The 144,179-nt window shown below is 41.9% G+C and overlaps 1 protein-coding gene and 1 long non-coding RNA gene across 2 annotated transcripts; one reads left to right on the top strand and one right to left on the bottom strand.

The window, feature by feature from the left end:
- Window positions 1–34,133: 34,133 nt before the first annotated feature.
- LOC131455222 (uncharacterized) lies at window positions 34,134–52,243 on the bottom strand. The gene is made up of 5 exons (XR_009239781.1): window positions 52,139–52,243; window positions 51,228–51,378; window positions 47,069–47,147; window positions 37,158–37,258; window positions 34,134–35,252 (listed from the first exon to the last, which is right to left on the bottom strand). It is a non-coding gene; the product is annotated as an uncharacterized LOC131455222 (long non-coding RNA).
- An 808-nt stretch (window positions 52,244–53,051) lies between these two features.
- Window positions 53,052–80,345, top strand: dipk2ab (divergent protein kinase domain 2Ab). The gene is made up of 4 exons (XM_058640706.1): window positions 53,052–53,545; window positions 60,454–61,338; window positions 73,665–73,968; window positions 78,791–80,345. The coding sequence occupies exons 2-4, from the start codon at window positions 60,685–60,687 to the stop codon at window positions 79,135–79,137; spliced, it is 1,305 nt and encodes a 434-aa protein (XP_058496689.1). The 5' UTR covers window positions 53,052–53,545; window positions 60,454–60,684; the 3' UTR covers window positions 79,138–80,345.
- The last annotated feature ends 63,834 nt before the right edge of the window (window positions 80,346–144,179 follow it).

The following is a 144,179-nucleotide window of genomic DNA, read 5'->3' as shown; positions in this document are numbered from 1 at the left end:
TTTCCCCATCCTGCATGAGCAATTATTAGTTTACCAACACAGTTCAATCATGCAGCAACACCCCCCCTTCCCCCAACACATACACACACCACACAACTGTAAATTACTTTAGAAGCACTTCTCTAAAATAAACACCACAAATAACTGCAAACCTTAACCCGCTCATGCGTAAAATGAAATATCTGAGCGAATGCAATATCAGTCGCCGCATCTTATTTGTTTTGCAGCAGAGATGGACTCCATAAAGTGAAATGATGTGCTTCTCACCGAGCACCGGGGCCAGGTCATGAGGCCATTAACTGGTGGAATTAGATTAGCTTAAACCTAATGTAGTCCTCATGAAATTCCCAGAGAAGAGGACGGGACTGTTTTTTTTTTCGTACGGCCAAATGGTTTCTGCTTACAGGAGTTACCAGCTCATTCTGTGGTCAATAACAAACTGCCAGTACACTTTTAAATATAAAGGCACATTTTGTATTGCAAAAAGTAACAAAACCTCATGCAATCGATGGAAATATATCAACAACAACAAAACTACTGGCCAAGATACATGTGACCGCAGGGCAGAGATCTAGTGAGATAGAACATCAAAAGTTAGTACGGCTGCCTGCATGATTTTCATGGTTGTAAATCTTTAAAATTAAAGTCCTGGTTCAATTTTCATTGCACGTGTAATAATCCCCCGTCAGAAGGCATTGGAACGACATGGAAGTGAAAAGCAACAGCCAAAGAGAGAGAAGCAGCATACAGCTGCGTTTACTTTTATACAAAGCAACATTTAATGCTTTGCCTACTACTTTTATGTTCTTAAATACTCCAATTAACGTGCATTTCATGTGAAACAGTGAGATGAAGTTCATTCAGATTCAGATTACTTGACTTTCCATTTAAAACTTGCATAAAAATCCTCTTTGGTGCTGGCATTAAAAAAGACATCACAAAAAAACAATAAACAAAGAGCCCTAATTGCGCGAATAAAAGAAAAATTAAAAGTGCATCGCATCAATGGAAATAAATAGAATAAAAAGGGAAATAAAAGCTAAAACAGTTCTTTATTGAGAACAACAACAACCACAGCTGATGGTATGAAGGCTGGTCTTATTTTCCATTGGGACGACGCGTCTGCCTCTCTGAATGAATTCAGTAGTTAATAGAATTGATTATATTTCATGAAAAAGTTTAAAATCCTCCTCAGACAATTTCGAAACCAATTTATGAACTTGTCGTTCTTTCTGCTCTTGCGGTACATAAAAGTCTTTGTTCACATGACCTAACATGAAGCACTCTTGTTATTGTTCCCCGTACTCGGGTGCATTAACCATTGTGAGCACAAACAGATGTGAGAGTGGTTTGGAGAAGAATAAAGTGAAAGGATACTTGTTGTCCAGACAGTAATCACTGTTACTCATTGACACTCTCAGACCCTCTGGGGTGTCTCTGTATGCTGCCGGATGGAAATGCTGAAAACCGGCACCACTGGATGTTCAGCGGGGCCATATCCAATGACCTCTGCTTTGACTCACGGGACCTCAGACACTCTGCTTATAATAGACAAAAACCCTGCTCTGAAAATCTGCACTGTCCCTTGAGATCCCGTCCCACTACAGTGAGACTAAACACACCCCTAGCCGTCTCTTTGTGGACTCGCACTCTGGGCAAGGTTACAGTCTTCCATTTCCATCAGAAAGAGCCCCGGAGCATGGCCTTAACTCTCCGCTGTGATCCTCCTCCAGCCTCGCCAGCCACAGCATCTCCTCTGTCTGCCCCCACTGGCCTCGCAACGCCAGGGAGCCGGGCACAGACGTCGGCCCATTCAGTGCAGATAAGAGCCAAACTGTATAAGAGCATGAAAGAGAGCGAGGGCACGGCGAGGTGTGTGCTGGTGTGGACGTGTTTGCACAACAAAAAGCCACAGTCAGAGGGGCTACGGCGTGCAACCGGCTATCATCTAGCAGGAAGCAGAGGTGCATTTCCTCCGCTTGAACTTCTGCTTGACTTTGATGTCATGCGGCGTTTTAATACACAGCGAGAGCTCAGATTAAAGGGCAGAAGCATATTCAAAGACAATGGGAGAGGATGGCAGGATATACCTGCAAAGACCTGCTCTGTGTTAAAATGCTAGACACTGCAAAAATCCCTGTAATATACAGTAGGTGCATCATACTGTAAAATTGGACTAGACACGGAACGTGTTGGACTATTAAAATAAATCAGCCCTTATGCAATTGAGGGTTAGCCGTGTTTGAAATGAGTCCTTTTGCCCTCAATCTTTTCAGTTCTCCGTGTCGAGGGAAAGTTTACGTGCACGTAATACAATCATATAGCCACCTGCAGAGCAAATTATATTTCAATTAAATATTTGTATCCGTGTGTGTGTGTGTGTGTGTGTGGGCAGTAATATATTAGCTCATTGTGTTTACAATTATGTGCTTACGGTCAAGGGTTTCTAATGAAAACAGTACTGTACAATAGTTAAACTAATTCTTGATGACTTTTAATGAGAAATACCTATGTAAAGTGTAATGTAGTGCAGTTCAGTGAAAGTGCATTTATAATCAAGCTGTTAGTTAGTAGGATGATTAGCAGCCAGCTTAGTAAACACAAGATAATTTTACTGAATTCCACAGCTTTTAGTGAAAAAGGCACATCGTATTTTATATGCCAAACTGCAAAATTGTGGCACTATAGTTCGGTTCATATTAAAATACTTTACAATTATAGAAAGTCTGCAGGAACACATTTGTATCTGCATCTACCCCCCCCTCTCTGTAGAGAATGAAAAAAGTGTGGTCACGATAATAAAATAAAGGGTTTGAAAATTCATTACATTACGTGTACGTCGTGTGAAGTTCCAGTATGACTCTTTAAACAGTCAGTCGACTGCCGCAATGAAAGTAACGCGGAAGTGGAAGTGTTTTTGAACGTGACCTTTGGAACAGTTTCATGAAAATCAGCTTCGTCTTTCACGTCTCACACGCCGAGGCAAATGTCAGCTGGGTAAACAATTTAGATCAATGACAGGCAGCGGTGAAATGAACGCGTGTGTCTGCAGTTATCGCCCCTGTCAGGTGTGGACCCCCACTTTGGTGCGGCGGCCTCCAGCAAACCGGGGGCTGAGAACAGAGGCCGACCGGCTCGCTCGGGCTACATCTGTACTTTATTAACATAAAGTGTTGTAGCTCACTTTCAGAGCTATTTTTACAGAGCCTTTTTTTGTTGACAGCCGATAGCGAGTCGTGGCTGATAAGGAAGTGGAAGTGAGTATAGCTGTGTGACTGCATCATCCTTCCCAAAAAGGTCTGCATATTTAAGCCTCTAAATAGAATAGAATAGAATAGAATAGAATAGAATAGAATAGAAATACTTTATTCATCCCCAAGGGGAAATTGTTTAACACACTGGAACACACTGGAATGGAGCCAGTAGGATTTTTCCTACTTCTTTTTAAAGAACACTGAGGCAGTGTGGACGACGGGCATATATGGAGCAGGATTTTTGTGTAAATTTGAACGAAAAGGCTGCCCTAATAGGCCACCTCAACCTGTACCTCATGAAATGTGCATCTACTGTACATACTTCCTTGAAACTCGACACCCAAAACCTCCACTTATTGCCAAAAAAACAACCTCCATTCACTCTGGAGCGGGATAACATTTCTCAGTGTTTAAAGTGATGGTGAATGTGAGACGGTCAGCACCTGCAGGTCAGCAGTAAACCCTAATAGCCTTCCATTACTGCTGCAAAGCTCAGTACATTTTGAGACGGCCTACCCCTGTCGCTGTGTATACTACGTGTGTGTGTGTATGTGCGCTTGTGTACTTTCTTTGTACATGCTGACTCGAAAGCTCTCTCTGCAATAACAGAACAGAGCGGAGATTTTCATCAGAGAAATAAAGTGCTGCAACTACTTAAGGTTGTGCAGAGTTTCATTTTGGCCGCCTTCCCTCGACAATCTATCTCTCTGCCGGCGTTTATCTTTACAGTGTTCCAATTCCTCCCTCTGCGGTCATTGTTCTTTGTCACAGCTTCTCACATTTCAGTTTACTCTTTGTTTTTGTATAAAGAGAGGCTATTTTGTGCGCCCCACAGGCCCCATTCCTTTGGAGGGTTGATATTATCTTGAGGAAAATTGCACTTGTTGTTAGTCGGTTTGATTCTGATGCCGATTGCGGCACGTCACCAACACACCATCCATCAGCGGACCGTTTCTTCAAATTTGTTTTTGTTTTTCCTCAATCTGTCCCCGTCTCCTTCCTCCATTCGCTCCACCCAGATTCTCTCTTATCCTGTTTTGTTCCTTCCTTCCCCAGCCTCCATCTTATCCCCATCCTTCTTTGTCTCTTACTTTCTTATTTTCTCAGCTGTTCCCGTTTTTCAAAATTGCATTTGTCCTTTCAATTTCCATCACTTTTCACCAAACTCCTCTATGTCACCCTTTCGTATTTCGTCTACCCACCACACGGGTCTCGTCAGCTGAATAAAAAGAGATGCATATATTGGAATTGCACAGAGACAGGGATAAAGAGGTTGTTCTACACTATATTGTGCAAGGGTTTTTATTGGGTCCATGCCAGAGGAAGTTATTATATTTGGCGTGGCACAAAGTGTTACAGGGAAAAAAAAACTCTGGGATGGGACAGGCTGTGACAGGCACAAGCAGCCTTTGCTTTCAGCTGGTGGGATACATTCCATGGTGACAGGCTCTGTCACTAAGCTAAGCTGAAGGAGGGAAGAGGGAAGGGGCGGATAACGTGTGAAAGGAAAAGAGCAGAGGGTACAAAAAAGAGAACGGGACAATGTGAACAAACATAAATGAATGAATTAATGAATAAGTAAAAGCGACTGTGAAGGAAGATGATCTGCTGTGACATGAGAGAGATGAATGAGTCGGTTTGCTGCTGGTGAATGTGTACAAAGGGAGCAGCATGAGAGTGTGTGAGTGAGCATTAACTGAAGGACAGGACAAGACATTGAAAGAGAGAGAGAAGAAGACAGCGACAGTCTCTCTCAGTACCACAGCGATGAGAGGAGCAAAGAGATAACAAGGCTCGGGGGTGTTTGTGAGTAGGATGTCAGCCTGCTCCGTGTCTTGGGGAAAATATTTTGCTCTCAGTCAGCCTTGTTCTCGACGTGTAAAGTATTTTTAAATTGATGCGACCCTGGCGGACTGTTACGGTTATGTTCCACACACTAACATTCAATAAAAACAAATTGTGCACAATTCCATCTAACTGCTCCGTGACCGCGAGGTTCACAGGTATAAATCGGCAAATCAGCGAGAGTGGGGAAAGAGGAGAAAAGAAGTGTGAGGGAACAGTGGAGGTCAGTCTATAATGGAGCAAACATTACAAAGTAAATCTGGCGAGAGAGAGAGAGAGAGCGAGAAAGACAAATAGCGAGCATGTGTGCGCGCCACCTAAGCGAAGGAAAGGCCTATAACCTTTGCATAAACATGTACTCACTGCAGGAAATGAGTGACTAAACAGCTGCGTCAAAGATACTATTGTCATCATGTCTCCACAGGACTACGGGGACCAACCACAGCCCGGTTACCTTCCCAAATGACGTGGAGTTTTCTAATCTGTTAGGAGATCACACCCCATGGAATGAAACCCAGTGAAAATAAAAACCCACCAAATACAAAGTCTTTACTTCCTTCTCCTTTAGTGGTGACATTCTCAACAATCGCTACTGCTCAACGTTGAGCTCCGCTGTGACTAAAATATCTCTGGACACATTCCAGGCTGACATAGTGCTACACTCAGGTCATGTACTGACGACTCACACCGGCTTTAGGGAAATGTTGCTATTAATATGATGTTAGGTTATTGTGTTCATTCATTGTGTTGTTTTTACCCCCCCCCCCCCAACTAAAGGAGAAAACAGCTGTTTCTTCTACTATTTGTCTTATCTGAGACATTTATGAGATTAAAATAACAAAAAAAAATTACACACAGTAAAGTAAAAAGCACCCATAAACAAGCTAATATTTCCAATTACCACCACCACTTTTTTTAGAGCAAAAAAAATAAAAAATAAAAATCTTCCCCTCGAGCAGTGGTGCAGCATGTGTATGTGTGCTGTTCTGTTATCAGTGTGCCTGACAGCAGAGGGCTGATAATGCTGTGCTTTGCTGTGCTGCAGGTATGCCGAACACGAGGCCTCAAGAGAAGACACATGGCAGTAGTCGACTGCTTCAAATACCCCCCCACCCCCCCTCCCCCGTTATGGCTTCTTTGCCCCTTAGAGAAACTCTGTCTGGTACTTAATTATGTTTATATTCAGGCAAAACAATGTTTTTCTTTCATTACATTTACCTGGGAGAAGACAAATATCCACTAAAATGTGATTAACAGCACTAGTTAATAAACACTGGGATGTTCAAGCTTCAATTTGCATAACAGACAGGGTAAGTGGTTACACAACTCCTCCCTTCTGTGGTGTGCAGACTATGCTATTTCCTTCTGTTGCCATTTGACAAACAGGGACTGTGTTGTCTCTGTACTCAAGAGTTCGGTCATGAGGGAAGTTATAAGTCATTTTTCCGGTTTCCTGGTTGCTGATTCCCTCCAGTTGTTCTTCTCCTTGGGCACAAATTTGAACCATCTGAATTTGAAGCCATGCAAACACTAAACATACACACCTACATTGTAGTGTACATGTAAATATGGGATGAGGCATGAGTGGTGTCTATAAACAGATAAGCGGACGGGTGAAATTCATTCGACTGTACTTGACAACCCCATCCGTCCGTACTTTGTGAGCATCACTCATCCCACCCATCCTTTGCGGGTCACAGGGGAAGCAGGAACCGATCCGACACAGGGGGGCGAGAGGCGGGGGGTGTAGCTTTGGAAAGGTCGCCCGTCAATCACCGGGCCAAAATACAGAAGACAAACACACAATTCATGCTCACATTCCCACCTTTGTTGAATTTAGAGTCTCCAACAAACTTTTAATCTGCATGTGTGTAAACTGTGGGAGGAAGCTGGAGCGCTGCAAAACTTCTCCCTGTGTGGTACCAGTGCCAGCCAATGCAGCACCAAGCAGGCTCAGATTGTACAATTAGGAATTGTGAAAATAAACGACAAGACGTTAGAAGCTAAAAGGATTGAGTGAGAATGTGCTCAGCGTCACAAGTAGCTCTTAAGAGTGGTGTAAAAAGCCCACAATACATTAACGGGAAGATATCACGGTAGTGACTGAAAGATTACAGTGATAAAAACCATAAAAGAGATCCAAACTACTGCTCTGTTTACAATTCTTACTGATGCAAATGGCGTGTACACAATGAGCAGTAATTAAAGTGTACAATTTGCGAGAAAGAAAGACAAATGGTGAGCCTGCAAACACACCACCCACACACACACACACACAGACAGCACCCACCCACACACAGCAACACACACTTCACTGATACCACCTTCAAGCCTCGGGCAAACAATAAATACCACACCAGAAATGTGTATATCATTTAAATTAAATTCTCCCGAAAATATTTTGCAATTATAATGAGGACACGATTATATTCCATTATAGGTCGATTCTGTTCCATGTTCACCCCGGGAAAATAACTGCATATGAGTCGTCACGCTTGAGACAATCTGAGCCCCACATTCCTCACGGTGACAGCGCTGCAGTGATGAGGAAACACGGCGTAATATCACTGCGGTATTATCACAGGACGGCATCTAACTGGAGAATTTGGGTCAATCTCCCGAAACCTAGAGAGAATCTCATGTATATGCTTCCTCTCTCTCTCTGCAGCTTTAACCTCATTTTCACACCACTTTAACGTGGTGTAAAAATACATTTGGCAGAGTAGCGTGTGTGTGTGTATGTGTGTGTACTCGCGCATCAATCTTTGGATGTTACCGCTGTCTGTGCACAGCCAAGAGAAAGTTCATTTGCAGATAATATAACCGGGAAAGAAAACTTCAACCACTCTGCCATGCTGGAAGCTCATGAGCCCACTCAACAGATGTCTAAATAGCAAGTTATCATTTCTGTTGTTTGAGCGGAGTTTGCAGGATAATAAGGGGTCTGAAATAACTCCGTATATATGTAATGCCAACTTGGATATTGCTGCTCGTCACGACTCGACGCCAGCGATTCGCAACTCGGGGAGAGTCATCGCACTGGCAGCTTCACAGTTGAAATGTACTTATGTTATATTGACTGTGAAGAAATCATTTCAAACTAAAACCAAAATGTGTGAAGTGTACATCAGGCTTTAATTAATCATATAGATGAGAGGCTCAGCATCACTTACATGTTGTAACAGAAAGGCAACACAGTAGCTAGCCACTAACCTAAAGTAATTTTTTCATTTTGATGTGATTTTTACTCAATGTCTGCAGGACATAAGCCCTGCTATATATATGTATACAAACTGGACCATTAACAAGTGTTTTCTCCTTGATATTGAAGTTTAAAACCTTAAACCAATAATGCAAAAGCAACAAATGTATTTTCTCAGTCGTTGCCAATATCGACTGATTTGGAAAATACTTAATCACGATAGCAAATTCAGCCTGCAGTAGGAGGAGACGTGACAAAACAGGAGTGGCGAGGAGATAAAGGAAGTGTATTGATGTGCGTCTGCTGCCCTGGAATCCATAAAATATGTCTGATGAATCAGATGTCGGAGTCTCCCCGCGGTTATGGAGTTGCTGTACTGTGGTGTCTGGAAACTCACAGACCTACAGTACTGCGCAAAAGCTGGAGGCCACAATTAAAATCTGTTTTAATAATGCGATAATGACCATGCAGAACATGTATGCAGCTTCTACAGGTTACATGGTCAAGTATTTAGCGTGACCTTATTCTTACTTAACAGGACTGGAAGCCTAATAATTCACAATTTTAAAGTTAAACAAAAGCTAAACTCATTGAGAGCTTGCTAATGCACAAGACCAATCACTGTGCCATTGATCACAGGATAGACATCACACAGACGGACATAAAACAACAACGCTGGTGGTTCCCTCAAGGCTTTTGCACAGTGCTGTTTATGTGTTACAGTTGCATAAGTGATCCACAGAGATAGTGTGAGGGTGTGGTAATCCCCTCTCAAACCCCAAATCTAATGTCTTGCACCTGCTCCCTTATCTGCTGTGTCACCCTTGCCTCTTTCGTGCGCACACGCACGCACACACACACACTCTTAATAACACTGCTGCCGCCATCGTTAAAGGGGGGGAGATTGTTCTCTATATGTAGGTGCTGATGAAATTTTGAGGGAGAGTGGTGAATTATTTAGGAGAGAGGGTTATGAAAGCAGCTTCTTGGCACATTGCTAGCGGGTATGAATCGATATGAGCCCCCCCCGACCGCCCCCTCCTCTTTTTTATCCCCCCCCCCCCCTGAAACCACAGACCGTCTGAACAGAAGTCCAGACACATGGCCATGGGACGCGGCAGACTGGGCAGCCAGATGCAGTCCGTGCACTAGAGCCTTGATGAATTACAGTACACGAGATAGCCAGCAGAAGGAGGATGGGACTGTGTGTCTGTGTGTGTACGAGACAGACAGAAGGGCTTAATTCAGACTGACCATTTCCCACAAGAACAGATGGCCAACTCAAGGCCTGCCAAGTCTATTCTCCTTTTTCCTCTGGTTCTGCCCAGAGGCGGGGGTCTGCAGTCCAAGTCATAGAGGGGTTAGAATAAAAGACAGGCGGCCTGTCACATCTGTATGCATGGAAACCAGCATACATTTCTGTTGGCAAACTCTCTGCCTTAGCGTTGCATTAGTTACATAACCCCGTTTTCACCGAGTTGCCTTTTGACGAAAATTTGATTTCATGGGCTGTGTTTGTGCAGCGCCGACACTCAGAGGCTTTTAGGACTCACTAAATGACCATCTTCCAGCACTCACTCTCCCTCTTCACTTCATAGTGAGTTACTCTGCATCAATTTCTCTCTACACACACACACACACACACACACACACGCCCTTCACCGCCACCTACCTTTTCTCTCCTCATTCTGCTGAACTATTACATCCTGCTTCTATGTTCTCATCTGTGTATTGGGAGTCCATGTGTGGTCAGCGCTGAATGTTCTCTCTGCAATGCAATGATTTCCTGTCTCTCAAAAACAATTAGCTGAGATGCAAACTAGAGCCACCTTTAGAAAAAAACATACAGGACACAAACAAGCATGAAGCGTCATGAATCACAAAATCTCACAACAATCTCTGTTACTCTCTTACCCCAGTTTGCATGTGTCTTTACAATGGTAGGGAATAGAGGAAGTTGCCACACGGAAAACAATACATCTTAAGAGACGAGCACATCCTTTCAAGCTGCAGCGGGGCCTTGAGGTTTTTTTCGCAAGCTGGGTCTTCCTTTTTTTTTTTATTTTTATTGCCAGAGTAAAAGTAAAACAAGTATGACAACGTTTTTTTGTTGTTAACGTTCATTTTAAAAGAAACACCACTACGTTTTCATTTATAAATGGTGTTTTCAGATAAAAATGAATCTGTTTTAGGTCCACATCATACTATAATGCCTAATAACTTACATCACTTGACCATTCAGGTGCGCAGGACAGGCAAATGCCTGTGTTTGCTTAGTTTCAGTGAGTACTACTAATAAGAAACAACAATGGTGAAAAGTAAGTGCATGGTTTTCTTTCATCAGACTCACTGGGTAATGTTTGAGTTGTGGTCAATAGCCTGCTTTCTGTTTACTTTGTTGGAACAATCCCGACTATACAGTCTCATGCAACAGCAAGCGCAGGCTGCAGACTTGTAGCCTCATTAAATTTTCAACACCATTTTCTAATGCAATGACATTTTGTCACCAACATTTTTTTCTTTACAACCTGTATGACATCCCAAATCCCCCCCCCTGCCCCAACCTTCTTGTGCTTAAATCCAAGGACTCCACAATTAATACAGTTCCCTGCTACAAACCAGCTGTTGAGGGTGGATGAGCCGTAGAGCGAGTTGTCTTTCAACTGTGGGTCTGATTCCCCGCTCTGCTACTCTACATAGGTGCCGATGTGTCCTTGGGCAACACATGCAACCCCATGTTGCTGATGACAGCTGTGGCAGCAGTGTGTGCATGGGTATAAAAGATGAGTGATAGGAAATGTGCTGCACATCGCTGCATGAAAGTGTGAGTGAATGGCAAAACTGTGGTGTAAAAGCAGCTGTGAACGGACATCAAGACTAGAAAAGTGCTATATAAATACAAACCATTTAGTGCTTATGTTTTTCCTTACATGACACAATATAGTAGAGCTGCAACTGACGATTATTTTCATAATCGATGAATCGTTTGGTCCATAAAATATCAGAAAACCTTAAAAAATGTTGATCGGTGTTCATCAAACCTGGAAATGTAAATTTTCTCAAATGTCTTGTTTTGTCCACAAGCCAAAATTATGAACTTTTAATGATTTCTTTGTTATCCAGAGCAAAGAAATGAAGAACATACTCACATTTAAGAAGCTTAAACAATCAGAAATCTTGTTTTAATCATGAAAAAGCTTCAAACCGATTAATCGATTATCAAAATAGTTGTTGATTAATTTAGTAATAAATTATTATTATTGTTTTTATTATTATTATTATTATTAATAACAATAATAATAATAATAATAATAATAATTCATTGTTTCAGTGCATAATACAGCAGAAACTAACTATTATTTTCATAATTGATTCATCTGGATTACTCAAGTAATCATTTGGTCCATAAAATGTTGTTCTCAATTGTCTCGTTTTGTCCACAAACCAAATGTATTCAATTTTAATGATTTTTTTGTTACATGGAGCAAAGAAATCAGAAAAATCTATTTTGTAATCAATTAATAATGGATAATTGTTATAGAGCATATAATTATGTACAGTTTTATTCATTTACTGACCCAAAAATACACACATGAATGAGGAGACTCCTCCTCCTCATTCACACTCACCAGCAACTCTTTAGAAATACCATTTTAAAAGTTCATTAAAAACAGACAAAATGTCTGCAGCCTGGGTGCTAACGGTTCAAAGGGAATTCTCTGCAGCTGGCAGGATCAGGCCTCTTATACTAGAACCTCCTGTGTAGCAATCAGCTCGCAGGTATCAGGTAGTCATCAAGACTAGAAAAGTGCTATATAAACACAGGCCATTTAACATTTACTAACACTTGAATTCATCATTGATTGTTGGGTGTGTCCTTGTTGTAGAATTTGTTTTAAAAGGTGATGGAACTGCATTTCACTAAGTGTATTTGTGCAGGGAAAAGCATATTTGCACTTCCTGAAGCAAGTCAAACATGACCTTATGTAAGTAAATGTACATGATCACAGTTTAATATTGGTTGTTCCCAGTGGAAACTATCTAGCAGCTCAGGGAATTGCATTTTACTGTGTGGATACCATATTAACTGCTTTGTATGTGAGTAAATAGAGTCACATTTCTAAAGATGGACGAACAGGCAACAGGTTTAAACTTGCATTAAGCCCGAGCTAATTACAGCGTGAAAGCCTGACAACATTATTGCACTGTGTGAAAGTTGGCAAAAATGATGACAAGCCAGTTTGGCATTTTGCTGATGGAGATCAAGTTCCCTTTGTAACACAATAAACAAAACCACCTAAGTGCTGCAGGTATTTCTGGATGAAAACACAGACCACAGACCAAAACACTGAGGCTCTGCAGAAGCACCTGCAGATTTTACTCACTTCTAATTTCCTCACTTAGAGGAGTTTAATCAGAAATCAATAAACAGCATTTTTACAGTTTTTGTAAATTCAATTCATTTGTGTTTTTTTCTTTTAAATTCTCTAAAAATATACTCAATAGGTACATTACATTAATAAAGCATTTCTTTTTTCACCATCCACTCATCTCCATTCAGATATACTGTAAATGTCATTTCAAAAAGACAGCAGGCATATAACCCCTGTAGGAATGGGATTACAGTCACAAAGCCCAGTTGGCTTTTTAGTTGTTAAGAGTCATCACGTGAACGGATGTCGATCGGCTTGGGACGGGATGTCACTGTCCTGATATGCACATCTCTGCTCTCAAAGGAGCAGCTCCCGTTCTTCAGATGTGGGCAGACTGCTGAGGGTTGACCCGAGGACTTGGCCCTCATGTTTTGGGTCATGCGCTGCTTACGTTCGCAAGCGGAGTCTTTAGGGAGGACGTGTTTCCATCTCAGTGTGTCACTGCGCTTACAAAGGCACAGAGCACAGATGCAGTGAGTCGGATGCTCCGGTCATGTCTACAACGACAGTACTGTTGCATTTTTAGCTCTCTTTTTTTGTCATCATTGTGCTATAACCACATGTTGTTGCTGTTGTGACAAAACCCCAGTTTGGGAAATGATGGGATTTCCAAGATGACATGATTGTGATCCTGTTTTTGCCCGCTTCACTCGTGTTGAGTGGGAAGGGGGACAAACAGTGAATACTGATCATTGTGTTTTCTTTCCTGTAAACTCAGAACCAGAAGGAACATAAAAAAAAAAAAGAAATGAGTATGTTTACAACAGAAAAGAGACAAGAAAAACTTCTATCTCATAAAATCACCTTGATTGAACTGGCTTTTCAGGCCGTCTCTCCCTCCAATTTCCTATCTTCATCTTTTCCCTTCAATGTTCGTTCCCTTAATTCTTCAAGAGGCAGAGGGCTGAAATTATAGAGAGCTAAAAATAATGGCTCTATAAATAAGAGGTGCCCACTGAGAGTGATTGAGAGGCAAGGTCGCTAGGCAGCTGGGGATACTGGGTACGACGGATTCATCAGTGCTCGCTGCTTTTAAAGAGTAACCCCAACAATTAGACCACACGAACACACGGTGTTGCTACCGATAGTAAAACACACACACGCAGCCTTGAGTGCTTTGAACCTGCATTCTCTTTCTACCTTTTCAGCTTTTCGCAGTGTTACAAATGAAGTCCCATCAATACCATCCATCAGCTCTCATTACTGCTTTCCCGCTCCCTCTGAAGAGTCAGCACAGGCCACAATCTTAAACCGCTGTTCATCACCCAGTGGAGTGGGAAAATGAGTGCGCATTTGTGCAGATTTGCATTTATGTACGCGTGTGTTAGTGAGAGAGAGCACAGCAGAGGCACCTGTGTCTGTTTTATAATTCATACTCGTGTGTGGATCCTCTTTCAGCCCACAAACAACACCTGCCACAGAAACACATACTGAGCTTCTCACCTATATATATATATTTTTTTTTTTCATCCTCTCACACTGCGCTTAACTGAGACTATGTTTAAACAATACAGTTAAAATACGGCTCATCCCACCACTTGCCATAACATTTGCATATTTGTAAGAAATTAGCTGGATCTACAGTACATTGATTCATCCATCTACTCGCACAAAGAAACTATCTCTCTCTCACACACACACACTTTTATTGCCCTGATGCTCTTTTTAATGGCCCTTCTCCTCCCTCTCCATTCTGACGTCACATCCATTAGTCCATGTCTCTGGGCCCTTTTAATGGAGACCGGAGCACAGGTCTCCAATGTATGAAACCCTCGTCCAGAGTCAATCTCCCGCTGATTAAACTCGCCATATTGGCTGATGTGACAGACACGGTTACCACCGCAATCTGTCCGGTCTCTCTAAACGCCACCTCGTCCATCAATCCCCCGTGAGACGGAGAGACCCATTGCACTTGTGTGCCACAGAGGAGAATGGGGTCAGTAACAGTATACACACACACACACACACACACACACACACACGCAGTACAGTTATCACTTGTACACACCCACACATACAGCTCAGCTATCAATTATCAACACACACGCGGCGTGACGGCGACGACCGTCTGTATCCGGTGCAGAGACGGAGAGTAACTCGGCCCGGCCGGAGTGAAGCGATAACGTTTCATGTCTGATCAGCAGCAGAACCATAACTCACTGGCCTTCCACAGCTTCCATCTCTCTCCTCATGATCCTCAGTTCTGGTTGTGGTTGTGTGTTATATTTGGTATCTTTATCCAAATATATTCAGTGTCTGCATTGTGACGGCGCTGGTGTTCGGTGTCTGTATTTAGACATTGAATACAGTCAAAGCAGCATTCAACAACGCAGGCGGCAATGACTGACTCTTTTCCCTTCATGAATATAAAATGAGTGTGAAGTACATGGGGAACGTCAGTCTTAAGACAACAATGCTGCACTCCCTGGCACAGACATAAGCCTTTGTACACACTGCCAGAAAATCCGTGTTTTGATTGGTTTTGAAAAGTCTGGACAGCAGAACAAACAAAAAAAGCCCAACACGAAATCAGATGTGGAGGTGGTTTGAAATGAGTCTCAAATCAGATCTCTACAGATGTGTCCTCTCAGTCCGAACGCCCTGGCTGCTCAAATCAGATTTTTATATAATGTATTTGACATTATTGCTGAACAGCAGAGTAGACACAGCAATATATACCAGTCTCATCCGTCGCACAAAAAGAAATCTCACTGCACCACGACTTGACTCTCAAAACACGACAGTTATGAGGGCTGGATGATGCACCTTCATTTGTGTAAAGCACACAACAAATGTTGGTATGCTCATGTCATCGCCAAAGCCCGCAAACACCAGTGTGGGCAGTCTGCCTGAAAAGATTGGAGCAAAACAAAAAATCATATATACCTGCAGTCCAAACACAACTAGCTGGGGTCAGGTCGATTTGGACCTGGTAAGCTGTTAGCCCTGCCTGAAATGTCGAAAAGAAGCTTGGTTTTTCCCCGACTCTCAGGAGGCATAATCAATGTTCGGAGTGACCGGCTGAACTTACAGGGCTCTGCTGTGACTTAGTGCTGCACATCTAAACCCTGTCGCCAACTGGAGCTGAACTCGGTGTAACGAGAAATGAGACTTAACTTCCACTGCAGAGCGGAAGGGGAAAAAAAAAAAACACCCAAGAAGGAACAATGGAGGAACAAAACAAGAGGCGAAAGAACAAAAAAAGACCAAAAAAATGATATGACAAAGTGTTCTGGGAACAGTGTAAGGGCTGACGGCTGTAATCCATCACTGGATCATCAGACTGCGTGAAGAATGAATGGAGACAAAAAAAAAAGGTTCGAATCACATTGATGCATTTGATGCCCTCCTTAAAAGGACAAAAGAAAAGACAGATCTTTTTTTACACGTTCCATCAGCCATTGTAGAAGACACAATGCTTTTGAAACCCTAACACATTATATTATATTCATTTTTCAAATCAAGGGAGAAAAACACTTTGCTATCTGACTAAGTTCTAAAGTCCTCCCTTGCTGAACAGGATTTAAGCTTCTCGACGCTCATTTTCTCTGCCTTACTGTCACCCTCTGTCTTCAGACGGGGCAAACCTATGCATCAGTCATTCATCCTTGCAATCCTTGATATGTTTTTATTATGGACAATTCGTTATTTCCCTGCAAATATGAGGGTAAGGGGGCGACTTTGCTTTCTCTTTTCAGGCTATTATGCATATATAATAGGATGTATATATACATATATAGGGGCTGTTCATGTCTTATTCTACATCTGCTAATTATTATGAAATACTCTCCGAGCAGATGGATGTCAAAGACACTAAGAGTGTGAAGGAGAATGAGCGACATCAGAGACATGGTTTTCCACCCGTCCATCTGTTCATTCATAACAAACAGGCCAGTCATTAGCCGGACTCCAGCTGTTCTTATAGTCTCCAAGTTGGCTAATTTATATGAAGGGACACAAACTACCAACACAGAATAAGGCCTTTAATACATTTAGCCCCACTCCATACAGTAAGCATGATATAGTGAGCTGCCATGCTAATGAGGCAGCATTCATAGCATTGAGCTAATTATAGCTGAATTGTGAGCACAATGCTAACACACCATATTTAGCATTTAATCTCAGTTTGGCCTTCGTGCTGACACTCGGTAGCGCCGAGCGACAAAGTACATTGGTTGCAATGTCATTAGTTTTGTAGGTCTGGTCATAAGCCAAATAATTGGGCAAATTGATTTTTCCTCATTAAATGTAATATCCTCAGAGTCATTATAATTGTCTCCGGACACATTTGTAAGCGCTATATCCAACAGCTGTCGCGGTATTTCACTATAAACTACAAATGTCAAACTGTTGGGGACACTAAAGGTTGGTATGATTTATCCTATGATGACCATGAATGTCTTGGCACTGTTGCTGAATTTTAGTCTGTAACAAAGTACGGGACAACAGATCACCTTGGCTATCCAAGCAGCCGTGCTACTCCTGTGGTTAAAAATCTACACAGACAAACAACTATAGCCCTATCTTTACATATTTCATGAGATTAGATGAGTATGTAAATCAATCATTTTATTCAAATGACTAATGTCAACCGAGCAGGGGGCAGTAAATCCAGTGAATGTTATCAGTATTGTAAGTCTAAAGCTGCAGCTGCTGGTATGATATGACCGGTATAATGCAAATACTCTGCACTGATTATATTCATAGGACTTAACAAGAAGACATAACTGACAAAATTCAACGTTTAAAGCCAAAACCAGACTGCTCACTGTGACCGGGCCTTAAATCTTCCCGACACCCGCAGCCCTCATCAAAACCAAGGAGACAGTTTGACACATTTGTTTTAAGTCAACTTCAACTCCAGTCATTTTCATTGCTTTCAATTCTCATCAACTTCTTAGTTTCCTGTTAGAAAAACCAAAAAGATGTCCTTGGCCCAAAAAAGCAGCATTTCCATTAAATAAACATCAACTGCTGACGAGTGGAACACACCGTTATTACTGAAAACTATATCACAGTCAATGACAAACAACAGTTCTGTGACTGATCAATAATTGACTTGCGAGCACTGTCTGTTCCTTTACGTTATTGGTAACTTAAGAACAGTATAGAGTGATTGGGTTGGTATCGTCTTTCCGCGTCCACCAGACTTGCCCACAAGAATCACAACAATTCAAGGCTTACACTTCATCTTCATAACATATTGAATGAATAAACCGATATGTTAACACTGAAAAACGTTGTCAAATATACGCTGCATAGAACAAAGTTTGAACTGTCATAATTTAAGTTTTCAGTTCCACTCGAATAATAATGCACCTTTTTATGTTCCTGCATACAAATCTTTTTCAGATTAGTATAATCTGTTTTTTTGCCTCCTGCGGAGCAATATTATCATTTGCTGACAGTTGTGTGGGTTTGTGCATTGGAAAGCAAATGTCTCTGGAGGTTGGGCTTGGTCAAAAACGTGATAATGCAATGGAAAAGAAACAAAACACGAAGCAGAGAAAAGCAAGTTGTGCTCAAACATATCAATAATTACTACCAATTGCAGTACAATGCAAAATAGAGCAACAGTGTTCCCACTGCTGCATGCATTTAAGTGTAAATAATCATCTAATTTTGCACCAGCGAGATGAAAACTCTCAAGTGTGGACAATAATGTACCTTGAAATTGAGACTGAAATGGAGGGACAGAGGAGAGACAGACCGTCACATTTCATCTTGCGTTCATTTAAGTCCGATGTCTGTGTCAACAGTGACTTGACTGAAAACATGCATCCGTGTGACATTACGCCATCTGATATGAGCCACCACCCTCCATCTAAATCGGAGGAATATGACATTACATTGTGATAGAGACATCCCTCGAATCGTATTTCTGTGTTTCTATTCATTAGTTTTTCTTTTTGAGCTGAACATTGACTGGGTTACACTGGGCAGACACTGCACTGCATAAGTCCTCGAAACCACTAAGTGGATCATATCAGTCCCATTCTCAAATCCTTACACTGACTTCTTGTCCGTCAAAGACCTGACTTCAAAATACTGCAGTTAGTTTGTAACTATGAACTCACCCAAACCCCTGAAAATTCTATTTAATGCATGTATTTTTTTAACCGTTTTATTCTGCTTCTATAATAGTTTTTGTAAACCATTTTAAAATTGCCTCTGTTTAAAGGTGTAAAACACTTTAATGCCGTACTTTACTTATAATTGGGGAACTTCAATAGCTCAGTTTTGAGTAAAAATCTTAGGTCATCACAAGATTTGTTGTTTTAACAATGCTATAATCCCCATGCACAATTATTTATCCGTCTCTTTATTAAAATGCAACCAAGAAATATGTATGAAGTATTAAAATAACACAAATGAATGAAATAAAATCAATTTTGCTGTAAACACCTGTGTTTGTCCCACTATTTCATGTTGGAAATGGCTGCTGTAAAAAGGGTATTATACATATGGCTTGTTTAAGACATGGGTGAGTATTACAAACATGTTTCATGATTTTTAACACACTGGACATGCTAATATATAAAACCAACTTTTTGTCATATCATTTCATTTAAAATGCCAAAGATAACAGAAATTGACAGATAGGAAATCATCATTTTGCATCAGGAAGGCCAACAACAATGGTAATGGTGGCCTAAGGCTTTTGCACAGGAACCCTGAGAACAAAAACATCCCTTATAAGTTTTTTTTTTAGACATCACTGGCAAAAATCATCACAGAAAAAGAGACTTACTTAACAGTGTGTCAGGGTAAGTACACAGTGGCTTGATTTACTGCACCTAAGCACATGCACCTTGCACCAAATTGCCCTTAATACCAGCTATCTTGAACAAATTTCCCAAAGCGTAAACACAAGACATTTCACTTTCTATATTTCTCCTTTATGCCTGCAGTAGTACGTCAATTGAGGGGTGAGAAAAAAAGAATCAACTCTAACAACTGGAGTAATTTCACAGAGAGCACAATTTCCAAAACCACGTCAGAGACGGAATAGAAGTTAAATTTGCTCCAGGTGAAGAGATGCACTGTATTTTTCACCAAAATGAAGTCTTCCAGAGTTGTTACGTGTCCCTTCAGTTCATACAATTCAACGTGGCAACTCTGAAGGATTTGACACACTGTTTTCCACTGTCCCTTTACAGACGGAGAAACGACAGCACAATCACTGGGATAGAAATAGGCAGGGGCATTATTCAGGACGCATATCCACTAATACACGTGTACATACACAGACACACAAGCACAAAAGGATGGCTGGGAGGAATAATGAGGCTATAACTCAAGTGAAAATTGAGGACATCACTGTTGTTTACCAAACCATCCATTCATCCATCTTCTACCGCTTATCCGAGGTTGGGTTGCAGGGGCAGCAGCTTGAGCAGAGAAGCCCTCTGCTTCTTTCTTTCCCCGGCCTTAATTTAACTTTTTAAAAGCTAATCAAAATTATGCTTCGTTGAAATTCCTGTGGCAATGTGTATTTTTCATTATTATCTCAGCTGCACAATCAGAGACTGTTTTAATGCCCAAGAAACCAATTTTCTTTACCACTTATTAAGAAATGACTGTACACTTCTGTACTGGTTTTTAATGAAGGGATATAAAAAAGTAAATACACAAAAATGTACTTAAGTGGGACTACTACAGTTAATGTTATGTCAAGAGAATGCTTGAATATTTATACACTGTTGGTGGTTTTTGATCCAATAATTATATTAAATGTTATATTAAAAGTATTGATATTTAGTTTAGATTGCTGCACGGTTAGTGGCAAATATATTTAATATTAGAGGGAAAGTGTGAAGAGCCACATGTCTTCGTGTTTCAATATCTGACTCGGGCAAAAAATACTGTAAACAGTCATTTTAAGAGTAGTGTTTTGAAGAGTGCTGTCCAACAATATGGAGCCGGCCTCAGGGATTTATGTGCCTTCATCAGATTACCCCATGATTTGGACGTTGCTGGTTGTAATCTTTAGTCAGAGCGTGAATCCCATTCTTCGCTCAGTTTTGAAGGAAAGATAGGATCAAGAAACACACAGAGACAAAATACTCCCAAAGCTGCTCAGCTGAAAAAGAACAAGGGACCTGAGTTTGTGGACACAAATCCATTACCCAGGGAATGTTTCACAAGATATCAGTCCTCGTCTGCTTCATAAACATTAGCATTACAATGAAATGGTGCTTATTTGGCTGTAAAAGCTCAAACAAACAACTCAGGCAGATTGAATCACCAAAGCCAATCTGCAATTCATTAACAGTAGAGCCGTGCCAGGTCTGGTTTCACATCACAAATTGCTTCATTGTTTCTGTTTTGTTGTTTTGTGAGGGAAAGTTTCAGAAAACGGTCGAGTATAGACACTTTCAGATGTGTTTTGCTGGATTTTGTTGAAATGGTTAAATAAATGTAACCACTAATTTCATTAATTACTTTTCTTTATAATGGTACTTTAAATAGGACAGAAGACGTTCCCTTCTATCTCATTTTTACAGTGTTATTACACTGTTACACACACACACACACGCACTGCCTTGAAAGACTGTGGGAGTCAATTATACCACTGTGATCTGGGCCATAGATTGCACTTTAATAATATACGTGTCTAATTACTGTCTCGCATTCTTCACACCTACCGCACACCAATAATCATTATCACCCACTGGTCTTGAATCTTGAATCTTGAAAAATAGATTATATGCAGACTTCGGAAAGGAGGGAAAAAGGCCTTGGTATGAGGTCTTGAAACTGTGTTTCCTTGTACTGTAGGTGTTGTATTGTTTGGTTTGGTTTTTGTATACACGTGTACGTGTGTACAGTGTGGCAAGCTGTGTGTTTTACAGGCCTGCTTCGCCCTGTTCACCAGCTGTACAAGTCACTAATGGAGGGCAGAGCTGCAGCAGACAGACACACGGGGGCTAAGTGCTAGCAGGAGGAGGAGGAGGAGGAGGAGGAGGAGGAGGAGGAGGGAGAGGCAGCACTCAAACATGCAGAGGGAAAAGCTTTAGAGCTTTACAAAAGAGATGTTGCATATTAAGTGAGCGGAATGCTTAATGTCAGAGTCTAATTAAGCTGCGTCTGTTTGTGTGGTTATGAGAGACAGCGAAGCCGCAGATAATGGACACGGGCACTGACCGGGCGGCAAAACAGGGATGTAGGTTTGACCTGCATCAATCGCTACATTACCATGCACAGTTAAGTTGACCTATGGCTGTAGCTTGACTACACCACACATTTGGACTACTTGCCTTGTTTCAGTGTACAAGCACTAGGGAGGGAATCAATGTATTGAATGAAATGTGTCCATCTCTGTTATGCTAGGTGATAAATCAGGAGTATTAGGCAATTTGCGGTTTAGCTTGTGGCTAGATGTAGCGCCAAATTGGAGTCTTCCAACCATCCATACAATTTTGAGATATCAAATTCTTTGAGCTGGCAAAGCATAAACTCCGTCTCCTCATCAATCCAATGAATTTTGACATGCTTTTCTTTCTGTTCTTTTTCAGCTTTTCTGTTCTTTTTCAGTGAAATTCAGCTTAAAAGTATAACATGTTCCCATATGTAGGTCTGGTTTTAGTCTGACTAATTAAAGGACAATTTTTCTATTGTCATGTAAATGTACCAACTGTGGCTGTGTGACACAAACCTGATGTCCAGGATCGGTTCAGTTGTACCCAGAACCAAGATGGTGAAGGAGACTGCGTGTCAAAGCCATAGTGCCTCTGAAACCTGAGGGCAGAGAAGACATTTCTGAGTGAACTGCTGGATTACTACCATCCATCAAACCTCAAGACAACCACCTACCAGCTTATTATGTGAAAGAAGCAGTAGATAGGGGAGTTAATATCTCCCCATGGGTCCCTGGGTAACAGATTACACCCTGACTATCATCGTCATTGAGCAGTTGCTGACCAGCAAACTGCCCGAGAACCAATTTCTAGATTGTGGTACTGTACTGTCGTGAAATGACGCTTAAAGCCAAAAAACAATTCACAGGGTAAATCCTTTCCTTTGGGAAAGAGATGGGGGCGGGACGTGGGTGTAGTAGTGGTGGGAGTGGGAGTTTTGAAAAATAGCAAGACAAGGGCTTTTTTTTACAAAGAAAACCCTTACATAAGAGGTAAAGTGGGTCAGGCAAGCAGTGGAACATGCTCTGCTGCAGTAAACTACATCACTCCACATCAAGCATTCCTTTCTCCTGCATCATCAAACCATTCAGAGCTCAGACATCGACATTTTCTGTCCTCCACCACCCAAAGTTACAGTTCCAAAATAGAAGAGGCAGAGTGACTTTTTAAAATCCAAAACTATGATGATGTAGATTAGAGCCTTCTGTAATAAGGGTATTGAATTATTACAATGCCTGAGGAAGACACTGGTCTTTGTGTCCACACACACACACACACACACACACAGCCTTCTCTCACTTCTTCCACAGGGGACTCACTATCTGTAGCCTCACTAATGCCATTAGCTGCAGGCAGTAAGGAATAGTGAATAATTAATGAGCTTTCACGGGCCAAATCAGGATAAAAGTTTCAATTTGTTGAGTTTAGTGCAGGAATAATGTGGACAGACAGATGTTAAAAGTGTAATAAAATAAATCAAAAATAAATCATGTGAAAAGTAAGAATAATCTTTAGAAAACGGGAAGATGTTTCAGGCTCTTGAAAAAGAGACCAAGAGCCAAGATGGATGAAGGAGAATACTTGGTAATGAAAGGTTTAAGTGCACAACATTTGCATGTTTTCAATTTTTTCACTACAAAAATCTAAACAAAGAAACCTGATGCCCCTGGAGACCTATTGTCCTCTCGCTGTTTGGGATTATTTCTGGAGTAAGTTATATTGATCCAAGTTTGAGGTAAATTTTGAGTACATTTTATCAGGATATGGTTTAGGGTTTCATTTAAAACAAATCCACCCTGGTTGATTTGAAAAATCTGAGGATTTTCATTCATATCACACACACTCTCACACTCTCACAGTATGAATATGACTTCATTATATCATTAACCTTGTTCTTTCTCTCCCTAGTTTGTGTCTTTCCTGTTGCTCTCTCACTCTGTGTGCGCATCTTGCAGGCTGCAGGATCGAGATCCAGTTTCAAGGTTATTTTTACTATTATTATTATCATTATCCTTATGTCATACCGTCACCATTATTATTATGCTATAATTAAAGTTGACATCAGTATAATTCTTTATCACAATCTCTGCTGCTGCTTGTGTTAATTACATTGTAGTTCTATGTTCGAACGTACAATACAATACAATACAATAGTTGTATTTATGCTCCTGGTCTCTCTCTTCTATCTCTACCTCATCTCATCTCTCCCCCATTTTTCCTTGGAAGATGGCTGCAAGTCTGGTTCTGTCAGATATTTTTTCCTGTTAAGAGGTTTTGTTTTTTTTCTCTCTCCACTGATGCCTAGTGCTTGCTCAGTGTGGGGTATTGTTGTATGTACAGTGCCTTGAGAGAATGCATATTGAGATTTGGCGCAATACAAAAAACATTTAATGGAACTGAATATCAAAATATATGGCAGCTAACCTTATAACAAAGACAAAACATAAATTCTTCGTTAGATCAGGCAGGCAAAGAACACCAATTAATCTTACTACACACACACACACACACACACAGTATTTTCTATTGAGGCAAACACAGCAGTGTGGGGAATCACGCCGAAGCATAGAGCCAATCAGGCTCCACCAGCTGTCGCTGCCCTTCATCCACTCTTTGATGTTTCACATAGGATTAGACCAAATGCCAAGTGTCCTGGGCAACATTTACGAAAAAGAGTATCTGCACAATTATCGGGGACATGGCTGCCCTTCTGGATACACTTAACACTCTGAGCGATAAATTTAGAGGATGTTTCAGTCGCTGCATGTAGATGAGCCCAAGATCTACCTCAGATCCTTACAACCTTTTTTTGTTAAACATACTTGAGTCAAGAATGTAATCCAGAGGTTGGGCTGGAGGAGTTAAGGGCAGAGTCTTGTGCTTTTTTAAATGTTGAAGTGTCCCTGCCTTAACATCAAGCTGAGAGGAGATTTTAGCTATTACACAATAAAATAAAATAAAATGGATATAGATTAGAATAATAATGGAACCAATATGTTATTTGGGAGATGATAGTGCGACAGAGCCATTAGTAAAACAGATGTTCTTCACAGTCTGCAGTCAATATTAGATGCCCAACACCCTATGGATTTTTTAAAGTAATATCCTGCTCGTAAAAAGCAGCCATTTCCCTTTATCAAAGGTCTCTGAGCTATTTGAATGAAGGTAATTAAACACTTTCATCTCATCCTCATTTCCAATAAAGCCCATCGCCGTTATCGATGGCAAAGGCTTCAAGCTTCTGTGATTAAAATCTACTGCGTTACTAAAGAGCAATTAACAGGGTAGAATTACTGGGGTTATTTCATTTTTTATAGACACTTTTAGCACCGTACAAGAGGATCCTGACCTCCCTTTATTCCTGTTTGTACATCAAAGTCAGTTCCAGAACACGTAGTAACTATTTTTTCTTTTCACCCCGAGTTGTTGTTATAGATCAAAGACAAAAGCGTAACAAGCTAGAGTCAAGAAATTTCTCACTGGCAGCCCTGCACACTGAACATAAGAGCACTAAAGAATGAATCTGCTCAGCCCACTCTTCTCCATGGCTCTTTTGACCTTATAGTGGGAGATGGATTGTAATAATAATTGCCGGCCATCTGGGCACTGGACTGTGAAAGAACATCTCCTTGGAGTGCGGCTACTGGAGTCTCTGCTCAGGCATACACTGTGGTTATGCCAGCTCTCAGACAAGGACATCTCTACAATGGGCAGCCAGCAGTTCATTACTACCCTCTCCGTCCCCCCCGTCCCCCCCCAGGAAGCACAGCTGACAGAGTCAACAACAGCTGCGGATATCGCACAGCTGGAAATGATAGTACAACTTAAACATCTGGTGGCTTTTTTATTATTATTAAGGAGAGGATGGGTTTTTTTTTGTGTGGTTGCATTGCATTCTGGTCAAAGGTGGCTGCCACACGAAGAGACACGACTCTTTTATTTGATGGATGTGTGATTTGAGTTCAGGTGCAAACTACAAAGTTTAGGAAAAGCTTTGCCATGTGGAGTTTGCATGTTCTCCCCGTGTGCATGTTGGTTTTCTAAGGGTTTCCTCCCAAAGTCCATAAACAAGCAAAAGGTGACAGTAGCTGTGAGTTCCCTGCCTTTGTCGACCACCTATCACCACCATGATAGCCATCAATAACGGTATTGTGAGAAAAAAAAAGAAGCTTTCTTCTGACACCACTCAAGAGTGTTAAAAAAAACACCAGCCGTCCTACTCATACCGCACCTGTGCTATTACAGCACGCAACCTGTGACTTCACAACAAGCCAGAGAAGCAGACACCACTAAAGCACACATAGCCAGAAGTTAGTGAGGACCTTGTGGAAAAATGGAAGAGAACATGCAGCCAAAATTCTCAGTTCCACCACAGGCACCTTGAGTATATTCAACCCTTGCTTTGATGAGAGGGCCGACAAAAGGGGGCAGGATGTATCAGTTCCACTAGAGTAGCTTGCTACTGCTAGCGGTCACAGGCTTACAGTACAGACCCTAGCTTTAACAGTTAAGACATTTTAGATTGCATTTTTCCATTAACCAAACGCTAATACCGTAAAGAACAGCACAATCCTCTTTGACTGAAGTTTCTGGAAGTAATGAGATTAAATTGTCAACCTCAACAGGGATACAGTGCTTAATCCACAACAAATTAAAGAACTGTGAGCTTTAGTCAAACAAAAACATCATTATTCCTCTGAGCTTGGCTGCTCAACAGAAAACAAGCAGCAGTAACAATAATCAAAAGGCCTGTTTGAATTTCTGTTTCGCAGTTGCTTCGTAGAGCAAATGCTGCACTGCAGCATCTTCATCTGCAGACAGTGTGATCATGGTAAACTGGCTAGACTGCATGTGCAGAGCTCATCAGATTATACCTGTGCAATTTACTGTATATTCTAGGTTTTTCAGACAGATAAGAATATCTTATCCCGGAAGGGCACCAACCACATCATACAACATTCTCAAGACAGAAAACAGGAAAACCACTTAGTTGTAAAAGTTGCAGATGATTGTGCAAATACCAATTGAGAGTGGAGGTCGACTAGAATGAGCAAAACAGAACAGAATAACATATCTGGGGTGCGAGTGTGCTCCAAAGGCCGCGCAGCAGGGAGGGAAGATGCCCCATTATGCTGCAGAAAAAGGAAGCAAATGCCCCAGAAATGAAGAGCGCTTGACGACATGGAGAGGAAGCGTCAACAATGCATACGTCATGTAGCTGAAGATGAAAATCTCCCCCAGAGAACTGCAGACTTCAAAGAGCTGCAAATTATAAAAAGGGACTGTGAGGACAGTGAAAGAGAAGGTCATCCGAGATGAGGAGGGATTCATGGTGCATGGAAGGTGTGTGTGGAAGTCGGTGAAAGTGAAGGACTCGATCTGAAATGGGTAAACAGGCTTAGATTTGTACAAACATGACAAAACCAGTGTTGATATTATCCACTGATCCTCTGTGGAAGCAGCTGCAAACATGCCTAGCTCGAGAACGTCATGTGGCTGTGTTTAGTGCCAGACATGTTGTAATATCTTGACTTTTTTTTGCTTTAAGGGTTCATTTAAATGCCGTCTGTGTAAACATGTGCAAGGAACAAAAGTCAACCCCAATTTTTAAAAGATGACTAGAAGCGCGTTTCTGGCTCATGATAACCTCTTGCAGGAGAATATTACAACTCACCAGCTGCATTTCCTGTAATAATCCATATTACGGAGCTTGGATGTCATTTATCATGGAGAAAATACAATTATTTTAACTTCAGTGATGCATTTCTGGATAAAAAAATGAAATATTAATGAAGGACCTCATGCTGTATCTAGAATAGAGAAGATGTTATGATACAATGCATTATTCACAAGCTTCTGTTTTTATCAGTTAAGATGTGCTTTGGTCTAATTGAATAATAATATTTTGCTTGGAAGGGCTGCATATCACAAGGACGAGAGATGCTCCAAAGGAAATGATTTGCCAGCAAGCTTTGCAACAAGTGTCTGCTGCTTATGCCATCTATTCCTTTGTGCTGCAGCTGCATATGCAGTTTAAATCATGTAAGTCAATGTCGATAATGGTATTCCGCTAAGTAAACAACTACTCCACACATGTAGAGCCAATACATTGGATAGGCGAATGCTTCAAATGTCTTTTTGTGATACACAATGGCACCAGTGATAAGGGATAATTAATGCATAGCTGAGTATGTGTATACGTGTATACAACTGATTTATTTGCTCCTTTGAAAAACTTGCCGGTACAGAGTGACATTGTCCTGGCCCCCTTTCTGAGTTCAGCATTTTAAAAAGAAAGCTGGAGACGAGCCTCCCACAGAGACGCACACTGGACAGCCACGCCGCTAATGGCGATTAACGATTGCTTGTGCACGCACACGAGGCAGTGAGAAACCCAGGCATCGAAAGGCAACGTAAACAAAGTGATTAAAACGAAAGAGGCCGTTTAAAAGGGACAACAGTGAAAGTGATCTTTCATAAACCTAACTGATTGGCCCTAGTCCTGTTGTGAATTGTGGACCTCTCCTGGCTTTTTTTAAAAAAACCTTTATTTAACTAGCAAGTCCCTTGAAAGGCCGGTGAACTTCAGAAGGAAGATAGAAGTGTTGCACATCCATCACACGTCACCATGCAGATAAATACGGCAGCAATGTGCCGTTTAGTCCAAAATATGCAAAATCACTTGGGCATAATGTGTGTACATATTAGCTAGAGTGAGTGGAAAAAACAGCTTTTCAACAGAGAGGACTTAAGAGAGAGTTATGTGTCAGGAATAAATTGATTTTCAATTTAATTTAAAATACAACTTGGAAAATATGATGTCATTTGGGAAGACTGACATCTGGTTCACACTGGATGTGTGTGTAGCTTGCGCACGTGTGTTCACACCAGCTGTGTGTCTGCTGCGCTTGGGTCTTGCTCGCCTCCCCACCCAACCCCACCGATATGACGACTTCATTTTCTGATTTATCAGAAAACATCACATGATTTTGTTTACTCAGACAGAGAGAGAACAAAAGAGATAGAGAGTCTGCATAGATGCAAAAACAGTTTTACAATATATATGTATGTTTTTTTATGTATTCAGATTCAGCCTAGACACTGAAACTACTGTGTGAAAAGTCAATATCATTATCAACAGATCTTCTCTCTGTCTATTTTTTCCTGGGAACTGAGTGTGACGCGCGTGAAAAACAGATGAGATGCCAAAACTCAAAAGTAGAAACACCTGAGATGCACATCTACACGATAAGTGTGAACTAAAGGCCTAAAGAGTCCAACTGAATCCTGTGTGCAGCTACATCTGTATTTGAGTATGTGAGACACAGAACAGAACAACCCAACCCAGTATCCACCCGTTGACTTGGTTCCAGTAAAACTGCAGCTGAATAAATACATTACCATAACACAAAAATATGCTGTCCAACCCAACTCAAGAATCCTTATGTTTCAAGCTCATTTTTGAACTTCCATTCCTACTCCAGAGACATGAGGCTCTGGGAATAAAAAAGGGCTGAGGAAAGACATCACGACAATAGATAGTGCCAGATGCGGATGAGGAGCTGAAATTAAAAACATGAAAACAAATAACGAGCAAAGTAGAAGTGGGAGAGAAAGGCGGGGAGAGGAGGCTGTGATTAGAGCCCCTGCAGAACAGAGGCGGCTGACCGGACCAGAGAGATGAAATCTGGAACACATAGCATGAATGGTGGTTTGTTGCCTCGCAGGACGTGCTTGCTTTGTTGCAGAGATTCAATTTCACATCTGTGCTCCCTCTGAGAGAGGCGACTGGAAAATGTGAAAATGCTTTGATGGTTCGCAGTGGTGCGAAGACAGAGCTGGCAGCGACAAACACAACAGCAGAGAGCAAAGATAGCACCTGTGATTCCGGCTGCTAAGTGAAGCCTGTCCATTACCCTCTTTTTTTTTTTAACCACTCGCCTGTACACAAACACGCCGACCTGTACATGCATTATGTGAACTCCAGTAATCCCCGCTCACAATGGCCTTGCCAGCGCTGCTCGACAAATGAATTTAGCAAGCCATGAACGGCACGTCTCATTCCGGTTCCATTTGCTTTATGGCAAACAACAGCGTCCCTGGTTTACATAACGCAGACAAGAGTAACACATCATCCACATGAAGAGTCTTCCACACAGGGCACTTGGCAACAGATGAGATGCATCCCATAATGAAGCAGTTGTGAAGGGCATGAGATTAATGACAGCAGGCCTTCTCCTGTGAGGCTGAGAGTCGTTAGGCACACCCTTCCTAAACTCCTGCAATTAACGGAGACAGAAAGAGCCTTGATTACCGAGGACACCAGGGAGAAGTACCGTCACTCACTGGGGGCCCTCAGTATGAAATACGAGCTCACCACAGATGAAACACCAAAGTCATTTTGAAAAGAGCTGGGGTCCACAAATTAGTTTAGAAGAATATGAAATGTTACCAAGCATTAAAAGTGAAATTAAAGTATTTTACTTACTTTAATTCACCTCTCTAGTAAAAAAAACAAAACACCAGAGGCATAACAGTGCCGACAATCGCCGCCCTTGGTTTTGCTGCTGCTGCTGCCTGCCTCCCACACTGGGCAGCATTCAGACCGGTGCACTTTATAGACAGGGCATCTGGGTCCAATAGACAAAAGGTCAAGCTATTTCATTAAAACCGTCATCTCCTCCTCCACAGGCCACAGGGAGTGCTGCCAAGCAAGAGTAAACTCGACAACATCAGCTGAACGAGTGGAACCTCTCTGACACAACCAGGGCAGAAGTGACTGCAACAATAGACTACACATTATGTGCACTGTATTCATATTGTCAGAGCTACATTTTTGATGGCTCGACAATGAAATAGACCTTCAATAGCTGACCCAAGTGCCCCCCCCGTACTGATATTGTAAATCAGTTAAGAAAAAAACATTTTTACTTGAATAAAAGCATTTAAAGTGATACAGTTACTGTATTCATATCGCTCTGATCCAAGTGTTTTTTGACTTCCCAAGAAAGCTGGGCAGGAATCTAGAGCAACAATGCTATTATACCTCACTACTATCTGTGTTTTCATCTCCAACCTAAAAGGTACAAACGTGTTCCGACAGAGAAGGGCGGTATCCTCTTGGAGAATGAGTTATGGGGGTTGCCTAAGCCTCCTGAGACCTTGAGTCGATACATATCGGTGTAGTTGCCTGTCTATATTTTCAAAGAATACATTCATACCCCTACTTCTCCTGATGACTGTGAGTCTTAGTTTTTTCTTGTCTGCACTTTTCCAGTACCATCACCTGCCAGAATAAAGAAGGTATTCATCTTCACATAGGAGTACTCTCTGAGAGTAAAGGGATAGGCTTTCTTTAAATGTACAAAAGGTGTGAGCTGACCCACATTCCCTTTTGTTTTTCTTGTGAAGATGGTCATGACTGGACAAAGGGAAAATAATTACACATCAGCCCCAGATTTGTGGGGTCATGTGATGAAAGGAGACTTTACCAGTCAAACACCTGCTTGCGTCACTGATTATGTGGAGCAGCGAGTGAGCCAGTCCATGAGGCCGAGACAGAGCGCCTGAGGGGAGAGGGGCGGCAGTTCACTGACAGATTTGTATTCTGTCTGATCTCCCAAGCCACCCAGGGTGCCGACATAACCACACACGATGGCATCCATTCACTGACCACTTTATTAGGTACATCTGTTTAACTGCTTCTTCACACAAATATCTATCTAACGAGGTACTTCTTTCATTTTCTAATGCTTTATCCTCCATATGATGGCCCCCAGGGAGGCTGGAGCCAATCCCAGCTGACGTAGGGCAACAATGCAGGATACAATCTGGACAGGTTGCCACTCCCTCGCAGGGCCATACAGATACGAACAACCACTCACTCTCACACTTATGGTCAATTAAGTGTCGGATTAACCTAATCCACATGTTTCCGGACTGCGGGAGGAAGCCAGAGAACTTGGAGAGAGAACGCACATGTGGAGAACATGCAGACTCCAAACATAAAGGCCCTCAGTAAAACCGGGATCCAAACAAGTGACCTTGATACCTTAATGGACTATTCATTAAGGTATTGTCGGGCTCCATTAAAGCACGTCGACATTAGTCATGATGACCTGCTGAATTTAAAACAATGAGGTAGAGCGATGAGTTAAGGTTGTTGGTTGCAGACGAGGTGGACTTAGTAATTCACAGACTGCTGATCTACAGGGAGTTTCACACACAACCATCACCAGTGTTTATAGAGAATGGTCTGAAAAAGAGAACATATCCAGTGAGCGGTAGTTCTGAGGGAAAATGCCTTGTTGATGCCAGTGATCAGAGGAGAATAACAGACTGGTTTAAAACGATAGAAAGGCAACAGTAAATAACCATTCATTATAACAAGGGGATCCAAAGAATCAGCTCTGAACATATACAAAATGGCAAATCACGAAGCAGATGGGCCTGAGCAGAAGACGACACCAGTTGCCACGCCTGCCACATTATTAATATGCCGTGTATCTGCAGGAAGAAGACTGATGTGTCCAACAGTGGGCTATCATGCAATAGAGTGAATTTGGTGAGGTGTAATTGAAGATCAAGATATAAAAAGGAGCAAATCACACAGTATTTTAACACTTGGCATAGGGGTAATGCGTGGCTGATTATGCAACTGCAGTACGACTGTTGTAGCAGATTATATCCACTGTCCGGTGGAGCAGCCTGAAGGCAGAGGAACACTGCAGCAGTGGAAAAAAAAGACAAACAAACAAAACAAAAACGCCGGCAGCAGTTGCTCATGATAAATGAGGGGAACTGCCAACTGGTGCTTAATGAGTTCTAGACAACCCAATCTCACCTCTCCACTGTCCAAAACCCCCTCAGGCAAAGCTTCGACATTAACAATACAGTAAGACTTAACACTGTGTGACAAAGTCCCACAGAGGGTGAAGATGAGTTTATAAGACTGGCTGATTAGGCAAAAAAAAGGGTACAGACGTTATCATTTCACGAGAAAAAACCCTTAAATACAAAAATTGGCTTTGTGCAGGAGACCCTCAACCTGAAAGAGGCCAGTGTGATTATATGAAGGGGGACCCCTTCAGGTCTGTTTGCCTTGGGCCCCCGATGCCGCATCAAACACCACTGAGTTTAGATACTGCATATATTTTAGGGGTTTGCTGCTCTGCATTCACATCACCATTAAAAACCCTGCTGGCTTGCAGTAATGAAAACATTCCTTAATCTGTTTCTCTTTGTAATTAACAGGGACGAGTAATTATAAGATAACTGAGCAACCGTGTTATAAACTAAATCTCTTAAAAACTGCTGGCTGAAGGACAGCCCGAACAGCAGGCTGTTGTTGTGGTATGCATCAGCAAAACCAAATAACTGCTCACTTTGTGCTTTGCCCATAACCAGAGATTAGTCACTGTAAATAAGAGCCGCGCTCTGCCTCGAAAACCTCTCATGACACGTTTTCATTTTTCATTCTAAAGTCTAATTACAACAACATCAGAGAGAAATGCTAGACAACAGCGCAGTCGAAATGTCATCAAAAGCTATTGGCGTGATTGACGACCTCTCTGCAGCCATCAATGTCGCAGGAGCGTTTAAGACTTAGCCAAGTTCCTCTGTTGATAAAAATGGTTTGTTAAAGAAGCAATTACCAAGCTGAGGAAGTGAATAGATTGCGGTGGATGCTGAGGTGATAATTGACTTTGGGGTGCAGAGGCAGAGCAGGGAGGGAATCAAAGGACATCCAGCTGTAAGCGAAGACGGCCCAACAAGAAAAATGACAGCACCTCCTCAACAAAAATGGGTTGAACGTGTGACTTTTCAAATTTTAAAAAAAGAAGTCGGTGCCAAAACAACAGAGGAAAATATGAGTGTTACAGAAACAGCTGAAACATTTCAAGTACCAACGTTGTTTATGACTGCGAAACAAGTGCAGTCATCAGAAATACAGCCCACTTGGTTTGTGGTGTGGAGCAGCGAGCATAAATTCACATGCGTTGTTTGTGCTAAGTAAAGACTTCAAGTGCAATTTATTGGAGTCCCTCCTAAGAATACACTGCCACCTTTTCAAATTAAATCCTTTCCTGAAAAACAGTGTAATCCTTTTTTTTTCTCTTCTTTTTTTTAATTACTTGCCCCAAAGATGCCCCCTTGTGGCAAGAGAGGAACCAGGTAGATACTGTTTAAAAGGACAGCAGCATTGTGCTACCAGTAATATAAATATTTGCCTTTTGGAGTGGGGGGGGGGGCTTCCTCATGGAAGTCATTGAGTGCAAAAGAGGTCTCACAGGAAGGAGAGAGAGAGAGAGATAGGAAGGGAGGAAAAAGAAAGGGCCTGAGGTGAAGCAAGCAGAAACAGGCATGCATGCGAGTGGCGGATGGAGTAGCTGGATTATTCCACCACAGACCAATACAAGCACTCCCATTATGCCAAGGTCAGACCGCACAATCTTTCTGTCTGTTATGGTGGTCACTATGTCACATGAGGTGATCACAGAGCCATTAATTCCTGCCGTACGAAAACAGACAGACTACAGGGTAGTGCCCGACCCGACCAATCATAAGAGGGGCTGGACCATGAGGCAAGGCTAGACGATAAAAAACAGTGTAAACAAAAGAAATGGCGTCCAAAGTGTTGTGAGAAGAGAACAGTGCCTTAAAGAGAACTTAAGGGTTATTGTATCCATTTTGTTTGCTTATGCTCGATACTTTTGCACATGCACAACACGCTGTGCTCTCATTGGTCAACGCCACTGACGTGATGGCACATCGCAGAAAGACTAGACTTTCTGTCGGGAGGTTGTGAGGTGTCCCAGATCTGTCCTTGATTGTCATTCACTATGACACATTGTATGGTATAAAATGATTGATTTTCCGGGCCGATGGGTCTGTTTGGTTGGGCTATAATCGTGTTTAAAACGTGTGTAGTCTGACCGACCTCGACGTTAGACTTGTTTTAAAAGAGTGAGTTTGCAAAAGCAAGGAAACTGTCAGGTTTTGCAGTTTGGACGCCCCAAAGCAGAGACACAAACAAACAAAAAACGAGTTGCTAGAGTTAATTGGCCAAAAGACTAAAGGCAGGCAGACGTCGCAGGGAGGGCTGGCTGGTTTGCAGAAGACAAGACACCAAGAAAACAAAAGTCAAAGGGTGTGACAGGGTGGCCTAGAAAAACCCCTCAAAAAGGCAACAATTACAATATATCAAGTAGACGTGCAAAAACTTGCATCAGAGATGTGGCACTGTTGAACTAGAACACGGAATTATCTGGCAGAGTGATGGAATGATGACCAGGCTTTTATATGGAGGTTGATGAGTAATGGGAACCAGGTGTGCGTTGTCATCTGCCACAGCCAGGTACACCCCCTGTCACACACCCTGCAAAAAGAAACAGGGAGAAAAAGAAAAAACACTCTTCACAGAGACGGTAGCATTTGCTGTCCATGCTCACAAAAATGTCTGTTCGGCAGCCAACACAAAAATTAGTTATTGAAGATTCAGGGCCAATAAGATGTTGGTGACCAACATACTCGTAATGCTTCTCCACTTTTCATGCTGCCATGTTACGAGGAGTGAGCAAACATCACAAAATGCCATCCAAAAAAAAGAGAAAGGATCGATGAACGTGTTGCTAATGACCTCAGCGAGCTGCAAATTGTAAAGTCTATTATTCCCACCAAGCAGCATTGGCTCCACTTTATATTTAAATGCATTTAATGACCTGCTTTATTTAAAACAACTTGTGGCTTCCTTTTACTCTAATTACCACTTTGAGACGTGTTACCTAACCTCGTTTTACTGTTCCTGCTGTCACAAATGAAATCGGAAATACTGACTGACTGCTTAAAGTCAGTATGCACCACATAGCTGTTATCGTTACAATCCCCAATTTCATTATTCTTATCAACTATCATTGTTATGCACATACAAATATATATTTTTATGAATATATAATCATAAATTAACATGATAACATCAAGGGTTTATTCCTGATATATAAAAAAATCTTATTAAAATAAAGACTCCAGGTGTTTTTTTTTTGGTTTTAAAGCAAATTCAGTCTAGCCACACGTCATTTGGTCAGCGCGACCTTCTGGAGAATATTCTTCTAAGACTTCTCCTGCTGCCAACTCCCGGTAAAAAAAAATCAACACAGGATCTGGATGAATGGTGAGTGGGTCGTGGCTGCTGGAGCAGGAAGTTTGGTGCCTGTGTGAGGGCACATCAGCGTAAGGTTGAGCTGCTCTGGGAGCTTGTTAAAATTCCAGTGCCAGGACCCTGCGTGGCTCACTAATAAGGGTCGGCTTTGTGTGCAAGGCCAGGGTGACCAGCAGGATAAAGCGCCAGTCAAGTGACAGGAGATGGCATGAAGGCTGGTCACGCCACTCCAGGAACAAACACCACACTATCTGACGGTTTGTCTGTGACGACGCGTAGGCTTCGGTGTACACAGAAAGCAGCCACAGGCGTGAAACACAACAATCTCTGCACCCGCCTCCTTTTCTCTCCCATCTGCCTGCCTGTCTGGGCCCATTTGTGCAATGTGGAGATGTCTGAGCATGCAGGTACTGCACATGTGCTATGCCAGTCTGTGTGAATGCAATATGTAAATATGGACACATATCTGATCTGTTGTCATCTCCCATCTACATTCATTTGCTTATCTGCCTAACTAGCAATAAATGTGGACTTGTGTAAGTTACACAAGTCTCTCTGCTTCCCCAAACTTGCCATCTGTTAGCAAGTCTATTGCACTGGGTTTGTTCAGTAGCATTGTTCATGCACAGCAGACAATGACTGCAATGTGTCTGCACTGACATGCATATTTGAGTGCAACGCTGAAGTAAGCGGAATAAGTGGAGGGAAAAGAATGAAGGGAAATGCGTGGACAAGGCATTGCTCTATCGTGGCAATCTCTATCACTTCACTGAGCGTTCAAGGATACTAGGCTTTTCAGTCGGAAATTTGACAGCAGTCATGTTAGCCGAGTTTGTTGGCCAGGAGTGTGTCTCTACTCTGGCAGTGAGTCTCCTCTCTGAGAAGCTAAATGAGATGCTGACAGTGCCAGGAGGGACTCTCTTATGCAGTCCACTGCAGAGCATCTGAGGCAATCATGCTGTTTTGCCATTCACACATGCCATTCCTTAAAAACTGGCAGCATCTATTCAGCCTTACCTCCTCCACACGTCCACCTCCATAATGCCAACTGGAAAAGAATGAGCTCCCACACAATTAAAACTGCATTCTGAGGGCAGAGACAAACCCTGAAGGCGAAATACTCACTGTGTCAGGACGATGGCAACCGCCTTCATTCAGAATGCTCTTGCCGAACAGCAGGGTGTGACGATCCAGGTCCAAACGCAGCTCTGACAACAGGCCAAGCACTGAAATGAGGAAGAAAAAAAAAAAGAAAAAAAGACAACACAAGACTTACTTCCACTGAAGCCTGCAGAATGCCCGACACCTCCTCTGCTACTCACACTGAGAAATTGGTGTGGAACACCACCTCGGCTGCTTCAAACAGCAGAAACCAGGGGAATTAATGTAACAGTGTAGCAATGAACACTGACAGAAAATGTCAGCACACTGACAGAAGAGGAAAATGGGATTTTGACACTTGCAACAAAACAACCAGAGAAGCCGAGCCGAGCAAAGACTTGTTCAGCACAGGCTGAAGACAATTTACAAATCATAAAATCTATGCCATAACGTAATGATTTAATGACATTACTCTCAACTAAACTGGTATATTATTAAATATCGAGCTACACTGTATAACATTAAATCAATTATTTATGCTGACACTGTGTGAGTAGAAAGAAATTACCTTTTAACTTTTATTAATGTTTGCCACATGTACAAATATACACAAACAAGCACCAAACTTGTTTACAGAGACATCAATAATCTAGCCTTTCTTGCCCAATTTAAATCACCTGTATAATCAAAGCACTGCAAATCATCAGAGCAAAGCAAAGCACTGAATTGCTTGATATTATTTGTATTTATTTGGATGTTGATAAATTCTGGCTTCTAACGTTCTTATCGTCAGACTGCAGGTGTTTGTGTTTCGTATCATGTTCCAAGTTGGTGCACATGTATCAAGTGTGTGTTTATTAGCTTGGGACATTCCCACAGTTCTCACTATAGCAAGAAATAACAGCTAGGATTTGGGAGGCACTTCAGTGGACAATAGTGGGGAAAAGACAGCAATTAAAGGCTGAACAAGATTTTAGGTTAAGATACTGCAGCCGAAAGCCCTTAACTCTTAAAGGATAAGGGTTGAGATAAAGGAAGGAAGGATTTTAACTACAGCTGGTGTAGTATATGTAGAACAAAAAAAAATAAAAAATGTTAAGAGACATAGCTAGTACAGTGAGTTTGTATGGCTTTGAGTGCTGAGAGGACAGAATGTCCAGTAAGTCAAGAGGACTTCCTGTGTAGCCTTGACCTCACCAGGTCACCAGTAATAATGACTGCAGGAATCCCCCACCAAGTATTTGTAACCTTTATACAGTAGTTTCAGCCCTCGCATGACGTCAAGTTGTGGGTCATTTACTTCAACCACTGGGCAGAGAGCGGATGAAGTTATACAACATACAAACATAGCACAATTTCTGTGCTATGTTTTTTAATGAAACGTACGAGTGTGAAAAAAAGATTAATCTCTCGACAACATTAATGCGGAGAAGAATAGGAGTCGGACTCCATGCTGAGCATATGAATGAGCGCGCTGACAAGTGCACAACATGGTCAGCACTGCAGGACGGCTATGTGTTGACACTGAGTGACGGGGAGAGGGAGTGATATTGATGGAACGGTGAAGTGCCTGTCAGCTGTGCGTCTGCACATATTATCCATCGCCTTCTGCAAGATACCGGTTGTAGAATAAGTTATGTCAGATTAGATTTGGGTATCATAAAATAGATTATGCAATAAAACACATATAAGACACACATAATAAGACAAACCAATAAGGATATGTAAACATTTAGAGGGGTAAAACCCACATTTATACAGTATTGTGAATTTCTGTTTGAGTTCTTGAGTTTGAGTTCTGATGGCCCAGGGGAAGAAGCTGTTCAGCCTATACAGATTGATGGAAAGACTGACAGATGGGATACTGTACTGCAGATAGAAAACTGGCAAATATTCTTGTAACAAGAAAAATTACAAAAACAATGCCAGATACAGGTAGAGACAACTGCACACATACACACACAAATCAATTCAAATCAGATTTAAAAACAATAACAGTTCCAAGTGGATTACAATTCCACCTTAAAACCAAGGTGACGACAGAATCCTGTAGGTTCCTTGCAGGAAAATGTATGATTATGTACAATGAATCGACCTGTGAGAGCGGGATTTGGCCTTGGTACTGAGAACTGAGCCACTGAGGGCATCACAGCCAGGATATGACCAGACTGACAATAAGAGCAAGAGAGCAACCTGAGGACTTGTTTTGACAGATTTGACTCTTTGGTCTCTGACAGGTTTAAAGCTCTTCCTGGCTGGGAAATTCCTTTATCTGGGGAGGTGAGGTTGGGCCCTGAAGTCAGGATCGCTCCATCTTCCTGCTCCCATAATGCCTGGCTGATGACAGCATGTTGCACACCACTCATACTGCAAGACAGGGAGAGAGAGAAAAAAAAAAAGCACCATCCACACACACATACGCAAGGGGTGCGGGTTGGCTGGGTTGTCATGGCAACCCCGTCCTACAGCTGTCAAGTGTTCATCAGTTTCCACAGCAACACCATAAGGTGGAGAGAGTAGACAATTATTTCAGACATAATACAGTTGAGAGGGTTGAATAGAAGCCTTATTAGGTCAAATTACCCTGCTGCGGAGGTTTAACAGAGGCAAAGCTCATGACCATTTCAGTCAGACGGCATGGGATTTGCTCACTGATGTGACCAAATTAGGCAGATAGAGCGCGGAGAGTGAAGAAAGAGATAACAGTCAACAAGAGATTACTGTGATCTCCGCAGATTTATACGCAAAACACATTACACATTTTAAGCATTCATGGGTCAAAAGATTAAAAGGAAACGGCTGCAGAATCATTTTCATGGAAGTTAAGGTGAACCAGTGTTTTATAACCAAATCTCCACTATTTCTAATTACATTTTAAAAGCAACTGGAAAAAGAGGGAAAAGTAAACATGTCCTTTGCATAATTGTTTTACAGGCTTACAAGATATGAGACAACTTCAGTCAGTCAGTCATCATCTACCGCTTTATCCTCGGCCAGAGGGTCGCGGGGGGTGCTGTGCCAATCTCAGCTACATCGGGCGATAGGCGGGGTACACCCTGGACAGTTCGCCAGTCCATCGCAGGGCCACACACAGATAGAGACAAACAACCATTCACTCTCACACTCACTCCTATGGTCAATTTAGAGTGTTCAATTTACCTATCCCCACATTGCATGTTTTTTGGACTGTGGGAGGAAGCCGGAGAACCCAGAGAGAACCCACGCACACACGGGGAGAACATGCAAACTCCATGCAGAAAGGCCCTTGTTCCAACCGGGGCTCGAACCCGGGTCTTCTCGCTGCAAGGCGAGAGTGCTAACCACTACCCCACCGTGTGGCCTATGAGACAACTTGAACATTTAAAATAAAATCTATGAACTAACACATTCTATCACATTAAAAGGTTAATTATTAGGGGAAAACACCTGAGGAGTTTCAATATTGATAGTTCCAGTGTTTGGGCTCAACAAACAGGTCTGTTTTATGAAGTACGATAACTGCTGAAGCCTCTCTGAATACTGTTTATCATAATGTCGTGTGGAAAAAATTAAGATGTCTATGTTCTTTGAATCTTGCTGATAAGTGGTGTCTTTTTTAGTACATAGTAACTTCCGCCATCATGTGCTTTCAGCTTTTGATAAATGCTCCATTATCCATGCACTGTTACAACATTTGAATCCGTGGTTGTGTTGTAAGTGTATTTTCATTAAATATTCATCTGATGTCTTGGTAGCCAATGCTGACATCAGGTCCAAGACTAATTTCCAATCCAGCATCATTTCCACCGCAAACAAAGCAAGAGAAATATCATGGCAACTACCGAAAAAGGAAATAAATAACAAACAAACACAAACTGAGGCTACAGCACATCAGGTGTTCCGCTTTGTTACCTAAACCTTGTGTCTTGTTCCGAGAGGAACAAGGTTCATAGATAGAAATCTTAAGCAATTTACACAAACCGATCTATTAAAAAAAAAATCAATACACGCAATACTGAAACAAACTAGTATATATACACCCGAGTCACTGGACCCTCCTAAAAGCATCTTTTAAAACGACAATGGTAGAGGATTATAAAGACTTTTACTAGAGTGCGGTTTTTTCTGTCTACAGATAACAAATAAAGATAGATTATATCCAGTGTACAACTACAACCAGATACTATATGTTATATTACTACATTTTTCAGCAATTCCCATTCTGCTTAATCTGCAGCGGCTGCAGTCTATATACTGCTATCACGAGGTGACACTGAAATTTCTACAAGCTATCAACCAACATAATCTCTTAATATTAAAAACTACAGTAATGAGAAAATGATGAAAGAGACATTTATTTTAATCCTTGGAGCAGACATTCACCACAAATAATCTGAGTCTGTATGGCAGGATGTAGGTGTCTGATACAGACACTCAGAGTAAAATAGACTTAATAAACGGCTATGAAAACCATACGACATAAGGTGCATTATAATTTCTGACCTGGGTTAACTCACCTCTCACTAACATGGAACTGTACCAGTGACAGTATATAATAACAGTAATAAAACGGTATCTTACTACAATAATCCACGTACATTTAGAATGATAGTTAAGATGTCAACTCAAAATATAAAAACACCAATCTTTGTAAAGTACTAAAATATCTGTACGTACAAAGACTAATAAATGGGGGCATAGTTAAGGCTGTCAGATTATTATTAAATATTAGTTTCTGTATGAAGAGTTTAAACAGAGCAAAGATCAAATGAGAAAAGAAGTATCAATACCAAGGCAAAGTAAGCGAGAAACAGCTTTGAAGCTTTGAAAAATACCTCAAGGAATTAGGTTGTAGTAAAAAATTAAAACATCTAAAGCAAGCAAATTTATTCTGGATATCTGAAGTGACGCTTCATATAACAATGAAGTGTCTGACCACCAGAAACTGACATTTTTGCTCTAACTGCAAAGAAATCTATTGGAAAAACTTCCACAGCCTTTAGGTGTATAATGTACATGCGTAGGGAAAGTAATCCAGCTGTGTTTCTCATGCTGTTTTTCTTAAATTACATTGTGAAATTGTCTGTTCAGTCGGGTAAAACTCCATGATTAATTCCACATAAAAAGTAAGTAAATGTAAAACCATTAACAACTACAAGGCATTATCCATTCCAAGTACTCTTTCAAAGACAAAGGAAATAATCATAGAGAACTCTATATTTTATGAGAGCTGCAATCAGGATAACAAATATAAAAGAATCAATAATTATCAGATAAAAAAAAAGTGGATGAAGGGAAGTTTTAGTGATTGAGAACACTCTTAGTGAGTAACTTTAAGTAGGAAAAGAAGGTTCTATATTTGATTATCCCTATACTTGACAAACTGAAGTCATTGTTTTTGGTTGAAAGGAAAATTAAGCTGGCAATAAAGTCAATGGAGAGACTCTGTGAACTCCTAAAGATAATAGAACTATTCTTGGCTGCATTTTGGACAAAAAAACAAACAAAAAAGATAAATAAAAGAATCAAGTTTTTACCAAGATTTTCTTTATGGGCAGTTCAGTTCTTTCCACAAGAGCTGAAGCTCTGGCTCACGTCATTTTTGATAATGCTGCCATCTACTGGTAAAAGAAGTTATTGCAAGACATTACAAACAAATGGTATGGGTAAATTAAAAAGGTCTATACTAAATGTACACCCACAAACATGATCTTGATGCTGTACATTTTTAAAAGCATATCATACTGATGTGTCAATCACTCGTGTGTGTAATGACTGCAGTGCAGTGTTATCTGTGCTTTAATTATCACACATTCAACTAAACTAAAACAGAATTTATAAATGGACAGTGACCACACAAATCGGCAGAAGACTGTAGCCAATAAATCCTGAATGAACTAATCCAAAATCTAATCTCCAAATGCTCTTCTTCTTGCATCACATTATTTAGCACATCATCAAATGTTGGACAATGAAATATCTGTTGAACGTGAACATGGTGGCAAATAAAATGGCTCCAATTTCAAAGCCCTGCTGGTAGACTGATGACTTTCACAGCATTCTCAAGCTCTCTGATGTCGGTCAGTGCGTGACATAGCTGCACTCACACAATGAGTCACACATGGGTCAAGATGAGGCTCAAAGGGCTTATTCCACGGCACTGACCTGCTCCGAGAGTCACTGTCCCTTTATGTTTCTGTGTGTCTGTGTGTAGTGATGCCTGTTGTTTGGCTGCTTTGCTACATGCAAATATACAAGAGGAGAGAAACAGAAACCGTAATGTTACCCTTTTAGAAAATCAGGCTATATTTGGACAGGACGGGAAGGCGATAGCCTAGATTTGTTGGACCGCAGTGTCATTCTAATCAAAGTGACGAGGTCGCGGGGGTCAGCAGTGATGAGCACAGTCAGTGTGGCTTGGTGAAATTGCTTTGGTCAGAGTGACAGCTGCACTATAATCTACAGCTCCTCTTTGACACCCACGCAGATGAACTACTCAATGATATAAATAATTCATTCCTAAATGGAAACATTAACATTGTCAAGTCGCTGTTTGGCAGCATGCCTTATGACACCCCCACTCGACTGCCTGTGAAGAGTGCAAATTATACTGTTGCTCCGAGTGAAAGAAATATAAAGCAGGTACACCTACTGATTCCTGCTTGACCATCAATCTCCATTTCCCCATCACGGTGCAAACACAAGAAAGGGAGATGGCTCAAAGCAGGACCAGGATGCCTCACATTTACTTGTAAAAGAACAGCATGAAGGCAGGTTTGATCTTTGTACACTTATCTGATATGTCAACTGATACGTTAGTGTGATACTAGAAGAATTTGTAGCACCAAATGAAAAACAAAGGCAATTTAAGAGTCCCGCTTTTGTATTATCTTTTTGTTTTGCAGCAAACCCAGATGATATGGTTTTCAAGCATATTGACATCATATACATATAGTATTTAGTGTGTGAACCCACGTGTTAAATGCTTCAACCAGAAGCATTAAGAGTTATTGTAATGGTTCATTCAAAAGACCAACCACCTGGGATAGTGCACAACGGCATCAAACCTGAGGCAGTCCATACAGGAAGAAGTCCATTTGTCTCTCGGCCTGACTTTACCATTAACCTTGTTAAGCTGTAGACGCTGGCTTTGGAATTGAGGACAAACGCACAGGAGGGCACGACAGTAAGGTCATCCCACTATCTGTCATCCTGCTAACCACAGCAGGGCTTTCCCCAGAGTTGTCTGGGTAACGGGGTCAGACAGTAACAGCAGGTGGGTTGACCGGTTTCCAGGCAGGGGCGGCCGAGTACAGATGGCCGCACAAATCTCTGACTACAGTGGGTATTATTACATTTAGCTACTTTTAATGCTCGTATGATGTGTAAGCTGCACTGTGTTTGTACAGACAATACCTCACCCACCCACTCATGACAAATACGCGGAATTTGTCCATCTAAAATCTATGGCATTTATTTCTAACAGCATTATGAGCTCTCTGACATAATGAAAGAACAAATGAAAGGTGAGTTTGTATCCATACAATCTAGCCAACAAGACTAAAAAAGAAACAACTCATGGGTTTGGACTTATAAAGTCACTAAAACTTACTAAAAATGCACTTTTGTATTTAACACAGCCTACTGACCCCCATCTGAGTGATAAATGTTAAGTACTATTCATCCTGTTACTGTAAAACATCCCATAATAATCACTACATCAGCCTGTCCTCTAGTAAGCCGAGTAACAAGCTAAAGATTGAGTGAAAATAATATCACCTACATAGCTTGCAAGGACGATTATAAAACCTGTGTATAAATGCAACAATTCAGTTATAAAGATTTAGGAAAGATGCCATTTGAGATTCTTAAAATCATCTTTGTGAAGTACTAAAATATTGGAAATTTAATTTCCCAAACGACTGAGATTCACTGGTCCCTGGATGCATCATTGCCTCTTACAAAAACCTGCTAAAATTCTATAAAATCTATTCTGTATTTAACACAGTGTGACCACCATCTGCAAGTACTACTCCTGCTACTGTGAAGCATCCCATAACAATCATATGCCAGCCTGTCCTCTAGGGCACCTTCCTGCCCATTGGCATGATTCGGTTACCATGGTAATGGCACACAACCTGCTCCCAAGTAGTGTTCCTGAGAGATGGGCAGACGTGGCCACAGAGAGAACGTAACATGTTCAGCGGATTATGTAAGCATTCCTCAACCACACGACGTCCTCTCTTCTCTATGAAATATTCACCGACAAGCACCGGGGATTGGTCAGCCTGACATCAAGCATTAAACAGCATGTGCATGTGACGGCGACGAGATATGCCATAACCCGCTGTGCTTCCCAGGAGACAATCATGGAGCAGGAGTAAGAGATGAAGGGAAGACAATATCCTTAACACCGGGTTTGAGGAGGTTGTAGAGAAGGCAATTATTCCTGCATACATTATTTAAATCTCACGAACCTCAGCAATGAATTGAATATTTAAGAAATAATTTCAGGAAAAATTATTAAAGAGGGGATAGGAGGTCATACATTCACTAGTAAAATGATGTTAACTTCTTCCTCCCTGATTGTGGAGGTCCCTTGATAACACTGGACTGATCAACAAATTAGTGCATCACTATGTCTGTGTTTGAAAGCACTCTTTGTCTGAGAGCGCCATATAGCTATGCAAGACTGGCATAGTGAATCTACATTTTAGCCATGTCCCATTTTCATGTTACATACCAATGCCGATATGAAATTATGGGCCAAAATAAAATCTGTTCAATGGCCAATTTGAGACTTTTTTACGTAAAGCATTAACTGGAGATGTAATTAATAACATTATTGATTTGCTCCATTTTATGTCCGTCAGTTCCAGGATTGTAGGGGGTGTGCATGCTGATGCCGGCACAATTGAACGGCTGACTGGGACGCTTGCACACAACCCGAGCAGTAATTAATGTTATCTGCTAGAATCTGGATTTTCCCTGATGCACTGCACCAAGCAAACACAGCAGTAGCTACAAATCATTGTGGTTAATTATGTGAAAGATAATTATAACAATAAAATAATTACTTTTTTTTTTATCATTTTGCATATGATCGGTAGCTGTGGTGCACACTTATTATCCATAATTTAGTGTTATCTAAAAATAGTAAGGCATATTGATTTTCTGTAGCGCCACATCACGCTAACTTTTGCTCTCTCAAGCACATGAGCTAGGCATCGAGATTTCGTGCTTCTCCCTTTCTCTCTCTCTCACCTTCCTGTCCTCCCTTTTCATCTCTTATTCCCTCACCTGCAGCATTGAGATTCCTCTTCGCTCTCTCTCTCTCCTCCACTTTAGATCTCTCTCATTGTGAAATTTGCACTGTGCATTCTGCTTTGTTCTGATCAGTCTTGACCTGCACCACATGCAAGGTGCTCTGAGAGGATTTCTCTTATGATTTAGCACAATTACATTGAAATACGTTGAGTTTCTTAATAATAATCACAGAAACATTATACTGTGATAATACTGTGCAGATCCTGTATTCAATGTGTACAATTCCATTTATGAATTTTTTCCTCCAGTAAAAGAAAATTAGTATTCAACCTATTCTGCCTTTAACAAAAACACATTTTTAAATGAATAACAATGTTGTTGGAAAACTATTAATGAAGAAAAATGCTGGAGTAAATTGTCTTAATCTAGGATCAATACTTTTTGTGTGAAATAGAGACTAAATCGAAGTAAATTAAAGTCCAGAACTGATTCTCTCATCTCAGTTAATCATTTCTAGAATAATAATCACTATCACTATACCATAAAAACAAATACAAAGCTAGAACACATTGACTTAAATGGCAGTGATTTTCCCCAGGTGAAGCGCTGATATAAAAAAAGGAAGGAGTCCTTTGATAATGTCTTTTTTTTCCCCCCATAGTGCGAGTCGTGTCAGACAGCAGTCTCACCTGATTAAAGGTGTGAGCTCCATGGAAGATGATGGTTGGCAGGAACAGATTGAAGAGGACTTGAGGATCAAAAGGTCTCCTGTAAAAGACAAAGCTGTTATGTTGGCGACTGACAGGGCTCCATGGGGAGCGAGAGGACTCGGTCTAGTGAATGTGACCGACTTGCACACGAGCACAGTTCACTACGGCGGCTCTGGTTTGCCAGACAGGCGCTACTTCCTTTTCCTTTTAAATGTCACAGTCGTCTCCAGGTACAAACCTTATCAAAGTGCCAAAAAATAGGATTCTACTACAATTACCGTGTCATTGTATGCCTCTGACAATCACTTAAATGTCAGTCATCCTAGCATTAAAGCTACAAATGTGCAGCCTTTATTTAACAAGGTTAGTCCCACTGAGATCAAGGATCTTTTTTCAGCATTATAGTTATAGTAAAAGTCAGAACACAGCGATTAAATCTCACTCATATAAAAACACTAGACTGAAACATCGTCACCAGACCTTTAAACTCGTTCAGGGTTACTAGGTTTTGAAGATGAAGATCAGACTGTAAGTTATTCCAAGGATATAAACCTAAAAGCTTTTTTTCCCCAATTAAGTTTGAATTTAAGGATCAACATTTCACAAGACAAAGATTATGACCTCCATTTTTACCATTCAGTAGGTGTTTATATGATCACAGATACGAATATAATCAATTCGTCCTTGAATCCCTCTAAATATTTAGTTCCTTTAAGGCAGGTGTCAAAGGGGCGGCCCCCCCAATCAATTACATGTGGCCCACCACTTAATATCATGTTATAATGACGCTATATAGTAAGTTTCTGTAGTAATTATTGAATTATTAAATCAAGCTTTATTTATGTAGCACTTTAATATAAAGCAATGCAGCTCAAAGTGCATTACATTCAACATTAAACTGTATATAGGCTTGTTTGGTGTTTTAATTACATTTGTCCACGTTATTACTCACTTTATTTGTGATTTGTTTCTGTTCTTGATTTTAATACATTTATTTTTGCATCATAAATATGTTTAATCGTGAAGTATACATCATTCTATATCCAAACCATCACTTTTACTTTGGAATTCTGTGGAATATCACGATGGAATAATGTGGTATCATTTTAAGCTCATATTGGCCACCCACTACAGCCCCCAGGTCATTTGAGTTTGACACCTGTGCATTAAGGCATTTCTGGGGTGTTGAGTCCAAGAGCAATTCAGAGGATTCCATTATCATGTTCTTCAGATAACACATGTACATACTGTGTGTCCATATGTACAGTACATGAGGATTTCCTCAGGAAATTCTTTAGATAACATTTACAAAATGGGATCATGTACAGACAAGAAACAAAGTAATGCCTCCAGTTCAGAGGCACACAAATCCAATACCTTGTCGAAGGCAAAAACCTAAGTTTAGCCACTAGATAGTGCATTGCGTCACCTCTGAGCCCCTTAGTCACTTCAATTATTCCATTATAATTGTGGAATGCATTGATTAAAGATATCATAATACAGAATGAGAGATCCAACTGGTGGTGTCAGTATCCATTAAGACTCTCAGAGAGAAATGCAAGCTTCTTATCAACAACACCATAAGTGGGTGTCATTATTACACGACAACACCCACAGTAAGCAGTGCACGTTATTTTTTATTTATTTTTAAATACATACTGATCACATTCTCTGTCCTTTGGTGTTCTGCAGCAGTAATGTTGCATTGCTGCTTTTTTCCCCTCTTTCCTCATCCTCGTCTTCATCCTCTGATCCCTGCAGTGATATGGTCTATTATTTCTCGTCCTTGATATATGATGCAACGCAATGCCTCTCAGAAAGGTATAGCCTTTCATGTCCTTCATCCTTGAATTCTTTTTATGTCAATTCTGAGGATCAAACCGCGGTGATATTCAATTCAGGTCAAGATAGAGCTACCCTTTTTCGATGCATTCCAACAAACCGTAAGGTCATGTAACGCTGCAAATAAACATGGGAATTCCAATTAATTTGATGTGAAAAGGTGCCATCTGAAATCAGAATGTGACCACAGACCTTTGAAAATAGCCTAGATTTTTCTTAAAAAATAAACTAATAATAGCATGACCTGAATAGCATGAATATACGGATTAATGAAAATGACCCCGCCTGTGTAAATGTTCTATTACCAGGGCACACTGGGTTTTGGTGAGTATCTACCACTGTGTTTGTGGGGATGTAGAAGATTGCATTTCTATTTTAATTATCAATTCTAATGCAGAGGCGAGTTTGGAGAGCAACCACACTTTTCCCCAGCTATTCGTACTTGAAATGGTTGCTGCAGCTGCAAATTGCTCCTATCTTTCTGCCGCCATCACCTGCCACAACATGAATTACTTTTTTGCCGCTGCAATTACCCACACAGCACAATATGTATGTATTTTTTCCTACTGTGCAGCCTGAGCATGACAAATGCAAAACTGCATGTCAGAGACTAATACAGACACTATAATCAATAAATTATTCATAGGCTGGTGGTTTTATTCCAAGGACCACCTGCACCACAGAATCAAGGATGGAAGTGTGCTGTATACACTAATTGCCTCTTCAGTTGAGCAACACTAAATTTAATCAGACCACAAACTTTAATGCCTTACTCCCCAGTGGCACATAATGGACTCTGTAATGCAATGAAATCCTTATTTCTCTCTCTGGTCTGTCCCCATATGTATCAGGCTTAATGGCATGAAGGTTACACAGAATGGTATGACCGATGTAATGGCCATTGTGGTACCCTCTGCTGGTGTGCTAATGAGATCCCAGCATTCAAAGGGACCAAAGAGTCCAAGCCATTAGTGGAAACTTACACTTGGCCTCCGCGATTTGTAAGGTTCATGGCTCATCGACTTGAATTCTCTGAAATTTCAAAAGACCACTCATTCCACATCCTGTCATGCTTGTGGTCATCGGGTGGCTGAGTCCCTGGCTCAACGATGACTGCCCCTTTTATGTGACAAACTACTCTGGTACAACTGCAAACACATAAAGGCAGGCCAGACAAAGCAATAATACCACATATTCATCTCAAGGCTTAGGCTCAGAGACTTTGCAGCACTTTAGCTGAAGTTCCGTATGAAGTTAAACCATCATATTTGCAATGTTTCCATGAGGAGCTTAAATGTATCAAAGCATTAAAAAACTAATAAAAAACATCCATGACAAGGTGCTCATTATTTTAGAAATATACAATTTTTTTCTATTGTTCTTTGTAAATAAAGTGTAAGAAATTAGCATATACAAACTAACAGTATCTGAGAAAATAATGGATTAGTGCTGATTTAACACTTCACTTCTACATCTCACTGCCTGTTTGACAACGACGACATTCCAATTGTGTCCTCTGCAGTCGGTGCTCTGGAATGTTGTTTACAAAATATATAGCCCACCCTCCAGCGTATAAACAGATGGTAGATATCCACATCCATTACTGTGCTCTGTGTCATAGGTTGAGATGACCATGTGTGTTTGAGAGATGTTTCAGTGAGATTACCAAACTACCTCCCACATTTGCTGCACTGCTGACAAACCTGTGACTCGCAACATTATTTCATTATCGGAACTCTTCACCAAAACACATAACAAAAACGAAACAATGCACGGAGCGCAAAAGAAAGAAAATAATATTACATTATTATGTTTGCAGTTGATGGCAGGAAGATACAGTACATCTACAAAAACGTCAGCGTAAAAGCCTATTTTGTTTATTGTTCAGACCGTTGGTATTGCTCAAGCCTGCTCCACTGGAGTCTAATGTATATAGTTTATTTTCTTCCGTGTTAAGTTGTCTTCTAATTTCCCCTTGCCAACAAAGCGCACCCTAAAAATGTAATCTCCCCTATCTGTTCCTCAATAAAAACCTAATATTGGGTAAATTGCTCTCCTGCTCTCTCTAAAACTACATCAGGGGAGAAAGAAATCTTCCTTTGTGGTGCAGTTTGTTTTTAAGATGTCTCCACTACATGATCAATTATGCATCTTTTTCAAATAAATGTTTTATCAGGGCAGGTTGTCCCACTTGTCACCGGTGCCTTTGTTGTGTTATAGCGTGCTGCACTAATCCATAAGGAATGTTTTCTTCTTTTTTTTTTGTATTATGCGTTTGCGGTGAAGTAAACTCTACCTGTGTCAGTTGCTGCATGGGAAGCTGAGGTTCACTGGCATATTTGGTTTAGTTCAACGTGAGCGACTATGCTTGTGCGACGACCATGAAGTTGTCGAGTCCAAACTGCTCTCAGATGACAAGCATTTCACGGCTAATCCCAGCAGCACACCTGCAGAGGATTACAAACAGCAAAATGTTGTTGTTCTGTAGACAATAGTAATCCACTAATACTTAAGATACAAGTCAGACACTACAAAACATTTCCCATGTGTTTATCATGCAAATATGGATAAAGCAATAGGTTTATAATAGTCCTGTAAAAGAGCATGCAAAAACTAATAAGCTATACAAAACTGCATCATGTGTATAGTGATAAAATGCAGGTGAACTTGCAAACTTTTCTTTTTAATATTGCATGAATCAACAACAGTGGTGGTTTGTGAGCCCTTTATAGTTTATAATACTTGAAAACAACTTATACAGCAGTGTTTTGTGTAATGGTAGGCTGACTCACATTTGATTTATCACCACAGAACCCAACAACCACCACTATAGAAAAGTAATTTGTTTTTGTTGGCTGTGCAGGGGGAGTCTTTGTCTTCGTTGCACTTATATATACACATTTGTATCATTATTCTTAACTATTTGACTGTTATCTAAGCTAAGTTGCACCACACTGGTAAAGATTGTTCCATGTGTTAATTATAAATGTTCCACATAAAGATAAATAAGTGCATCTCTGCTCAGAAAACGGTGGATAAAGCAAAACTGCACGAAGTACATCCCTCTTACTCTCTCAACTTGATATACTGCAACCGAAACGGACTTTATTTATTACCATTCTGATTTATTACTTTGACACGGACTGCAGGAAATGCAGCTTTCATTACTTTCTTATTCTTAACGGGCTACAAGCTAAAGCTACTTACCGCGAAACAGTGATTTATAAGTACCACATCTGAACTTCCCTTTCGAGCTTCCACACAGTAGGACATGTTTTAAGGCCCCAAACTAAAGTGCAGAGAGGACAAACAATGGAGCAGTATTACTGTGTAGGAGGCCCACACACACACACACTAAGTGATGACATCTCCAAAGTGAGGGTCAAACTATTCGGAAACAGGTGCGTTTCAATTCAGCAGCGGGAACATCCGCATCAGCTGTGCGGCCTTTAGGAATGCTCGGAAACAGTAGTTTTTCCACGTTATTTGCTTTCACATTTTCCCCCGCCAAAAAACCAAAGCTGAATATACAGGACCTTAATAAAACGTGTACTGTTATTGTGCAAATCGCGCTATATATATGTATACAAGGGGAGTTATGTTTAACCACTGAAAGTGGTAGTTTATGTCTTTTAATAACACGTTACCTCTGAAGGTTCATGAACGCCCCCCAATAGCCGGGGTGTCGCTCTGTCGCTGTCCAGCAGATGGCGGTAAATGCATACTAATGCACGATGTCCACTGTGTGCTACTGGGATAATGAATCTCTACCCACTGTCCCTTAACTTCAATTAATCAGCTGTATGGGCCTTAATCAAGAGTTAACTATTTAATTAGTCATTTAAAGTTGATTAACTGAACGAATAACTTGTAAAACAGCACCTGTATGGATCAGTGTTGTAGTGTGTTTGATTTTTTTTTTTTTTTAAATCACTCACTATCTTATTTTTTTATGATAATTATTAACTGTCAGTGTTGTCAATGTATCAATGTATAATATTTATAAATGTAAGAGGAGTTTAGGAGGCGGTGTTCCAGACAAGACAGTCTTGGAATTATCGCTAGGCAACCGCGGCCGTAAAGCGACGGCGGGTGTCGCAAAGGGTAAAGAGGCTTGTGTTGAAAAGTGGAAACAGAACCCATTGTGGTGCTGGAGAGGAGTGGGAGCCCCTGCCGGAGCGAAGAAGAAGAATTAAAGGCAATTCCGTGGCTGCGGACGGACTCATGATAGGCGGACTGATATGGACGTTGTCGCTCAACGCAGGCGGCGGTGTCCTTTGTGAGGAGGAGCGCGTTGTCCAGTCGGAAAGATCCGGTATATGAAGAGTTAAGAGCAGACATCCCAACTGTTTATCGAGCAGCTAGCAGGCTAGCTGGCTAGATACCCGGGAGCGAGACATGGGAAGCCCGTGTGAGTTTGCCTGATAGAGATCTTCGTCGACCTTTTGAAGAAGCTATTTTCGGTGCGGACATTATCAGTGGGGATTTAAAGTATCTATCGCTCGCTGATTAAGTGACAGCAACTTTGAAGAATGATATCAACTGAGCGCTAAGCAATTTACTACTGCTGATACTACTACAACAACAGAGCCGGAGAGGGATAAAGTCAGACAGGTTTGTTTCATAGTTTGTTTCTCTCGCTCTCTCTATTTGTATGGATTCCGTGATTCCATTAAACTCACCATATCAATAAGGCTACCAGGCAGAGTGCCAATCTCAAGAGCCACTTTCATCTAGTTCAAGCCATGACTGGTTCAAGTAAATCCAGGGAAAAGGAGCACTAGTTTTTCAATGATTATAACACGTTGTATGTGATGGGTTGTAAAAGTGATGGAGCACTGATACAAGACACCATCCAAATATTAACTCTATAACTCCATGTATGAACATTTTAAGTGTTGTTTAAATTAAATTAGGTCAGAACGATTTAATCAGTTCTTTTTCTAACATTTGTCGCGATTGCCATTTGAGTTGCACTATTGAAAAAAGGAGCAAATTCCAAGTAAGCATTTATTGTACAATAATAATTTAAAAGACTGAGCACCACACGCACATTTCACCAAACATATTTATCACTATCTGCTTTTTATTTTATTTTTTATTTAGAAAACTACTCATTTTTAATTTTAATTTGCTTAAAACGGAAGAATCAAACATTGCTTCAATTTTGATTTGCTCTTGCATCGATTAAAGTCATCATTTCAATTGTTGGACAACATTTCCAGCTCCAGTCTACAGTATGTACAAGTGGATGTTTGACACTGTGAGTGTCAACATGACTGTGCTGTAACCAGAAAGTAATTCCTTATCAGATGCCCACATCCTCCTCAAATGATGACAGGAAGCGATTGTTTATTATAATCACTGTCAGGGCTGCTGCTGCAAGTGTTGTTACAACACACAACTATCTTCACCATCTCAACATGACTGTTTGGAATGTTAGATGCTGTCTGCAGTTTCTCTCAAGTCTATGACAGGTACGTTAGCAATTGTTGATCCCCCCCCCACTAAATAACAAGGCTGGGGCAATAATTCAATAACAATGTATGTCACAATATAGTTTTCTTCATTGGCAATATAATAAAGGTTCCGTGCACAGTGTTTTTGTGCAGCCACTTTGAGATATAACACGTCGTCGCTGCGAATGTTTTACCTTGTGCTGAACAAAATGGGGAAATATCTACTTGCAATGTTTTTTTCTATAACAGATAATGCGATTGCAATTTGATTTGAGTCCACTATTCCAAGTGTTCACTGTAGAACAGATTTTAATACATGGTGGAGGATTACAACTTTTGATGCCATGAAATTATTCACTGGAAAAAATCATTTATCTCGTGTTGGAAGTCACATTCACATCCTAATCAAAGTAAAAAATACAAAATAGAATACAGTTATTTGGACCTCAGATGAGAAAAATGGTCTGTTTTGTGAATATGAATAAGATTAAAACTACCTGGTTCCTTCAACTTTCACTCGGGAGCAAAAATCAATCATAGTTATTCGGCATTAATCGTGGTAATTGTTAACACTGACAGAGTTGAACGTTTTTATCACGATAACCTTTTTGATCAAATTGTACTGCACTGCTTTACTGCTCATAGCTGCCTTTTGAAGTGTAACCCTTTGCAGTCTATTGTACATTCAGGTAGATGTGGATCATATGATGCTCTCCCATAACCCTGGAAGCCTCCTGTATATTATATATTAGCTCTGTATATGTATTAACTTGAAGGATCGTGCCCGTCTTTATATTTATTCACGGAGAGTTCTCTCTCTGCTGAATATGTCGTTAATTATGTGCCACTCGAGTTTATTTTTTCTTCCTTCTCGAAAACAAGGTACTCCAACAGGTTTCCGCTCGGCCAACTTGATTTGGATTGATTTGCCGTGTATTTGCCTTCCTCGCCGGTGTGAGTAAACAGGAGGCTGAGAGATTCGCTCGTCAGAGACAGACAGACTCAGGCTGTGGCAGTGCAAATGAAAGTGTAACACACAATAACTAAATTGACTTGACCATGAAATTTCCATGGCATAATAATGATTGTACACTCTTTGCAAATCTCTGCCCTTGATTTTTTTTTTTCAAGGGAGGAATAGATTATCAGAACAGTCCTACTGTTTAGTCCAATGTTTATAATACATCCTGAGCGGTTTCTCCTCGTATTCTAATCAATAGAAGTGGATCCTTTTTCATTTTTTTTTTTTCTTCTACAAGACATGACATATTGCGCAGCCTTTCTGCAAGGTTAGTCGACAAGGGAGCTATGAAAATAGACCAGTCCAACACAACACAAATGTTCTGCTGGTGGTTTATTTGAATATTTCTCAGCACTCGGCAGCGGAATGTTTTGCAACTGGAGCCTTAAACCTCCCACAGGAGCAAAATATTTGTTTTTCACCTCCAAACTCACCAAACTAAATAGGTTAAAAGCAACTCTGACCACAGATGGAGCTATATTCAGAGTAACCGCGGATGAAATAATACATTTCTGTCAGGTAATCAACCCTCCTTCTCCTTCCACCTACTCCAAACATATGTCCCGTTTGTTCAAACTGGAGCTTGCTTTGGCAGCTTGATTTAATCACTTCAAGAGTAACTTGACTTAAATGACAGTGTTTTGCAATAGCTTCATTACCTTGACATTGCACTATATTGCAACTTAGTTTTCAAACTGTTGCAGAGGGGATACTGGCTAAGTTAATTTTCAGCTGTTAAAGTTAAACACCCCTAACAGTTTCTCAGTTGACAAAACTAGAGCAAGTCTGCACCGAGGTTCAAGTGTGTCCTTCCAAACAGCTGCAGCAGTTTTTTGAGAAAAGCAGATTTCACTGATATTCTTGTGGAGGGAAAAAAAAACCCTCCAGCGTTTTGGTTTGGGCAGGAGATGAATGCACTAATGTTTATGTGGGGATGCTGCTAATTGGTGTTTATATTCAGTGGACTTAATGTTCCGTGAAGCGTGTGAATGTTACTGTCATTTGTATCTATCCATCACTGCCTGCGTCCTTGCTGTACAGAGGCAATCCCACTGTGGCTGAATGTTTTTGTGATCAAACATTATTGACTCCCTCAGTCGATAACCTTGACAACAGTAGTTCCTCTCTCCAGCCACAGGCACTCATTGCAGTGGAGGAGTGGGGGGCTCAGTGGGGGCTTTTTCTCAGCTTTTAGCGAGGCTTCGCGGTAATGCCAGCACCAGTCTCCAGAGTGTGTGTGTTTGTGTGTCCATTCAGAGATGGAGAACTGCTACTCTGTATTCAAGTGATCTCTTTCCATTCATTTCCATCACAAGAGCAATAACTCAGAGTTTCTCTCACCTTGCAGTCCATTAGCCATACATTGGTCATATCTCTCTTTGCTCTCACTCTCTCTCACTCTACTTTACTTACTCCTACACTGAACTCCAATCCTCTCCTCCACTTCCTCTCTCTTTTGCGTTTCCAGTGGAATTAATCAAGCATGGTCATGTGTGGTTTGGCTTCATTATATCATAATGAAGTTTAGCCTCAGGTGCAGTTGAAGGAAATGGGTTAGTCTGAGAGTAGCTTTGTCCTCATATACACACACACACACACCATCATCTGAAACCTGTTCTACACTGTAAATGGTGGTAAAAAGAAAAATGACTTAAGAAGGAAATTTATTTTTTAACTTCTGGGTTAGTCTGTCAAATGTTGAGATATTAGGATGTTCTATTGTCGCCTACATCCCGGTCGACCACTCTCATTCCCTTTTAAGCCGACATGGGGCCTATTGCTTCATCCTGGGCCTTTTCTGTTCCAGTAATGAGCCATTTTGTGGTTCTTAACATCTGCCAAACTTGGAACATTTTAAATGCAAGACTCCTCTCCCATGCATGGGGAGTCAGGCATCCTTTGATTTGCCCTCTTTTCTTTGCCTCTCTTTTCGAAATGCTTGCCACCGTACTTTGTAGACTGAGAACGTCGTAAAAAAAAAGCCTCTTTTGGCTGAGGCTGTGTACGACGAGAGGTTATTTGGTGCTTATTCTCAACAGAGCTTTCCCCTGGTATTGTGCATCCCTCCTCCATGCAGAGGGGGGAGGAATGGAGGAGGGGAGCTAATTTAAAACATGTTTCTTGTTTTTTTTTTCTGAGGGCACAATGAGGTTTGTTCAAAAGAAAACACGGCATTACATTTCGCTGTCCATCTATTCCAGTGGGCAACATATGTGATGGAATAAAAAGCATCTGGCTTTAATTTGGTGCTTGAAGTGAACTTTACCCTTGTCAAAACCCAGAGAAAGGAACCTTGCCTTAGAGCCCGGTACAGTTAGACCTTCGTCTTCACACGTCCTGTTTAATAACTCTCAGCCTTGGCGTGGCTTACAAATACATGGCTTTTGTAGGTGTAGAATTCACAAGAAGCAGTCAAGTGGGGTAATTACCAGAGGAAAATATCCCCATTCTAAATTAACCATGCCATCCTTCCAATGGAGCTGAATGTTTTGGTCTCATTCACACCGTTACTCTGCGTGTAATAGCAGCACCAGCAGCAGGATGTAAAATCTAACCTTGCCGCATTTCAGTCTTCCTACTCCCCTGCTTCTTGCTAAACAAATGAACAGATTCAAGGGTAAGCTGGCTTCTGGCACATTCATGCATTTCATTTTTAAGTATTTCAACACCTGGCTTGTCTCTCGTTAACGGAAAGAAAATGTAGCTCATGCTTTTTTACTACTAAAGGTGGTGTGGTGGTCAGTGACATAATACAGGTAATGTTCCATGGATAATTTAGGACTAACACCTGTGAAGAGAAGCAAGAAGCTATGCAGGCTCCCAGCGTTCGCCTCCCGCTCGTGCATCTCATTCCTCTCAGTGTCCAGGTCATGTTCGGGGGCTTGTTCCAGCTTTCTATTGTTCTCTGTGTCTTTTCCCCTCAGGGACGAAGAGGTGAACATATTTTTGGGACGCCTGGCTCAGGTTTAGTTTTAACCTCTTTGAGCCCTTGGCTGATCCTCAGGAAATCTCTTATCTGCACTGAAGTTTGTGCATCCGAGTCTGGTGGCTGCGTGTGTCGGACGCTAAATGACTCCTGAATTGAAATCTTAAGGCAATGGGATGTTCGTCTTCATCTCGCAGAAGCAGTAGCAGAAGGGAATTCTGCAGGATGACACTTTTTTAATTGCCCATCCCCCACTGTATAGCTTATCTTCCTTTTTTTTAGTATGAACATTTTTTTCTTTTGTAGGATTTTAATAATTTTCTTTTACACTCCATTCCTGTTTTTGACACATTGGCCTTCTTTTCGAGATCACTCTGAATGGATTGCATTCCGTTTAATCTCATCTAAGGCTTTCTCTCAGAGTCAATCAGATGTGAACTTACGATGTCTTTATTTGGCTCCCTCAACAGAAGTGACCACAATTTGCCCTTTTTCTTTTTTGCTCTTTAGATAAATCGGTTCAATGTGGAAATTGGAGTAACGCAATCAAAAGGTCTTCTAAATGATTCACATTAGCGGCTTAAAACGACTTTGTTCATCATTATAACCTGAAAATATGCTTTAGAAAATTGAATTATTAAGTGCTAACAAGCCCTGTTTGATTTAATAGAGAGAAACGATTAAATTATTGCTTTATGTAAAAAAAGTCTCTCACATTACCTTGTCTTATAGCGAGAAGGAACTAAAATGCTCCTTGAGTTAATTCACAATACCTCCGTTTCACATTTCATGGCAAGAATGGGGTGAAAAATAATCCATGACTCAAAATTTCCTTTTCCTTAAAAATGTAGTGCAGTGGTCTGTACTTCCCTTATGTGGATGTGATCTATTTTTACATTACTGATGTTGGCCTGATCTGCTTGATGTTATTTTCAGACGGCTTCTTATCTGACACTCCGCAGCTGCACGACTCCTCACGACTGCTGCTCTCTTGGCTTCCTTTAGCCCCGTCCAACTCTCAGCCACTTCGAGCTAAGAAGCGAAATGCAAGAATCCCATCGACACACGCGCTAATTACACGAGTGTTCCTGCTCGTTAGCCATGCCCTCTCAAGTCAGCTGTCCTAACAGGCATGTCCTAATAAGCTCTAATTGAGGATGGCTAATTTGCATGGCCCGAGTCAGTCTTTCTTAAAGCGACTTATAAGACTTAGAACGTTCATTGCCGAAAAGCTGATTGGTTGGTCTATAGCTTCATCACAGGCTGACTCTGGGGGGGGTGGGCTTGTGAGGTTTTCTGTTTTCCGAGAGCATTGTTCTCGTACTTGTGAGCCAAGATTGTTGTCGCTTTCTTCCGCGCTCACTTCTTTTGTTCCCTCCTCTCTTGTCAATGCCTAAAGGAGGTATTCAGATTCTCCCCCCCCCCACCTCAATCACGTATGCGATTTCAGCGGCACCATTGAAACGACTTCAGAGCGTGATTAAAACGAAGCAGGGCAGATCTTTGCAAAGGTTAAACTACGCGGTTTGACTCTTGTCATAATGAAATGTAAGATTCCTCCATTTGAATCAAGCAATACAATCATGCAGACAGCATCTGATATGTGAGGAAAAGCTGTAGCCGCAGAGGAGGGAGGTCCACTGAGAAAATCATGCGCCGAGTGGGGCACATTTTATTTATACGAGGAGTGGATGTTGTTCATTTCCTCCTAATTTGATCACTGACACTTTATTTTCCCCCCCCTTTACATAGTTTTACTTATCCTATGTTGGAGGAGTACACAGAAAATGATTTCCCAAAGAGTGGGCACAGGCAGGTTTATTGCATTGGCTGAGGGCCATCTCATTTCTGCTCAAAAAGTAATGAAATCTCTCAAATGACCCAAGCAATTCAAATTTGTAAGACAATTTCATATGCCAGAGAAAGTGCTTTTTTGTTTTATGGGAGGGTATCACATTGTAGGATGTAGGGTTTCAAGTGGGAGACTAAGCCAAAATAATCAAACCTTTTTTCATTTATCCATGACCAAATGACCAATTTTGGTAATTATGAAATCATTTTTGTACTTACACTGTTGTAATGACTTCCATCTGTCTTTTTCTTTGCTTAATTTCAGACCTGCTGGCTCAAGGTTGCAGACAAACCTCAAGAAAGGAGAACATGACTCACTGGCCTCTGCCAGGGACTGGCACGGGGCAGCAGTGCCAACCTCGCCTCTGCCTCCCACTTTAGAAGTTACCCCAGTTAGCCATGACGGAGAGGCATTGAGGTCAGCTCCCTGTCGATCTTTTCAATACCTCTCCTCCTCCCTGCCCCTCAAGACCCTCTCCCCTGCCCCGCCCCCATCATGCTGCGCTTCCTGCCTCTCAAACTCGGCCGCCTGTACCGCTGTCTGAAGCTCCTGTTGGTGGTGGGATTGTTTGTCATCTTGTTGATGAACACCCACAACCTGTTCGCTTCCTTCCAGAAGAATGAGCTCACTGACAGACGGTTCATCAATCTCAACAAGTGTCCAGCCTGCTTTGGTACGAGCTGGTGCCGCAAGTTCATGAACGGCCAGGTCTCCTTCGAGACCTGGGGTCGCTTGCGGTTCCTAGATGTATTCAATGTCAAGAATGTTTACTTTGCTCAGTACGGCGAGCCCAGGGAGGGTACACGTCGTGTGGTACTCAAACGTCTCGGTTCCAACCAGGAGCTGGCTGAGATCGACCAGAAAATCTGCAAGAGGGCCACTGGCAGGCCACGCTGTGACCTCATCCAGGCAATGTACAAGACTGAATTTGCCCGGATCAATGGCGATGTTCGCCTGCTCACTCCAGAGGTGGTAGAGGGCTGGTCAGACCTGGTGCACTGCCCCTCACAGAGGCTGCTGGACCGCGTGGTCCGCAGGTATGCTGAGACCAAAGACTCAGGCAGCTTTCTCCTCAAGAACCTCAAGGACACGGAGAGAATGCAGCTGCTAATGACATTGGCATTCAACCCTGAACCACTCGTATTACAGGTAATGTCTCTTTAAAAATGTTCCCTCTGTGTTTTTGATGAACAGGAGCTGTTTTGCACTGGTTTCTAGTAGAGATATAATATAGTTGAGATACTGTTGTGACTTTGCTGCCGTAAACGGCATTGTTAATGCCTTGGAAAGATACTGTATTTTTTTATAACCCTGTTCTATTATCCGAGGAAAAAAGAAGCACAAAGTCATTAAGAGGATCGATAAAGAGCTGGATAAGGTGTACTGTATTGATCACATAAATATAACATTATATGGCTGCATGCTGAGGAGAGAACCCCCATTGTCTCGTTGCTGCAACCTCAACATAAGTCCTCCAGACATGTAGGGAAAACTGGGCATGCATTCACCATTCGACCAATCCGAAGCATCCCCACCTTCCCTCAGAATAATTGGTGTCAATTTGGTGGTGTGTGTGAGAGAGATTAGCTTGCTTGGTGGTTGAAGAAAACAAAGGAACTTAACTTTTCATATATTTATACATTATTCTCAAGTCATATCGTCTTTGCAGTATTGAACAATGTCAAAGCCAATGTAGATTCGCACCCCACAGGCCTACAAGTGTTTTTTATTTGGTAACAGTTCCTGGATTAGCTTTGCGACAAAGATGAGGAGAGTATCAGTACAAAGCGAGCCAGGGCGTTGGCCCATAAAGCCCCCCCAGTAAATTACAGGGTGGGAAACCTCCTCTTCCTTCCCCCCTTTCAAAGATCTGAGATGAGCCATTACACCCTCCCTAAACTCTAGGATACACTGAGACCATGCGCCTGATATCTGGAGCACGAATATTCCTCTGCTGAGAATAGAGCAAGGGTTTAAGAGCTGTGGCCTCCCAAAAGATGAGAGATTTTGGCTGGCGGCAGTACTGCATATTTAACACTATATGTAGGGCAGGTTTGAATTATTCAGGGAGGCATCTGTAAATGATCCAAGTTGTTTTTAATTTTAATACGAGTCTGTGTCCACTGGTGTCTTGTCATTGGTAGGCTACAGCATGTGGAAGGATCTCTTTTCGGGTGTTCAGTCAAATCAAAAGTTGTGTTTTTAAGCTTCAGTGTTTTGATGAGAATGTATATTGAACACCAACCTATCTCTATTCTGTTGTCCTTTCAGTCACCCTGCATGTCAAAATGAACTATACTGTATATCATATAAACACCCCCCCTTCCCCTCCCTTCCCTTTATGTCCCCTTTACCAGCAGCCAATCAATTTCAATTTCAATCTGGCATTGACCGTGTCTCATGAGGCGACAGAACAACAATGGTCATGGCCCGTGTAGAGATTCAATAACTTGCTCTGACCTCTAACCCCCCCCTCGCACTCTCACATAGGGCTAGACACCTGCAGGCATTGCAGAGGACAAAAGGCAAGATCAGCCTTTTAGTTTGGTCAATCTATAAAATCTGATTAGCCTTGTGTGGCCGCTTGCCCTCCCCCATCCTCCCTTTCCCCCTTTCTTTCTCATTCCTTTTTTTTCCCCACTATCTGTGTCACCCTCCCATGTTTTTTTGTGTGCACGCTCCACAAACTCTGGCCAGATAATTCCATCAGTGTGTTTAATAGCATTATGCCCCAGTTGAGATGATCGGTGAATCACTCCCCACTCTTACCTTGGCGCACATTTGCACACGGACAAGTCATGCGCACACATTGTGCACAGCTCTTTTCACTCCGGTCCTTCACATGTTTACAGGGTCTCATGAATTGTTGATCCCATTCTGAACTTGTGACCTGTGGGTATTGGAGGGAACTGTGCCGGTTCTGTGTATGCAGCCAGGCCGGAGCTAACAGATGGTGAACATGCGTTGCAGGGGGTGGATCACATTCAAGGAAAAGTGCCAGACATATCAGAGGATCACAGATCCTAAGGGCCTTGACTGTTTCGTCAGCATCACTGAACTCAAAAGATGAGGGGAAAGGAATCGCAGTGAGGCTGAGAGGCCTCTTGCACTAAGTTGGGCAGCAGTAGACCATAAAGAATTAATGGCGTCTATAGAGATTGAGTAGGCGATGTGCTGTAGTGCAACACCTTAGTCTCCCTTTTTTGCCGGAGGTTAGTCCTGCTCTGTGGAGACTGGTTTTAACAAAAGACTAAGGAATCCCAACTGGATTATGTTCAGGTATTTAACGAAACCTGATCCCCTACTCCCGACTTCTTGTCACCTAGATTTCTAGTCATGCCCAGAGGAAGCCTTCCTTCTGCCTGGTTTTAACACTTCTTCAGTGAGTTGTAGAGGCCAGTTTAAAAGAAGTGTGGGATTTGAATTTGCTATATTTAGTGTAAATAATTTCCGACTGTCACTGGTTGCCAGAATTATGGTTTCCATCCATTTTCCCTGCCTCTTTCCCCTGGTTTTACATAGTTGAATAAGGGGAATAACATTTCTGCTGTCTGCTCAGTAAGCTGCACTCTCCCTCAGAAACACTTCTGTTTTCAGGCTTTTGAAGCCACAGGCAGTAAATCGGCCCTTTTTCGCTATGAGAAACCAGACCTTCTTTGTCAGTGGGAGACAATCTGCTGTGTTGTTTTGGGTCTGGCCAACAATGTGTTTTCTGTGTGCCGCGCTGTACACAAGCGCACATGCATCCGCGCACGCACAACACCCCCACTACTCTGTCACATGGACGACAATTTGGCTATGGGGAATAAATATTTTTGGAAGGCAAAATGATGACAGCCAAACAAGAAACTCCTTTTGAAACGGGAGGGACTTGGTGCATCTTCGTCTGTTTTCTTCCTCATTTCCTGTGTACTTGTTCTCTCCGGGTTAAGGTTGCGCACACATAAATACATGATGCTTCTTGATTTGACCTCCTTTCTCGCAATGACTCAGTTTGCATGAAAAGTGAGAAATGAATTCTTCTTCTTTCCTCCCTTGACTTCTCTCCTCCGGGTAGATGACACAGGTGATGGAGCTGTTTGCAGTACATCTGGTCCAACCTTAAATTAGTTCAATTTGGTCGAGTCCCCCCCATTCCAAATCATTAAGCTTGGTGGGCTAGCCTGGAGCATGTGACTGCACTTGCACCCTTTTTGGTCCTCAGCCTCGTCTTGCTCAGTGAAGCTGAGAATAGGATGTGACAGGCCTGTGGGGTTAACTCAGTCAGCAGTGCGCCCGTGTCCTCCAGACTTGAATCCGCTCTCTCCCAGTCAGCCACCCACCCCCCCTCCCTCTTTCTAACGCTGTCTCTCGCCACCTTGAACAGATCCGTCTCCACATTCGACATCCAGGCTGCACCTGACACAGTGACACACTCGTCAGGAGGCATCTGTCCCTATGCACTGCGCTATGTCTGTTTTTCCCAGAACGTAGAAGTCTGACACTGATTCTAAATCAGTGAACACTGAGATGCGAAGGACGGCCCTTCTTTTTTTTTTTTTTTTTTTTTTAAAGGGGGGGGGGGCTTTTTTTGGCATGCTCTTGATTTAATGAAGCTCTGCATAATCTATTATGATCCTCGTTCACTTTGGGAAGCAGAGCCAAAATAAACAAGATAAATTCTGTGTTTTTCCTGGCACAAAGTGAGACGAAGCCTGTACCTCAAACATAACTGACGGATGCTTGATGTATTTTTAGTGGGAAAAGACGTTTAAATTAAAAAGGTAGAGTGTAAATGTAGAACATACATAACCTTCCTTCACCATCTGTTAGAGTCATATAACTGTAAAAATCTATATTACCTGTATAACTGAAAAAAAAACCCAGTATAATTACGCAATACAAATGATTACTTATGACAGATTTTTGTACATACCTCCTTATTGGCAAGGCAGAAGCAATTATTATTACAAAATGTGTTCCATAAAATATTAGTTTTAAAAATAAGAAAACAGGGACACCTTAACAATTTGTTGCAGCCCTGCTTATTACTTAAGGAAATGATTTGTTATATTAGTCTGGCCGTTTGTGATGGCGCTCATTTGCATTATACATTAGGGAAACAAGTAGGAAACAAGTTAGTTTTTCCACATATTCACATACAAGTGTGCGCTGAAGGATGGACGGAATCTGTGCCCTTTATTTAATCTCTGCAGGGATAAACTGCAATCTGAAGGTCTGGCTTTTTTGGGTCATGCATCAAAGCCTCTTTTGTTTTTGTTTTTATTTCTTTCTTTCATCAATTCAAAAACACTGCATGCTTTCCTGGCTTAAGTGCAGGCCTCCCTGTCTTTAAGGCCAGCCTCGGTGGCTGAGGTCCACTGGTAAAGGGTGTTTAAATTGCCGTTCTGTGATTAGTACCTTTTTGTTTTTTGGTCGGGGGGATTGTGATGCTCTCAGCACTTTAGAGTGGAGGATGTGTTTTGTCGCGTAACCCCGCTTCAAATGCTCCCAAACCCCCTTTCATTATTCTTATAGGCCTTTGTGTACAGACGGAATCCTGTTAGGAAAAGACAGGGAGTTATCTGGGCCTGACTCCCCTGTTTTGGCTGCACTCTCTGGATGGAGGCCCTGGTGGAAAGGGGAGAAGAGGAGGGGGAGGAGGAGAATGGGGTTGCGGAGTGAGTCTGTGTACTACAAGCCAGTGCCTTGTGGTGTTTTCCTCCATTTGAATGAGGCCGACTACTTGTGTTACCATAATCCTTTCTCCCTTTCTCTCTCTCTCCAAATACACACACGCTTGTACACACACACTCATGCCAGCTGTGTTTGGTTAGGTAAATGCCTGTGGCTGAGCCCCCTCCCCTTCCTTCCCTTTCCCACCCACCAGCTCCTATTTTAGATTTCTCTACCCCAACCCCTTTGGCTTTCTACTGTGGCAGCCTGCACCCTGGTCTACCTTATGCTTGGCTCCTGAAAATGCAGTTTCGCAACACAGGCGTCTTATCGCCATTCACAACTCTCCCTGGGCCCCCCTGCGATTGCCAAAATAGATTTGGCAACGAGCTGGTTCTTACTGTGCCGCATGTTCCTTGGAGAGTAAAGGACCTAATGTTACAAGAAAATATGCCTTCTTAACACAAGCCCATTTCACTGTCGTAATAAAACTGACTGCCATATTAAAATGTCAAGCATCTAAGGTCTTGTCTGGAAATGTTAGAGGTCAAGGACAATTGTAATCAGTCAGTGTTGGTGTGTGGCTTTTGGATGTAACAGCTCAGGCTGCATGTGTGCTGTGCATGTCTCTTTTCATTTAGGCACACCTGTCTAACTGTTCACACTTCCCATGTGAGTCTTGCCTCTTTTTTTAAGTCATGTACGAGCTAAGTTTACATGGACACCAGTAATCGGAACGAAAGCCTGATTGGAATAAAAATATGTCTGTCTGATTAATTCTGAGCGAGACGGCTCGTATATGCCGATCGTCATTTTGGTTCGGGGTTCATAGAAACAGTTGATCCGATCATGACTTCCTGGTTTGGTGGCATCGTGTGTCTGATCCACGTAAACATGACCTATTGAACTGATCTATTTGAGAAACACAACGTATTTCCATTCCAAAAAAGAATAACAGACAACAGGCACGAAGGTCACGGACACAGAAGCAGAAGTGAAGCTTCCTCTGCTTCCGGAGAACTTGACAACACTGCACAAAACCTGACTGAAAGCTTGATGCATGTGTACACACACCCCAAGAAGATTATTTAATTTTGCATATATGTGAACGATAGAAGTGTAAATTCCAATCGAAATGAAGACACATGTAAACTTAGCTACTGTTCACAGCAAAAAAAACACAGGGCAAATATCTTTCCTCACCGTTTCAGCATCTATATCTGTTGCATATGTCACAAACACATCCTGTTCCCGTTTTAAAGTAAAATATCTCTAATGTCTTTTCTTTATTCCATTCATACAATCCTGTTATTTAATTACATTACATTACATTACAGTACAGGGAATTATTTAGAGTATTTAAAAGCGTGTCGTAATTTCGCTTAAAGGCGAGGAGGAGAACTTCAGAGCTGTGCAAGATATGGGCACTGCTGCTATCATGCACTACACGCACATCCAGTGCAAAACCAGCCTTACGCTTCACACTGGATGCTGGGCTGAGCAGTGTCTCGGGAATCGCAGGTGTTAACGCATGGAGAGTGTGTGTTGCGTGCCTTGCAATTTTGCTGTGAACTGTGTACGACTTGCAAACAAGAGGTGAGAGCTATTTTCTCAAGAAGAGCTGTGTGGCTCAGTCTGGCATAGGGCAGCAACTAAGGATTATTTTCATAATCTATTAATCTGTTGATTATTTTCTCGCTTTTGGTCCATAGAATGTTGAAAAATGTTGATCGGTGTCACCCAGACCTTGAAATGATGGCGTTCTCAAATGTCCTCGTTTTGTACACAAACCAAAATGATTCAGTTTGAATTATTTCTTTGTTGAATGGAGCAGAGAAACCAGAAAATATTCACATTTAAGAAGCTGAAAAAATCAGAAATAGTCAACACTTTTGTAATAATTGAGTAATCTTTGCAGCCCTCCTCAGTGTTTGGCAAAACACTGCTCATGCATCCAGCAGGCTGCTTTCAGACATTTCCAAGGAGTTCTCCTGCTAGCTCCCTAATCATATTTCCAGATAAAGCATCTTGCAAACTATAGCCATTTTTAAACATGAATACCAGAAAATACCATGACCTTATTTTCTGGGAATTCTCTACAGTTCATGTCTGTATATGAGGCATTTAATTGTTTTTCTGCTTGCCATGATCTGCGCAGAGGTTAGAATGGCGGGTCAGCGCCAGTCGTGTCCCTACTCACTCCACCGCCCGGCTGCCGCAGAGATAATTGGCAGCTGGTCTGAAATACACAACCCTTGATGTTGGCCTCAAACCCACGGCTCTCAGGTCTGGAGCCAAGTCTCACTTTGGTTCTTCCCCATACCGCGTGGGCGGCAATACCACCTAAACTGAGTCAACACCACTATGCCTATGACTTAATACGTTTCTCGTCTTCCAGTGGAGGGGGATTTATGAGGTGGCTTTCTGTGCACAGTGGCTCAGGTTCAGGTCAGCGAAGGGTTCCAGTTATCAGCTCGCAGCAAAGTGTATACTAGCAACCTGGAGCAGCGGTGTCCTGCGCTCTCATTCCTCATCCTGCTCCCTTTCTCTCTCCACAGGGCAGAGGCCTGCAGAACTCAAATACCTATCTAACCCATTTCTATCACCACTTGGCAGAGCTTATTTAATGATGTGTGTACTCCTTCCCTCTGTGCCTCATGAGCCGACTGGATATGGTCTTAGTCACTCTCTCCACCTGACCTCTCAGTTTTAATTTCTCATCAGGGTACCGTGTTTTCAGCCCTCATACTTCTGCATCAGCTTTGACTTCTCCGCACAGACACGCACGTGCCCCGCAGTGTTTTCGCTCTTACTCATTCAGTGATTTTCTTCACTCCCATGACTGCTGCAAGACTGTTAATTTGCACTCTTTGAACTGCATGTCTGGCAAAGAAAGAGGCGGGACCTATTCTGAATTCACATACATACAAAGTTAAAAGTATCTGTCTTTGGCTACACTTCACTCTTTCTTTTTTACAGACACACACACACACTCTCATCAGCTTGGTGCTCTGACGAGGTGTTTCCTGGCTTCCATGTCTGGCACAGGCAGCTTCACTATCCTGTATTGCTGTGACTGGAGGTGGAACAAAGTGAGAAGGGGGTTTGTGGGGTTAGTATGAGAAGCAGCAGCAGGAGATGAGAGAAAACGAGAAGAAAGGGTTGCGCCATGTGAGCCAGGATGAAGAGTTGGAGCTGGCTCCCCCGTGGGGCCTGAGCTCTAGCTGCAGACTAACTGACTGGGTTTTTTAAACTTAAATGGCCAGCAAAATGCCAGACTGGGCTCACTACACACACACACACACACACAAGGTCAACAGGAGACCTGCACAAAAATGCAACATGTTTTTTTTCTCAAGTCTAGCTTGGCAACCCCAGCCTCGCAGAGCAGATATGACTCATTTTACCACCAGGACAACTGAATAATGTTCATTGTGCAACATCAGGGATGAAGAGGGTTTTTTGTTGCTGCTGCTGCTGCTGTTGTTATTGTTGTTGTGTCTGACTAAAACTTGCCTGTCCGCCACACTTCCCCAACTTTCCCGTTTGATCCTGGGACTCATGACGAGTCCTGTCTCGGCTTGTCTGCAATGAAGCAGCGGGGTTTTGTTGCGGACAGAAAATGTTGAGAATTTACGCCACACCCCCCCTTATGGGGTTTTTCACAAGCTAAACACATGAAACGCTTGTATGGCAAACTACCAATTTACTTTTACTTCTGAGTAGATGTGGCCGCAGGATGAAGGTGGCTGGTTCTTTTAAATCTCACATTTATATACACAGCTCTGTGTGTCTGCAATATTTGCATTTGTATGCCTCTGTGTGTGTGTGTGTGTGTGTGTGTGTGTGTGCGCGTGTGTGTGTGTATATATACACATATACGCTTTTGATGGACCAATGTTCTTTGCAGACTGGCCAAGGCAATATCTTGGGAGCTGCTCATGTTTACTCGGCCGCTGAATAGAGGTTATTATCAGCCCTGGTCACGTTGGAAGTTCTCATTCACACGCACTCAGATCCAGTTTCACATGGACACACACACACACACACACATACAAATACACAAAGGGCTTCTTTCGAACTCTATCACACATACACACACACACGCACTCACACGCCCTCCCCTGAATTGCCCACGAGAAGGGCACGTCTTTGTCAGCAGATGTCAGGACGCAGGTGTGTGTTCCTGAGCCTCTCGCTCCATTCGTTTTATCCTCTCCTCCAGAGGCTGCCCATTTGTCTGTGGCCCTGTTTCATTTCAACCCACTCCAGTCCCCCCACGAGGACGCCAGTATGTTTGTTGTATCACAGGGAGGGGAGGGGAGTGGAAAGCACAAACGCCCCCAGTCAAAGCTACTTGGTTGCAGCGGCACCACCTTTTATGATTGGATTTGTCAGACTTGGGCCTGCACGTCAGGAGGAGGTCTTCATTAAATTGAACTGTTTTCTGCCCTTGCTTTCATTGTCTTATTATTATTATTTCGGTAATGCTGTAAAAAAAATCCCCTCAAAAAAACGCCAAAAGTGAGTGGGTTTAGCACAAGATTGTAAAGGTCAAAGGTTTTGCTAAGCAGGAGATAAAAGGTTTTTATCCAGTGACGGGGACAAGAAGTGCCAAGCCCTTTTAAAGCAGTAAAGTCACTGGGATGTTTCATTGGCAGATATGCCCTCTCGGCATTTTGTCAATAGCATAAAGTCATGGGTACCTGTACAGTCTTGACACATACACACAAACTGCACCCCTAAGTCTGCTCAGGGATAATGCAGTGGATGTAATATTAGGCTGGGACTTCCAATTTATCCCCCCACCCCACTCCTCATTGCTGATGTTAATGACTTCTACACAGTAACATTTAAAGAGTGCTACGGGGGAATGATTGGTGGGACACGTGGAGTATTTATCAAGTTCTGTAATGAGTGATATTGAATCCAAAGCTCAGGTGTCCTCTTCATATGTGCCTGCCTTCACCGTTCAGTAGTCCTCACCTTTCAGCCTTATTGCATATAAAACTGGGAACGGGAAGAACTTCATAAAAATGGCACCAAGGTAGGAGTTGTCAGAAGCCCGGCAACTGACAGAGTGCAATGAGCCTGTCAACGCCGTGAATAAGCGACATCTATGTTAAGAACTGTGGAAGAGGGCTGCGCAGACATGAAGGGATTCTCATAACAGCCGTTGACAGTATCTGAAAGTAGCCGTAGGGCATTCATCCTTCTCCTTCCTCCCATCAACCCCCCCAATAAAAAAAAAAGAAGAAAATCTGCCGCTGCTCTACATTTGCTCCTGTTCAGGCTGCAACCTGACAACAAAGAGAGAGATGTGTTTAGCAGGCAGGTCTTTTCTGGTTTATTCCTTCTGTCCACTGGAGCGGAGAAGTGAAAGACACTGTGTTTGTCTCTTGTGTTTGCTGTCTCCATCGTATTCTGTCTCTTCTTGCCAGACCCCCCCCCCCATAACACAACACACCACCTCCATTCTATCTCAGAGGGAGGGAGAGGATACTTGTTCACAAAGCAGGTTAAGCCGTAACATTGGACAGGCTAACTTTTGTCAACAAGCTGCTTAGATTTGAACACAAAGTGGTCCAAGGTTTGAATCTGGGTCAAAGGGAAGCAGGCCTAATGTGGTAGGGATGTGCCGCCAACTGATCCAGCTTGCACCTAATCTTCTGTGCCCACTTCAAAAATTAGAAAGACATTTGAGAAATTTAGCCTGTCAAGTCGCTAATCCCCAAAATCTCTTGTGTGGGAATGCCTGTTGTTTGCAACATCTCAGAAGATTGTCTCTCCATCCAGCCAGCCCATGTGGGAGCTCCTCCATTTCCCTTTGTTTCTTGGCATTTGCTGTAACTCGTCATTCTTGAGACATGCCTTCCATCCACACATTTCTCTCCCTGTCAAGCCTGTGACATTATAAAATGCAGAAGTCGGCCATTAATCCTAGAGTTTTTGGGAAAGTTGATGTCAGTCATCGCCAAGTCCAAGGATGACAGGCACAGACAGGCAGATGGGCAGAGAGGCTGCTGGAAGCCAGAAGTGCTCTCTGAATAGACTTTTGTCTGGCTCACGATTGATTGGATCACCTCAGGGAAATGGGTTCCGCCAAGACTGCACTTCATACACCTTATAATTGTCCTCCCCTTTTTTGGTGTTGGAGCTTTCTTTAAACTGATGGGAACAAGAGATTTACCTAAGGCGTACATTTACACCACGAGAACAGACAGCGACAGAAAAAGTTTTCCCTCCGTATGTATCATCGTCAGACATCCAAGCATCAAGATCCTTGAGAGTCTTCCAAGAATATTAGTCCAGTCAAATGCTCCTTAAAAGGTGTTCTTAGTCCTCACTCTGAATTATGAACAGCTCATTTCCATCGTGTTCCGTAGCAGAGGTGGGATCCATATGCTTTGCAATACACTTTGCAAATTATAGCTTTGACAAGAGGTGTAATAAAGGAGTTTCAGAGCAGCTTAGTATGAGGAGTGTCAGGGAAAAAATGGCCCTACACTAGTCAAAGGTCTGCTAATGAACCCCCTTGCTGCATAAGCTTTCATTCTCCCAGCTGTGGTTTTTGTCACATTCACTCGTTCGTCTCTTATGCGGTGAGCGTCCAGCTGTTGCCTTTAAGACACAGCAGCTGCATGGGTGTCAGGGGGATGGTGGGTTAAGATGTATGTTTCTAAATAATTTGTACCTCCCTGTTAAAGTTTAAAAAGATTTAGGGCAGCTATGCATATTTAAACCCCCCCCCCCCCTCTCTCTTGTGACCGAAACTGAAAGCTAATGAAGTATTGAATCACCACAAGTGTAAAGTTAGACACAGCGCAGTCATGGTCGTTCACACCTTACTCTGCAGTTACATGGTGCGTCCGCTGCCGTTTTCTCTGATATGATTGGGTTTCAGAAAGCATGGGCTCCTGAGGCCGCCGCGAAACACGAGGACTTGTGATTCTCCCTTCTGTGGCTGCCTGCCAGAAACTGCAGCCTAAGAGAGATTTGTTACATGGGCATTGTGGGCTATCTTTAAGCCAACATATGGCTGGGTGTTTATTGTAAAAGATAGAGCCCTATCACGGGGGGGGGGGGGGCTTATTGTAAAAGGCACTATCACTAGTTACAAAACTCATGCGGGTCTCCAAAAAGGAAAATCTGTTATTTGATGAAATGGACCAAGAGGTGTAGGGACAGTGTGAGTCACCAGAGCTCATAGATGGGAACCATAATGACATAATGAGACCTACAGGATCCAGTCCCCTTCGCAGATCCAACAAATCTGGTTTACAAATTTACCAGCACAGTTGTCTGTTTGTTTGCTGGTGCAGAAGTTACCACATCACCTCGAGCGATTACAGGAATTGGTGCACTGGTGGAGCAGCAGTGATACTAGGTTGTTATTAATAATCAGTTTCAAGCCAACACACACAGTGGTTTCTTGTCGGCATGCCCCAGCTGCATTAACATGCTTAGCCAACATCATACAGCAGTTTAAATCGCCTCCTCGCCGCTGCATCACAACACACACATGGCTTTCCTGCTAACTGCTGCTGAGTGTGGCAGCTCATAACTGAAGGGCTTCACCACAAACTGACCCTTTTCCCTTTGTTGAATTTAATCTGTTATACACAGTTCCTTGGCAGATTTTCAACTATTGTAAAAAAAAACTACCCAAGGCTGCACAGCCACTCTGTGTGGTGGCTGAATTTTTTTTTTCATCTATGAATGGAAATTGATAAACAAATATTTTCTGACCATTTCCTCGTTTTTCAACGTCATTGGAGCTTAACCCTTTTTTTCTCTCTCATTTGTTTCTCCTTTCCCAGAGCTTTCCTTCAGACGAAGGGTGGCCGTTTGCCAAGTACCTGGGAGCATGTGGGCGCATGGTAGCTGTTAACTACGTTGGCGAGGAGCTGTGGAGCTTCTACAACGCACCCTGGGAGAAGAGGGTGGACTTGGCGCGCCAGCTGATGGACATCGCCGAGCAGCTCACAAACAATGACTTTGAGTTCGCCCTCTACCTGCTCGACGTCAGCTTTGATAACTTTGCGGTCGGCCCGCGCGATGGAAAGGTCATCGTCGTCGACGCGGAGAACGTCCTCGTGGCAGACAAAAGGCTGATCAAGCAGAGTGAGTGACGGCGTCTATCACACTTGAACACACACGTGTCCTCTGTTACGCGTGTGTTTGTGTCCGTATGCCCGTGACGAATACCTGATATCGCTTATTTCCCACAAGACGCTGTAGCTGCAGTTCATGTACATCACACCTTTAAATGTTACCACCTCTGAAACAACACGCAAAGACATTATTTGCATTCACACTTAAGACCATGCTGAATTAACAGACGATTGGCAACACTTCTCAGGAATGGTAAAAAGTGCTAATTAACCGTTATCTACACGCAGTAACTGGTCGTCCTTCCCATCACGTGATTGTGTGATTAGAACACTGACCACAGCTTGAATTCTCCAGCAAACCCTGTACATTATGTGAGAATAGCACCAACTGTAGCTTTTGAGGCAATGGAGCAGGATTGAGGAAGAGCCTCGGGGGACAGAGGGCTGCGGGCAAATCTGCACACACTTGATGCCTCCTCTCCTCTAAGAATCCAGCGCCCCTTCTGCCTCCCGACACCCTCGTCCCATTCAAAGCGAAGAGCGCTAGGATAACAAGCCGTCTCCACTGTCCTAGTTCCACCACCCCCCAGAATAAATCTCATAACAAGAACACAATATATCACTCACTCGGTCCAACCCCCAATTTACTCCCCTTACTGGGGTAACTTCACAGATGAGAGACGACCAGCCACTGAAGCGCCTACATTTATCCCTTGCTATGGAAATCAGTGTGAATCAATGTTATGCTTGTGGCATTGCACGAGCACAATTAGAGGCACAAAGCAGCAGTTTTTGAATGTTGGACTGCAGCAGATGCGGTAAAAAAAAGAAAGAAAGAAGATGACTTCATTAAAAGGCAACCAAAGTGAAATGACCTAGAAAGATAGATTTCAGTGTGTTTAAAGTGTGTTTTAACACGCAGTATATCTTTAGTAACTTTACCCAAAAGGACAAAATGATTTGACATTTATTGACGGATATCTTTGGCCATTATTAGATTTTTCCCGTCACAGATATCCGCCATTATCTACGCATGAAGTGTTTGCTTGAAGATAAAGTGCCACTTTTCCCAAATTACAAGGTTCTAGCATTGCAAATATGTTGGGCTTGTTTTTGTTTTGGTACCTCAACATGCCCTCTCTTTTCTCCCCACAATAAGTTTGTGCTTCTCTTTTATTTCCTGTGCAATTGTTGGTTTGTTTGTGCCATTCTCAGAAATGTGTATATTTAGCTTATCGCCAATAGCTGCAATTTTCCGCCCTGCCAAACTGGCCCTTTTGTAGGTCTCGAAGCAGAATCCAGGTTGAGACTCCCTTTGTCTGGCCCGACACATTTGGAGCTCGACAACTCAAGCTGCTTACCCCGGCCATTCAGAATTTAAGCCTCGGGAATGTTTATGTGCTTTTTGTGCGTGTGTGGGTCCTTTTATCTGTCTGTGTGCAAGCCGCGGTGCAATCAGAAAAAGGGGATGAAGGTGGTAATGACGAGTATTACGAGGTCATGGCCATGTGTGACACAGCAGTGGGAAATGGGTGCGATAAACCTCCCACAGCTCCACGAGCAGAGAATGCAACCCTTGCAATTAGTGCCAAATATTGAAAACTAGTTCAAGTGTGTCGTCGCGAGTCTCGTCGTTCCTAACTGATTTGCAAGTTAAACACAAAGAAAGCCATGTGCCGGCCGACCCTTTCATTAGGAGCGTCCATATTGATGTGGCAGCTTTTGGGGGGTTTTTTTCAGCAGGACAAAATGCATGGCGTGTTGAAGTTACGCCATGTGCTCTGCGTTTGCACAGTCCAGTGGCACAAAAAGGAGCCATTCCCCATCATTGACTTTATGGCGCTTGAGAATGGTTTTAAACCTAGTGCTTTTTTTAATTGTAGACACATGCTGTGTAATGAAACGCACTCTTCATTTACTCTCGTTCTCTTCTCTCCCTGGCACCATCACTCACTCGCATAAACACACACACACACACACACGCTGCAGCACTTGAAACACACATATAACGTTCCCCTGTCTCTTACATTTAATAATGCACTCCATACACAGGTAAAATCTGCCTTGTACTCTTGAATGCCACCAGTAAGGCCATGTTAACAAGTTTCTCAGGTCCAGTGACCCTCCTCACTGAAGGCCCTGGCACACTTCCACACACAGTGCACGCGGACCCAACACCATGCGGCCCAGATTTTGGAACCATGCGCAAAGAACACGCTCAGTGTGCGTTGGACAGTGCATGCACAAGCTGAACTCCCACCCCGCCGGTAGGTGGAGTATAATCTCCGCTTACCAAGCAGAAAAACCCATTTCACCAACAGAAGAAGTGGTCACCAAAGATAGTCATCCAAGCCTCGACCTGGCAACCCTCGAACGGGCTGATACCCCGACTCCCCTGCCCGACAGGCCTTTCAGCTGTGTGCTACTCGAACCAGACGAGTCCGAGGGAACTGTAGCATCGTTCTCTTCTTCTTTGGTAGAAATGCATCCTATTCCCGACATTCCAGACTTGTACCGCTACCCGATGGTTAAGTGAGACACTGCAGCACTGGAAAGGCAGAGAAGTGAGGAGAATGTGTACTAGTCCCACTTGTCCTCTTTATACACATGAAACAAAACAGGCTTTGAGATCTACTACAGCACTTTGAGAGTCATCCAAGACCGCGGTTCTCAAACTATGGGACGTGTCCTCTTGGAGGAAAATCAGAATTACTGTGCTACATACCAGGGTATGTGATCAGAGTGGAGTTTGTGACTAGAGTGCGTAGAAAATGAAACAAATAACAAAAAAAGCTATAAATTAAATATTAATAATTAAAGTCACCTTATCCCTGAAGTATATGTGAGGAAGAGGAGTATGACAGAGCAAATCATCTTATTGGTAATAAATCTGCCTCCTGTGAAAAGGCCGTAGCTGACTTCCCTCGGCCTATTTACACCACTGTTTTTGTTTGTTTTAAGGTATCTCAGTACAGGCTCTTCTCAAATACATCTCCTCTATCTTCGTCATACAGTCTCAGTCTCTCAAGATGAAGTGTGTTGGACATTTAAAATTTAAAAATCACAATCACAATCCCAAATTTGTATAGACCCTTCTTGTCATATTTGATGGTAGAAGATGGTACACTTGTAGCTCCCAGGCTTTTCCCCAAAAGCCTTAGAAAAAACAGTGAAAAATGCTTCTCCAGTATGAGTGAAGTTTCATGCATTACCAGAATGAATGTGCTAGATCACCTACCATGTATTTGCATCGGTTTACACATGGGTGAAACATTAGGATCAAATCTGAGTCTGGTGATAGTGGTGTTACTTTGCGAGCTCAATGTTTTCTCAGGTTGGTATAAAACGTTTGAGAACCACTGATCTAGGAGGTCAATACATAAACAAGGCACCTCTTGACTGAGCATTGTAGAGCATTGCATACAGTGTGTGGCAAAAATAGGTTTCAAACATAAAGTTCCATTCATCAGTTGTTTAATCATTTCCCTTATGAACCAACGTTTTTGATCAGGCATCTCAGCACACACACAAAGTACAATAACATTAGTATTTTGACATTTAAAGATATAACGCACTCTCTGGAGATATGGGAAGACATGACTTGGCAAACATGCAAGGGTTACAGACACTTAAAAACAAACAATCCCTGAAACTCACTTCTATGTGAGTCTGTACTTCCTCTCTTATTAGGACACTGCACCGCCGAAGTAAAAGATAAGACGCAGAACAGAAATGATTATTCACTTGTTCTCGAGTACATTGAAGTAAAAATATGAAGCCATTTTAATTTGGTCCGTTTGTGGATATGACTTATAATAACCTACGAATTGGCTTCAGAGAATGCCGCGCCTGATGCACTCGGAGCAGGAGGAGAGATGTGCAAGTAGACCTTTAGATTTCTTTTGGACTTTTCTTTTCCTTGTCTTCGTCCTTGAGTTTGAGCTCTGTCTCCTCCCTCCTGTTATCAGTGTGTGTGTGTGTGTGTGTGTGTGTGTGTGTGTGTGTGTGTGTGTGTGTGTGTTGGGGTGGATGGGTGTGAGTGTGTTGGACAGTCTCCTGATGCCATCTGTCAATCAACGCTGAAGTGTGATGCATGGTCAGCTCTCAAACATTAATTGCTTTCACCTCACCTTGCTACTCGTGTGTGTGTGTGTGTATATATCTATACGTGTGTGTGTGTGTGTGTGTGTGTGTGTGTGTGTGTGCATGCTTAGGCAGATCCATCTTCATCACCTGCACTGATTGAGGTTGATACGCCCCTCCTCTTTGTCGGGAGGGCCAATGGAGGGGGGCCCCCCCTTGATAAAAGGGCAGAGCTGGATGTTTGATTGAGTTATTCTGATGAGCCCGAGGAGAAGTGCATTACACCGCTGATACACTGATTATGTGTTTGCATCCTCTGGGTCCGCCCTCCTCCTTCCAACAATGTTATCGATCTGTTTTTTAATGCACAAACCGATAGCTCTCTCTCTCTCGCTCTCTCGTTATTCCAGTTTATTTCCTTGACTTTCTCCTTTCCCGGCGCAATCCTCCAATGAGAAATGAGAAAGAATGATTCATTTCTGTCAGATGAGAAGGCGAGATGAGCTGCTCAGCCGTATGCACCCCATGGGGTGTTGGAAGTGGCGCCTGTTTCTGTTCCTGTCGGCTTCGTCACAGGTTGATTTCTCGGGTAATAAACCTGACAATTAATATTTTCATTGTCAGGTGGAGACACACATGCCGTAAATAAAAAGTTTATAAACGCGTGTCTGGTAAACCGTTTTCATGACTCTTATCAGTATATTTTTATCGCTGTGTGCTAATTTATGCGTCTCCCTGTCTCCGCGCAGACAAGCCAGAGAACTACGACGTGTGGTACGAGAGCCGCTTCGAGGAGTGCGACCGGGAGGCCTGCCTGTCGTTCTCCAAGGACTCCCTCTGCTCCAGGGTCACCGTGGACCACAACTACTACGCCATCTGCCAGAACCTGCTGTCGCGGTTCGCTAAGTGGCGGGGCTCCACCGGCGGCCTCCTCCACGACCCGCCGGCGCACATAGCCAAAGATGGACAACTCGAGGCTCTGTTGGACGAGTGCACCAAACCCAAAAAGCGATACGGCCGCTTCCAGGCGGCCAAAGAACTGCGCGAGTACCTCACGCAGCTAGCTGCCAGCTCCTCCTCTGCCACGGCAAGGTAATGAATGGAGATGGCATCAGCCGGAAGCACAGAGGGACTGGATCCTGTACTCTTAATCTCCAGACTCTTGAAATCCTGGTTCTTGTTCATGATGTCATTTGCTCCCCCCCTTTTGTGCGCCTGAGCAGGGAAATAGCAGAGGTCTTGCATCGGGAAGTGTAAGAGTGTAAGAGCTTCACAGCAGATTTGTTGAAGCTGGAGCTTTTACCTGACTTTGCTCCTGTGTGAAAGAGCAGGGATTCTGGTCGGAACCAGGACAGAGAGGGGGGGGATAGAGGAAACTTCTCTAACAGGGTGGGCCTGCCATGTCTTTGAAGGGCAGTTAAGTGAGAAAGGGCGTTGGTGAACGCAGCCTTCACTGGACCCAGGCTAACGCAAATCACAGCATCTACGCAGCAGCAGCTGTTCACTCCTCCATCCGTCAGAACTGTTGTGTTTCTTAACCCTCCATCTTAACACCTGTTTCATTTGGCCCCGAGGATCTCTCTCTCTCCCTTTTATTACTTTTGTTTCAGGGCTGAATTTAAGTAGATTGGTGCATTTACATTTTTGCTGTGCCATGGCTTTTTTTTTTTGTTTCCTCTCTCCCTCTGTAGCATGGCTGCAGGGAAGGTGGAGGTAGCATGAATTTTCCTGCTGTCAGGCAGCAGAGAAGGCCAAGCGGCAGGTAGAGTCGGAGAGGCAGGGGGGTTGGGGGTTTGGAGGGGGTTTGCTTTCCATGCAGCAGAAAAAGAAAACCCTTTACGGCCATCGGCGATCACATGGCAATCATCTTTCTTTTTTGTCTGGGTGTTTTCCCTTTAATAGGAACCAGAGAGAGAGCGAGACAGCAGCACATAGGAAAAAGAGAAGGGTTACTCATACAGTGGTGGTCCCTTGATGCAGATGTGCCTATACCAAAGAGGCTATATGTAATATTAAAAAAAAAAAAACTTAAAATCAGTACAGAGTGACGGCAACTTTCCCTCCAGTTGTTCCCCGTTAAGGAACCTCTTTAAATGTGTACACAGTCCTGTATGAGCGGACAGGCCTGCGGAATGTTTTTCCTCTCCAGTAAGAACCAAAACAAAGGTTTGGCAATACTTGATGTCACATAATCCTCTCTGCTTTTGTTCCATTATTTTTTTTTTTTTTTTTTAGGTTTAAAAGAAATCATGATGAAAAGAATGGGAGTGTTCGATAACACTGCAAAGAAGTGGCTTCCTGTGCCAAATCAATAAATGAGTCTCATCGTGGAGCGTCTCCCGCGAGCATTCAGTGCAGTTAGCTTCGTCAAGTAAGTGATCTAGGAAAAAAACGAAAAAAAAAAAAAAAGGGAATGAAGATCTCCTGTTATGTTTCTCTTTTCTTTGTTTCAGAACTGGCTTCTGACCTGCACTTTTACATTTTTGCAGCCTCCCCCCCCCTCAGAAAATTTATGTTGAATATTTAAACACTCAGCACCACTTAGTTAGACTTTGGGTTGATTTTACACTCAGCGGACCAACAAATTAAAGCGTGCTCGCAGATACAGGCTCGTTTGGTAATGGATTGTGACAGAGCTTTATAAAAAAACAAAACGAAGAAAAAAAAAACAGAAAAATAGAAGAAGTCTCTTTCTCTGGCCACATTCACATGTTTTGTACATCATCCGCCTCGATGTTGTGACTAAATTCCTAGTGGAGTGTTGTGCATTGCGGTCAATCGGCAGGCCGATAATCAAGTGAATATGAAGCCTCTCCATCTACGGCTAAAACTAGGGAAGCGCAGCAGTTGCTTTTTTTTTTTTTTGTCCTTGTGGCCCCTCTGCGAGAGCAGGAGAGCTGATGTGACCTTTGTCTGTTTTGGAAAAAGCAATAAAAAAGAAGTTTGGCTAATGTTTTCCTGGTTTCTGGAGCAACATCTCCCCCTTTTTCGCTGTGTCGAATAATGTTTTTGTTGGGTTTTTTTTTTCCCCGTGTCTGGAGGAACCTGGAGGGATTTGTACGTGCATAACTAACTGTTCACTTTTGTACTGTACTTCTTTCTTTTTCGAGTAATTTTTATCAGCGTTGTCTGATTTTTTCCTGTGCCTTTCATTCAAAAGTTGTATTGACAACTTTTAGTGGGTTTAAATATTGAAATAAAAAAAGATATATATATATATATCTATATATATATATATAGATCTATACATCTCCATTTCTGTGTGGACTTCTTCTTCATTCTCTTTCCATAATTCACGGTGTGAGTTCCATTATTGGCTTTAAATCGCGAAGGGCACAGCTGGACGTCGGCGTTCTTTCCTCCTCAGTTTTGATCTTCACGTTCCTTATCGTTTCCTCTCGCTTCGGATTCTCCCCCGCTTTGTTCTTTCCACTCCACAGTCCGACTCCCTTTTATCCGTGTTCCGGGAGTTCCTGTTTTCAATTTCACAATGGCTGCTTAGAAATTTTTTTTTTAAAGGACAAACATTGAGGGAGCTTTAAATATCACATGGATTTCTATTATTGAACTCTGTCCTTCTCGTTATGTGCACGCCGCTGTCTGGTGTTTGTTAATTTAACAGTTCTCCCGTCTCTCCCTCCATTTTGACACTCCTAGTATTAAAGCCCGCGCGATAGCAAAGTAGCGCCCGAGTCCGAACCAAAATTAGAAGCGACGTGACTGACGCGCATACTCTCTTCTCCCTTTCCTCTCTCCCTCCATGGTCACTTCACTACTTCTCCACCTTCTCCGTTCCCCCTCTGTAATTGTGCATCTCTTTGACACACCCACTGGTTTGTGTGGAGGGTTGATGTAACACTCGTTGTGGTGAAGTGCGCCGTAGCTACACTTAGCCCGGCTGATGAATGGCTCCGGGGGTTGGTTCGGGCTGAAAGAAAAACACCGCAAGGAAACGAACGAGCCACCGGGGCGCTCTGCAGCCACACTCTGAGTTTAAATAAACATGAGGCCATTTCAAGGCACTGCAGCCTGGGACGTAAGGTATAAGACACAGGGAGGAAGGGAGAGGAATATGATCATGTAGGAAAAGTGTCCTGATGAGTATCTAATTTGCTGCGAGTGACTTTGCCTTCATAAAGGTTATTTTTTTTCCCCTGTCATATTGTGTTTTTGTCGCCGCAGACCCAAACAAAGAAGATACTGAGCTCCATCATCTGCCGGGGCGGCCGAGGCGATCGGTAGCTCCACAAACGCGCAGGAAGTAATTGTGCTGTCTCTCCCGCACGACTCCATTCTCCATATCAGCAGGTGCTTCACAATCCGGGGCACATGTCGAAATGCACCCTCCCTCCCCCCCACCCTGAAAATTCCTCACTTATCAGCACGGGGGGGGAGTGTGAAAGGCAGAGGTGTAAAGCGTTTGCAAGGTGTTTCTCGCGTGTGCCACATTATCCAAATCTCTACATGACTTTCAGCCTCGCCTGTCATATTCCCAAACCTGGCGAGCTGCTGATTTCTTATTCAGGTCATAAAGTGACAGAGAGGAGGGGGCGAGTTAGAAAAACGCTATATGTTAGATTACGGCAACAAAAGAGGATGAAAAATGAGCAATGACAGAGCGAGAGAGAGAGAGAAAAAAAAAGGAAAGTTTCTTGGTTGCTGTTGCTCAGCTAACGTGATGTAAAGTCTATTTCATGGTCTGGCAAGCCCCAGGGAGAGGCGGCCATTTTTAGAAACGGGAATGACCTATATATTTCTTTTATTTATTTCTTCTTAAACGAAACGAGTAGATTTGGCCTGCGTTTAGGTGGCTTTGTGGATAACAATGTGTGCGGCCGCGACACGGGAGTGTTCGCGCCGCTCGCACGTGCGCAGCCGCCTCTTGTTTTTTTTAGGGCTTTTCCGGGTTAGGCCGCGGCTCAGCAGCGAGCTGTGAAGACTCTTTGTGAGTGCCTGCTGGAAAATCATCACTAATGCAGCACAGGAGTTGCTAGAAGCAATGTTCCTGTCAGGCTTCTTACATCCCTTCAACATGGTTATGTCACTCGCACATCTATTATGCCTCATTTAGGCGGCACTCTGGTGAGAGGCTTTTTGGTTTATGTCTCCTTTTTTTTTTATCCCGCTGTCGCACACTTCAGGCCGGCACATTATACTTCTGCAACTTCTGACATTGGGAAGTGCTGATTGGCGGAAGGACGTGTTATTGAGGAGGAGGGAGAAAAAAAAAAGAAGAGGAAAAATCACTCAGGACCAAGATGTCCAGGTTTTCTTTCAATATGCAGCTTAAACTCTTTTCAGACACAAACCCCAGAAATGTCCAGAACACTGGGTCAGAATATTTTGCCGTCGGAACATAAAAGATGCAGAGGGAGGTTGTGCGAGTCAGACACATTCACAACAACTGGAACATTCCTGGTGTAGGCAAGAGGCAGGAGTTTTTTTTTTTTCTCTCTCTCTCTACTGTATTCTCACACGGACTCACTCATTTTCTGGAAATCAGGAAAAATGTCCACAGTGACATTTGAGTTCTCTCCAGTATCTGCTGATATACAAGCGTGAGAACCCTCCTCCTCCTCCTCCTCCTTCACCAGTGCCTCTCTTTTAAAGCTTTGGCCCGGAGTTTTAATGCTCGTCGAGCGCATCAATCTTCATGTAAATACACGCACATGCTGCGTTGACAATCTCCCCTTCGGTGACCTTCGGAATCCGAGAGAAACGACGTGAACAACTTTGACTCAATCGTGTGCAAAAGGTACATTGCGCTCACGCAGATGCAAACTAATGACATGTGTGAGTTATTGGAGACATCTGGCCTTCGCTAGTTTCATATGAAAGTTTTTAAACTGAGCATGGGGATGGGGGGGGGGGATAAAAAAACCCAGTATTACTCAATATATCAAGAAACTGGCACAGGCCAAGGTCAGAAGAGCCGCGTTCACTAAAAAGGAACAACGGTCACGAGAGGAAACGAACCGGCAGTGAGCAACAGCTCATTAGCATGCCAGCTCACACAGTATGACTATGACTCACTATTAAAAAACGGCATCTTCTGCAGACTGCGTTAGTGCTGACACGGTTCCGGCTCCAGTCTCCAGTTCCGCTCGCAGCCTTGTTGCTCTCCGTGGACCAGGCCGCGTTAATTGGACCCAAAAGTTCCGCTGACCCGTGTGTCACTGACGGCAGGTGTTTTGCAACAATGCACAACATCAGTCGAAGCAAATGCCACAGTGGCAACGTGGAGAGCTGTGAGTTGAGCTTCTGGGTTTTTTTTTAAGTTCTGCTCAATCCTTCCTTGTATTGACATGTCAACTCGTGATTTCACGGCGTTAAGTCACTTTTGGTTCCCACTGGCAACCAACTCTGTGTGAACACGTCGAGTGGTTCAAAATTTGGTACCAGACATTGGCTCGGTCCACCACTCGGATTCCTTAACCACGTCTAATAACAATCCACGCACATGTACACAGATATGCACAATAACGCACACTAACACACACGCACATCCTGCTACATTATAGAATACATTCAAAATGATAGAGCTGTTGTAAACTCAGATACCTTCTCTTAATGTGGTTGTTAACCCTTAGTGCTCATGGTGCACCCATGATAATTTGCCATGGGAATAACACCTTATATGGACATCCTGGAGGGGGGGGTGTTTATAGGTCACATATTCAGGCTTTAAAAAATGTGGGGTTTTTTGTCTTCTTATGTGTTGTTGAGTCAAAGTTGTGACTAACAACGAGCGTATCGCTGATGACACAATTATTACGGATTTCTGTAAGCTGTGAAGCTGCACGTGAAGGCAACCAATTTTATGGTTATTACGGTAATTCCACTCTCGATTTTGCGGGAAGCCGACGAATCAGGTGCAAAAGGCTTAATGTTGTTGATGATTTGTTTTGTCGTGTGTGTTCCGTGTGTGTTTAAAGTCAGTTTAATGTCCATGCCTCTCTCAGTTGTCCACAGCCTCTTCCTGCGGACAGCAAATCTGTCCAACACCACAAGTCATGCAGTCAGCCATACTACATGTCCCAGGTACTGGACAGGACAGGTTAAAAATGTATTACCATTCGTGGGATTCCATTCCAAATCTCCCACATGTGTAATCTCTGCCACTATGACCTCATATTCTCATTCTCATTTCAGCCTCTTGGCCGTGGACGTGCGTCCACCTTTGACCCTTTCACCTGCCCCCTTTGTCTCGGACATGATACCTGCAACCTAAACCCACGCACACCATGCAGACGAGGTCAGTGGTGCAATCAGGGGAGCTTATCCAGCAAGAGACCAGTGCTCCCCCCCTCCCCTCCCCTCCCCTCCCGCCCATACTGCAGCTTAGACCCTGCATTATTATCTGCCTTGGAGGGACTCGCCTGCACAGATGATTGGAACGCCTCACATCACCCTCCACCCACCTCCTCCTCCTCTTCACCTCCCCCCCCCCCACGTCTCCCCCAGGCACATTAGCCGACACCCAGGGCTATGATTATGAACATCATTTATTCAGCAGACTCACTTATCCGGGCTTGTATTCATCCCCACTAAAGACAAAGTATTATCCCCCGCGCAAGGAGATCAGCGAGCGCCGGCTCCACAGATAGCAGACAATGCCAATCGTAACCACGCTCCGCTCGATGAATCAGAATCTGATGTGCGCGTCTGTTTCTCGAAAAAAAAATCAAGTCTTCTTCACGGCATCTGTGGTGAGGCTCAGATAAGAGTTACGTCTTTCTATTTTTTCCCTCTTTTATTATATATTTCTTTTTTTCTTACTTATCGCCTGCCATATGGTGCACTGTGACTCAGACGTAATAACCATTTAGCACGCCGGAGATGACAGTGAGTGACGTTTGCACTGATTGTGCTAACTGTGTTTGTTTCGGGCTGTAAAAATGTCGGCGGACGCCACAGACACAGTCGCGGCACCTTTGATAACACAAATCATGCATGTCTCGGCGTTGCAAGGGTGGAGAATCCTTAAAGTGAGTACGAAGGCATGGGAAATGTCTCCTCTGACTTTGTCACATGACGGGAAAACATGTTGCTAAGCAGCTTGTGAAATGTGAGCGATTGTCGACAAGTGTTAACCCTTTGAAATGAAAAGGACATCACAAGAGAGGAAATCAAGGTACCATATATGACTCCTTGCCTGTCTGTGGTAAAAAAAACCAAAAAAAAACACAAATCCAAATAGAGTGTATATCAGAATATACACGGAAAACAAGGAACGTGATTTTAGAACAGTGCTTCCCAATCCTGGTCCTCTCCTCAGGGACCCCTGTCCTGACCGAGCCGCATGACTGACCCATACAAATCTGAAACGGGTGCTATAGCGGAAAAATAAGTATGAGAGAAACCAATAAACATCCAAAATAAGATTTTTGATAAAATAGGTACAAAAAAAAGAGTTTTGTTATTGTTTGTCTTATTGGATTCCATCTTATTTAACATGTTTTTAGTTTCAGCTGTATAGTCTTGACGTAGTTTTTTTCCACAATAAAGACCTTTTTTTACTCTCTTAGTCTATCTATTGCATGATGTTAGGAGGTTGATGGAATCAGCCAAGAAGCTGTGATAGTTTCCTCTGCTATCAAGAGCAGGACTTTGTAAGTCTCTATCTATCAGATCCTCAGGTAATATCCCCAATATGTAAAGGGTTCAATCGAGATGATCAAAAACACATCTTCTCCAGTCAAACTCCCTCCATGTTGGACTGTTAGTTAAAAATTTTGGTTTCAAATCATAAAACTCTGAAATGCTCTGAGCCCAACACATACACAAATACAATTTAGTGGGGAACCAAAACAGGCGAACGTAACGTGTCTGTGCGGGATATAAATGTGAACACGTCTGGTTTCAAACCACTTGTTGAACAAACATGTAGAGAAGCCGCCTTTTCACCATTCTGGTCACAGTTTAATGAACATACTGTACACAAACACGACGCACGCTCTTCCTCTATCAGCGGCACCTGCAGCCTCCCAGCCGAAGCCTGCTCTCCTTTCTGTTCCTCTTCTTCTTCTATTCTCGACTTCATTTTCATCGCCTTCAGGGGTTTGAAATAACAAAAAAAAAAAGAGGCAGAGCTCTCTGTGTGTCGTCGCGTCTCGGGTGCATTTTCAGGACAAAAGCGTCTCGGATAGCTGCCAAACCGAAGGCAGGTTTGTAGTGGGAGCAGGTGGAGTTCACTCACGAGTAACGGTAGACACGCCTTAAAACATCCTGAGCAGAAAGCTAGAGAGAAACTGTTTACAGTCTTTTTTTCGCCCTTATATTCTCAAGCCACTCTTTTTTTAACATAATATAATATGTAAAGAGGAGAATTTGCTTTCAACCTGCAACGACCTGAGGCCCTGTCGCTCGCCTCTGCCTTCCATCGCACAGCAAGGACAACACGTCCGACATGAACTTGGACCCAGACCAAAGTCCTTAACACTCACTCCCTCGGGGACATAATATTTACCCGTCTTTTTGACATCACATGACATCTCCACTACACACCGTGTGAAAAGCAAGTGCTAAATGCCATGGTGCTTTTCACAGTTGTCCCTCAGGCAGCTGCAGATCTGCAGCTCGGGCTCCTCCGTCACTTAGCCACACTCGAGTGGACAGAACGGGACATTCTCTCTGATGACTGTCCACTTCCGCTGAGTGACATTTGACTGAAACTCGCAACGTGTTGGAAAATTTCACCCTGGATTTTGTCCCCTCTTGTGTGCGGGGAAACATTCACAGTGGTGCTAAGCAAGGTTATAATAGTTTGGGATTTTTCATTTAGTTCTTAAAGTGACACACTGTAAGAACTATCTATCTATCTATCTATCTATCTATCTAGCTAGCTAGCTACCTACCTACCTAGCTACCTAGCTAGCTAGCTAGCTATCTAGCTATCTATCTATTTTTATTTTTAAAATGAGTTAGTTTTAATATGTTTAAAAAAATAAACACGCTTCATATGAGCCCAAAAGGACTATGCATGAAATGAATTTACAAAGACAAAAACTAAGCACATTTCCGCTACAATTTTAGTTAGTTTTAGTTAGTTTAGTTAGTTATGTTTTGGTTTTTTTTGCTTATTTTTACCATAAAAGGACCAGAAAATGTGATTTTTCCCCATTTTTCCAGAATAAGTTTCAATATCTGGCAGTTATTTACAATTTACTGTAGGTTCAAATAGTGTATTAACAATTTGAGATGAAGAAAAACAAAAGGTTTTATTTACAAAAAACAGTTAGTTGTACATGAGATTTTGCGTGTTAAATAACACATATTAACACATATTTAAAACAACATTTGTTTGAGTTTTTTGTCTCAGTGTCCAAAAAACAGGCCAAAGACATTGATTCTGCAACTTCTCGGCTTTCAGAAACTGTCGGAATTTTTCGAGTAGCACAAACAGTCGCCTAATTACGGTAACACAAATTGCTCTTGCTAGTGAACTTGTCGTCTGCGATATGCTCGGTGTTAAAGGGTTAAATGTTTTTCCAATAGAATCATAGACAATAAAGACGATGAACAGATGAGTCATTCACACTTTTATTGAAAGCTCTGAATAACAAAACCTATCGTTAAATCAGCATAAAAAACAAAAACCTCCACATGTTTTCAGAATACAAAGCTTTTGCACTTTTGCAATTAATCAAGACCAAGAAATCCACTGCGATGCTTCCTCCCCTATAAGCGGTAAGGAATTCCCGGGTGGCCACACAGCTGGCTCCTGTCTGAGCGTTTAGCCTGTCTGAGAAGGAAAGTGCAATATGATATTTTGAAAAAAAAATCTCCATTCAGAAGCTGTCCTGTCCATCTGCTGGGGTCAGAGCTGCAGTTATTATGCTCGGCCTGCTCTTTCCCCCTCCAGCCTCTCATCTGCCCGTCAGCCACTCTCACTCTGAGGAAGGTGGAGCGCATGCCGCGGATGTGAACGAGCACGTAGCACGCGCCGGCCTCCAAACCACTTCAAACAATGCTGTTAGTGCGACCACAAAGGGATTCGCCTGAGACGTCAGCGCAGCCCGACAAGGGGGCGACACGCAATTATTTCCACGGTTTCCCACTCAGTCAGCTGCTGCTGCTGCTGCTGAACAGAGACGGCGGCGTGCATGTGCAAACAGAGCCACTGCAGAGAAATGCATAATAAGCAATTCAAAGCTGTTGTCTGAATGCTGAGACATGATGCACACACACACACACACACAAACACACAAACGCAGGCATACAGCAACCCGGATGGCAGTTTGTTGGGTAGTTTGGTGTCTGACTGCAAAGTGATGTGTTCTGAATAAGGGCAGAGGGTGTACATTCTTCCTCTCTACTTCATTTAAGAATTATGTGCGTTTTTTTGCGTCACATTTTTTGGTTTCGAAAGACTCTCTCCAGCTGGCCAGGAAAACCTAAGGCAGTTGTGTTTGTGTGGGAGCAGGTGCCGTTCACTCATGCAGGTACGAGTGTTCAGAGATAAACCCGCTGATAAAGCACACTGAGGGCTTTTATATCATTACAGCGTTTTACAGGAGGAGTTATGTTATCTCTGGCGACGGTGGATGTTCCCAATCCATCCCGGATGCGTCCTCTGATCCGGTCAGGGTTCGATTTACACCGTGACATGTGGGGGTGGGGGTGGGGGGGCTCTATTTTCAGGCGGCATCGCTACTAAACATGTCACGCGTGCGCCCACGTGGAAGAATGGATCACTGTTAGAACAGTGTATATACAGAGGCTGTGAGAGGCTGCAATCTAGAGTGTCTTATATCCACCTGAGCAACGATGTCACAGTTCAAAGTTCACTTGGCTCGTTTTTATGAACAAAAAGAAAGGAAAAAAAAGCTGTTTACTTTGTGACTTCTGCACAATTATTGCTCTTTATGTCGCGACTAAAAAAGCGATTTAAAATGAATCATGACTTTGACTCAACAACACATAAGAAGACAAAAAAAAACCCCTGAAGCCTGAATATGTGACCTATAAACACACACCCCCAGGATGTCCATATAAGGAGTTGTGTGTTATCCCCACAGCAAATTACCGTGGGAGTTCAAAAGGGAACATCGCATTAAAATGTATAGGTGATTTGAGGGTGGCAACAGCAGGAATAGCATGAGGTTTATTTATTAGTGGAAACACTGACAAATGTTATGAAAGTGGTATGTCTGTAACCTGTGACACAACGTCTGAAAGTGGGCTTTCAGGGAAGGCGAGCTCCCCTTTCGCTCCGCAGTAACTCGAAACCACGGATCCGATCGCATTAACCCCAGTTTGGCAGTCTGAGAACACGTGGCCACGTTCCTGAGGTGCAGGAATGCAATCAGTGATCATGGTGCATGAGAAAACACTCCATCAGCTGATGCTGTCTGATCTGTGATGGTTTCAGGGTATTTGTTTTTACACTAATCAGCGCTCCACTGGCAGATGTGTACAGTTAAACCTTGTTAAAAACATCATTTAGCTCTTGCAAACTGTCTAACTGACATTAGTGTGTATGTGGATCAAGAGTGGAGGGGTGGTCACAGGAGACGCTTCCAGGGCACATCTGTGGATCAGAGACAGGTGTGAACAGTTGTACTTAGCACTCTGCACGTTTGATCAGATAACTAAGGACAGATGTTAATAGCAGGTCTGCACAGGGACTACAGTTTGAACCAGAACACGGCCTCTACCTGTCTAACTGCCAAACGCCTACGTTCTGTTTTTGTGGCTCTGAAAATAGATAGATAGATAGATAGATAGATAGATAGATAGATAGATAGTTAGATAGATAGATAGATAGATAGATAGATAGATAGATAGATAGATAGATAGATAGATAGACGACTATGTTAGCAGCTCAGGCAGAGACAATCTCTTGATCGAAAAGGCCAATTTTCTCTCACAGTTAAATGTGTATGATAGTGCTCACAATAAAGCATGCACATTAAAACTTTGCAAAGCTTAAAAAAAGCAACAGAGCGTTATGTTTAAAGGCGACAGCTAAAGACGCTGCTTTTGTGTGTGTATCTGTGTCATTACCTCGTTTATGAAACCCTAAAGTTTCAGAACAAACTATTCAGCCACTGCTGAGAAAATAGGGTTTTATTGTTTTCCTGGGCTCTGCATTTGCTGATGATGTCATCAGGAAACCTCACCACTCCTCTCACCACCGTAGCTCCTCCTGGTGCGGGCACTAATCCGGGCACATCCGGTTGCGTACATTCAACCGCAGAAGAAGAAGAAGAACTATACTCTCGTTGTAGCTGCTGAGATGCAGAGCATCCATCCTGCCAGAGGGGGAGCTGCGTATCTGAGAGCTGACGTGCTAATTACGTGCTAATTATGTCACTTCCAGGGAACTGGCCAATCACAGGACAGTGGGAAAGCTCTCGTTGGCTGGCCAACCAGCCTATAGGTTGGACGTTTCAGAGGAATGTCGCTGGCAAGAGTTCTAACGCCATTTTAAGTAAACAAATATTTTTAGTCCTGTCTATTTTGTCTTCCAACGGAAAAAGAAATGTGCATATATACAGTAAGTGAGCATACTGCACAGTGTTCCAGTCTCCCCTCTGTACCGCTGATTCTTTGCCAGCATAAATTGTCTCTATAATTTATCCAAAAGTGAGCATAGTATTGGTTTAATAAGCACTTTTTGTCTCTTCCACGTGTACAAATAGTACATATCCATGCATAATAGATGTGGAAAGCTTTATTTATTTATCAAGGCAGATACTGGGGGGTGCTCGTTGGAGGTCATTAAAGGGCGCAAAGGGGTTTCTGACCATTTGAATTCCAGTTTGTGTCCACGCGAGTGAACGGTATGAATAACAATAAGTTATTCTCTTTGGAGTGTCATTAAAAAAACATTAAACCCAAAAGGCCAGCGCGGCGTAAACGCAGTCAAGCTAATGTAGCCGGATTCCGTCGCAGCGCTCGCCTCTTCATGAGGGGAAATAAAAATGTCAACACTGATGTGTCACACTGTATTTACCTCGTGTATTGATCTCATTGATCATTTCACGCCGGCGACTGTAAGCGCGCCGTGGCGTATTTGTCCCAACACAGTCTGGAGATCGTAGGAACGATTTGGATAAACATGTAATTGAACTTGTGGCCCGTTCAGTCGCGAAGATTCAAACTGATAGTGTATTAAGTGTAGGGGGGGAAAAAAATGATCTATCAATTCACTGTCTGATGGAGGATTTCAGGGTATGAACAGTACATTTACTGGGAGTTAGTTAGGCGTAACGTGCCGTACTAATTGCTCGTCCATTACTCTTATAGGGAGACAGGACGGTGACTTTGCCTCCATGACACCTGGGACAAATAAGAGATTCAGTGCACAGCCCAAACAAATTGACGAAGTGCATCATCAGGGGAAAAACGCTCAGATCAGATACAATCTGGTCCTGAAATGAAGCGGGCACAAAGGATTAGACGTGGCTAGGTACTCAAAAGATCACAGGAACTGGAGGATTAGCGAGACAAAGGGATGTGGGTCACACACGGCTGATAGCGAAACCTGCCAGTCAGCCTGCCGGGAGGTTCTCTCATAATCCAACATGGATTGCCAAGTCTGTGCAAGCCATGCGCCTGCAGGAGTTGTTGAGTGAGCGAGGCTGAGCAGTGGGGATCACATTTGGAGTTGGCCTTTAGAGGCCGTCCCTTACGTAATTACGTAATTACGCCCGTTTATATACCTGACATTAAAACTGTGACCTGTGTTCACATCAAAAACAAACTAAAAACCAAATAAAGTCATGAGGATCATTTATTATTATTTATGTTTTGTTCATGTGTCCCTTTATTTATTTATTTTTACCTTTCACATGAACTGCATCCAACAGCAGTATCATGCACATTTTACACTTCAGTCTACTTTGTTATATGTGATTCAGGGATGGTTGTTCATTTGTCCGAACACATTTGGCATCTTTTGTTGGGTTTTTATGACACAATACTTATTATGACCTTTTTCCTTTTTGCATCTTGGACCATGGCAAATACTCCATCCAAACTAACAGTAAAACTAATAAAAACTAAACTAAAACTAAGCATTTACAAAAAATAAACACTAGCAAACCCGCTCTAAAAACAAACTCAAACAAAAGTCAAAACGAAATAAAACCCCAAACTATTATAACCTGTGATCACGTGTGACCAGATTTGGTGTCCTTGCCCCTTTTATTCAAATGCACGTTTGCAGAAACAAGAGTGTGTCTGTACAGATGTGTCCGATGTCAGCATGTTTGTGTGTCCGTCAGAGTGTGTATGAGTGTGCGTGCAGCAGTGAGAGAGTGAGAGGAAGAGAAGAGAAGCTCAAGTGATTGGAAGCTATGTTTGTGCAGAAAAAAAAGAAATCATACTTTAATCAGTTTTCATATAATAGTGGTGGTGGCTGAATGTATGAGTGCCAATCAGTGTAAAAAAAAAAACATAAATAAAACGTAAATATCTGTTTTACCAAATGTGCTTTCTGTGATCAGATATGAAGACGCATGCAGGGGTCTTTATTTTAACATTTAACATACAGTGATGAACTCAGGAGCTGAGTCTGGGGGGTTAAACAACTGCTGGCCCTTTGCACTTTGACCTGTGGCTCAGTGGATCAGTCACTAAGGGGACAGTCTGACAGACCGGCCGCTGATGAGGATTACGCTATTAAGCTCCTCATTAACCCTGCAGCACGAAACAGACCTAAGTATCACGAGGGATGCTTAGAAAGATGATGTTAAGGATTTCCCGGTGCTGTCTGGATAAATCGTAATCAGCACATTTACATGCAGGGTTTCTCGGATTGCCGTGTTTATCTCTGATTCCTATTCATCAATAAATGACTCTAAACGTTCGACATAAAATCCTGTCACGATGCGGGACAAAGAAAGACACGAGAGGAGAGTGAAATGCTGCGATGTTCTGTTTTCCTCCATTACAGGTGGTAGATGATATCACGGAGGAGTAATTACTTAGGCGTTGCTTCTCCGGCTGTCTGAGGAAGACATGGACTCTCCTCAAACACAGGAAGTGAGACGGAGCTGGCGATCTGATAGGGCGTCACGGCGCAGCCGAAGAAACAAACCTCCTCTTTATCACACGGGGTCAGCGGGAGTGCAGCAAAATCAGTGACCTACATCTCTTTGCAGTCAGACATCCGTTACCTTCTGTTGCAAAAAAGTGAACCAATTACGTTGATAAACCGCATCTATCGCCACGTCGCTGCCCCCATAACTTTGAATTTTCGGGTGGTTTATTACGTTCTGTTGTCGAGAGGATTGGACACAAAAGCGCGGTGGCCTTTTTTTTTTGGAGAGGATTTTAATCAAATTTTGCCATCTGCAGTGCAGGGATAATTACAAAGATCCATGGTGGCATGTGGCGCACACGGGACAGAAGGAGGAGAGATGATGATGATGAGGATGATGATTATCATTATTATTCGTGTATCATCCGAAATAAGACGGCCGTGTTCACTCTTGTGTCCTGAGCCTTGGAGGTCAGAGTATAAGACGGAGGATTACAACCTTTGGAGCCAAGTAGATTAAACAGTGGCTGACTCCACTGTACTCGGCTCTTCATCCCGGCTCTCATATAAAAAAGAAAAAACAGTGATTACTAAACAGTGACGCTGATTACCAGAGATCAGGTTTTGAAGGACGAGCAGTGAAGACTCTTTCTGCGTGCAGCTGTGCCTCGCGACTGCAGCCTCTCCGCAGCAATCACTCGCAGCAATCACAGGGAAACGGTCGCTCAAAGAGAGCAATCAACCGACGCGGCTCTGTTTCGTGAACACGTCTGTGCCCTGGTGGTAGTGGGGTGGTGGGGGTGCGGTCAGTGGTTATAAATAGACACAGGTAATTGCTTCTTTTAAGAATATGGGTAAACATGATGATATGGTGTTCAGTCTTCAAAATGTGCATCATGAGGTTTTAGAGGAATGATACGGTGTTTAAACGTTGCTCGTGTGTTTTTGCACCTGAGTCTGAGACTGTTTTTGAGATTTGTCATGCACTACTATCAGACCTGACAGAGGGAGCGTTTGTGTGTGTACAGCGGTAGCACAGGGGTGGGCGGGGACAAGACGCTGTCAAACTGCTGAAGGACGACTGGGTTTTTAAGCAGTAGAATTCACTCCTGAATCATTTTCACGGGCAAATCTTTGTGCTTTCAGTCGAACTCCATCCTGTTGTCCGCACACAGCAGTTGGAACTAACAGTCTTAAGCCATATTGTGTGAACCAAAGTTCACACAATATGAACCGAGTTGACCAAAGGGCTGTACATCGCATGAATACATAAAACAGACAAGATATTAATCAATGTAGCTAAAAGCAGTATAAAAAAAACCTTAAAACACAGAATATAAAACCAGTAGTACACAGAAATATGTATATATACTATATGTATAGTATATATACATATACTGTGTACATATATATATATATATATATATATATATATATATATTCTAAGTAAAAAGCAGAGTTTTAAAATGAATTCTTAAATAGACTGGGAGCCGGTGCAAAGCTGCCGACACGGGAGCGATACATGCTCTCGCTTACGTCAGCAGACGTGCCGCAGCGGTCTGGACTAAGCTAGAGAGAGGGCAGCCTGGCTTACCTGGCTAACAGCAACATAGAGAGTAGAGAGGATTACAATAATCCAGTCCAGTAGAAATGAAAGCATGAATCAAAATCATTAAAAGAAAGGACAGGCTTGACCTTTTGTTAAAAGTCGCCATTGGAAAAAGCTGGATTTGACCCCTGAATTTATCTGTAGATCCAATTTTAAAATCTTATACATCCAGATTAGTTTTTGTTTTTGAGAGAATCCAGAGCCATCGGGACATTGGGGACAAGCAAGATCTTGTCCTCATTAAAGCTAAGAAAGTTCCAGGCCGTCCAAGCTTGAATATCTGCTAAGTAGTCAAACAACAAGCGCTGTACAATTTTCAATGGCATATAGATTTGACAAAACATAAAGTAACACAGATATTTACTTTATGTTTCAAAGTGGCACATGACAGTTTTGATGTAAGAGAACGTTGGTACATATTTCATTAATGAATAACTGGGACACTCCTTCTCGTCCGTGCACTTTGCTCAGCCCACTCAGAACAAGTGAAATGCCAGTGACGGCGCGTGCGAGTTACACGCTCGAGTGGGAGTTGGGAAAGCAGGAGGAGGAAGAGACACGAGGCTGGTCGCGGCCTCGCGGAGGAAAAGACAAACGCGCCGAGGGTGACATTCTCAGCTTTGCATCATACGCTAAAAGTCATTCTCAGCAATCTGGCGAGAGATACGATGAACAAACATGAAGAAATAGTGTCGGCTCTGCTTTCAACAGAGGGAAACTCTACAGTATGGCTGGCTACGAGGTTAATAAGAGGGCGCCAGCTGAACGTGGCCTTTTATTTTATGTCTCTTCATGTCAGGCCAGTCGTCTTCCAGGTTGCCCCAGGTGTTGCTATAGCTACCCCTGCACGCAATCAGCCTAAAACAAGCAACGACATGAACGTCGTCATGTAAAAGCGCGAGTTGTTTAGTTGCAAATGTGCTCCAGAATCACTCGGAGGAGGAGGAGAGGCGAAGGAAAAAAATGATTAAGGGTTAAGATGTTTGGAGGAAGCATTGTGCAAAAGCGAGGCAAGTCTGAGCCATGGTAAACACTTCAACTCACTCAAGTGACTTCTTATCTAAGCATGGCAAGTGTGAGGGTTCATCTTATTAGACTTTCAGAAATAGACTGGAGTGAATCTCTCCCCGCGCGCGGAGAGATTGTCGGCGCAGTCGGGGAAGTGATTTCAGCGCCGCATTGAATTGAATTGCTGGAGGAGGTGGTGGTGGTGGTGGTGGGGGGGGGGGGGGTTGGTTAAGCAAGGGGTTTAATTTGCTCTGGAGTGCGTATTCTCATACCGATATGCCAAAATGTAATTGGAGTTGGTACAAGAGCCTGTCGTATTCATTTGAGTTTCCAGAGTTGTCAGTCTGAGTTCATGTGCATCTTCTCAACAGCATGTTTTGCCCTGTTTACACCACATTACTGCGCGTGGTAAGAAATAACAGATTTACATTTACCAAGTGCAACTGCATTCGTTTTTTTGTTTTTTTTACCCCCCCCCCAAGCAAAACCTACACCCATGGTCTGTGTTTGGCCAGGGTCGTGACATATGGAGATGGCTGTCAATAAACTCCGGCGCGCCACTGAGTCACCGCCACTTCCCACACACCTCTCCCAGTGTGATTCCTGTGTAATGATCTGGGGTGTCTGGGCGGCCGTCTGCTTAGCTTCGCCTCGCCGTAGGGTACTGAGCAGAGTGAGATGAAGAGAGCGGCGGCCAAGACAGGTTTCTACTTTCCTCGCCGCCGTGACGCTCTCCATCCCGTGCATATATGTGAGAAATTAACAAAAACTGACATCCTGCCGACATGAAAAAGAGGGTGGCAGTAAAACAAACAAAAAAAGCAAAAAAACATCCTAATAAATCAGGACGGTTCGCTGAATTTGTGGAGTGGATCGACACTACCTACTAAAATCATTCTGTGCTATTTAATTTGGAACCATAGACTGTGTAAGAAATAGATGGAACATTTTGGTTTGAATGGAGGGAAGTAGCAGCCAGCGAGGGGCAACTCTTCTGTCTGAATGGAAGTCAATATGAAAATGTGCCTCTCTCTCGATTTTGAACATCAGTGCACGTTCTCCTGAGGAGTTGGTGGTCCCCGTTGTTATGCAGGTACACCTACGCTTTGTGTTGCCGCTTGATGGAGGGCAGGTTTGACGCTTAAGTGATGATGACGTGATTGTCTGTAACACGGAGAATATCCTTGTCTGAGAGCTCAGTTTTAGCTGTGCAGTGTGTGGGATTTGATTGGCTGACGCCGATTAGCTGATGACGCTTGAGAAGTCGAACATTTCTTAGCTTCTGTCTGCCACGTGGGGTGCAAGCAAAGTGGAGAAATGGACCCAAAATGCAGTTTGGCAACACTTAACCCTTAAACACAGAGCGTATCGCAGACGGCACGTTTGCTATAATTACAGTTATTACGGTAAATTTCACTCGTGCTGTTGCAGGAAGCCGGCGAATCAGCGTCTTTGTTGCCAGAGAGGAGAGTGTTGGAAAAATGCCTGTACTGCACATAGTTTCCATTTTTGTTGGCCTGTTTTTGGACATTGAGACAAAAACTCAAACAAATGTCATTTTACTATTACTGTTCAAATTTCAAATTTAACACACAAAATCTGGTGTCCGTGTACATAAAACCTCATTTTGAATTGTTAATACACTATTTTAACATGCAGTCAATTGCAAATAACTGTCAGATATTGAAAGTTATTCTGTAAAAAAGAGCAAAAGCACTTCCTCACGGGACATTTTCTGGCCCCTTTATGGTTAAAAGTCTCCAACTCTGCTCCGTTCAAGACTTACATGTATAGAACATATTCATTTTGTTCATCATGTTCCCATTTAGAGGGAAATAGATGCTAACGGCAAATATGTGTGATTGCCGGCAACATTCCGTGCTGGCATGGTGCCAGTCGGATCACAACGGGAGTTTGTGAGACGACGTCCATTTTCAGCTACAGTCTATATTTGTTTTAAAAATCTGTTAAAAAAAAAAAAAAATGCAAATAAAGCTGATGATGGTGTTTGTGTTATGAACCCGTGTTACATAAATGAGACAAAAGAAGAAGAATTCCTCGTGTTTAGTGGTGCATGAATGTGAACGCCTTCTGCAGCTCTCAGTCCCCGTATGAATATTTTAGATGCTTTGTTACAGTGAAACCAGAGGCATTAAGGATAAAAAGGCATCAAGTTGATCTTTTCTGTGGGGTCCGGACCCTCAAGACCATTTAGCGGGGTTTAAAAGCTAAGTCGTCCTGAAACTTGCAGTTGTGGAATCAGTCAAACGGAAGCACATCAAACTGTGGGCTTAAGTAGGCCACTCCCGCTGAGTTGTTGCTTTATTATTTTTTGCTCTGGCCCCACACACACACAGTGGTAACACATTGGTAAAAACACATTGGTTTAAACGCAGGAGAGATTTGCGTTTCAACGACACACCAAAACTAAACACCAAATGCCAAGTGCAGCCGACAGTGGTCTCCATTTTGTGGTTCCCCCGAGAAAATGGAGTCCCTCGTCCAACCTTTGATCCAAAAAGGTGCAAAAAACACTTGAATGTAATGTAATGGATTTCTCATGAATATCATTTTTACTCCTCCAATCACATAGGACACAAAGAAAGATGTGAGGGCTTGGGGTAAGAGGCTTATTTGGAATACTGGCCTACCATTGAAGACGGAAAAACGGAATGAAGAAAAGGAAGATGAAGAGGTTTTTGTGGGGCGGTTGGCTTGAGGGCTCTATAATCCCAAAAAAATAAATAAATGAGAGAGTTGTGACTCGGAGACGCTCGATCTGACAAGATGCAATAACGCGATGGGAGAAAGGGATGAGGCAAAGCTTGATAAGAGCTTCCAGTAAGGAAAGAAAGAAAGAAAGAAAGAAAGAAAGGGGAGAGAGATGGGATGATGAGCTGGAGGTGTGACAAAAGGAGATCGTACTGGAAACCAGCCATTAGCACATCCATGAAACAATGACACCTTCCTGGACAGAACACACACAGTCGGTGCAGGGATTATGCCGTGTGACACACTTTTATTGAGACTTTTATCTCTGTCAAAGGAAGCGTTGTGCTCCTCCATCACAGTTCAGATCCACGCAAGGTTCCACACCCCAGCCTTTTAATGATGTTGCTAATATAAATAAATAAATAAATAAATAAAAATCTCTCTGCAGGCTTCACGTGGCAGCAAAATCAATGTTCACATTGTTTCGTTATATTAAGTGTAAAGGTTAAAGAATATGTAAGTACTATACTGCTGATTCCATATTGACAGGAAATCCTGGCCAATGTGATTATGGACAACAAAGCGTTTTCTTTAAAGGAGGAGTTCAGCATTTTGGTACAAAAAAAAAGTGCTTTCTTGCCAAGAATGATGTGAAATGATTGATATCGTTCTCATCTTAGCTGAGCGGAGGCTTCGTGTTTAGCATACGACACGGGGGTGGTATTTATCTTCTCTCCTAACTCTACAGACAAGAAAGCAAATTGGCACATTTCCACAACGGTTTCTTTGATTCTCAGTTGTTACGCTCGCAAGATAAATTGTCTCCACTGCTTTTGTAGCTTCTGTAACTTCAGGTGACTTGTTTTTATTCAAGTGTAACTTCTACCTCGATTTTTACCATTTTATTAATTCATTATTTTACTTTGACTGTTTTTATGTTTTATAACTTGTTTCTGTGTCTTCAACTCTACAAAGTACGGAGGAGTATTAGGGCCACATGTAAAAATATCTTTTGAAAGGAAGTAAAAAGAAGCAATAATAAAACAGCCTGAATTTTGAGATTAAAGTCCAAATTTGAGATAAAATCATAATCCTGGGATTAAAGTTAAAGTTTGAGATAAAGTCAGAATTGTGGGATTGAAGTCAGAAGTCAGAAAAGTCAGTAATTTTGAGGAAAAGAGATTTCTGAGAATTCTGAGATTAAAGAAAAATTCAAAGTCAAATGACTTCTGCAGTTGGGTCAAGGAATTATCAGCCCAAGCACTCCCAATATATCGTCAAAAATATCCAATATTGTACATCCCTACTTTACACTAATATGTACAATATTTGCACGTGTATCAACAAATAGCATTATTAGATATATTAGTTTTCACCTAATAAAAGTGGCTTAGGGGTTTGGTTAGACTTTCATATAATTTTTCCTTGGAAGACAAACCAACACAAGGCAATTGAAGTGAGAGCCAGGCATGTACTCTCGTAAAAATTACGAATTTATCTTTTCACAGTGATCTAGCCTGCGGCAGAACTAGATGAGCGTCTTCTCTTCCCTTTAAACAACACTGATTCAAACATAATTTATTGAACCACGGGGAAATTCAGCACAGAGGTATGACAAGTGAAATACTACAGTGTCTTTGTCTGATTCTTTGGCCAGTGACTAAGTTTACTTTTAAATTGTGGTGAATATTACACTATTACAGCTTTCTTATGTTTCTTATGTTTCCAAAACAAGGAACCTTAATCATATGCACTGTTCAGCATGTGTGCATTCCTTTTCTTCTTCCTCTGAGCAGGTACCTGCCTACTTCACCTGTGCCCACACCTTAATCACTTCTGAATCCATTCAGCTGAGCATAAAGGGTGGAGAAGAACTGTCTCACTCTCTTGGTTCCTGAGCAGACACTCAGAAAGAAGGTGGCTGATCTGGAGATCTGGAGGAGCTTCGTGGAGGCTTCCTTCGAGCTTCTTCAGTCTGGGGGAGCTTCCTGGAGGAGTGTCCTGGTAGCTTCCTTCGAGCTTCTTCTGTCTGGAGATCTGGAGGAGCATCGCGGAGGAGCTTCCCGGAGGAGCTTCCTGGAGGAGCGTCCTGGTAGCTCCCTTCGAGCTTCTTCTGTCTGGAGATCTGGAGGAGCTTCCCGGAGGAGCTTCCTGGAGGAGCTTCCCGGAGGAGCATCCCGGAGGAGCATCCCGGAGGAGCATCCCGGAGGAGCTTCCTGGAAGCTTTCTTCGAACTTCTTAAGTCTGGAGATCTAGAGGAGCTTCCTGGAGGAGCTTCCCGGAGGAGATTCCTAAAGGAGCTTCCTGGAAGAGCTTCGTGGAGGAGCTTCAAGGAGGAGCTTCCTGGAGGAGCTTCCTGGAGGAGCTTCCTGGAGGAGCTTCCGGGAGGAACTTTGTTTAGCCTTAGTTACCTTTTGTTAATAATAAATAATGTTAAACTTTTCAGTTGGTTTCTTCTTCCTCTTTTGACTTGGACAAATACAGATGTTGCAAACCTAAACCCTAGACTTCAGCCACGTTGTAACAGACACACAAACACACACACACGAGAGAAGGCTGAGCAACTGAACCGACGCAAAAAGTTTGCAGAGAAGGAAACATCTATGTTGAGGTTGAGGTCAGGCTTGAGAAGCGGCAGCGTTCTGCCCACATGCTGATGTTTTAAGTGGGAGCAGAAGGATTTTTCAGTCCCTGTGAAAAGATGACAGTAGACCCGCGTTGCCCGACGAGCACTTCATTTTTATCTCAGATAATTCTTTTCCACCCCGAGGTATCAAAAAAGAAAAGAAACGAAACATTGTTGAGAGAGGGCGTTCAATTTAACTGCAGAATATGTAATGTCACTCTGATGTTGGATATTCCAATATACCAGGCAATTATTTGATATAAAGTCTTTCTTTTGAAATGTTTCATTGCAGCGTAAGTGTAGTCACAATTATAAATTACATCCTGAAGGACTTCACAGGTAGACGCAGGGTTACCACTGTAAGGTAAAATTAATTCTCATCGATGGTCTTGCTTAACTTTGAAAGTGAAATTAATTAAAAACAACTTTTTGATTCTTGTACAGTCGTGTCCTACGCTTCAGACAGATGGAACGGGAGCTGTTTTTGAGAGAAATGAGGCCAGACGACTTGCTTCACATCGAGAGCGGCAAAAAAAAGGAAAGAAAAAAGAAAAGGAAAAAAGAGCAACAAACTGTTTGGATGGCAACGCTCACTGAACACACACATCATCAGTGTAGCTTTTCCCCAGCGCAATGTTGTTGACGCAGATCTGGCTGTCAGTGACATGCAAAGACTGTTCTGCTTTGGTTCCCACGTGAATTGGTGTCAAAAAGCCTTGGAGGCCTCTTAATCCTCCTACATTAAAATAGGACACGTTTCCCCTAAATTACAACGGTGTATTCCCATAATTATGTCGTGAATAACCCCCCGTTACATAAACAAGTGGATGCTGCTGATGAGTTAGGATCCTCTGATGTACTGAAAAAAAAACGTTTGACATTGAATTGTGTTGTGTATGTTGTGACCAGAAATGTATTCGTGTTATTGTAACACGAATACATTGAGTATTGAGTAGGTTTTTTTGTGTACTTGTACATTTTAAAATATTTTAAAATAATTTTTAAAATGTGTATGTCTTTTTGGAAGTACACTATGTTTTAAATCCCATATGTTACTGAGTAAATAATAATATTGAGGACAGGTGAGTGATGAGGACAGGTGAATGACAAGGACAGGTGAATGATGGGGACAGATGAATCAGATGAGGACAGGTGAGTGATAAGGACAGGTGAATGACAAGGACAGGTGAATGATGGGGACAGGTATATAATGAGGACATGTAGATGATGAGGACATGAATGATAAGGACAGGTGAATGATGAGGACAGGTGAATTGGTGTAAATTAAGGTCCCTGTGTGAGGGACCTTATAAGGTTTGCCTTTAATAAAAACAATTCATGTGAGATTTGTGTCCCCTTGTCCTTTTTGCACGACACAAGAAAGAACAACAACCTAGTTAAAAAAGTAACTAAGTAACTTTTACTAAATTAAGTACATTTTAAACAAGCTACTAGTTTTCCTTTTTTTTTTCCTTTTTGAACACAAGCTTGTTTGCTTTCGTTGAATTCATTGAATAAACTCATACCAAATCCATGTGGGTGTAGTAAGTATTGAGTTACAACTCAAGGTCAATTGGCTTTGCTTTCACTGTGAAAATTCCACATTGTGTGATAACAACAAAACCAAAATCATGAAAAGTCTCATCAGACAAATCCATCCAGAATGTGATGCTGTCACAGTTCACAGGTGAAACATCTGTACATTTAAAAAAAATCTAAATGTAAGGAGTTTGCAGCCACATGGTCTCAATGTAAGAGCTCAGCTGGTGCTTTTTAGAGATGAAATCATCCTCAAAGGCATTTACTAGCTTTTTAAGATCTTGTGCAGTGACGCCCGCAGTCGGCTATGCTATAACACTTGCTATTAAAGTAAGACCAACCACGGTGAAATCATTTCCAGATTAGACTAGGGCCTTTTCTCAATACCCAAGTATGCAAGGATGGACTTGCATACTTGGGAAGTATGACTGGAGTACATATTCACCAAGTAGGGGAGTACACAAGTATGATCTGTTCACCTCCGACAACGTCGCTGCCAAACTATAAATATGTCATATCTTAATACGAAATCTACATTTGTGAATTCTAAACGACTAATTTATTGCCTCAAATGATCTTAAAACTGTGTTCTGGCACACAGAAAAAGATTTATTTCAGGTTTTTAGGCCTTTTCTCTGCCCATAATTTCGCATTTCTGCGATACATGGCTTTCCTACACGCTCAAGTTACCACCCGATACATACTTGGTAAAATAGGCGGGGTGAGAACACTACTTGTGAATTACAAGTTTCACAAGTACAGGAGTACACAAGTACAGAGAAGTATGCACATTAAGAAACGGCCTTAGGTCTCCAGAAATTGGCTTTACTGCAAGCATTTGAGCACTTTGCTCTCCCTTTACTTTCCGACACTGACACTGAAGGGACTGATGCTTTTTATTTTCAGACGTGTTTCTCTCACTGTTACATTCACACCTATGGGCAATGTAGAGTGTCCAATTTGCCTAATCCCCAAATCTGCATGTTTTTGGACTGTGGGAGGAAACCGAAGAACCCAGAGAAAACCCATGCACACACAGGGAAAACATGCAAGCTCCCTGTAGAAAGAACCTGGGTCTTCTTGAGAGTGAATGGTTGTTTGTCTCTATATGTGTCCCTCTGATGGACTGACAACCTGTCCAGGGTGTACCCCGCCTTTTGCCCCATGTCAGCTGGGATTGACACCAGTGACCCTCATGTGCAGGATAAAGCGGAAGAGGGTGAGTGAGTGAGTGAGTGGCAAGTATATTATGTCAATTTCGTCCATAAAGTTTTAATTAATTGACTGTAGCATCTCATCAGGCAGTGTCAATCGCCGTGCCTTCGGATGGGACCTGAGAGGTGTCTCTCTGTCTCTTTCTCGCCAGCATTATGAATATTGCACAAGCAATGCAGAGACGTGAAACACGTTTTTATTTTTTGCATAATAACTTGAGTGCAAGGAGGAATCCAGAAAATGCCTGCATGCGTCATTAGCTACAGTTCTATGAGATATTTCCCTCACATTTCTTGAATAAACTCATCAGCCACAGTGCACTGTTAAACGATGTTTGGTATGTAAACATGCCAACGACCGACAATGGCAAGAGAAATGTTTGTGACCCTCTCTGAAGTCGCTTTGAATGGTTTGTTTTGTCGCGACGTCGTCAATTCGTAATTCCTTCCCATTCGAGCAAACACAGTAAATCAAGTCCATTCCCACCCCCGATGTATCACTCGGGCCTCTTTGTAAATCATTTAAAGGAATATCAATGTATGTATGGTGGCAGTATCTTATGCAGTTTTTACTTCATCAAGCCTATTAGCTTTTCTTAGTTTTATAACTCTGCTGGGAAAGATCATAAATATTTCCAAGACTTTCTGGCACTGCTGCAGCGGAGCACCTTACGACACCGCGTTGAATGCTCGGATAATGGACACGGGGAGCTGGCTTGCAGAGAAGAGATAAGAACTTACTCATACTGACGCAAACACTCATCTACAAGCTGAATCCATACATTACAACACATGCATGCACGCTGACACACAGTTTTTTTTTCCCCCCAATGTGTCGCATTTTCAAGTACTTTATTTAAACTCATTAAGCTAATTAGTGTGCACAGGCTCCAAATACTGAGAGGTTCTTACAATGTTTGGACAATTATAAATACATAAAGAGCCATCTGCTCCACACTGCCAGGCTACTAGTGGCAGCTGAGATGGAGCAAAACTTTTGCCAACTACCTACTTAGATCTGAGTTATCGTCAAATGAATTTATAGGCTGTTGCGAAACAAAAACACAGTGATTTATGTCACTTCAACCTTGGGAATTACAGCCTTCGGCTTCAGACAGCTGAAATAAGTGAGGACTGTTTCTGGCGGATATTTTATGTATTTAAACTTTGAGAGTATGTGAAACCACCCCCCCACCCCCATGTTAACCTGTTTATTAAACCGGGGGATGGCAATGTAAACGCACAGAGCTCTCTGTGTGTGTTTAATAACAGCTCCTCTCATAAATAATAAATCAGATTGTGAAGGAAGAGAAAGGCAGGGAAAAGGCATTATGTGTTGGGAGGACACGTAAGAAAGGAGGATCAGCGTTTTGCCACCGCTTAAGTAAACTGCGTGTCGCACAGACAACACTTTGCATTACAGGATAGTAACAATATGGCAACAGCATGGCAATAATTTTGTTATATTAAGATAGCACGTCTAATTTTATAGTAAGAACACTGAATTGTGAATACATGTGGGACATAAGAGAGGATGTAAGAATATTATAATCAATTTCAATGTAAGTTTATTTTGCTGCGACGATTAAACTTAAAGAAGCCTATAGTAATTCTTATTATCAAGCCATTATTACTTTGGATAAAACATGGTATTACTCTCCTTATGAACACACCATTGCCTGTTATTAAACAGATGGAAATTGCAGTAGAAATTAGATTATTATTTTGTAAACTTCCCATTACAAATTCTCACCATGATCATCATGATACTCCTGAATCTTATTGAGCTCTCAGGTAACTCTGCATGTGGAGGTATTCCGTTCACATCTTTGAGAAGGCATTCATTCATTCAGTCATTCATTCATTCATCGCCTACTGCTTTGTCCTCCACATGAGGGTCTCTGGAGCCAATCCCAGCTGACATAGGGTGAAATGAGGGGGTCACATCAGGTCGCCAGTCCATTGCATTCACTCTCACAGTCACACCTACGGGCAATTTAGAGTGTCCAATTAACCTCTGTATGTTTTTGGACACGGGGGACGAAACTGGAGAACCTAGAGAAAACCCACGCACACACAGGGAGAACAGAAAGACCTTCAGCCCCTTTTTGTTGTAAGGCAACAGTGCTAGCCACAACCCCACTATGATGTGTGACCTATTTTTTTTACATTAATACTGTTGCCATAAGTGAATCTTGAAATGGCGATAATTAATAATGAGACAAAGTGTATTTAACTTGTTAGTTAAACTGTTATTTCTTCATGTTTGCATTTTGCATAGCATAAATGTGAAAAAGAAATACAACATATGTGTCCAACTCTGTTCCACTTGTAAAGTGGACTGGCTGCTACCTGGATTTCATTATAACGTCAAATTAAAGTGAAAAATATGGTATGCTATAAACCTTTTATGTTAAGCAAAATGATTTTATTATTATCATTATTATCATTATTTGTATTTGACTTATATTCTTTTTTAAATGTAATTAATTAAGGTATGTATTTGGAGGTTTTATATCCCAAACTGTTTGATATTTTCCAAAACAGGCTTGGCTCCAATTTGTTGGAAAGGCTGTCACGTGTACATGTCAGCCAGCAGGGGGCAGCACACAGCAAAACACATTCTATATAGGCGAAGAAGAAATTCGGCGCCATCTTGTCTCTGAGGGCATTGCACTTGTGGCGTCTAATTGCTGTTTGGCACAGTAACGTTTATTCGGACCTTTGTAAACACTGCAGAAATGACACCTGCCTCCTCCATGGCTTCCCGCTTCCAGCCCTCGACAACTTTCACGACTTTACCGGCATATAATGGCTGCACGTTGGACGTTTAAAGGAGAAGAAAAGTTTGGTGAACTCGGCTACGAGCAACTACGTGGTGGGAGCGTTCCAGGTTGCTAACAGAGGGAAACATACATTTGAAGGGGGATGTGAACAGTCAGGAGGACTTCAACAAAAAGTAAGTGTTTGAAAACAAAATGTTTCTGTTCTGTATGTGCCGCCGTGCCACAGTATACGGAGCTGTAACCCGTTGTCTTACACTGAGACTTTTACATTTTGTTTTCTTAAGTTAATTTGGCTGCTTTACCTCTGTCTTTACTCTCATTTAACTTTATCTTCGCTTGTGGAGACGTTGGAGAGTTGTAGGCGTTTTAGGAAGCATAAATGGGGCTGGGAGATGGGAATCTCACATGTTTACATGAAAATGATACCTAGCTACTATCTCATTTAAAATAAATAGGTAAGAAAATAAATAAAATCTACTTTGCTGTTTGCATCATGTTTTGTGAACAGTCAGTATAAATACATGTGTATAAACTTTTATAGTGATTAATGAGATTACAGAGGTTAACTAGCTTATGCATGGGTTACATTGGCTTTAAGTGGAATTATCCTGCACTACAGTGGATTTCACTGTAGTGTGACGTATTACTTTCTTGAGCTCAGCTTGAAAAACTTACGTGTCCTTTTGTGCTCTGTTGTTGTTGATAAAACAAATTTGAAAACAGAAAATTCCAGGAATAGGTGTTTCTTTTCTGAAGTAAACTCTCCATTCTAAATGAATACAACTTTTAGGTTTCTAAGGACCAATAATATATCAAGGCCGATCCATACAGTTGTTTAAAAGTTGTGCTTTTGGCTTTTAAATGATTAAATGATCAATCAACATGGCTCTCAATATGTATTCACCTTCAAACAGTTACTGCCAGTCAACATTCAGTGTGTTGATGCCATGACCTTGACTGTGAAAATGACCATTCAGGTCACTCTCAAACGTGTTGCGTGTGTGTTTACTGAGTGTAGTTGGATGAATTAGATTCTTGCTTTACAGACGACCTGCTACAAATTTGTGTTGTTCATTTGCATACGTCCCTGCCATCTCAAAGCATAAATGCTTCTCAGTGTCTCTCAGCGTAGATGTGTTTGTTGTTAATGAATGTTGCTGCATATTTTTCTTTCTTATTGTGATATCACATCATTTGTCACACGCAGTTGTGTTTATTTTGCGTTTGCTGCATTGCTGTCACAGCCGTCTATATGTGTGACATTTCTTTCATTGTGGAGTCACAATCGCATTGTTGTATTGTGCTTGGTGACAGATTAATTTGAAATTACATTAGTTAAACACTTTAATGGTGTCAGATGTGTGAATGTTAAATTATGTTTTTCAAAATAGTTTCTTTATATTTTGATTTACTACGTGCAAATCTGGCTTTCATATCGCAGCTGGTACATACCCAGCTGCTGGTTTGACCTCACCTCACTTACGCACTGTAGTCTCAGCTGTATTTCTCCTTTATTGTTTGCATTTATTATGCTATATAAAACAACAAAAGATATAGAGAATGGCTGGGCGCCAGAAGAGGTGTCTTTGTATTGTATAATATAAATCTGCTCTCGCTATTAGTGCACACTGTATAATCTTATAGCATCTTTTACTATTTTCCAGTGCAAACTGCTTTTGCAGGCCTGCTGCCATAATTACACTCTTGGGCCAAAAGATGATATGTGCACAACACTGAGAGCCACCTGATATTTTGAAACGACGTCAACGGTGCCACAACATCCAGGCTTGGCTTCACACAGATGGATTGAAAACATTCACTGATTCCAAAGGGCTTATTATTTTGTTGTATTAAAGAGGTGCAAAAAGCAAACAACACCACTATTAAGGATTTTATGCACGTACACATAATATGTAGTTTATGTGCTTGTGCAAAGGGCTGCTTCTCAAACTCCATCACTTTTGTGGTATCGACGAGGTATTTCCTCAGTCTCACCTAATATTGAACATTTGTTATCATTTGATATTGAATTTTGATACCTAAGGAGTTAATCTCATAAACATCAGTTAGCCAATAAGCATGCAGCATCTTGTCTGACCAAGATCTAACAGTGCTCATTATTGTCTCAGGATTGGTCTTAACTCTTATGCGTCTGTCTCTTATATAGTGTGTCTGTGTTGTGTTTTCAGAATTTGGTGCTTGTTTAATGAATGATGAGATTTTGAGTATTAGAACATTTAAGCCATCCTTTTTACACACCTGTAGTGATCACATACAAACTTGGGTGCAGAAGCAGTGAGTGGCATTCTATGTGCCCGGGGAGCGATGGGGGTTTGATACCAGCCGTTAACCTGTCCTGGGATTTGAACCGGTTAGCCACTGGTCCTAAGCCCAATTCTTTTCTTGCTCTTCGTTTGACTGCAAGAAGATGATCAGGCCAGCTAAATGTTTTACCATCGATCCGTCTTATCTTTATCCTCCACATGACCACCACTCTCACAGTCACGGTCAGTTTAGAGTGTCCAATTTGCATGTTTTTGGACTGTGAGAGAATGCTGGAGAACCTGGAGAAATCCCACGCACACACACGGGGGGAACATGCAAACTCCATGCAGAAAAAGGACCTTGTTCCTACCGTAACCTGGGTCTTCTTGCTGCAAAGGCAAGAGTGCTAACCACTACACCAACCATGTGGCCCATCTTTTACCATATTTTATCATAATATGTAGCATATTTTCTTTTCCCACAAAAGTATTATTCAGGAATTGGTATCAAAGTTCAGCTATGGATCTCTGTACCCAGCACTACTTGTGCATGGGGCAAGGCTGCTACCAAGGTCACATGATCAACATGAGCCGAGTCCAGGTCCACATGTTTATTTATGACATTGCTTTACTTAAAATGAAACATTGTTCGGGGGCAAGTGAAGGGTAAGGGTGCTCAGTGGTGGATATTGTCTGTAAAATTAGATTTAGACTGAACAGTACTTGAACATCCTTTACCAAACTGCATGTCTTTCTGGATAAACGAAAGGCAGCAATTTAGCCTTTTGTAATGATTTTTCTTTCTGGTGAAACTGTAGATGGATGAAGCAGGTGCAAGTTGGATCAGGATCTTATATGAGCAGACGTCAATCAACAAGACACCTGGCAGTTCATTAGTCAACGGCTCTTTCAGACTGCCTAAATTTGCATAGACAACTTGAGTTCTCCTTTCAACATGTCCCTCTCGCCGCTTTGCTTGTAAATGTACTGCGCTCACCTCCCCACAAGCCTTTGAAACCTAAGTACACATGTCCTTGTCCAAATGAATATGAGTTGTAAGTTTGCATGTGAATTTTGTTGCTGGTAGATAGATTGGGTTTCCTAGGAATTAACCTCCCTAAACCCTGTCGGACTCACCAGGGGGTTTCATTAAAATGCATGGTGCGAGGACAGGCACTATTCAAACCCACAGAAGTGAGTTTTAAATTCCAGTCACGACACAAACAAATCCAAAGACGGCAAATATGTCGGGCTGTATTATAGGGAAATGGGTATATAATCATTTGCAAAAGGCGTCTTCAGTTGAAATGTCACTCAGTCTAAGCATCATGCAGCTCCAGAAATGATTCATCATGCAGCTCCAGAAATGATTCAGGAAATACTGCATCTTCAACTCTTCGACTACATTTAATAATCTCTTCTTGAAAACTTTACTTCCTCTTAATGAGATTTAAATTCAATTTAAGGGAAAGTCGGAGAGAGTTTAGGTCATTTTGTGAGAATGCATTGTACGAACAGACAAATGCACAAAGCCCACTTCTTACCGATGTGCTACACAGCACTTAATAGCCTAAGTGGAATCTGAGTCAGGCCTTGGATTCATGCAGATTAATTAGAGCATTAGGTGGAGGCTCAGTATAGGTACATTAACCACGACCATTTTGTTAAAGAACATGCTTTATTGAACATCCGCAAAAGGCTCCAACTAAATACAAGCAGCCTACATAATGTATATCATACATTATAGTTCATGGAAGCTGATGTAAGCCAAACATTCCATCACATACTGCAAGTGCATTAGCTAAAAAAGGTACTCTGCATCAAAATGAGCTTTATCCTAAATCACAAATCTAATCTAAGTCGCTCTATTTGGGTGTGCACTTTGCCGCCCATGCTCTTAAATTGTCATAGATTCATTATTTTCTTGACTTGACTTCAGGTGAAAAAACGCACAAAAAAACAAAAAACGTATTACTGGCTGCTCAAAAAACAACTCCAAGTGTGTTTGAGCTCAACAAATAAGACTATTGCAGCTACACGTTTGGGAAAAAGGGCAGTAATGTTTTGTCAGGGAAAATGCAATTATTCAGGTTTTCCGCTGCAGATTATTTTGGGTACAGCTCATTACTGGACATAGTGTCACAGCATTTCTCTTTAAGAGGACGGTGTAATCGCAGAACCTGTTTCTCTGATTAGTAACGACCAAAAAGTCTAACGTGTATGGTATATATTTTGGCAACATTTGGACTTGGTGTGCATGTTGCATTTTAAAGTAGAACACACCCATGCTGTTTCACGTCCATAGAGACATTTTAATCAGTATAGAGAAGGCCATGCTGTGTGTTTGCTATATCAGTGGTAAAAATTAGGTGGAAAATACAGCTGTGTATTTTATGAATTCTGTCTATTATCTAAAATGAATTCACCCACTTACAGCAGAATTGACAGCAGAGTGACAGTGTTGTTTGTGTTTAAGAAACTCCATTTAATATAGTTTGTATTCTATCACACTATGACACAGTCTTAATTTTCCTGTTTTGGTAGGAATCCCCTGGGATTATGGAATTAATGGGGAAAAAAATGCAGTTGAGATAAGCTAAATTGTGGGGATTTAAAAGTTCAAATACAGTCTCAGCGATAATATGATAATGACTTTCCTTCCTTTTTTTATGAAACGCATAAAAAAATGTAGATTTGACCTGATGAGTTAATCAGACTGTGCTGTTTAGTATCAGCCGTCTGAAGTGTCTGCTCTCGACACGCTGACCTTTCTTTAACTCATGAAGATGTGGTCAAGATTAGTTAATTTCAGAACTGTTTTCAAAACTTGCACGTGTGGAAATCTTTCGAGTATAAGGAGATTATAATAATAAAAAAAAAGGGGGCAGCGTTGTGTGTATGATGTGATTTCTCCACAGATTCTCTGTAACATTTTGACTTGTTATTCATTCCTCTGGCGTGTACATATTCACCTGCTGCTCCTCGGTTTACACATTGTGATTGCAAGCACACGCACATTTGCACATTAACTGAACAACTGAGGTTAAAATGAGGCTTTAGTTGCGGAATTTTTACACCTTTTCCCCGCGCTGAGTGAATTAGCAAGCCAATAGTGACAGATGCTCCCGTTGACGAGACAGCTGCCAGCACTCAATCTAGAAACTGGGTCAAGTTATTTGACATCCGTGACAAGTCCCTGCCATGAAGGCTGTGCCACTGTCCTCCCTGTGGCTCCGTGACATACCTACAGTATGTTGAAGGTCTTTGAGATGACCTTAGGAACCTTGCAGATACTCCCAGGGTTTGGATTTTGGCGCTCGCATGCCTACGGACAGGAGACGAGGCTTTCTCTTGTAATTAGGCTCCGTGGCATCCAGGGGCATATGACTTCCGCTTGCCATTTAAGGATGGAGATGGCTATGCCTTCCCAATCCTGGCTGCATTATTAAAGGTGACAGGACTCGTTGCGGAGTGTTTCTCCCATTCTCTTTGTACTGCTTCCCCTTAACCTGCTACTCCCCCCCACAACCCCCTGGCCTTCCTTGACATCCCATCGCCACATGTGTCCTCTGTGAAATGGAAATGCTGCCCCATTAAAAAAAACACGTCGCACTGCCGAGGCAGATCACTGCCGCACTTATGTTAATGTAGATACAGGGAAATATCACACAGGAAGAGAAAAGGAGAAAAGTTTGGGGGGGGAGCAAAGCGGATAAAAAAAATTACCAGATTGACTTGAAAGATGAAAGCCATAGTGTCGCCAACTGGAAGTGAGTACTGTTGTAGTGTGTAGTTGGGAAAAGATTCACAATTGAGCGGGTGGGTTTATAGTGACAGTTGAGGATGCACTAGAGAGCAGGAGAGAGAGATGGGACCCACAGATAACTGCAAACTTGGATAGTAGATAATTAGGCTGGCAGTTTGCCCCTGCATTGAACGGCATATATTTGGAGTTGGTCACAATGCTGTGAAGGCTGGATTTACAGCTGGTTTTACATTTTTATGACTTTCATTCATTGGAAGTTTTCAGGCTAGTGTTTATCAATCTTTGTTCCCTCCACTGCTTAAGCACAATGTTGTAAAATATAGCCAAGGCTGCTGGGAAATAGGCCTTACAATCATCCAACAATTACAATCTAACAAGGCTTCAGTGTACAAGTGATGCATAAAATTACAGAGGAAAATAAGGGTCCTTTTACTAATCAGTTTGGTTGCATTTTGACGGCCTGGGATCAGCCCCTGTGTCACCACAGAGAGTGACAGTAATGATAAACCGTAATCAAATCTGCTCCCAGGAGAGTCTGTCTCATTCCTCACTGCACAGTGTGAGGAGAGGGGAGGAAAATTAAGTGTCTCTTTGATCCAAGCAGCAGAATACTGAGCGTGTAGAAAATTAAAAAGAGATGCCTAGCCGCACCAGCCTAGAGAATTGCTGCCAAACAATACATTTTTCTGTAGAAAAAAAAAAAAATATTCTGACACACTTGTCAGCCATATAATTTCCTCTCAACACAGTGGGCATGTCTTTTGTCAGTCTGGGGCATGATTTATGTGCAATATCAGAAGGATCAACTCTTTATGTATGGATGATACTATAGCAGCGTTTTACTTAAAAGACAGAAATTGAAACCATACGGTTTGACCCGTTTTTCCTCACTTGTTACAGTTTGGGTGCAGAATTTTCCTCGCAGTGCTTCGAGTGCCAACATCTGTTCATCTCCATTGCATATGCATGACATCTTGATCATTTGTGTGCTTTATCGTAAGAGTTACCATGACTACGGTGTGGCGCTAATAGGATTAAGTGATTGCACATGTCTATGTGAAAAATCATCATGTCAAGGGCCTGTTTTTTCAGGTGTACGTGGACATTGATTCCTTCTCTCGTTGTACACGTGATGATGATGATGATGATGACGATGCTTGAGATTATGATTACAATAACAGCTGCTGGTTCCCAGATGGATAATTCTGTGTGCTATAATTAGATTTGTGTAATGGCTGGAGAGGAAATTCATTTTAGATCTGATCATCGTGTTTGTTAATTTTTATGGATACCACAAATTAAAGGCTAATCACAGTTTCCAAATTGATGAGTGAAGTTAGTGCATGTCTGCGCATCACAGCATGAGTTAATGCATCATTTCAGGATTAAATACAGTTAGGGATGGGACAGTATATGATTATGATTATTATTATTATTGCACACTTAGATAAAAAGCAGTCACAATAAATAGTTTGAAGAGGATTTTCATTATTGGGATAATCATGAAACTTGGTGACTTGAAATCGCTGTTTAGCTCAACAACATACAATTCTAGTGACTTATTTTTGATTGATTTACAATGATTTCGTAACATGGCAACAACTTTTCTGAAAGCTTAGGCATAAAACAAATAAAATGAAGAGTATGGACAGCAGACCCGACCCATTTACATTCATGAATCCTAAAAAAATTGACAGGAAATGTTCTTATCGTCCCATTTCTACATAGAATGTAGCTTCCCACAACACTGGAGATATAAGATGAAAGACTACATTTTTTTTTTTCATATTTTTTGAGGGAAATGTTCCATTTTTTAAAGTTAAATTATTGAACACATTAAAACTACAGTCTGCAAAGAGTAAATATTGCATATTGATGAAGAATGTGATGCATGGTGTATAATATAATTCATCTCTATGGTGATTGACATTATTTGACATTAATAAATGTCAAAAAAAGATATTATATGGGATATATGGAAATTGGCTAGTAATGACACGACTGGTTTAAATGGGGACCATTATTGTTGGTCAACATCTCTCTGTGAATCCTCAGTTTCAAAATCAGACCAACTTTTGACGTCAAATTCGGCCTATTATATAATTAGCGATAAACAAGATGTAAAAAAACATCAGATGTTTGGAGGACTAATGAATCCCCAAAACATTGTAAGTTGCCAAAGTTTAAAAATATGTTGACGTGACTTATGAAGCTCCGCTGCTTCTCCTGACTTTAAATAACCTCCAGTTAAAATACCCCCTTAACTAGACTATTGAGTGATAACATTGTTAAGTATCATGACCCAGCATTGTCAAGGGGTCAAACCCTTCAGGGGGAACAAATTACTCAGAGGCATTTGTGTGTGTGTGGTTGGGAGGGGCTAATGCATGTCTGTATTACACATTTCTCTGGTGGAAATAAATGTAACGCTGCACATGAGAGTCATTGAGGCAGAGTTTTAATTATTGTCGGTGTCAGTCTTTAGTTTAGCCTCCACTCAGGGAGGCAAAAAATAGAAAGGGGAATTAGCTCCTTTTCACTATTCCTGACAGCTAATTACATCTAAAATGGCTAACGCCGCAAACAAAAGCAGCCAGACAATTACACTCGGGTGCAGCTTGAGCTAAGCTCTAAAGACTGCAACACGGATGCTTAAACTTTGATTTTGACGGAGAGTTTACTCTTGGATCATGCGAGGATACTAAATGCAGGAGACATCATCTGGATGTTTGCATAATTCTTTTTGAGATCAGCATAAACCTGTTCAGTCTGCCAGCAAATGTGGTGTACACTCAATTTGGTTTTGGCTTCATATATTGATGTAGCCTTGAGCAGATATCAAAGCCTGCACTGGTGGAAAAATCAGACATGATGGATTCTTAATGTGAGGCCGCCCTGAGGAGTGTTTCATTGGTCCCTCTAGAGAGGAACATTGACCTCATCATCTATTTGATACATTTCTAAATTCATCTATGGACTGGTGAAGAAGTGTCACCACTTCAGGGTTTAATAATTATTCTAGCATTTTCAATTAATTACATTCAATATGGTTTTCATCAGTCTTATCAGGGGTCAATTACTTTTATACTCTGCTCCTGTCCTGGGTCTTGGCAGGCTGGTCATAGAAGAGGAGCTGGTTTGAAAGGGAGTGAAAAGGCTTTGTAGTTGTCGGGAGGACTGCTGCTTTGTATCCCTTCCCAGGCTGGCACAGCCTCCTTTCGCTCTGTGCTTCAAAAAGTCGAAAGCAATTTAACTAGCCAGACTTGGACAGAGACGGGCCGGAGACACAGAAAGAATTGTCATGGCTACGTTTGGTCTCTGGGACAGTGAGACTTTTTTCAAGGCCGTTAAACATTTTGTGTGTTTGTGATGAGAATCTGATTGTCCTCATCCCTGTTGTAGCAGCTACAGGCCTTTTTTTTATTCATGCGAGTGCATGCGTACATTCATGTTTAAAAAGGAAGCAGCAGCTGTATTTATGTATGCGTGTATGTGTTTGTATCAGCGATCGCAGACCAGCTGTATCACCACACCATTCGTCCGGACTCTCGCTGCTCGACACTGGCATAAACAAGCAAGAAACTGATCTGCGACATCCCCACATGACAGCTCAACAAAAGGATACACAAAGCACATGTCAGCCTTGACGACAGCCAGTCGCACACCCTGAACACTCCTAATGTTCTGGCTGAATCAAATTTACCCATAAGGCAGCGAGACAGCCAATAACTCAATGATTTTCTTTTATAGGCACCGGCTGTAGGATGAATTGCCGTATATTAAAACATCACATCGGCTGATTTCTTGTCGTTTCAAGAGCCGTCACTGCTTTAATCATCAGACGTCTGGATCTATTAGAGAAACAAGCTGAGCAAACAGCCCCTCCTGACATCCTGTGTCTGCCAGAGAGCATTAGAGAAACACAGATTTTTACATGGGAAACTTTTTTTAAATAAATTATTGGGTCAATTTGTTTTGGAGAGGATAATCTGAGCGGATAATCTCTGGATAATTGATTTACTTAAACCCCCAAAATACACACACACAAACAGAAAACTCTGCCTTAGCTGCTTAAATGTGTCTGGTGTGAGTTAAGTCCTGTATTTATCCATTTATCTGGAAGGTGAAAGCGTAAGATCATTTGAATAATGTTTGAAGAGCCAGCTGTTCTCAAACAGCTTCTGTACTTCCTGAGTCTTTATTCTCATCCAGCTGTTTACTTAAATAAATTGCTAAAGTTTAAAAGTGGCACAGCTGCACATTTGAAACCAGTGAGCAGAAAACACGGACAGAAAAAAGTTGGATTTCACCATTAGTGGATCTGTTAAAAGCTATGAGGCACAGCTTGTTGTGATGTCTTGTTACAGTTGTTGTTAACCTGACTGCTTGTGCCTCAACGGCTTCTCTTACAACTGCACTCAAAAGAAAAAATCTGCAATGGCACAAGTTAATACACATTTTTAACAGTTATCGTGCTACTCAAAGAAATAATGAACAATAATGACAGCTCTTCATCGCCAATCCAGGCTTTCAATGTTCGAGTGTGAAAAAGGGATAAAGACATAATCATAAAGTTTTTTTTAAGTGCCTCTATTCTGAGCCAATTCGTTTGGGTCTTCTGGGCTCTTGGTAAAACTGTAATGTAGTTAATGCACAGAGTGAATGTGTCTAACTGATGCAAAGTAGCAATATTATAATGCTTGAAAGCATTGGCAGTGATTGAGGCACAGTAAAGCACTGCTAAATGTGTTCAGCTGATAGACGTTTAGGGGCCCATTAATTTGAGAAGAAATAGTTGTGGAGGTGGGAAAATAAATTATACTAAAAGCCCTTTAAAAGTGCAGCTCTAGGTGACGTCCATGAGAAGCAGAAGAGTCTCTTTTCATTTCTCCGGCGAGTGCCCGTGCCATACAGATAACAATGTGAGGGAATCCAAACAAAAAATTCAGCTTTTCTATGTGGGTTGGAGCTGAGATGTATTGTTCTGTTAGCATTGAGATGATTAAGCACAAAAGGGCGTGGAGTTTTAAATGTCACTCAATGGTAATATATTGATGACTCACTTAAAAGTACAGTGCTATTTTGCTGCTGAAAGATTTATCAACTGAAATGTTTTAATTGTTGCTGAGTTTAGCACTAAACCAGAAACTCCCCACTTTTAAATTCAGTAACCCAAGGCTAACATCAACATTGATGCTGGAGGCAGTGAAACAATACAAAGAAATTGAATTAATCATATTATGGAGCAATCCATCCATCCATTTTCTACCGCTTTATCCTCTGCATGTGGGTCGTGGGGCTGCCGGTGCCAATCCCAGCTGACATAGAGTGAAAGGTGGGGTAAACGCAGGTTGCCAGTCCATCACAGTACCAACACAACCATTCACTCTCAGATTCACACCTACGGGCAATTTGGAGTATTCAGTTAACCTCTGCATGTCACGTACACCACTGTGTGGCTCTTTGATGTTTAAAATAGTAATCTTATTAATAACCCTCTTATGACCATCAAGATAATGCGGTTGCCTGGATTTATATTGATTTTATGGCTGTTGTATTGTCAAAAAATATGTTCAATGAGTGAGTGCTTTCTGCTCCTTTTTCCAAGATAACTTTAAATTTCGATGTTATTCAACCGTTTAGGAATTGCAGAACTGATAAGCTGACATGCTGGTGAATCCTGTCTCTTAATCGACGGTCGTTCTGCGGAAGTCCTAAGGGCTACCATAATGACAAGTATATGGGCGCAAAGCTCTTATTTCTCTGCTTTCCGGTATCCATCCATCCATCCGGGGTGCTGTGCAAATTTTAGCTGACATAGGGTGAAAGGTGGGGTCATGCCCTGGACAGATCGCCAGTTTTCTAGATATCACAAACGGTCTAGCAGTTATGGTATTGAGAAGTACGCATGCCTGTTATGAGTAACGGATACAATTTTAGCTTGCCATCCTGAGATCACACCCCGGCTGCTGCAAATGTACTCGTTGTCTAATAGTTTATGCTCCTCAAAGAAATCCTTATTCCAGTGAGTTTATTGGAAAAGATAATCATCATGGGGAGATGATGCTCAGTAGGCGAGCAGCAGTTGTGTGTGTGTGTGTGTGTATGTACTGTATGTGTGTAGCCAGGTATAACTGATGAAGTTCAATATACATACCGCACTCCTGCTGAGTTCACAGGGCTCAGTGCTATAGTATCAAGATTGCACTACAACAAGCCACACATACTGTACTCACTTCCCCTATAAATCTGTGGGTGTAGGCTAATGAGAGAACACAGGCAGCAGACCTTAAATAGAGGGTAACTAATTCCTCTGTTGCACTCGGCCTACAACTCTGCCGAGACATTTATAACGGGGCGCGGCTGCCAATACCTGAAGAAACAAATGTATTGCTTGTGTTTTGGTCACCATTTAACAGAATTAAAGCCCTAAGCTATTCTTGGTTTACAACACAATTTATTAGACTGTACCACCTTTGGTGTGCGTACTGTCGGGTGAATTCAGCAAGCACAGTATAATAGCATACTGAGACCTAAAAGGTCCAGTGTGTAACATTTAGGAGGGCTAATTGGCGGAAATTGAATAAACCTCCTCAAAGTATCTTTGCATTGGTGTATAATTGTTCATTCTCTACCTCTTTATCCTCCACATGAGAATTGGGGGGAGGCTAGATCCAATTCCAGCTGACAAAGGGAAAAATGTGGGATACAACCTGGACAAGTCACCATTCCATCACACAGCTAACATCCTTTTTTCAAATTCAGTTTAATATTTTGCAGCAAAACATCGTAAAACATTATAAGCTATGCAAATAAACTTATTTATTCTACGCAGCAGACATGTGCTATAAGATAAAAACAATTTATTTCAGAGTTTCCCAGTAACATTTAGTGGTTTTAAGAGTATTATGTTCTTCAATAATGTACTTTAGATACTGGTGAGTTTGTCAGAGGCTACTCCTTTAGCTTCTTTTTAGAGGAATTTCTGACTCTAACACAAATACTTGTCTCAAATCTGCTGATGTGTTTATGGCTGAAGTTGTGCTTTTTAGAGGTGGACTCTTGTCAGCTTTTTCCTTGTTCTTCTTCTGAGCTTTAGAAGCTAAGTGGTCATTGCTTGTATTTCTCGACTATGTGTGTGTGCACGCTGGCAGAATTTACAGAACAATATCACCTGGAATTAGATTCATTTGAATTTCACAACTTGTAGACGGCATTTTTGTCTCTAATGGCTGCTTAGAAATAGTTGTGAAGGGAAGCTGCACTGGTCCCACACTCATAAACATCCCCTTTCTGACCTCTCAGAAAAAACCCGAACATTTCAGACAAACCATGACAAATTCCACAAGATTGTGGGATTAACAGTTTTTCTGTTGGATTATTTTGGGGCTGACGTTGGAGGACCCTGGCAGCTGAATTCTACATTTGTAGAAATGATTAGAAGTGCTATTACTAGCAGTGCAGTGGGAAAACTATTCAACTGTTTCATTGTTAACCTGGAGTGTTGCGTAAGCCATAACTAATTAACTCCACTTCAAAAATATCACGGTTTTAAGGTTTTACACTGTAGTGCCATTACAGTAGCAGTAGTATGTGTTTTTTTTTTGTTTTTTTTTAACAATAAATCATGTCATATTTATGTTAAATCCAGTTGTAAGTGTAATTTGATTGACTTCTTTCTGTTGATGCTTGCTTACACTTAAGGAAAGGGAGAGAAAGAGAGGGAGAGACGGTGTCAACTGTTTATATACAGACTCATACACAAGGAGAGTGACTGTCCACTTGTCCGTTTACTTAACAAACACACACGAAGGGATGGAAAAGAGAGAGCAAAAGGGGACTGTCAGTGTGTGGACTCCTGTGTTTACTTTAGGGACACGACACTAGTTTGAAACTTGACTCACTTCTTTACACACATCTGACTGACAGCTTCCACCACCTGCCTCGACGCAGAATCGTCCGTGATTGCATCTCAATACATCTTAAAAACAATTAGTTTCAAAACCCCTAGTTTAAGCCGTTAATATTTTGAAGTCCGAGTAACTTATTCTGGAGGAGTGTTCTGAGATGTGGTCGGCGACCGTACTCATGTCTTTTGGGACTGCCCAAATATACAAGCATTTTGGAAAAACATCAAACATCAAAGAACTAAAAAAAACAAACTGTGACAACAGATCTATCCCCATGGACTCTAGATTGTTTTTATTGGATGCATTTTCCAACCATCTGCTTACCATGGCTCAGTGTTATATTCCGCATGTATTGTTGATGATAGCGAGAAAAATTATTACTATTAACTGGATCAAGTCTAACCTTACTACGATAGTAAAACAAATTTACACAATGGAATAATTGACTGCTCTTTTTTTTGAGAAGATGGACTTTACTATCTTGCAGCTTAATCCTCGAAGAACTGTGTGAATTGTGATATCTTTTCCCATCTTGTTTTACTTTTCTTTGATCTACGAAGAATGAAGATGGTCAGCCATCTGTTGGGCCCCACCCGGTTGTATTGCAGCTTTTGGCAATGATTTTTTTTTGACTGACAAACTCACAAGTTTGCACAGCTTTTGTATGTTCAAGGTTAATAATCTCCTGTCTGGATCATTGCTACGGGTCATAGTAAGCCCAAAAGCCCACAAGCCTTTGGAGAAAGAGATAAGCTAATTGGGCAGAGTTTACTTTGGAAAGCTCTGAGGTCAAGTTTGTATTCATCAGCCATAGCGGTGAGATGAAACTGTTTATCCAGCAGTACCTATGTGGAAGAAACATTTTTTTTCCATTCTTTAGCTCTTTTCATTTCATTTTGAATTCTCAAGAGTCTTGAGAACCACATTTCTTGGCAGGTCACAAACCATTTCTCCTTGCTAGGGGACGCTAAGTAGTCAAGTCTATATATACCCCAAGGCAGGAGCATGCATATTTGCCATGGCTTGCTTTCTTCATCTCATGGTACAGTTCTGTCTCAAGTGCCCCCTTCATACATCATCACTGGCATTTCTAATTATATACATACATGCATATATGTATACACACATAGTTTTGCATGCTATTAAATTAATCATATATGTATATATATATATATATATATATATATATATATATATTAGTTATTTTTGCATTTTCAGGAGACTTCACTCAAAACTAAGTAGGAGTTCAGTTTTTTTAAACTTAACAGAATTCCATTTACAGTACATGATTGATTATTTAGAGGTGGTGATGAGGGTTTTTGACACAGGTCAGTTACATCTGCTTTCAGGGAAGCAATAATTAATTAGTTTTTAATTTTTAATCCAGTCATGTAGCATTAAGACCAGATACGTTTTTCTTTTAGGTCTATTTTCTGCCTTTGAAGCTTTATGGTGTGAAAGACTGTTTCCTGCCTTCATCCTGTAATGAAAATGCACCTAATTTACATTCTATTTTTCTGACATTTCAAAAGTGCAATTCACATTCACTTGACAGTTAGATGGAAACAGTAATAGAGCTTCCAACTGAGGGCAACGTGCAACCTACTGGCAGTTTGAAAGAACAATTAAAACTGTAACGAGTTTGAAAAGGGAAAGGGGCATAAAAAGAAGGAAAATGTACATTTTATGGTAAGTTGTTAAGCTTATAGTCAGCCAGAGACAGATGAACGCTTCTCACGGCTGTGAGGAAGATGGATAAAGTAGAACATCAAAGCCCTCTGGCCTTTACCATATGTCATTACTAAAGACTCAATATTTGTGCAAGTAAAAATCCGTTTTGAACTCAAAGGCACGATCAGAGTGTCCTGAAGAAATTAAGTTCCATGACAACTCAGAGGAGTCAATTAATCGTTGGGCCTTAGTTCAGGCAGAATGATGAGGTGGGGTTAAGTCTGCTGGGCCAGTAATTAAAAACAAGCAAAGCTCATTTCCATCTTTGCAACACAGTGGTATTTCAAATGGATGCTTGAGTTTGCCAACAGTGTACACACAGACAGCTACAGTCATTCGCATACACAAGTAAACACTTGCATGCACATGCACGGAAATTTTGTATACTCATTAGTTGATACTGTGCATGGACTGCTGCTGCACGTCTGTGCAAAGCTTTCCAAAAGCAATAGAATTATCTTCAGTCCTTGCCCTGAGATGCACTGTATGGGATGTTAAAAGCAGAACTCGGTCTTGCAAAATCCATACGCTTATACCAATCAAAGAGCTGATGGAGAGCCAAGACGGTGTTGGCTAATCAACTCCATTAACGCCCAACATTAATTCCGTGGCAGTGTAAAACACAGTTACATGACATTGAGAAAGCAATTATCAGGGAGGCAATAATTTGGTTAATAAAGATCCCATTAACAATCATTATGCGAATTTGCTGATTCTTTTATCTCAAGGCGAGCAGGAAGGAAAGAAGACAGATGCCCTAACTGCTGACAAAGACCTTATTTTATTCTCTTTGTTGGAGGGAAAACTGTATTAAAGATAGGCATGGTCTTTCAGCCCTCTTAAAACGTATCAGTTGTGTTAATTTTCTTCCTGAGTAATAAGTCTGGGAGAAGGACACTGGAAGAATGGCTCACCTCTTCCTCTTCACCTCAATTTACCTTGTCCTTTGCAAACCACGCTTCAGAGCCCTGCTGCTGCTTTGATTTGCATTTATGCAGCTAAATAATGAAGGCGTGTGTTGTGGTACACTTAGTAGTGAGCCAGTATTGCATGTAGGTAGGTAGGCCAAAATGCAACTAGGCATCATAGTATGCTTCCTGACCACCAGCAGTGCTGTGGAGTACTGTTATGAAGAAAATGTCCATATTTTTGTTGTACCTCACGCTCCACTAGCATATGATACGCATAAGTCTGCAAAAAAAGTATGTCACTTGAAGCACATTCTGTTTGTGCATGTCAAACTGTTCAGGTCTTAAGTTTGTTGGATGTCACATGGATGTTACTGGAGGTTTCAAAATAATCCAAAAAAAAAGTGGCTTTGAAAGTGTTTTATGAAGAATGTACACAAGTGTTTTTGTGTCATGCAACACGGAAATATGAACACAACCGAATGAGTTAATAAGAGAACTCCATGGGGAATCTGCCCAAAGTCAATTTGTCTTTAGGCTTGATAATGGAAGAAAACAAGTGGAAAACATCTCTTCATCAGGGATTTGGTCTGCCGAGAATCACTAAGAAATATCATAATTGAGTTAAACAATGACTTTATATAATATATACAGTATAAATATATGGAAGAATGATGATGAAATCACAGATTGTTGTAGAGTTTTTGACTTTTTCATTTGTAATTCCTCCTTCCTCTCCACAAGACAGTGAGAAAAAGATTGTACTAGAAACTTACAGCGTAATCCTGTTCTGCTCAGTATAACAGCTCAGAAAACTCTCCATCAGTCTTAATTTTTTATGATGTAGGTGTTCGGATGGATGTGTTCAAGTGAAAAAAATGGAATTAAACTTGTGCAATATTTCTAAAGATTTTTTTAAATGACGGTTTACAAAGCTCTGTCCTGGCCCTTATTATCGAGTAGGTGGGCAGTAAAGGACAGTGTGGAGTTCAGTAACACAGCAGGTAATAGTTAAATTGTAGGACAAGTGAGTAAAGAGAAAAGAAAGAAAGGTCAACAATGACAGTATGAACTAAAAAAAGTGCATATGAGGTAAGAATGGACACCAAAACCTTACACTACAAGGGTATTGGTTAGGGCTGGGCAATATGGACCAAAGCTGATATTGCGATATTTTTTTTGTTCAAATGGCGATATAACGTTAATTTGAACAAAACGGGTTAGCTCGCTAGCTCATTGGTTGGCCACTCAGCTGATAGCTGAAACGCGGCGTCCGGAGTGTATAACAGAAACCCAGAGACAGGAGACCAGAAACCCGGAGACCAGAGCCTCGGTGTCGGACATGGTAAACAACGAGGCGCTGCTGTGTTTTAAGTCCACTTGGAGCCAAAATCTGCAGCCAAAACAGCTGATGCCGCTAAAAACTTTTAATTTTTTTAATTGCCTAGTGCAGAGGTGGATTTGATTAGAAACAACTTCACATTATAAAACCTTCCAAAAGAAAAACTGCATTATTTCTGGCTGCAATATGTAGTGTTTAAGCTATACAGTATATTTATATATATATATATATATATATATATATATATATATATATATATATATATATATATATATATATATATAAAAAACTAAATTGGTTTAATGTAACAGTTGTGCTGTCCTTCTTTCTGTTGAGGAAGGGTAAGACACAAGACCTTATTGAAATTGGAAAATATATACAGTGCCACACCTTTTCTCCCAGTGAGGACAAAATGTATATGAGCATACTTAATCTTGTGCCTAAAGATTAAATTCACCACCTCCGGAAACTGGCACTACCATACAGAAAAAATACACGCCCACATGCACACAGACCAAGGATAATCCAATTTCTTTTATCTTGGTGGATGAAGGAGAAGAATGGGAGGTACAGTGGCCCCCTGGCTCTCAGAGATCAAAATACAGTGAAAGATAGAGGAAGGATTGGAGTGGATATAAGGGGGTGGGGGGGTATTATTCCACAGTTCCCGGAAAGACACTTCATCTGAGCATCATCTGTGGGTTTCTCTTGGGGGCTATAACTGGCTGGCTAACAACAATAACAACATGTCTCTCTGGAAGGGAAAACTACTGCCTGCAAAAACCACCAGTTCTGAGTGCAGTCTATTTTGTCACACAGGGCAGCATCCCCGTGTGTTGTGTCATGTGATAATCAGGAAACATGTGCATGGTGTAAACTAGGGCTGAGCAATTCATCCTTTTCTATTGAATTCTAATTGCAGTTGCAATTTGAAACAACCCAATTAGCAAATTGCAAAAGCAATACTTGAAGCCAGTTTTACAGATTCACAACATAAGTGTTAGAAACAATTTCTCTGTGAGTATTTTGACAGTATCTCATGTGGCAATGCTCCATTTTGTTTTAGATCTGTACCACAGTACACATTTTGACCTGAGGCTTGACTTTGAATGTTTAAAGATTGTACTTATAAGTAGTCCCTGGAGTGTGGTCACTTACTGCTTTGACTGTTCTTGTCCAGTGCAGGAGCTTGAACTGGTTTGAATTTATGCAGATCAGCTGAACCAACATTTGTCATCTATCTATTAATGCAAGAGATGTCTGTCTGTTTATCGGGAGCATTCTCTCCATCACGTGAGACATGGGGGGGGTAAAGGAAAAGTGCACCAATTAGTACAAAATGTATGGTTAATCTGTTAATCTTCATCCAGTATCCACATTTAGACCAAAAGCCTCAACTCGTCTCCACAGCGAAGCTCCTTACTTTGCATCCCCGATGCAGGAGGTTTCAGCGATGGGACTCCCTGCCACCTCGCTGTCTCAGCTCAACTTAAACATCTTGATGTTGTCAGATCCCCACGGGCCTCCTTTCCTGGCTCTTAAACGATGCCTCTCTCACACGGCGGCACCGTTGTCTCTCAGCAAGAAAGACCAAAGATCAATACCTTGATGACATCTTGCTGTGTTTGCATATGTATCTCTGCACATTTTCTCTCACAGCACAAAGTCATGCAGCTCGGGTGGATTGGAGACTTTTCAGTGGGAGTCTCTGATTGTACCTTATAGAACAGAGGTAGTATTTCTTTTGGTTCCTCCTCCTTACATGTCAGGCAGTAAAAATTCCGTATGTGACGCTCAAACAAAGATCAACTTATTGCAACTGATATAACTTTATTGTCCCTTGCACAGGCCTTTTTCTTGTTGATTTACCGCGCCAGTGTTGCCTCAAATAGGTTAAGTTTTGGAGAGTCTGTGTGAAGCAGTCAATATCAAATTGCCACTGAGCTGGAGAGTGCAATTGATGTCAAGGCAGCCCAGAAATGAGTTTTCGTGGCTTTCTGATTGAAATGACGTGGAGCCATTGTGACGGGAGGCAAAGTGAAGCCAGGAAAAGACCTATTAATGAGCACTCCTCAAGCCAAACCGAAGCTGTTTAGATTCAGAATGAACTCCTTCTCCATTCTCACGCTTATCTCCCGTTTCATGGTTTCCCCCCTCCCCACATATTAACAATAGAAGATAATGCAACATGACTTGAAGCTGCTCAGTTTCTCATCTGTTGTTTCTGGGCCGGAGTGGGTCAGGGCGTCTGATTTCCTGAGGTCACCTCACTAGAGACGGCCAATTAAAACGCTCTCTTCCATCATCCATGGGGAGCAAGAGGAGGCATCTGAGTGCACATGTCAATATTTACTGTTGTAACAAAATACATCATTCATTGCCATCTGCTCTCCAGCAGCATGCATAGTGGCACTGCTGCAGCAAAATTAATAGCACTTCAAATGCTCCTTTGCTAATGGGCCTAATCAATTAATCAGTCCTTCGCAATCTGGAGGTGCCATTAACCAGTGCATAGATCCTTAATGCTGTCAAAAGATATGAGTTTATTCCACTGCTATAAGCAACCAAAAGTGGGCAAATGCCTTTTTTTTTGCTGTATTTAAAGTTATATTGCTTTATTTATTTATTGCTTTAAGGTTTATCACAATAGCCTCTTTAGACATAAACAATTGGTAAACATAAGGTGTTACTAATAATTTTAATTGAGGATCTGTATCTAAATAAAACAGGCGTATTTCTATGAAAATAGCTGCTGTGCAAAAAGTCAATTGTTGACACGAACAAGCCTCCCTGCTTTGTGATCACATCATACATGCAATGCAACAGGAAGCCAATCACTGAGAAATATTGCATGACCAGCCTGAAGCGAAGGCTCAGAGGCTGGATGTGATCTTGCATTTTGATGTTCTATTTCTTTAGCAGCCTAACCAAATGCACCATCCTTGGATCTCTGTGTTTTTGTCCACGAAGACCTGTCATTTCCAGCACCTCCAGTTTGCTCCCCTTTCACATTCAAACACACTGAAGCTCGAGAAGACGGAGTTGTAAAATGATGTTTGACAAACATTCTTCTCAGGAGGCATCTCATTGTGATTTCATGACCTCGGGCACATGGTGCAAAGAAGGTCTGTTTCAAAGCTGAACTCCACAGTGGAATTTTCAGCACACCCTTTTTTTTTCTTCTATGGCATGTAGGACAAACAGTCTGGGGATTAGTGTGAATATCTGAGTTGTGTCGTTTCAGGAGTGATGGTGGGTGGGCGGTGTATATGTGAATACAAAACTGTCATTTTATCCGTGCACTCTCAAGCCATCAGCAGTATGATCACGCATTTAAGTGGCTGCTGTGTCTGACTGCATAATCACCGGTGCAAATCTCACTCCCCTTCAGCCCCGAGTTATCAGACAGGATATTGTTTTAACCCTTTGTTATAGTGCTGGGCACCGATAGGGAGGCTGTATGCAGAATTTGGTTGATACAACTGTGCTACAGCTTTGCACACAGGCCAGTAACCTTGAGTCTGTTTGAATTTGCGATGCCTTCACACTGCATACATCTAACATAGCCTACTAAAGTATTCTCACTGTATAAATTATCCTTTCTTGGACACCTCAGTCTTAGGGCTGTTTCACACTGCATGTGTGTGCAGTATGTTACAGCTAGGGTGTGTGTCTCTTTTTTTTTAAAATCTAAACACACGTTGCCTAATGTGAGTATTCTCACTTGGCTGCATGACGCAATTGAGCCGCATGGCTCTCTTTGTGAATAGACCTCCCGCGTATTTTTCATGCAAGCTGTGCAGGTCTCACAGCAAAAACAGACATTTCTTTTGTCACAGTTATATGTACTGTATGTGGCATATTTCGCAGCCCCCCCCCCCCCCCCCCCGTTCCTGTTTCAAAGTAAAAGCACTATTTTTTCTTTTCTTTTAAGTTTTATTGTGAAATATGTGCAGTCCTGGTGGATGGCGTTTTTTTACTGAAGAGTCCTGGTATTCAGTTGAGTATATAAAAGTATGTTTTATGTTTTTATCTCTACTGCTGGTGAGCAAGATACATGCACATTGTGAACACACATTGTGAATGGCAGAAATACGCTGGACACAGCAGAAATCGGGATCGGTCCAATACTGGTCAAAATCACTGGATCGCTATCGGACAGATAAAAATGGAAAATCCGATACAATCCATATACAATCCTATATATATTGTATGCTTCACTGTGCACAGACTGTTAAAAAAAAGCATTTTAGCTGAGTCATGTTTGGGTTGTTTATTGCTTCTTTTTGGGAGAACAATATTTGTAACACAGTTGGAGAACTATGTCTTTGAAATGACTCAGCACAAATGTGTTGGTAACAGCTTCATAGTTCATTAATGGTCTAAAATGAATGTATCCGACTAATATCGGTATCGTACACAAAAAGTGGTATCGGCCCATCCGTAATCAACGCTGCTACATTGTGCGCTGCACACACATCTGGTGTGAAACTGGTCTTACACATGCACAAGCATTGACCTATTGACCTATTGCTCTCACAGGTAAGTACTAGGGCAGGTAGGCCACATTTCCTTTTATCCCACATGAAATTGAACAATGATGCACCCACCTTCAGCAGCACTGCAGAACATCACCGTATCACATGACAATAAAATCTTGCAGGAGCAGGGTGGCTGCAGTTTTCTGAGTCAGGCACTGCAGTTGTTCTCCTCTGGCAGCACCTACTGGCAACCAGGTCTGTGATGACAAAACTTTTCCCTAATTGGCTTAAGGTTTTACTGACGTGTGACATGTATTTTTTTTTCTTTCTTTCTTTTTTTTTTTACATAACATGAAAACCATAGTTTACATTTCCTGCACCTTTTGAAATGGTTAAGTTTTTGATTTTGTCATTGTCTTCCTAAAATGAAGACCTGACCTTTAATTAATTTGATTCATAAAGCACATTCTTTGATTTGTGCTGCTACGTGTATTACCCAACTCCCAAGGTTTTTTTTTCTTTTTTTTTTGCTGTGTTTGAATTATCTGATGTGGAGGAACTATTCATTAACTCAGTTTAATTCGGTTTTTGGTTTCTCAAAAATGTTAAGCACTGTAATGTAAATAGCGCTTTGACTTATGACTTGTTTTTATCTGAATTACAGTACTGCGCAGAAGTCTTAGGCTCCCATTACATATGTTGTTTTAGCAATGCTACAGTGACCAAAAAAGTTTGTCTATGGAGTCTTTCCAACATAATTACCGTTAAAATAGTTTGGTTAGTCTGGTTGAGCCTGTGTCAAGGCTGCTATAAGAAAGGAAATGAATTCATGACGAGTGAAAGTGAGCTAGTGTGTCACTCCTGACATCTTTAAATTAAATGGGAAAACATTTTTCTCTTTTTTTTTTTAACCTGTCCTGTCCAGGGGGAGGGGATTGAGGTTGGGGCCCACAGACAAGAGAAACAGGTGATAGAGAGAGACAAAAGATGACAAAACATCAGTTTACAACCAAAAAAATTACTTTAACAAAATTACCTCAATAGAGAGGAAAGGGAAAAAAAAGGAGAAATGAAACACAGAAAACAGCAAAAGTAACCAGCAGCTACATGGTCAGGTGGTGATGGCAGAAGGAGCAAATTGCTTTTAAAATCCATTGACTGTAAGTCTTTTTTGTCCGTCCTGCTTGGTGCACAATGCTTGGTGCACAATGTGATCTCTTAACTTTTTTTTCTTCTTAAACAGCACCACTGTGCATTAGCCCCCCTCAAAATACAGGAGAAAACCCTGCATACACACACACACCAATATACACACTTAGACCTTTCACACATTACGTGTGAATTCCCATATTAATGCCGCTCCTCTCGCTTAAATACACACTGACAGGCGAGCACAGCTGTATCACCCACATCTCGCCCACAGCTTTAGTCACATGCACGACCTTTCAGACTTTTCCCGTATCATTTATGGCAAGGTCTTTCTTATGCGCCCACACAGAGACGCAATTCTTTTTACGTTATCCACTCCAGGAATAGCATTCAACACCTGGCAGACGGGGGGTTTTGTCTCCTGCTACATCTTGTGGGTTGCCCTTTACCAGACCCTGGCGCGTCCTGATGGATCACCTGCAGATCGGGATGGATGGTACCTCATCCCCCACTTCAGCACCTTCTATGCCATTTCAGCCTATCTGCTCCACTAATCTGTCATTCTCATAGGCCATTTGTAACTTTGCTCAGGCTGCTGTACATTTTTACATATGGGCATGTGTTTGCATTATGCCCACACAAGTGATTCCCTGAGCCCTGCTGGTAGCTCCACTTGAGCTGCCATACCCTACATGCACCTAAGGGATGTGCTTTCTCCTGTAGCAATTTGTTTAATCTTTTTGCCGTTCTCCATCGTAAAATACCTCATAACCGAGTGGCTCTCAAACCTTTTTGCACTCAACTGTGAGTTATTGCCCTCTGTTTGCCCCCCCCCCCCTCCCCCAAGAGGTGGATAAAAGGTGTAAATTGGATAGAATGGTGTAAATTGCCTTTGTGCAAGTGTGGAGAAAAAGTATACACATTTGAAAATAAACAGTCAATATGAATATGCTAAATGGTGCTGTATCATGTGAAAAATATATGGTGCAGACTGCAGTCTGTTATAAATAGGAGTGGCTTGATACCACTTTTGGTGTTTGATATGGTATTGATATCACACACATGAGTATCTATCTATGGTCAAACAAGCCATTTCAAAAACATAATGCTCCAACTATGAGGCAGATTTGTAGCTCTCACTAATGTCTTTATCATAGTGGTGGAGGACATCTGTCTTTACACCATGTTGCCTTTATTTAGAGAAGATTGTTGATCATACAGGATTTACCTTTTTCCAATGCCAGTCATTTTGGCCAATATCAAAGACAAGCTCTTCCAGCTTAATGTGCTGGAACCCACCTGCAGGCAGAACACAGGCTTCCTGTCTGACAGGAAACAGCAGGTGAAGCTGGTAAGACAAGTCTCTGCCCCCCGGACAATCAGCACTGGTTCTCCTCAGGGCTATGTTCTCTCTCCTCTCCTCACTCGACAGCAACACCTGCACCTCCACTCACAAGTCCGTCAAGCTCCTGAAGTTTGTGGACGACACCACCCTCATTGGACTCATCTCTGATGGTGATTAGCCCACCTACAGGTGGGAGATTGATCACCCGATGTCCTGGCGCAGTGTGAACAAGTTAGAGCTCAATGCTCTGAAAACAGTTTAGATGGTTGTAAACTCTCGGAAGAACCCAGCCCCACTCAGTCCTGTCACACTGAGAGACTCCCCCATTGGACACTGTGGAGTCCTTCCACTACCTTGGCACCATCAGGACCTCAAGTGAGAGATGAACTTCTGCTCCATCGTCAAGAAAGCCCAGCAAAGGATGTAGTTCTTTTGGCAGCTGATGAAGTTCAACCTGCTAGTGTCGATGATCCATCCTTACCTCCTCCATCACCATCTGGTTAGTGAATCATCCGTTCAGCAGAGAAAGTGATTGGCTGCAATCTGCTGTCCCTTTAGGAAGTGTACACACTTAAGATTGTAGCCGATGCCTCCCGTCCCCAAAAAGAACCAAAACCCCTCACCACCTCCTCAATCAGGCCAGGCTCCTCCTGAACTGCTTTTTGCACATTTTGTACGGTCTCATACTCTGCATTTGACATTTGTCACATTATCTATTTAGTACAGGTTTTGTTTCTATTTGATATTGAAATTGAATTAAATTTTTTTTTAGCTTTTTAGCTTTTTCTTGCACCAATGACCAAAACAAATTCATTGTATTGTGAAAGCTGTACTTGCCAATAAACCTGATTCTGCTCCAGCTCTCCTCTGATACTGCACAAGAGAGCGCTTGTAAGGCAGAAAGGTAGGGGTACTATGGCTAGAGGGAAACCTGTCCATCATTCAAACTCTTCAACTCTGAACCAAGGGACCTCCAGCCCAAGCACCAAGCTCTGCAACACAAAAATGTGTTTAGCCCCACAGCCTTGCAGAGAGGAAACTAAATAGAAAATCAAGGAAGCCATAAACAAACTTGAGCTGATCTGTGTCAAACAAAAACCCTTTGCCCGGGGAAAGAGTGCAGAGCTGACTTGCTCCTCGGCCTTGAGTACAAACACATGGGATAGATTGATTCTCTGTCCTGTCCACATGTTCCCAGACTGTTTTTTAAGCAGCATATTACTCAGTGTACCTGAGACTGATTTTAAGTGTGGGCCTAGCCACTGGAACCCAGGAGAGATGTGAAGCTCAAGCGCCCTGAAGTGCCTATGAAAAACATGCCGTTGTGTTTACACAAAGGCTTCCCAGCTTTTCTCATTTTATGGTTCATGTCGGTCAGCAAGCCCCGTTTCATCCACTTTTTCTATGGGAGCTCGCCTCCAGGCAACACTCTGGCCACTTATTGGAAGCAGCAGTGGTAGCAACAGCATAGATCGTTGGAGCACCGGGGTGGTTTACTTGCTGTGTTTTCACCGTCTGAATAACACCAGCATTGCCTTTTTACAGAGGGTGCCTTGCTTTAAGGAGCGAGTACCGTCTGTTCCATGGTGTCTCTCGGCAGTCTCTGGCAGAGTGGTACAAACTGGCAGTACACACGGCATTAATCAACAGCCTGGGAGGTCAGCTCAACATACCTGTCCCCTCACACATCCGTCTAGTAAGTCCTTGAAAATCTAGGCCGTGGCAATCAATCACGGATAATTCCCGCGTGAAGCTCAGATGATAAGCCTCTTTTTTTCTGTGGGAAAGAAAAATAAATGAGGAAAAAAGTTTGCAGCTGAATCTCAGATGGGTTTATTTTGAGCTCTGTCAACCTCTGCTTCGACATCAGCACCCATGTAACATCAAGGACCGAGGACATGGGGTCAAGGATCGGGGTCTGTTAGAGCTCCCACCGAGTCATTTTTTTTCCCATTGTTTGACAGCGTAATTAAGCTGTCTCGCTGCAAGTATGGCAATGAGATGCAAATTATACAGTGTCACATCTCACTTATAGCTCGTTTCATGTATAATGTATATGTCTCCCTGACTGCTTTCAGACCTCACAGTTATGATCTAAATCCTCCTCAAGTGCTAAGGAAACTTGGTAAAGATGAGAATTGACTGACATCATTTAACACTTTGCATCACACTTTATCATAAGAATAGTTATATTGTCCAACAGATAGCTTGATAATTCTGGCCTGAGCTGTATAAGTCATTAATTAAATAGGATGCTATAGACATAAACTGAAATGCTGTTTTTCTTAGATATTATGTCAGATTGTGTCTGTTTTTTTTTCTCCCCACCTGGCAGGATTCTCCCCCTTTTACTCTTGATTGTTTGTCCAGATGTTATCACCGGCCTTATCACAGAATTGCATTTAGGGACAGCACCCTGCGGAAACTGGGCTTACCTCATGACTCAGACTGTGTGGGAGGGTGCAGAGAACACTTTGTCTCTAATTTTATTTAGCACAGCACAAATGTTGTCCAAGAGAAGACATGCTAGCATCGATTACACTGATTGTCTGTTAAGGGAGAGTGCATCACATATTGTATCTCATTTGTTTGGTATTAAAGAACATCTTATCTCTGCCTTTGCTAATAGATGTTGATAATGCAATGACTTTCAGCCAGCTCTGAGGACAGACGTTTGCTAAAATCACAAGTATCTTATCTAGTCAGCTACTGAATCTCAAGCTGAATTTTTACACGGCTGTTGTATGAGCCTGTATTGGCTTTCTTGCTCCAGATTGCACATTGTACGACTTGAATCAGACTTTAAAAAAAATCAGTACTGATTCATGATTCGTGTTCTCTAGAGATGGGATTCTTTCTCCATTTTCTGCAGTTGTTTTCAGTTGTGTGAGGGGATTTGTTGAGCTTTAGGGTAAGGCTGCAAAAACTAAACACTAAGTTTCCATTTCCCTTTGGAAAACCCCCAGTGGGCCAACAGCCACAGCCCATGCCTGGGCTCCTGTCTCAGCACAATGTCACAATTTTAACAGCTTCAAAACCCGAATGCAGCTGTAACTGACAGGCGCAAGCTGCATCTGTGGGACCACTGACGAGGGAAAAATAAAAGCAAAGTTGAGTGATTTTAATGTCACTCCTAGGGGGTGCGTTGGGGTGGGATTTGTTATTGGCAACACAATTGGATGAGGCTTGGGATTCTGCAGCAGTGTTGTGCTGAATATGTCTCTCTACTTTCCAATGGTGATGTAGGCGGAGGAAATGGAGAGTGTGGCGCTCTGCTGCGTTCAGTCATTAATCAGTGTGGTGACCCGCTTATCCTCCACCTCCTACTACTCCCTCAAACTCTTTCTCTCTATACTGGCCGAGCGTCTTAATGCAAATTCAACTCGTTGTACACCCTTGGGCTATGACTGATGAGCAGAAATCCCATGCTTTAACCCAGAGCTGTGGAAATTGACAAGGAAGAGGAGAGGAAGTGACGGCTTCTCGCTGTGATTGCTCAACTGTGAGTCCCAGGTGTAGGCCTGATGAGGCTGCTGCTGTTTAGCTGATGGTGCTAGTGGTCCAAGCTTAATGCATGCTTACTGGATGCGAGTTTGACGAAGAACAAATATATGGACCACACATGAAACATAGTTAACAGCAGTGGTTTTGCCAGTGCATGGGAACAAAGAACCTAGGGATTGGCGAAGGAGAAAAAAACCAACCACATGGCATCCCTACAAAAATAGCTCTCTCTCTCTCTCACATCATCCGTATTTCACAGCTCTTTCCCGAGCAGCTGCTTTGATGGATCATTTTGTCTCCCTAATAGCAGCTCCAAATCCCTGGATGCTCTCCATTGATGTTCTGTGGGAAACTATAACAATTTAGATGAATCCATCTAAAAGATTAGCACAGGAGCATCGGAGAAAGAAACAAGTCTAAGCTTTACCCAAGAGGGAATCAACTTGTTCTTTGTGTAGGTTTTTTCTCATTCTTTTCCTTTAATTTTTTTTTTAAGATGATGCTTTGTCAATATTAACTATAGCTGCAGCTTGGCTCTTGATTTTTGAAGGAGTCTAGTATAAATGATGCAGTCCTCCAAGCTTGCAGAGGCCTTTTAATCATGCATGAGTGGTGGGTAAGTGATGGAAGCTGCTGTGGCCTGCCACTCTTTTCCTCCCCGTTTGGTTTCCATTCTAGCTGGGGTAAAAGGCTGAGTGAGATTTTTTATCACACCCACCACTTCATCACAAATATCAAGGGTGAAGAGAAAGTAAGTGGTGTCTCGGAAAGTAGTCTCTCCCAACCGCATTGGTGTTTTTACAGTTTCAAAGAGACACACATTATACTGTACATATCACATCGGTAAATCACATGTTTGATCATGCGATGATATACAAGTATGCTACGGCTGCTACTATTTTTTTCATAATCAATTAATCTATTGATTATATGTTTTGGTCGATAAAACATGAGAAAACGTTGATTTGTGTTTCCAAAACCTTGAAAGGATGTCTTGTTTAATCAACACACCAACATTTGATTATTATTATTATTATTTCAGCTTTTCCCTCTTTAGGAGTCAACTAGGGTCATTTTAGAGTGTCCAATTGACCTAATCAATGGAGAGCAATGGGATTGAGTACCTTGCTCAGAGATACCCCAGCCCCACCCTTGACCGGTTGGGATACGAACAAGCAACCCTCCATTTATAAACCAACTTCCCCTTCCACTAGGCAATGTGGCTACTTGTCCACAAACCCAAAATGATCCAAAGAAACAAAAAGAAATTCACATTTATGAAGTATCCTTTTGTATCCTGTAAAGCACTTTGAGTTACATTGCTTTGTCTGAAAGGTGCTTTATCTGATAGGTGATAATTGAAATACCAAAAGAAAAATCCAATTTATCAACACTGCTACACAACAAACATGAACAGCTTTGGGTAACAAAAGATAAAACTTGATATTTCATCGCGTTCTCTGCTGCAAAATATGTTTTTTTTGGGAGCTGGGAGAAGGTGGTTGCTTGTCAAGAGCTGTAGCTATTGTTGTGTTTACAAGACAAGAGGTTATAATCTGCCCTTTGAGCATCACTAGTTTTTCATGGTGGACTGGACATTGCAGTGATTCTCCGTTGGAGTGTGACACAACAGGCTGGCTGGGCCGGAGGTAGCTGGTTAGCATGCCAACTTTGATAGAAAAAATACAAGTGATAGAAATAGAAGCAAAACAAGAGTTGACATTGCTGCTGTCCACTGCTGGACATGTATGCTGAACTTACAACTAGTAAATAAACAGCTATTGAGCAAAAACCTACTGTACTTATATGCACTTTTATTAGAATTAGAAGATTGCAAGCATGACTGACCTCATTGGAAACTATGGTAATTGATTATCAGTCCTTGGTTTGATCTGGGTTGATTGCTGGGTTGTACTACAGGTATAGAGGATGGAGAGGCTATAGCAAAAGCAATTTTCCCTTCATCATTCAGGGAATATATACTAAATTAACATTGATATGTTGCATGTACAATTTAAATTACATTCCCTGAAGGTGAACCTGCTGTACCACTGCTACAGGTCATTTATATTGATATTCATGTTTATATAATAGTTATAATAATGGTTCAGATTTTGTAATGGAGGATAGATAAAGTCTAAACAGAGTTGATAAGAAATTTACGATGTATAGATTAATCCAGGTATTTTACCCACTTAGAACTGCTTAAAAAACCCAAACAAGCAAAAAATGCGCAACATATTTCAGTTTATTTTTTATATTTTTCATCCAACTGCTTAATTGTATTCTCTTCTGATAAAGGTACAGTAAGTGGCAACTCCTGACACCATGAAATACCAGTCTAGATTCTGAGTCAAGTAAAAAGCCTCTATTGTCATTTTACAGGACAACATAATTAGAAGTTGATCTAATGATATACGATCATAGAAAATGGTATAGTTTGAACAATCTAATATGTTGAGTGAGACACAAAATATATTTTTTTCCTTTGTTTAAGTCCATAGACTGAGACTGAAAACATGGATTTTGGATTAAAGGCAGAGCTCAGGGAGGAACCTTTGAGATATGAGGTAGATGGGAGAGGAGATAGGACAGAAAAGATAAGAGGAAGCAAGGAGAGCAGGAGAACACGGGGCAGAGGTTTCCTATGGGGCACATTGTCCAAACAACAAACCTCTTGATCCACAGTAAACAGTTCTGTTCTGTGGCCATTGAAAAGTGTATTGGATTGCAATTGGTGTCCTATTACCAGGCATTAGCCAATGGACCAAAATAGTTCATTTCGGATCCAATTGCGAAATCTTATGACAGCCATGATAGTTACTGTAACCAGAGCTCAATCCTTTTCTCCAGCAACCACTGTATATTGTTGTAGCTTAAAGTGTCCATTGTTTTTCTTTTGTGTGTCCCTTTTGATACCAAAATGTTCTTTCCTTCCTTTTCCAATTTATTTAAATAATGTCTTTCTGTGGTGCATATTCATTGGTTCTCAAAGCCAGCAATGATGAAAATCGGCTCCAAGTTCAGGTTTTGTTTGTCAGCAACAGAGTCAGCATGTTGCAAATTTCTCTCCTGGACAGCCAACTACACTTGACTTATATCTTCCCTACATGGAACTGACCATTCACTGAGATTTGCTGAGACAACAACAAAAAAAACAACAAAAAAAAACACCTCAGCCCTGCCAATTATGCTTTCTCCCAGAAGTTTAAGAATAGTAGAAACATGTGCAAGGGACATGTATTTCATCAAAACATTGTTTGGAAAATGCTGGCTCTCTCATGGTAATGGCAACATGACAATCCAAGGTTAAACTTTACATCTTTTTACATCTCTGAGGATTTTGTTTGTACCTTCATACTTAAAACATGTGTGTGACCATATCTCATACCCGCCAAATGCTGGCGGGTATGAGATATGGTCACACACATGTTTTTGATATCATTAACCTGGAGGGAGGACAACTGTTCCATCATATGGAGCTGTTGCTGCTGCTGTAGCAGCACCAGCCATGATCCTGCATCCGATTTAGCTTCTTCTGCCTGCACTTGTCGGGGTTTGGTTATTATGAGATGATTGGACTATTCTGTGTGTGACTGTGGCTCTGATGAACCTAAGCAGGTGATTTCTGTAGCTGTCTTGCACTTGGTGGCTAACGGTGAGAACTTCATAGAGAGAGTGCAAATCAAGCCTCTACTGGAGCTGAAAAGGATTAAGCTGGTTGAATCCGTTTACATCATGCCAACAGTTCCATCTCAACAAGCTCAAAGAAAGTGAACTTCCTCCGGATGATGGGAAATTGACATTGCACTTCCCTCGATGCTCATCCACTGATTTTACTGTGGCTCCGGGTTCTGCCTCCCATATATACGTACATTAAATATCAGAACGTCATCTTATCCCATTACCATTACAATTTGGGACACCAAACAACTGTTTAGTCGTTTGTATCTCAGCAAAAAGATAATTCATGAACAACAAGATAACTATTATCATGCATTCTACTGCCTTGAGTTTCCTTTCATGTGACTCTGCCAAGGTAATAATCTCTTTTCATTTAATTTTTTGGATTTATTTGACACAAACTCTAGGCTGAGAGTGCTGATTCTTGGTCGGCCAGGCTCCCTAAGTGGATGACACCCTAGCTTGTATCTGTAGAGGCTGTGAAGGGCGAAACCCTGTTTCAGTCCTAGGAGCAAGTGGCTTACTGCCCCTGGTCTTATTATTTGGCTTGGGTTGACTGTCCAAGTCATCTCATCTCCTATTGTCACATCTAATGGGGACAACCCCTGCAAGAATCGACCAAGATTATGGAATTGTGATCCAACCTATGTTACCTCTAGTAATATTGTTCCTTAGTTGTGGTGATGTTCAACCAAACTCAGGCCCTCTCTTGGAGTGCGTTCCACAGCCTGCTTGTTCTTGGTACATATGAAGATAAATGAAGCTGAGTGTTGGATCTTGGGACGTTGACGAGGTGTGGGTGACCACTTGTAGTTGATCGGGTTACTCGAAATCCAGTTGCTTGTGTCAGCAGGATTCTTGTGAGTTCCTCAGAGGGTTGCAGGAAGATGTGCCAGTAGAAGGTACTAAGACTGGCCACTTTCCTCCTGTGGTCTAAGGGGAAGATGCCGGGCTTTGTGGGGCCCATATTTGGAGTTGGTGTGCAGCTTTCCTCTGAAGTCTAGTAGGTTTAGAGCTGTTGTGCCAGCTCTGCTCCATATAACAGAGTCCTCTTAAACTCGTCTTAAGGCTTATCTCATTGTATGTACATGACTATATGACTGATATGTTAGTGGGTTATTGAGGTGATGACAATGTGAAAGTAATCTCGAGGTGAGATTGTGATGTGATACATTCTGTTTTATTCTCATTAGACTCAATTTGTATAATTTGATTTACTCACATAATTGTTTTCCTGTATGAGTCGCCTTTCATCGTTAAACGATGGTAACACCAGGCTCCTGTTGAATCATATTTAAAAAAAAAAAATGGAACAAAACAAAACAATGCGCTTATTAAAGAAAGTGTGTCATCAATGCTGATGATTATACATGCTCACAATATCATCTTAGAAGAGAACAAGTCCATTTTCACCAACTTATAGCAAAGCTGTGATTTGCAATGGCAAAACTCGACCCTTACAACCAGCTGTTTCCTTCAATTATTCTCTGCCTGTTTGGTTTTTTATGCTGTGCTGTGGTTTGCCTTTATAGTCAAGTAAACATGTCTCAGTGCAGAATCTCTTTGCACTTAAAATATTCAAATAACACCGGGTGCAGGAGTGCAGGAGTCTCTCCCTTTTTTGTACTTCACACCATCACCGACAACAGCTTTGGGTGTTGAAGAACATTACAGCTTGGCTACGTGGGCAGATGGAGACAGGGGGACATTGTCAGATGAAGGCTGTTCTGTGGAACGCCACATTGTCAGATTATCTTGTGGACAAGAAGGAAAATGATAGGTCGACATCAGCTGGGAAATCTTTGATGCAAAGGAACATCTTGTACAATACCAGGACCTCTGATGGCACCATTCCCTGATGGACTGAAATTGCAAAGAGAACGAGGAGGCAGAACCAATCTTCCTGTGTCCAGGGAATAGCTTCCAAGTATACTGTAAACACACAGACAGATAACAGAGGTCATGGACATGTCTGTCTGCTTGCCTTCAAATTGATCCACACTCTCAGAGCATGTGTTCAGTGACTAAGGCAAACATATTCCAATAACTAAGCAGGTGTGTATTCATCACAATTTGCTATTAAAAATAATTGGACTGTGCCATTGAGACAGTCTGGCTTTAAACGTTTTTTTCACTTGCATTACTTTGTATAGCAAATCATTCCACCCTGTGGTTGGTCATTCAAACAGTTTTACTGAATCTGTTTCCTGGTAAATATCAAATTATCCCCCTGAGAAACAACCAAGGCACAGTTTGGTGTAAATTATACATTTCATGTTGTCTTTTCAACCTTTCCCAGTATGACAAATCACAAAATGAGCCACTCATTAATGAGAAATTATTGTACAATGTAAAATGGCCTCCACTTCTTTTCAGTTTGTAGTCGCACTTGTTGGCTGCTGTGGGTCCACATTTGATACAACTAAACCAAAAAAATAAACCAAAACCGAAAAATAATATTTTCTCACTTTCCTCCAGTGATATAAAGCCAAGTAGGTAAGAATTCTGCTCTCCTTCTCAATGAGGATGAAAGAAATATGTTTTGTGTTGCTGAAAGTACTGAAAAAGATATTTAAAGAAAATAAAAAAGAAACCAGCAATGTGTCCTTCCCGGAGCAATGCTCTGGGCAATTTGTTGGACTGCTTCTTTTGCTTCAGTTTAAAATAAAAAGTTTCTCAGCAAGGTCTGGAGATTATCTAGAAACAACCATGACCTTCTTCTGAAGAAACATTTGGCTTTTCAAAGGTCATTTTTAATGCTTTGTGCACCACAAAGAGAATTCTATTCCCATCAACCCTTACCCCCCCCCAGAGTGGTGTTGTAGCAACTTAGCGCTCAAAGTAATACTAATACGTCAATACATTTCTACACATAAATTAAAAATAATTTACAGTGTATTGCCACGTGCTATATTTTTAGGTGAAAAACAACAGCATTTTGCAATTTACATGAAATCTTGTTTGGCAAAGAATGGACAGATGACATCATTTACCCCAAAGGACCTTAAGTGAGAGTGACTGGGAATACAAAACCAAAACAAACGGCAAACCAATTTAGATGTTCTCCCAGTGCAACGACACAAACACAACAGGAAACGAGGGTCACAGGCCACATCTGTGGTTTAGAGTCCCAGGTCCTTTCCAACAATGAAACACTGCATGTACTACTCAAACAACCTCTTTCAAATTAGGTCAGCACCTTGGTAACTCGGGGTTACTGCCAAAAAGTAGAGGGGATGGTGGACTGCAACCTTGCTGAGTTACTGAGGTCAATGCAAGAGGTCAGCAAACCATTTTCAGAGCAAAGTTCCTGTTACGTTGGGCAAACAGTTTTTTGTCCCTTGGCTATCAATCAAACACTTTTGTGAGCCTTTTTTTTGCTTCCCTTGAAAGTATTTGAGACTCATTCAGCGTTTGGTTCTTGTTTAATTAGAGCGGATGGACTTGTGATATTGACGCGTCCTTTAAACTTCTCCTTCCCCTGCTATATAGGTATGTTTTTGAAACCTTTGAGAATAAGATTCTCTGGGCGCTGGCTTGAAAATGGCTGGATATGAGGACCAAAGGTGTGTTCATTTGGCCCTTATTTTTTAAGTGGCCTCATGGGATAGTAACAGTACATCGGTGGTTGCACTTATTAAAAAGACAGAGTGACATTTCAAAATGACATAGGATCCTTGCCACTGATGGGGTCTTCAGCTTGTGGCTAGTGATGTGAGTGTGAGGTACACACTGCTGTCTGAGTGGGAGCTCGGTGTATGATATGTGAGCTGGAAAAACTTGCTGTAAATATTTCATAGCAATAGGTCACCAGGATGTTAATGTTGTTTTTCTTTAGTACAGTGCCCCCCCGGTAAGGTTAGGTGTTGACAGATTAAACGTGCTACATACAGTCACTTGTGTCATGATGTACAGTGGTAGCTGCCACATATTAAATTCTGATGAGATCTCAGTGCGCTGCTTGTTTTGAGTAATTGAGCAGACCCGAAGGAACTTTAGAGACACATTCGGCTTGTCACAGCGCTTATACAACAACACTTTATTAAACATCTGCTAAAGTATGCAAATGACTGTTATGTATGAAACCCTACCCCGAGGTCTCATTAGATTATAATATTCCGAATGCAATATTCTGTTTAGACCTTTGTGTTCTGGTTGATTTGATCAGCATCACAAACCCAATTGAACTTTAGCAACACAACAGTACTTTATTAAACATCTATTTAAAGTCCCCATGACATCAAAATCAACATCTCACTGTGCTAATCACATATATGTTGCTTTATAGATCACCTACACACCCGTAGACAACCTAATATTATCAAATAAGACGTGTTTCCAATATTCTTATTGGATTTTAGAGGTTGTTATTCCTTCTAAAGACGCCCAACGTTATTTTGCTGCAAAACTTTCGGTTCTACAGCAGATGGGACAGCAACTTTGAAAGATAACATCGCCTCTAGAAAAACAGGTCATCGTGTGTGCAGCCAGGGTTTGCTCTAAAGTAGAGCTGCAACTAACTATTATTTTCATAATCGATTAATCTGTCGATTATTTTCTCGATTAATC

The sequence above is a fragment of the Solea solea genome, chromosome 1 (assembly GCF_958295425.1).
Source record: "Solea solea chromosome 1, fSolSol10.1, whole genome shotgun sequence".
In the NCBI taxonomy this organism is placed as follows: domain Eukaryota; kingdom Metazoa; phylum Chordata; class Actinopteri; order Pleuronectiformes; family Soleidae; genus Solea; species Solea solea.
The sequence above is the reverse complement of the archived record's forward strand: the minus strand, read 5'-3'. Positions and strand labels throughout refer to the sequence as shown.

Coding starts and splice junctions, on each gene's coding strand:
- dipk2ab (XM_058640706.1), top strand. CDS start 60,685: ATGCTGCGCTTCCTGCCTCTCAAACTCGGCCGCCTGTACCGCTGTCTG. Junction 61,339..73,664: donor CTGAACCACTCGTATTACAG/GTAATGTCTCTT, acceptor CTCCTTTCCCAG/AGCTTTCCTTCAGACGAAGG. Junction 73,969..78,790: donor CAAAAGGCTGATCAAGCAGA/GTGAGTGACGGC, acceptor GTCTCCGCGCAG/ACAAGCCAGAGAACTACGAC.